Here is a 121,225-nt window from a genome sequence, read left to right on the forward strand (position 1 = left end):
AGAGGCGTTAAATTAGTGTTACGTCCCATTATGCATTTTTAAGGGCAGACATAGATTACGTACTTTCCACGGAAATCATAATTGATTTTCTCTTAAGGAAAAAGGATAAAGTTTTGAAGTGTGGTTGGCTAGTGGGTACAACAGTCTGACGTGATAGCATTCGGTTTTGAAAAGTTTTAACAATTTCCTGCATTTCCTAAAAGTTTGAAAGTGATGCATTTATTCAGAATCCTTCTTCCTTCCTGAGAGTTTTGCACTTGAAAGTGAAGAAAATTCTGCATCAACACTTTTGGTTCAATGTTCTATCAAGTTTTATGATTGAACTGCAGCCGTAAAAAGGTTTCAAGTTTTCCGTTACAAATCATAAATCTTTTTAACGCATAATCTTGGTACAATGAGTTTTTTGACTCGTGACTGGAGCTCATTAGTCGCAGACGTGGAGGAGGAAAACTACTGAAGAGGATTAAAAGTTGATTTGCTCAGCCATATCATTCTGCTGGTAACAGTCCCCTTTTGAATAATTCTAATTTTAATGCTTATTATTTGTAAGACAATAATTAAGTTATGTATACATGTACATAACTGATGTATACCTAAATCTGTATATAAATCTCGACAGAGAAAGGTCCAGTGTAGTTGCATCCATACATTCGTATCAAATCAGAACCCGTGCGTGCCCTGACTTTCTCCGCCGTGAGTAAGTGGTAGGTAGGAATTGAAACAATAATGGAGTGGTCAAGCAGTGATGTATGGATTGCTTAACTATCGCCTCCTTTAGCCACTCGTGCTTATTTGATTCCTTTCTATTTGACTGAACAGAGTGGTGGCGGCGGCGGTGGTGGTGGTGGTGGACCAAAAAAGAAAGTTTTCTTGGTAATGCTTGTTCAGCTCAGAAGACCGAGCTCCATTCAATCGTGACCATTACTCGCTAACTGTAACTCTCTCTGTATCGTTCCATCCCGAGATAGAAAGGTTAAGTGAGATTACGCTTAAAGTTAGCACCACAGCAGTTACTCCGCACTGTTGGTTGGCGCAGAATGAAATGAACACCTCTTATTTCCAAGCAGACTCTCACCCATTCTCCCAAATGGTGAAAATAATGTTGTACACTTAGACTTGATAATGGACCAAGGGTCTGCTAAGTGCTGGAAATGAACGGTGTTCTTTTGAGGAATTTTGAGGTTCAAAAGAATCCTCTTGAATTGTGCGAGATAAGATAGGAACGGAGATCTACATGGATAGATGGGCTCCAAGATCACTTCCACCAACTTCAGCCGAAAGGGGAAGGTTAAAGAGGAAAATAAAATGAATAGAGTTAAATATTAAGCTTCCCGACTGACGATGATGGCAAGCTCGTAACCTCGTCCGAACCAAAAGAAAAATAATAACTCTTATGCCTTATTAATTCCTCTTCGCACTCGAAACTATATTTAATTTACCAAGAAAGTACTCGTTGAAATGGTAATGGACGTTTCATAACCATTCATTTGCTTTGTTTGATTTTTTCAAATATTTCCACACTCTGCAAGTCAAGTCGGTGCTACCAAGAAGATCGAAATAGAAATTTGCACTTTCTGTTACCTCGGTTACAACAAAGCCTTCAATTTCAGTTTTGAAATGGTGATTGTGGAAATTGTGAATTGCAGTGATCCATCCATTCCAGCATGGCATGACTGACTTGCTTTATTTTCCTACCAAGAGCGGAGAGGAATTTCCTCCTTTTCTTTCAAAATTCGATTTCCTCTTGGAAAGAAATGTGGTGGCAGATAGCTGAGCTGCTGGATGGCTGACTGGCTCAGACGGTTCAAAGCAGCACCAGATTTACTTTCACTTTTTACCATTTTCACTCTTGCAGCGAGTTGAGAATCCTGAATCGTCATGAATGTGTCTGATACTTCTTTTAGGCCCTTTGTATCCCTTATTATTTATCTGTGTGGTGATGTGAGACGAGTCCTTTAATACAACAATTGCCAAAAGAAAGACTGGTAGCTTGATATATAAACACGTATCATTTTTGTGCTAACAAAGTCAACTCTGTTCCGCTTTTACGGAATACCTTATCGGCAAGAAATTGTACATATATTAACATAAATATATGCATTGCAAATGATGACTTGTGTAACAAATTATGTTCATATGTCGACCTTCTAGCTGCAAATTACTTTTAAAATTACTCGATTGCGTAATTGTAGATGACGAACTGTAAGAATTTTATCAAAGAAAATTACACACAAGTGAAGATAAATATGAATATGTAGTTCGATAAAAACTTTGAAAAAAGTACATATAAAAGTAGGCCTATGACGAACATACCTCTATATTTCAAGTAAAACTTTATTCAGAAGAAAATATAATTTCTGTACAATCTCTGATGTTGAAAATGAGTAATTCATTGACATTTCAATTTTCAATTTTGTTAATACATCTCACAAGCTATTTTTTTAATGAAAAACTTCAAAGCTTAGAATGCAAGGAAGCGTGAATGCATTTAAGTGCATGTAATACTAGTCTGAGGATGGATCTAATTTCAAATATTGACGAAACGGGTTGACTAAGCACGAGTACGTTTATTATTACCGGGTTGCATCCAGTATGATTAACAAATATGGATCAGAGATGCTACGAAAGACATAAATAAGCTTAACAATAGTGCATTCAATGATAGTGAAGCTGTTGCAATGCATCAAAAAAGTTACTCTTGCAGTGTTTCCTTCATGTGACTTTTTCAATTCAGAGGGGTTGATTTTAATTTTATTGACATGGATGGTTAACTCGAATTGTGCTCTCATACAAAAAGAGTGAAACTCAATACTACATATTTAAGCAATTTTTATAGATTTACAAATATCTCAACTTCCTCTTTCTATTGAACCCAACGTAGCTTGACAATTTATCATCATTGTATTGGTAGAGTATCTATATACAATATTGGTAGAGTTGTCAAGCAGCTTTGTACTGAACCATTCTTTGAAATAGTGGTTTCTAGCTGTCTGCGAGTGCTGGAATCAAATTGAAAATTGTTTAATTAAAAGGAATATTATTATCTACGAAACATGAAAAGAAAACTAATAACAGATTTCCAGTGAGATTCCACTATTTAACCTTTAGGATCCCATTTCAAAATTGTTGTCACGAAAAATCGTATCACTAAGTCCCTAATTAATCTTCAATTAAATGCCCTTTAAGGCCCAAATAATTGTCAGCTATCTGTCCTCACGCACCCAAGCTGCTGAATCTTTTTCGACCACACTGACCCGAATTTTATTTTCAAGAAAAAACCAACGGAATATATTTGTATTATCACATGCAATGATAATCCACAAAAACTACTTCCCATATACATATACTATTACCGTGGTGAAAAACCTATTAGTACAGCTTCGCGAATTGACCGGACTGCGATTACCACACCCCGTGTTGGGAATGGTCGAATGTGTGCAGAATATTTGTTATTTTGTGGAGTATTTACAAATCCTTCCTTGACTACCAGGACCACTGTGTCTTGCTTCTTTCAAATCTTCCAAAGTTTTATTTGCTATTCAGAAGTCATTTTTAGCCCCTATCCCAAATTCCAGCTGAAAATAGCAACTTTTAAAACCAGTATGGGTCACCCTCTAGAGTCACTAAGGTTACACATTGACCACTTTGAACTTCATATACTTTCATGAGAACCCATTCAGTATCCTATGCCGATTTTTATATTTTTACGACAATGTCTTAAAACCGGCATGGGTCACCCATAGGGTCCCCTCGGTAAGATTTTGCAATTTTACTTCATATTCTTTCAATAGAAGCCATTAGCAAGCTCTATACCAAATTTCAGCTTTCTATGACAATTTTGAAATTTTAGTGTATAGTACCCCATCCACTCAGACGACCCCCACCGGTCAACCACTTGACCAATTTCCCCATCTGCGAACTCGTTTCTAACTTTGTCCAATTTGCATATACTAAAAATTTCATGTGAATCGGGTCAGTCGTTTTGGCTCTAGCCTGTTCACGGACAGACAGACAGACGGACAACCATCACGATTCCATAAGCCCTAACTCGGGCGCCATATCAAAACCCTTCAATTTCATGCAATGTTTCCACGGTCGCCAAATTTGTAATTTTTTGAAAATACACGTATTTGTGTATACGGGATTCAACGCATTTTGTCGCGTATCCATGATATTCATGTATCTGGGACACAGGGTCAAATTTCAAAATTCCATGACATTCGTGGACTTGGGATTTGTGGGATGTTTTACAAATTCCATGACACTCGTGTACATGGGATTTAAGCGAAAATTTAATAAATTCCATGACATTCGTGGACTGGGATCCTAAAGGTTAAGAATGCACAATATTTCGAATATTACATGAAATTCTCAATGATTCTTACTGACAATTTATTTCGATTAAGAATTTTTAACATAAGGTGTCATTCTTGTTGGTTGTGTGTGCGTGTGAAAAATGCATGCTTTTTAAGCATCAAATATTCATGTAGGAAAAATGGACGAGTCTGCAGGACACATTTGCTATTGCTTTTCTTCCAATTTCCTCCCATAATTGCATCGGGAAGTGGAGTAGTGGAAAGAAAGCCGTCGCTTGTGTTGAGGAGACGAGGCGACGGCTCTTCTGCATAACTCACATTAAACGACCCAACGACTCGATCTCGATGCAACATCCCATTATACAACAAGGCACTTTTGCCATCCAGGAACATTTCTTCTCGAGTTTTCCGTTAAGAACTATCCATTCCATTACCACCCCATTCATTCGCAGATCCAATTCACATCCAAATCTTACGCAGAACCATCATCGCATCTCATCACCATCGACTTTGTGGGAAAGGCCACCTAACGATTTTTGCAATACGAGTCCTGGTAAATGTCCCCTTCAATTTATAAAGTATTCCATCCGCAGTATGTATTCCTCAACGTTCTGACGCAACGTTTCCTACTATTCATTTTCATTTCTGAAAATGTAAGTCTGTGTCATAGAAAGTGATTTTAATGTGTTGCAGCTTTATCCACGAAACAGTGCGAAAATTTAATTTTTGTACTTTATCGTTCGTTAAATATTAGTTTTGTTATTTATTTTTTGATATTCATAAAAATTAAGAATAAACCGGGTATTCTGTGCGTGGTGAAATGTTCCTTAGTGAGTATCAATTTTATAAAATCTGCAGTATGCATGGCAGGAATTTCTCCAGTACGTATGAGAAATGTACAAAATAACAAAGCAAAAAACAATGAACAGCTTTCCCGTCCTTTACACAGCTTAACTGCGAGGAAGGTTGGGGATTTCGGAATTTCCTAGTGTAACAGCTTTCCTTGTGGAACCATTATTCATGCAGCAAAATAATTTGAGCCGCAAAAATAACGTCTCTATTCCAACTCTGCATGCACTCTGCACACAGCATTATATTTTCCAACTAGTGCAATACTTTACGAGGGATTTCGTATTGTTGTTGTTGAACGAATTCTATTCGACATGGACCACGCAACATAGAATACACAGACAGAGCTTGAACTGACAGTCGACGTATTTATTTTAATACCCAATCCCAGGCTGCAGAAAAGCTGCATCCTATGTAGCTCGTGAAAAGCAATGTTTAAATTCTACTGTGCCAAGTGAAAGTTGAAGGTCGAATTATGCTCGTGCACAATTCTCCCTTCTATTCAGACGTGTGTTTGGATTTTGAGAGATTCCTACAGTTTAACACTATGGAATATAAGCATGTGACAGTTGATTACGTCATTTTGTTTGAACATGTCAGCCAACTGTTTAAAGTGATTTTATTCTCGATGTCCATCATTGTTATGGCCACCCGGGTTCTAAAATTACAATGTGAGTGAGTCGCTTTCGCTCAACCCATCCAGCGTTTTACTCGGATTTAGGAATCTTTAGTGGAGTATAAAAATTTGTGGCAATGATCAAAAATTTAAGGACATTTCTTGTATTGACTAAACTGCCACAAGATACTTGAGTTGTAAAATTAAAGGTGGGTGAAATGGAGAAAGTCTTAATCCACATTTTTGTAAAAATGGGGATAAAATTAATGAAATTATTTTTATTACAATGTCAGGAAAAATATTCGTTTAAATCACTCATTTTACTGGGAAAAGCTTACTCGAGTTCACCGACATGTAACTTTACGTTTCCTTCACACATACAAAATTCAATTCAATACGTCTCATGGTAAAATTGTCAAAAATATTAATAATCGACAATGCTCACCGCTAAAATGTCGTGCTCAGCAGTACTTTTTTGCTAATACTGGCACATTAAGAAGTCGTCAAGTTCATTCATTAGCCAAACCTGGGAAAGTACGAAAGAGTCATGTGAAAACTATAAAGGAAATGCGATAATAGCTCTTAAGCGGGTGTAGATTTTTCCTTAAATACTGAATTTATGGAATTTCCATACCAAAAAGTAAAAACTATACGCATGCACACATGTGGAGCACTCAAGCTGTTCCAGCGAGAGTCAAAGTAAGAAATAAAAGGCACACTAATGACATGCTTTCCACTTGGCAATCAAATACAGTACGTATCTTGTTACTTCGGGAGTTTGATTCTGATCATTTCACATCACTCACGCCCAATACAACTTCACCCAAGCCATTTCGACATGTGCTACAGAGTAGAATAATACACTCATGTTATTTCTTAATAAAACTAATGCAAAGAATGGAATGAGCTTTGCGTCGCGTTCGCCCTCATGCATCCATCGCAATACATATAAATGCACACACGTCGGATTTCTCCCAAAGAAAAACTTTACTCCGAGTAGGACAAGGAGGGAAGAAAGGACGCGGGGAAAGGTAGGCAGCCTAACGGTGAGGATTTAAGTCTGCTGGATTAAAAAAGCAGTACACGGGAGACATATTCAATCCGCATGTATGTGCTGCTCCCACTCACATTATGCTAAGATCGAAGAGAAAGATAATCAACCGCCGCTGCTGCTGCTGTTCAAAGCGCCATTATCATGATGACTTTTTACCAAAACGGATTTCACACCCTTGGCATTTCCCCTGCTTTGGTTCTACTTCATGTCTGACACTCTCAAACTTGAGACAGAGTTCATGTTGAAATTTTGCAATTTGTGAAATGTAATGTTTACTGTGTGACCTTCACTCGCCACAGGAAAACTTTGGATTGAACCCTAGTGCGAGAGGTTCAAAGAAAGCGTGTGTTTATCACTATAATAAACTATTATGTAGCTATTGTGATATCCCTTATTAACAAGAACACTGTCACATAAATCAGCATCACGACTGTCGCGAGTGCCATATTACTATTGTGTACGTGTACTTATATCACTTTTGTAATTATGGTAATATCACGTGATGCAGAAACAAGGAGTAAAGAAATCTCAAAGTTACAAAGCATGCAACCAGCCAAAAAAACCTTTGAAGGGAAAACGACCAAATGGTTTACTGTAATACATAGTGCTCCAAACTTTCATTGGGCTTCAAACTGTACACTAATTATAACTGTCACCAGTGAAATATTGAAGAAATGAGCCGTATTCATCCCACCTGCACTTTGTCTAATGAGTGCCCTATTAATTAAGATGAAAGGTGGTTGTTATGTATGTACGTACCAAAGAGGAAAGGTACCTGGTGCATGGTACATACATACGTACATATGTTCGCATGTACGTACATGTGGATGGGCAAGAAGTGAAGTACAAAGAACCTTTTTCGATTTTATGATGCAGACTTTGTTTTATAATATTAATATCATGCACTGCCGTTTCCCTCTCCTTATTCTTCCTTCCTCGTCAGTGCCTTTTTATTTTAATTGAAGGGGACGACCACAACTGACACTCGTGTGAAGAATGATGCAAAATGCAGCCTTTCCTCAAAAGCAAAATGGATATCCACGAAATCCGTAGAATGGGCCGGCCAGAGTTCGAAATGTTGCATGTCGGCTTATGTATTGGCCTTCTTGTGTTCTTCTGAAGTAAGGAATGGAAAGTGTGAACTTCCGGCGAATGAAGGCTTTCCCCATAGAATCGTGAGGGTCGGCATAAGATATTCAGATCAGAATTTGGCACTTAACTAGGAACTGCGGGTGTAAATCAAAATAGCGAGAGAGTAAACTTGAAGTGTGGTTAAGCAAAAACAGGCATGAATGAAAGCTTCAAGCAGAGAGATCAAGTAGTTGACCAAGAGGATTAAGCAAATAATACAGCCAACAAACATTCCTATTGAAATCAGGTTGAGGTATATGTACATAAATATAGCGGAGTAAGGCTCACGTTTATGTATTGTAAATTCACTCCAACAAAATTACAAGGGCTGAGTTAAGAACACTTGACTTGAGGCTTTTACTTTGATTTCGGGTCTTGTTGAAACCGTCGACAAGCTCCTCTCTTGCCAGTCTTTGAATTTGATGGTGATGAACCTCAAATCGTCAACAATTTCTTGCATGATAGGATTCTCTATTTATGAGGGACGTAGACAGTTATTAAGCTCAATAGCATGGCAGCAACAAAGCAAGATAATGCAACTTTGAACTTTATTAGAAAGTATCTATTTTGCTTTAAAGTTAGCTAAAAAATGTGTTCACGCAGATAATAATACGTATAAATATGTACAAATCCATAAAATCAAGGTGAAAAACAATATCCCAGACATTTCGCAGTTTTTTTACTGAAACCTTTACAACCAATTTCGGTGGTGAGCAGATACTGTTGGTGAGCAATGCACCTAAGCTGTAGCTACATATGCACATAAAGATCGTATTATTGTATCAAGGTTTTCTAAGAAAAAAATTAAAGTCAGTCTGCACTTATTACTTATTATGTTTGTTCTTTGGAAGACAGAATTGCTATTTTCATAAAAGTTTTGATATTTCTAGGTCTACTACGCATATTTCCCTGGCGCGTCAGCCGACCATTGTTCATGTAGAAGCACTCGCAAGTTGTACGTACCCTTTATGCGATGTGCAACTTTACTTGAAACGAATGATATGTGCATAAAATGTATAAAGGAGGGAGTCCTAATTCGAGAGTGAACAATGTTAGTTGTAGTGGCAGATTTAGCTCAGTGAGAAATGTGATGTGGTCGTTGGGGCTGGACAGAAGAGATATGAAAGCGAGTAAAAGAACTGGTGGTGGTGATGAAAATATCCGAATTCGCGAGGGACAGAAACGAGAGGATTTTGCCAAAATCCCGTCAAAAGATCTTCCTTCATCTATATGCCCAGCCGTCCCATTGCAGAACTTTTGGTTGTGCAACTGAATTGAATTGAGCACAATGCAGAAGAACTTCTCGTTGATACAAAGTCCTTGTGTTGTTGTTTGTTTTCTCGAGTTTCATATTGTATCAAATCAAAGGGCAGTGAAGAACAAGAAGAAATTCTCTACTTGAGTGATTCTAGTTCAGTAGTTTGGTGACGGGAGTAGTTGGACCTCTTTTTTTGCCGAGAGGATTTACTCGTTTAAATAAATATATGAATGGAATTCGGCTTTTGTTGATTCAACTAGCAAACAATACGGATTTTCCTTGATCTGTCCCCGTTATTCTTTCAATTCATCTTTTGTGTACAGTAAATCTCGAATAAAAATGCTGCACACATACGCACACAATTGCAAAGGTTGTGACCCGGTCAAATCAGGGAAGGTGCATGAAATAAATTCTATAAATTCTGGAGCTAACAAAAAAAATCTCCAAGACACATACCTACATATGCGTACGTATGTTCAATTATTATTTGGTTCATTTTATTCTCAATAGTTCATATGTACGTTAAATAGTTGTGTAATATCTGAGATAACATACATATGCATGGATTCATATAGTGAGAATGTCGCGTCCTTAACATTATGCATACATATGCATGTTTACTTGCCCGAGCAGATATATGAGCAGATATGATTCCGTTTCAAGTCCATAAAATAATCGATTACATGTACCAATCAATGATTACCAGGAAAGCATAATTGTGCATTAACCATTACAAATCGATATGAATTTTAATTGTTTCTGATATGTATGCCTTAACCTTACCTGCAGAATGATGATTTAATTCTCTGCCTGGCTTATCTATGGTGGCATAATGGCATTTAATTATGTATTTCATTGATTCTGCGAATAAACACATGTCCATCGAGATTGGAATTTGACGTATACTGATGTAGAGATAAAATATATGTGCATTCAGAAGTGGATTTTTGTCACAGCCTTCTTTGCTCAACCACCATTCTCAACTTGCACAAAGTTTCTCATTTTAACTTTACTAATTTCCATCATGAAGCTTCAAGTTATCCTCGTCGTCGTGTTTGCTTTAGTTTCATACTCAAACGGTAAGTTAAATTTATTCTGCAGATATTTTGGATTGATTCTAATTGGTTATTATTTATTTTCTAGCTCATAAATGTTATCAATGCTTGTACTACGAAAATACGACTCTTACACAGCCTGAATGTGATGCTGAGCAAGTTCCCGAAACGCTCCTGATCGATTGCGCTTGTATACAAAATATTTGTTATCGAACCATGTATATGCAATTTTTGGGCTAACGGATATTATTTTTCCTGTGCACAGTGGACGGATATGATGGAGACGAATGGCAATGCGTGAAGAAGACGGGGGCGACCATTAATGAGGATGATAAAGAAGCGAAATTCGTGAGTCGTTTCTGTTCTGCAGGAAAAACATTTGCCAGCGAGTGTAAAACGAGTGACGCACTTGGGTCAGATTTTGGCACGGTCGAAGGTGAATTTTACTGCAACTCTAAAATGATAAATTATGGAAATTAAGAAATTAAATTATTTATGAAGGTGGGCTTCTGTGCTATTGCAACGAAGACGGGTGCAACGCAGCGCCACATCTCCACCAGATCGGAACATTAGTCCTCGCCGCGTCTCTAATTGCCATAACTCTCGCTTATTTTAACTGAAAGTGGCATAGCTTTGCAATTTGCACAAGCAATAATACTTTTATTTTTAAATGATGGGAATAATGCAGAAGGATTATTTTATTGGGAGCATTTGAGTTTTGTAAAAAATAATAAAGTGTTAACTTAATGCGTGTATTCTGTATTTTTAATTTAATTAACGTTAAATAACAATTTAACCATGCTATACATTCATCCATGCGATGTTACTTTTACTCGCAGGTGTCAAATATTTGGGAAAAAATGAACAATTGGGGCACAACCAACGTCCCAAGAGTTAGACACGAAGAAAGATATTGATTTATCTAAAATTAGAATCTAAAATTACATCAAAAGAGTATTACAATTCATGACATGTGATGCTATTAGCTCGTTATCTGCGTTCAGCAAGAATTTCAAATCCAAATGTGTCACATTTATTCATATGCATTACGCTGTGAGGAGGACGCGACAGTTTGCCGGTTGTTTGAAAGTAGTATAACGGAATAATAACATGACGGCAAACGATGATGGCAAAACTGGAAAGTTGACTTCTTTCTCGTTTTACTTTCTCTCTGTTTTCGGTGCTGATGTTGCCATATTAGCATTGGACAGTGCAGGCCTGAAGCGAGCTAGCTGCACACAGATTTAAAGGCTTCATAGTTAGTCGTACACGTTACTATGGACTATGCACCTACGTATGTACAATACGCCTTAGTTTGCTCAGTTTTGTCACAACGAGACAGAAGGAGCCTGTCGGCGAAATGATTTATGTGTTGTCTTCCTCTGAAAATAGTAATCCGAGAGCCATAATTCATGGACAAATGAAAAGGGACATGTGTTGTTTTTGAAGTTATACGTACATACATACATCAACAGAAACCATGTCCTCGCTGACTCGTTTCAATCTGTTTGGATTCCTGGTCTGCAACATTTCAAGAAAATTCTCGTAATGTGAATTGCATATACATACGTTTCGTACCATTGAGTAGCAAAAATAAAACATGCATTTTTCTAGAAATATGAAAAAAGAGATTTAAGTCGTATCACTTTTTATGAGCTATTGACAGTTTAGCAAACATATTGATCCCAACAAGCTATGTCAAGCTGAAGGGACCCGTAATGTTTGTATTCATTGCACAAAATATGCAAATATGAGCTCATATTGTAGAAAAAGTGAAAGCTGTATTGATCCTGGTTATTTTGTCACCTGACTCCTAGTGCATAATACTTCTCAAGCAGTCTTTATGTATACACGGAATTTACAAAAAGCATCCATACCATGTTACTAATTTATACTTAATTTATCTTTAATTTGCCAATTTACAAAGTAAACAACGCCTATGTAGATACTTGACATGATTATGTAATCGTGGTCCCCTAGTCATAACAGGGTCGTTCAGACCCTATGTTCAGACCGAACTTAAGTAATTGTATGACATTTGATAAGAAATTCAATACTAATGCTGAATTAATATGAATTGAGTACACATGTATGCACAATGGCTTTGATCTTCAATGGTGATTTCAACAATAGCAGCATTTCAACCACAAAATCTTTTTATACGAAACATGCAGTGTGTACTGGAAGATGTGGGTACTGGGAGCCTACTTAATAATGAAGTACTCACATTATATTCGTTCCGTTCACTTTATTTGGACTACCTGACTCCCATTCTAATCTTAATTGGAATATTATACGTACATACGTAGTCGCAAATATTAGTTGGTACATATTGTAAGCGAGGAAGGTAAAGAAAACGGGAGTGTTTACACATCCAGGGAGGATCCTCTGTCGCATGCACGGACAATATAGCCACTTGAAGGGTGAAATGATAAGACAGATAAAAATTTGTATCACTCCGTGCAATAACTTTGTTAACTTTTGCAACAGAGAGCAGGCGGGTAAGTGGGCAAAGTAAGTGGTGTGGCGACGGATTTTCTCTTCAAGCAGGCTCCTCTTCCACTACGACGACGACGACGACGACGGCATCGAGTTGAGCAACAAAACTTTCCTTTTCATTTAATCTTCACTATCTGCAAAAGGAAGATGACAGTCGGAGTTTCCTGAGCTTGGTTGCTTTTACTTTCGTTTGTCGGCTTAAGTTTGAGTTTTTAGGTTTTTACTTTTATTTAACACAACAAAGAATTTCCAGGATTTCAACTTATGAAGGAGTTTAGTTCGATTTAAGTAAAGAACGACTTCCGCTATAACCAACAGACCCACAGTTCCCACAGGATCGCAGGTCTCACCGGCTTTGCAGTTTCAGCCTCGTCTGAATCCAGCCAGAGGAGGATGATAATCTGATTTCTCATTTTGAAGCTTTTTATTTTTGGAAAGAAAGAACCTCTTTTAATTATTTTTCAAGTTTTCTGACAGCAGCGAGCTTGCTGGCTGACTGGTCCGAATTCGCATCAGTTCCATATAGCAGGCTGGACTTGATGCAAGTTTCATGAAGTTTCTTTCCTCCCTTCCCCGAAATGCTTGTACAAAAGCGTATGTCAGTCGAGTATTTTGATTGTGGTGAGATTTCAAATTATTTATAACAGTCTCTGAACCAGCATTGCTTATCTTTTTGTTTTCCACGGTAGTGCATGTAGCCAGAGCCCTTCAGTGTTCATAATCATACATATATGTAGTTTTATAAGTGAATTTGCTCCAAAATAATCAACGAGACAAAATTTATAGTTTCTTTACACAAATGTTTATATTTAGTATGATTTGAGACCTGCAACAATATTGGAGCTTCGGTAAGATTGTGTATGATCAATAAGTGAAAAATATGTAAAAATAAGGATCCGTGCACAATATAAAAATATAAGAAACGAATAAACCTTTAAATAAAAAGTACTCTTTTTTAAAACCAACCAAAGTAAGACCCGTCAATAAAACTCGTAAAAAAGTTTAAAATGCCGACAGCGAATTTCCAATCTTCGATAAGAAACTGCCCTTACTGCACACACGGGAAGATTACAATGCAAGGCTTCTCCTCGATTGCTCCTAAATCATGGACTGGATCTAATTGCAGACATGATTTTTTCATATGCTAGTGCTTTTTCAGCAATTTACCTTAAACTCAAAGTAGTGGTTAACCATAATCCACTGTCTGAATGTATAATAATAAGCAACATAGGCGTTGTTGACTCTCCTCGTGATTGGTCATGCATGCACATTACATAGCGTACTAAGAACCAAGACAAAATCGCCTACAGAAATAAGAAATGCGTAATAACGAGGCGATGTGTGGATGCGATATGAAATGATGCAGTGAACATTTTCTCCTTCCATTGTTCCTAGAAAGCAAATCAAATTTGGCCCTATTTGGCATGGAGGTAGCAGAGTTGAGAGACCACTGAGATACGTCCAAGTGAAGAAGCTTATGGTTCCTTGTAAAATAAAATATAATAACAAAACCTCTAATCTTTGTGAAGAGCTTCTTCTTGGCGAGAGTTGAATTTCGATGCTGCTACCAATGCCTCCGAGCACAAGTTTAAGTTTCATTTATTACCTCGACAGAAATTCGAATCGTCGAGTCGTGCATTCAAATTTTTTCGATCACAAAATACCGAAGCTCACCTCACCTCCTTAACTCTGTAACCAGCAATATGCGATGCATGTATATGTGGCATGGCTGCATGTATGTATGGGTTCTTGGGTGGAGGTTAAGTAAAATGCGCTGGAAGCTGATCCATAAATTACCATCCGAGACCAATCATCGTCTCATGAGAACTACTGCTCTTTGATTAGAGATTAAACTGGAATTACGTACCGTATGGATATGAAGCAAGCTACATATTCATTCTCCGTCGGTATCTCGCTACTGAAATGATTATTATACATGAAAAATATTTGAAATGTTCAAATATTTTTTACTGAAAAAAACACGACAAACTTCTGTTTCAGAAGTTAATTTGCCTTGCTACCAAGCGTCACGACTTGACTTTTAATTCCAGACTTTTTTCAAACGGTGTCTTGCTAAGTTGTAAATTAGGTGTGTCTTTTAAATCTACTCATTTTCCACATTCCTTGTGTATTTTGTCCGATAAAGATAGGAACCAGCCACGAATGAAATCAACAAGCAACTGAGAGCCAAGTGCATAGAAAAATTAAGGAACGCCACAATACAGCTTTGCTTGAAATTTTTTAGGAGGAGCCAGGAAATGATCGTGTACACAACCGTCACCACCATTTAAGTATCATTTGTACAGAGTATCCTTGTACTTTTGTATGTTAGAGTTTCCTCGTGAACATTATTTTGTCCGCGTAAAGGCTTTGGTCTCAATGCCGCTATAGTTGTGCTGTCTCCATCCCAGTTGTTTACTGTTGAACGTTTCAGCAAATGATCCAGAAAATGGACCTGATCTCGCTAATCTCTAGACAGGGTTGGAACTGATGGGAGACATTACTCTTTCCTCGATCAGTCAAGCACAGATAGTTGTTTCACGAGAAGTGTATTTCTTCGACTTTTGTTCGACCAGAGTTCCTGAGTTTGAGTGCAACAACAATTTCTTATTTCTAATAGTGCCCCGGGTTGTGCACCGAGAAAAGAGAAAGCAGAGCAACATAAATATATATACAGAAAGAAACACATTATTTATTACACGACGGGAATAGTTCACCCTTTCAAACTTCCGGTCGTCTAATAATTGCAACTATTATACAAATTATTTAAGCCAAATGCATACATTGTGTTGCTGTTTGGTCCACACAAAATAACTTTAAATCAGTACATGCAGTTTAAGAACAAGCGTCAGCCGGATAAACCGACCTACAGCCAGGGGTTGTATGTATCATTACATAGTTGTTTTTGGCTTGAAAAACTAAAGTAAGTGGACGCCACAGGGAAATGAATTGCAAGTACATACGAACTTTTAGATACACATACACATATAAATATGTAGTACCTTGTTTGTGTATAAATATGTATTTATGTACGTACTATATAGCACGGCAATCCCTTGTGGCCCCCTTCAACAGTGCGTACTCTATTGGCTACTTTCACAGCATGGCATCACTATGTATTGTATTATATTATGGTTGCCTTATCTTTGACTTACGAGAAAGGATTAAGCAAACACCAAGACACAATGATGGATTATACTCTAAAGGTGATAAATCGTTATTCAATAAAGAATCCGTGATAGCATTTCATTTTCACACACATCGCCACATCCCTTCGCTCTGTTACTCCCTTCGGTTACTTACTTCGCATTATGCCTACACACACATACGATACAATAGCCTCACAAAACACGTGGGCGATTTTTGCTCTTCTTGTATTTGCCCAAAGTGGTCAATGGATTTAAACCTTGTCGTTAAGTAGGAAATTGCATAAAAATGCTGTGTCCGTGAGCGCTCTACCGGTCAAAAAATTAGCCACCACAGAAAGTGAGTACAATTCTAGGCTGGGTGAAATGCCTATCCCAACGAGTCAGAGGGCGTACGTTCACTCGATAGCTTTCTATACGGTTTAAGGCGCCCTCTGACTCGTTGGAAGGTATCATCCTCTTTACATATTTTGCTAACAAAGGAATACGTCGCCATGTCTAACTCATGTGCATGATTTATGAATGGTACACATATGCTGTTTATTGCGTGGCAAATACCTACAAACTTGCATGCATAGAGCAGATATTAGCCCTGCCATCGCTCAAGCATCCACTTCATCTGCAGACATTCCTCATTTTTGTATTGAAATTAAATGGCAAACGTCAACTGTCAAAAATCAAGTAGGACCCAAGTCAAGTCTTCAAGAGCCGTGGCGAAGGAGGGGGAAAGATAGATAAGAGATTGGTAAAAGTGAGTGAGTAACAACTGGAGCAAAGTTAATCGATACTTCAAAGATTTCTTGGCGAGAGCAATTTTGATAAAAGCACAGGTGACGAATTGAGGAGCAGCACACATGAACAATTCTTGCTTATGTAAAAGTAGAATTGTATGTATCTCTCTTCCTTTGTTCAACAATGTAAAGTTACCCGTTTGAAGAACTTTCACATATAAATACGTTAGTAAGCAGAATACAACGATTTTCCATTAACCTTAAATTTTAAGCACAATTTTATCATTTACAATTGATGTCTCAAAGACCTGAATGTTTGTATTGTTCCCAAGTCTCTGGAATTAAATTTGAAGTGTGGTGATTGGTAGTTTAATGAAAGGCAGAGAAGCGATAAATTCTTAAACAGTGACTTTGAGTTTCGGTTTTCAAAGATTTCCTTCCTCGTTGTTAGCAGCTTTTGTCATCGTCATTGTATGCAAAGTCCACCACCCTTGGTTTTGTTCCGCAACGGCGTGGGATATGGGATCCCAACTTTGCCAACGGCACACACCGTCAACACCGTTCAGTTGTCTTGTTCAAATTGAAGAGAAAGGGATGGAATGCAATATGGGCTTAATGTTTGCAAATTCCTTGGTGGTAAACAAATATTTACCGAAACTGGAATGAGACGAAGATAATGACTCTGCCAACACCGAGGAGGAGGAGGCACATGCTCAGGATCAGTCTTATGCATACTTACATGAATACATGCCCAAGTCAGCAACAGTATCTATTAAACCATTGGCGAATGACATTTGCCAAGTGGTTGTTCCCATTCCTAACAAATGAATATTTAGCCATCCATCCATCCATCCACGTTGCATTCAAGTAACCAAGTCGGTCGTAATACCAACAAAATGGTAGAAAATGACAATGTAAAACACGCTTAACGTTTGATAATGCAAAACAAATGTTAAATGCCGAGTTATGCAACGTACTATATGTAGGTAGTAGTATGCACGAGTCATAATTAGTATATATGTATCTACATATGTATACCATATGTATGTATATTTACAGAGCACCAAAAATAAGTACCTACTCCCATCATGATTGACAGTTTCAAGATATTTTAGTCTTATATACATTTTTAGATTTTTACAGACATCCGGAATCTAAAAATTAAAGAAAACTAAATATGTAATGTTTACTTAAAACAGCAAACTATGTCCCTTACAAATAACTAGCATTCTAAAAAAACTTTTGGGTTACGAGCTAATACGCAATAGTAATGACATTGCCATACAACAATTTTAAAGATCATTGCTCTGCTCGTAAATTAATTTTTGTATGATCTGATAATAGGTTTGAAGGAGAAGGCTTGATTTATTTGCAATGCGAAATTGACAAGCTGATCGTGGGATCTGTTAAAACTTTTCAAGGTATAATAACTTTGGCAGGTATACAATTTCATGGGTATGCTTGAATGAAAACTAGTTTTTGCAAGCGTACTTGCCAAAATTGTTTTACCTTTAAGAAGTGCAAAAAAGGAAATTACGTTCAACGGTAGAAAGCTTTGTATGAGTTGTGATGGATGACGAATGCATCCATATTACTGCACATTACTACATGTATGTATGAGAAAGAAATTTCTGGAATTCGATTTCTGCTTTGCTTACTTATTATTGTAAACCCTTTTCTAAATTTCTGTTTACTGTTTAAGATTCAGGATAGTGTGCAACATTAGATAAGTAAGTTTTACAGATACATGCATACATACATGAAACCTACAATCTCAATTGTATATTGCACTGACTATAATACCCCCTGTTCAATAAGTGTGTATGCGTAATCCACAAACTGTAATCTTTCGTGTGGAAAACATATAAATATATTCACGTACTCAATTTATGTATCAAATAATTTATGAATCAATCAACCTTCATCTCATTTGAAAAGCCTTTCCCGTATCTTGATCTCAAAAGAGTGCAACAATATAACGAAAGCAACAAAATGAAATGGCACGTTTATGGATAATGTTCACTGACCAAACAAGAAATCTAGTTTAAAATTACGATAAGTAAGACAGGTTTATGATACCCAGCAGTACTATGAACTTTGCCTTAATTGTTCGTATTTTAGACAACTTGTATTGTCGGGGTTAACTCGAAATTCTACGTGGTCGCATCCCGGCTCACACTGATAACCAATAAAATGTGTCGTCGCTCATATTGAGTTGATGAGTTAGGAACGTCGGAGAAATACATATGTATGCATTTACATACGTTCTGTATTTGGGAGTGGTGATGAGGTTAGCACTTGTCTTGTAAATATGTACATGCATTCACAAAAACACGTTTATTGTACATACATACCTTTTGAAATACTGGCAAGTAATTTTCTCTCCGACAAATATTCAAGTGGATAATATTAATGGAGAACCGTGGTGTCTATTTGTCAGGGCAGGTTTATTTTTTAGCAATTAAACAAACCTTGTAAAAGTCAATGTATCAAAATATAACAATTAAAGTTGGATGAGTTAAGTTGTCATTATATAAAGCTTGCTGTCTCGAAATGAAATAAAGATACGCATAGGAATTTTATTTGGAAATGAGAAAGTAATAAAGTTGAGACCAGGATATTTTAAAATTAAATGCATCAACCAAAGTTTATTGTACAGCCAAAGAACCCAAAAGCAGCCCCCACCCTGTGGTACTTGAAATGAGTTACAGCTTCATGGTGCTCCACAAATTTTAAGGTATTAAGGCACGAAGATCATACGCGATGAACTGTGAGCTTACTTATGCGAGTGTAGGTGCAACATTGCAATTCAAACTATAAAACAATCGAAAAATAAATTTATTTTATGGTCCATGTTTTATTGCCCATGCTCACCACTGGATGATTCTCCTGAGCGTTGAGAGAAAAATTATTACCTGGAATCTGTCAAAATTAATGCATCACACCGAGTAATAAAAACATCTCCACCTTTTCCTCGGGAAGTACATACCATGCGTAGATCTATATATTTGGGAAGTAATCTGCACCCTCGTGTCACACAAATGCGGCTGAATTCTTGCTTCCCTTTATTTACTGCACTGACGAGCAATAACAAGTGCATAAGGTACATCATTCATAGAAGTTCAACTACTTTACACAAATATTTAATGGGATTTTAGTGATTGGTTTACAGTTTGAATTTTATACTGCAAATCACCATTCCTCGTAAAAATATAATCTTGGAATTTATTAAAGCGAAATTTAAATAAACCAGAAATCAGTTGAAAAAATAAAATTGGAAAAACAGGTGAAAATGAATGAAATCAAATGTCAAGCTGGCCTTAAATATTATATAACATCCAATTTGTTAGCAATCCAGCAGTTCTCGCTTTCCCTTTTACATAATCAAATGTCAAAACTCGACCAAATTTGTCGTGGTAGACAATAAAAGCGAAGACAGGGACTCTTCTATCAAACTCTAAAGGCACGTCAGAGGTATCAATTACAGTGACAGTTTTTTCTCAAAGGGGAATCAATCTGACAGAAAGGATCACGTTTCAATTAACTGGAGCAAGGTATGCATGCAGGGTAAAATTGAGCCTTCAGTTCACACCCGTCCCACACAACACTCATTCATACGCACACAGCAATCATGAGCTATCGTCTTATCCATCCACAACCGCAGTTTAAGAAACCCATGGAATCAAGTAGAAAAAAATAATTGATTGAATCCCTTCTTGCCGATGCGATGAGCAGTCAACAGACAAAGAAAGCAAATTGATTGGGCATTTCGTTAATTAGAAACCAAACCGGAATGGGATGATTATCTTGACAGGGCGGTTCTCGCTTGTTTTGACCAATTTCAACTGCTTAATGAGATAATGAGTCAAGTCAAAGAAAAAATGGTGAAAAGATATCCTTTCCATCTCCAAATATCAATCTGTTCCAAAGAAGGCCGCTAATTACAGGGCGGATTCAGTGAAATGCACCAACGCATATGTACATACGTACATAAATAAGTTCTTGTGTGTACCATTTTGCAGTATCATATTCCGCATTTTCCGTCAAAAAGGTACAGATTCATTTTATCGCCATTCCGAATATAGGTTGAAAGTCGTAGAAATTTAGCCGTGGACCACGTTGTCATCTCCTTTTATGTGGTTTAGTTATGGAACAAAAGCTATAAGTTTGTTAATATGTGTGTTTGTGAACAATGGTGACATTCGGCTGCTGCTACATTTGATTGGAGTTTCAGTTTGTGGGAAATGAAGGCATGGTGCCTGCCTATGTGCAATAATAATGAAACGGAAGAAATGGAAGGCTGTGGAAATAGCCTACCATAGGAGATTAGCTCTCTTAAAAGAAGAAGAGCAGATGAAGACGTAAAAGTCAAAGTTCAGGAAATATTTCAAGTCAGTTTGGATACAACGGGGAAGAATACAAGAGAATGTCATTATTGTCATCATAAACTTGCTAGTTACACAAGGAGGGGCAAAATTGCATCCAGCATCTTCTTTGTCTCACTGCCAACCAACCTTTTGCTGTTTCATACTATTTGCTGCACATATGTACATACATACACGCGCTCCAAATTACTTACAAGCGCCATTAAGTAATCAGCAATCGCGATTACATCCGATATTGTTGAAATTACTTGACTGGAGAGGAAACTTTTTTTTGTGCTCTGAAAATCAAAATTACTCCATGTTTCCAACAATTATTAACATTATTTTGCACGATGGGACATGAATGTATTCGTATGTAGAAAGAAAGAATGGGATCAAAAACATTCTGTGACTGAGGATACGATGAGCCGAATAAAAACCAGAGTTGAGACAAAAGGCCTGGGTTGTAATTGGCCCTGCTTAGGTCAGAAATTCAGAAGTTCTTGATTGCTACAACTGAAAATAGAGTAGACAAAGTAATTCTGGACAAAATATGTATGTATGTAGTGAGTGCATATATTTTAGGAAATTACTGGACATGCTAAATCATATATGCTTTGTACCAAAATTGATGTATGCTGATAGAAATAAGTTATGAAGTACAGTGTTCAATTAAAACATGGATATATTTCAAAAGCATCAAGCAAGAAATGTAGACTATCGTGCTCGTAAATGGACAAGATCTTACATTGTAATCCAATTTACAACCCTTGATTATAATCGCAATAAGCAAGAATCCATAAACCATTATTGATACTCGGCTGAGCACATTATTTTCCTAGGTTATGTACATACACGTACATAGCTAACTTGTTCTTAACAAAATCAACTCCAATCTATGGAGCTACATAAGCTAAAAATTGGTGTAAAATTTGAACTCAACAAAATGAAGCAAAGCTAATTTTTTGACTTTACTATAGAACTGTTGAAAAAAGGTGCAGGAAAGCAGTCAACTAAATAGACAACCTCTGGTAAATCACGATTTCATTATACAACTCACGGAGTTAGAAGTTTTACAGATAAACTGAAGAAGCTGCATGAAACAAAGGCGAAGGCAGAAGCTAACATGTTCATATTTAGTCATGTCCTGCGACAGGACTCCTGCCTACCTCGTTAATATCTGATATTTCTCAGTGAGTCGGAAAAACTATAAATACATACATTGTATTTGTATTTATATAGTATACATAAGTCTGTATGTAGAAGCTTATAATTACATACACATCAGGGTAGATTAAGATTATGCAAGAGTAAGAAAAAGTTTGTTACTTGAAATAAAAAAAAAATGAGTCACTTTCATACTTCATTATCGACTTGAAGTAAATAAACAATAAAATCATAATGGGGTGGTTTTACTTTCGACAACAGAAGGAGCATTATAAAAGTCTGAAAGTGTAAGTACAAGTACAAGTACAAGTGTCTGAAAGTACAAGTCTGACAAATATGAAAATCAAAATTTAAGTAGTTGCCGTCCATCATATAGTCAATCTCCGCTCGTAGATTCAGATATTATTTTAAATTTCGATGTCAGGGAGGAAAACAAATTTGATGTCAGCTCAGCCTATGTATCACAACGACAAAAGAAGAGACCAAAGGAACCTTGCCTCCAACGTCTACAAACTACCTTCTGGCATTATCATATCATAAAATTACATTATTGATATCGTAGGATTTCCGCACTAAAATTGTATTAGAATTTCATTGAATTTTTCCTCCGGAAAGATTTGCCTTGACTTGGATTTCATTTCTTTACCCAAAAAAGCTCTACGTTTCAGAGGGCCCGATTTTTCAATCTAATCTCGTGTGGCCGTCGTAACATGTTTAGACTTTATGTATGTTCTTCTTCAACTCACCATTTTCCTGCAAGTTTTTTTTCATATTTCGATGACGAACTCTCTGAACTGAACAACAACGCTTAACCTGAGCCTTCTTAACACCTGACCTTGATTTTCGCTCCAGGCCATGCAGCTCTATACTTTTGAAGTTGTTAAAAGTGGAAGGAGAGCACTTGAGATGCCCTGCTGCATAAAATTATGATCATCTTGCTTGAAGGGCTTGCTAGCTGGATGCCACTGAATAAAGAAATTGTATTTAAAAAAAAGTTAGGAACGATGCCGTATTGGGCAGAATACAATGATCTTAAAGGCATCATCATCATCAACCAGAGAGAGGAGAAACTGATGAAGAGTTGAATCTTCGATAGACTCGATCTCTTCCATGTACAAACAAAATGATACTTATTGTTAGTGTGTGTGTAAAAAGTGTTTTACGAGATGCAACAAATATACATACATACGGCTGAAGAAAACCACTACTTTCATGGTCCAGGATGGACTAAGATAATGCTACAATTTGGACTGCTCATCTTTACCGAAAGGTGCTTTCACAAGTTCTTTCTACCAACCAATTCCTGAACAGTGCACATACTACATAATCTTGACTGTATTGCCCAGCCGAAAATATGAAAAAATCATACTATTTTTATCAAAATATTTTCATATACCACCGGAACCACTCGATTTTAGGAACAAAATGGTTTCATGCTACACTTTTAAATAATATAAGAAAAACTCCATGTATTGTCATCCTATAATCCCAAAGGGTTTTCTTCTCATCCGTTGAATTATAATATTTTTTCCTACCTCATCTCTCTTCAACCACTAAACCTCTTCCCATATCCTTCTCGTCCATCCCTTATGCCTTCATGCTCGCCAGATCTCATCCGTTCTTGTTCCCGTGTTGTACTGGAAGGTACGACGCTCAGTGTAATATTGTGTTTTTAAAGTTCAAACTTGTAAATGTTGCTTTCCTGCACCTAATAACTAACAACCTCATGAAAAAATAATGCCCATCAACCCAGCAGTTGCAACTAGCAAACCAAAGCAACTCTGTGTGGTTGGATGTATGTTTCTTTTAGGTGGTTTGGAACAAGTTGTTGAAGATGTGCTGGCCACTACGGTATGTCGGTCGGTATACCTCGAACCAACTTTATTTCTATGAACAAAAAACTTGCCAGAGACGAAATCTTATGAGAAATCTTGCATGAAAAGAGCCCATAAGCACCAACCAAGAAATAAGAACCAACCCCAGCCAAGCAAAAGCAACCCTTATTCTTCTTGTCTTCCTGTTATATCCGCTCATCTTCTTTCGGAATCCCCCAACTTTACCTTCGTTCTTCCTTAAATCTCAATTCCCATGATCTCTGATCAGTTTTCTCCTAGCGGAGCCATGGACCATCATCTTTGGTCCACAGGGTGCTGCACATGGAATTGGATTGGAATTATAAGCCTACTTTTTAACCCAGCTATGTAGCTACCTTTGGCTTTGTGGGATGTGCGGTACTGTTTATTCCTTTTTTTGTGCACGTACCTAAACCCACCACCCATCAGGCAAAGTTGATATGTCAAAAAAGTTACCCTTCGCCCTTCATTCACAAGACCAAAGGGCTGTTGTTATTATCTACCTACACTGTTCCAAGGGAGTAAAGTTGGCGTGGCTTGGGGTTTGGCTGGATCGCGTAGGTTACGCTGACCTTAACCAAAAAATCTGAACTGAAATCTTCAGTCGGTTTCAAAGGAGCAAGAACGCTTCAATATAAGAAGAAGATCTTTGTGTCTCGGAATATTACGAAATATTTTGAAATTAATTCTTAACATCATCTCATTGGACCAGGTCGGTTGTGATTAAGAAGTCGGGAACATACAACTTATCGTGATCCTGATACAATTACCACGCATTTTTATTTTTTCATTGACTCATAAGAAATACTCGGTGGGGAACAATGGGTTGTGCCACTAGTGTCTCAGTTATATTGACACCGACCGATAAATAAACATGTCAAATTCATTCATTTTTGTTCTTCATCATAATATTTGATTTGTCTCACTCACCAACTGTACGTGGTGTAAATAATTGAATAAATCTCATCAAATTCTGACGTCCCATTCAGTCAAATGGAACACAAAAGCTCCCACACCATGTTCAGGAATGTGTAACTTCCGTAAATGTAAAGATAAGCAAACATCATGAAACTCCACAATTCACGATTTTATGACGCGTTTGACTACGGGGAAAGTGCAACCCTTGACTGAAGGGAAAATTCAAACGAAAGGAATTTGATTTGGATTTTCCACAACACAGCAAAATTCAAGAAGAAGTTTAAGTTCAAAGTGCAATTTAAATTAGTAATTGTTAATTGTCATTATCATTATCAGTAGTTAGCTGTATTATCTAAGCATGTGAGACAAGGAGCCAACTGAGAGAACCAGGGTTGGAGTGAGAAGTTAAATTACTTTGGGAGGCTGCTACTAAATTGTGAAATTGTTAATCAGAATTTGTGAATGTGAGTGAACTGCCATTTTTTGGTCACAGTTAAAAAGAACGGAATGAAAATCTTTGGATGGCAAGTGACCGTGTCAAACACAAACATTGCAGTCACTGTGGGAGCAGTACTTGGAGGAGGTAAGTTGCGCGTTGACTTCCTCTATTTCATTTAAATTGCATTGCTTATATTTCAATATTTCACAATTTGAATTTTCTACTCACTTCACTATTATAATAAAATTAATCGTAATTGCAATATAATTAGTCTGATACTTGCCTGAACTTTAACTTTTGTCCTTACTTAAGATGTTCTTTATTTTTCCTTTCGATATGTAGGTGCGTGCTATGCTATTGTCAAGTATTTGCTAGGTTCAAGCTCTCGGAGATCGAGAAGACCAAGACTCAAGGGCGGAGGCGACGGGGAGCCTGACCTCCACCTGATATCATATTTAGAACAAGAATACGGAAATTTCAGACAAGTTTGCTTGGAAGCTGATCCCATTGGGGCAAGCTATTTACATGAACTTCCTGACAATTTCTTCGCTTTTCCACAAAATTTTCTCAAATTTATTTCAAATTTCGTCTCTGAACACGTAATAAAATTCTTCTTAGCATCGAAACATAATTGATGATGATGATATTAATCCTATAAAATAAGTTCAGAGGTAATGTTATTTTGCTTATTATAATTTTCAGACTAAGCGATATCTACAAGCTCTAGTTGTGGGCAGTAGAACTGGATACCTGGTTTTCGCATTGGGAACCATTTTCGAAGAGGTCAAGGGCGTGGAAGCATCATTTTCTCAAGTTGTGACATGCTATCAATTCCAAAATTTTACGACCGTAACTCACAGTTTTCCAGCAGAAGGTGCATATAAAGAATTGCCAAGAACTTTCAAGTCTCCAATCACATCTACTGGTCCATTTCCTCTCAAACGGTCGGGGGATATACGGAAAAAGGTAAGCTACGCTTTAAACGAGCGGAGCTCTTATCCGCAATTATTCTCAACCCCACAATTCTCAGTCAGGCCGAATATTTCAACCCAAGTTTTATTTCAGAACAAAGAAAATATAGAATTTGACAATGTGGACTTGGATGAACAGACTTTGACTTACCTTGGAAAGTTTCAAGTTGTTGTTTTACAAAACTGTTTAGAAGACTTGGATGATCCTTTAACATTTATAGCATCCCTAAAAAATATTGTCCTTGAAGGTGGATTTCTTATAATATCGGCGGATTATAATTGGAATACAAAATTCGACAATGTAAGTGTAACATTTTTTATTCTAGAAGTAATTCTTTTAAAATTAATCAATCACTATCTATTTTTTCAGTCCCTGGACTTGTCGGATTCAAATAGCTTTGATCTTTTGAAACGCATTTTAAAGGACGAATTTGAGTTCAAGGAAGCAAAGAATATTCCAGAAATAATTTGTGAATCTACCAGATCGTGTCACATTCGCTACAATCATGTCACAGCGTGGATGCGAACTAGTTCCTGAATTAGTAGTAATAAACTAAGGGTTTTGTGGAAATAAACTCTAAATTATTATACGAACTGTGAAAACTAAAAATGTGACAATCTTCCTTAAAAAGTTAGTGAGTGCGTTGAGGTGCATCGTGTATAAAATAGATATCAAGATGGAAGGTCCTGCTCTAAAGCGACCAAAGCTTCAGTTGGCGGACTTGACGCCAAAAGACTGGAACTTGTGGTCACATAATTTAGAAATTTTACAACAACATCTTCCCAATGGATGTTTATGCAACGTTGGAATCCTAGAATTACAGCGACCTATATTTCCACCAAATGAACAAGTGGCATCAAGTTGTTCCGTAGATATTCGATTTCTTCGCGAGTAAGTAATTTTCTTGATATGATGGTTTAGACTTGACTTTGTATGATCATAAAGCATAATTTTATTATTTATTTATTTATTGTATTTTGTCTTGCAGTTACTCGTTGCAGTTTATCAGTACAATTCATATGTTAATTGACACAGCGCTCAAACAACAGTTTAACGGGTTTATTTGCAAGAAGATCCTAGACATGTCATCCGAACTATCCATGGATGAAGGGAGTTGGGAAATGCTAATAGGATGTCTTGATTCAACGGATAAATTTGTGACAGCTGCCACTTCCAAGTGTTTAGTTTCATTATTAATGTGGACACGACTTCCAAACTTAAATGAAATAATTGACGAGTTATTTAATAATGTTATGATTACAACGGATAATCCTTTAAAATTAACACATATACTTGACGTTATTAGAGGAGTAGTAGAGTACAAATATATTAGTGAACCACCTATATTTCTCCAAGAGAATGATGATGACTACAACAATTCTAATTCTTGTAATGCTGACGATGATGGAGGAAAAGGCAGCTTAAAGTCGTCGGATGTGACAATGACAGACGTATCACAATCAAAATCCACCACCTTTCCATCAGAGTCAACAAGTTCAGCAGCATTGCAAGCTTACCAATTACGTGCAAGTTGTCCTAAAGTAGAAGTTGATACCGAAATTATTGAGAATGAGGTGAAAACATTATGTGTCAAAGCCTTAGAGAACTGGTGGACAAGACTGTTAACTAAATTCCAAATTATGATGGCACATTTTGAACCTGCAAATGAATCTCCTATTGTAACCTTTTTGGAATTATGGCTTGGAATTATATCAGGAGATAATAGGTAAGCGGCCACAATTTAACAGATTAATTTAATTTTTAGTAACGCATGAAAGCTGATGAAATTATAATAATATCATGCTTTTTTTGTTTTGCAGCATAAGCGTAATTGATACAAAACATTACTATTTGCATTTGGAAGCATTTGTGCCCCTCTTAAATCCAAATTCACCTCCAATAATATGGTCGAAACTAACCGATGTTTTCAACGAAGTCCTGTGTTATGGCAGAACTCTTGCACTCCAAGATGTCCCAAGCGAAGAGCCATGCGATTTGGCTCATCTAATTATCCGTTGCGTCAGAAGTCGACAGTTTCTTCAGGGGATTCCATTCACGAGAGAATTTTCTGGGTTTGGTGGTAGTTCCTGTGTTGGACCTGTTGATTGGGAGTGCAAGAGTGAAAGTCATACAATTCGGGACAAAACATGTATAATACCCCCAGTATCTACAGCGTCTCTTCTTCTGCCACATCCATCTTCATCAATCCTTGATCACAACGGTATTCCATTATCATCCAAGTCCTTAGCAGAAACAGAACAATCGTCGTCGTCGCCGTCCTCCTCCTCCTCCTCCACTACTTCTTGTTCTACTTATACACCTGTATCATCTACCCTTGCTTCCTGTTCAACAACAGAAACTACAATTGTAAATCCTACGTCTTTCAGTCCCGTAGCATCATCAAGTAACAGCACAGCAACTCTACAGCAAAACCAAAGAATACCTTTAAAACCAAAACGAGCTTTGCCAATTTCTCAAACAATATATATCGGGCCATCAATAAATGCTGTTCAGCTTGACGAATCCTTTGATGCAACATTTGGGAATCGGCCGCTCTTACAAAAAGTGGTCCTACTCGTCCTAAAAAGTGTCGCAGTTACAGTTCAAGAAACCCGTGTTGATGATATTGACAGTGATGAAGAGGGAACGTCGTCGATGGATGAAACAATTCATTCGGGGTCAGAATCTGAAGTTAACGACATGGCATTTGTTGAAAATTCGATCCGTGATGTCTTTCGAGAGTTGGATTTATACGTAAAATCTGTCCAACCATTCCATCCTGCTGCCCCACTTGGAGAGTGGATCATCAAGCTTTTCGTCGATCAAGACGATGCGTTAATTGAAGCTATGATGTGCACATTGGACTCTTATCGTGGGTTCCATGAGAAAATGGAAATTCCTGCAGATTTTAAGGAATCTTTTCATCCTGTCAAAACTTTTGTAGCCCTGCTCGGTGAAATTTCAAATGACAATACAGTTATCTTGGATTGGTTAAGAGGAGCTGAGACTCCTCATTTTCTCACGTACTTTCTCTACTTTCTAAAATTTGTGTTCAAAAATTGGTCAGAATTTGTATCCAGTTGTGGTCGGGACTTGGAAAACACGATGAGTGTCCTTATTCGCCTCCGAATGAGTGTGGGTAGACTTACAGAAAGGGGTTTGTGGCCGTACAATATTAATCCAGTGCTCAGGTTATTAGAAAGGTGCGAAGGACTGTATGAGAATGATAGTAGTAATAGCAGTAGCTGAGTAGTAGCATCCTGTAGTGAAATCATTATATAGTGCAAAAATTGTATTTTCTGAGTATGAATAAATATATAATGTTTAGCAAATTAGTCTTACGCCATTACTTGCCTTCCTGAATAAATATGCTTTGTGCGTTGTATTATTCATACAGACTTACTATTAAGAATGAATTATTTGTGGTATGTAATGTGTAAACATTTTTTGTTACTTTTGATGATGTACCACTAATATTTAGACGAAATGACAAGTTATTCAATTTGCAGTTTATCGAGTGCATTGTTAAAAATATGTGTTACCGAACAATATTATTCCCTGTCTGTCATGTACTTGTTATTACTAAAAATAATTTAGCCTAAGTATTGATTCATTTTGTGTAACCGGTGTCATCAACCTTGAACCTACCTCATTTATCACCAATGATTGATGATTGGGTTTTCCAAATCATATTTTTGTATTGTTACTTGTTACGATGAAGAATTTAGAAAAAATGCAGACTGAAGAAATAAATAAGATTGGTCATTAATTTCTTCATAATTTTTTCACATACATTAGCACACGAAATCATTCATCATTATCATATTTAATAATGACCAAACGGACAATATTAAAATATTTGTGCATGGTGAATTCAGTGAGGAGAAAGTTGAAAAAATCATACGCTGAACTTTCTTCTGGAAAACAACTCGTTCTCATTGTGCATTGAGTCTGTGTGTTGTTTGGCTGGATCATCCAGGTGCGAAAACCGGGATCATGTATTGCATATTGCATCATATGCACGAGGTTTTGCACGTTTTGCTCATTTGACATTTTATTTCACTCTTCATTGTTTTAATTCAAATCATATTCACCTAAGTAATCATTGTTGAAACCTGTGACGAGTGAGGTTTGGCTATCTTCTTCGTTGATTGAATGAGCACTGGGGGATTAAATTTTAATAAACATAAAATATTATGGCGATGGATTGTTCAATTAACGCAACGTGTTTCTCAACCCAATCGTATCCATGCTTATCAATCGGTCCAGCATATCATTTCTGGAGAAGAGCGTAAGTTCTAAGAAGATATTTTAACAGAATAAACATACAATAAAAGTCAATCAAATCAGTTGACTCCTCAAATGTGACAGCATGACTTAAATTGATCAATAATCACAAGACATGTTATCGTTTATCGAGTCATCATTTGCTCTCAATTCGTAAATAACATGGTAATACAAAATTAGTATGTACGAATATTAATACGCACTGCATCAATGGAAAGAAAAAATGATACTCATTGTAATTGTAAGGGAATATGTGCCTTCTAATATTGAAATGCTTGTTTGTCAAACTTCAACCAAATAACTTTAACTAAAACCACGTTCAATCAGTATTTAGCAAGTCACAAGTCACTGTTTGTCTCTCGTTATTAATGTAAGAAAGCCAACTGGTTGGTTTAGTTTACGTCTTTATCTGCTCATGTAAATTGAGAATTTAAGCTCCTATCCAGTTGCAAGGATTTAGATTTGAGAAGGACTTGTTTTTAACTAACCCTCATATAATAATCATGTGATATCTGATATCTGCTTACACAAATATATTGATATACAACAGGAAGGTTGGCCTTGGACGTGGACAACAACCAGTTCTGGAAGTGTCAAAGAATACCAAGTCATTCGAGTTGCCTCCTCCTCCAAACTTGTCATCATCATCATCATCCTAGATCGTCTTATAATTGGCTGAATACCCGTTGGCTGAAAGAAATTTCCTTAAAAAGAAGACCTTATAATAATTCCAGATCAATTTCTAGCTATTCTACTTTCCAAACAGAATACTCGGCTGTAGACAACACAAAATACTACAAAGCGAAAATGTCTGCTCAGCTTATTTCCGGGACTGAAGTCTCAAAGTAAGCAAAATGTTTTTTTAAATTAGTATTTGCATGTTTTTGTTTGAGCCCCTGATAGTTTAGTAAAGAATTACCTTACGCAGGGAGATTCAACAACAACTAGCTGAAGAGGTGACGCGCATGAAAGAAATTGATCCCAACTTTCTTCCTGGTCTCGCAATTGTTCAAGTCGGTGGACGTGAGTTGCAAATAAAGTTTTAAATATAAATTTAACTTCACAAAAAAATTGCACACCAAAACAAAAATTTACAGTACAATGCATTTGAATTACTGACTTTATTTTTCAGGCGAAGATTCGAATGTCTACATAAGAATGAAGATTAAGGCTGGTGAGTTTAATGGTTTAATCTGTAACGCCTAGCCATATATTTGTTTAATGTTCCTTACTCAAATTGATTTTATCGTAAATTGTTTAGCTACAACAATTGGAATGAAGGCTGAACATGTAAAACTACCAAGGACTATAACCGAAATCGAGGTAAGTCAACGAATTTGAACAAATCTTAACCAAACTGGGTCATTGCATATATCTAACTAAAACCATGAATGCACATAAGTTAGACTAATCCTAAGAACGGTGCTTGCATTACGATTTTGTTGTGTAATGCAGTTACTGGAAGAGTTGGACAAACTTAACAAGGACCCCAATATTCATGGAATTATCGTGCAAATGCCATTGGATGCTGATAACCCAATTGACTCTCATCGCGTGACTGACGCTGTTGATGCATCTAAAGATGTTGATGGGTAAGATTTACACCTCCTTACCATCTTCGTGCATATATTGGTTGACTGTGCAGCTGGCATTATCGACCATTTAACTTGATATTACCATTTTGTATGTTTTTACAGTCTGTGTACTGTCAATGAGGGTCGTGTGGCTATTGGTGATCTGAAGTCTGGATTTATGCCGTGCACGCCTTACGGATGCATTGAATTGATCAAAAGGTATTTTTTATGGAAAGTTTTACCAAACCAAACTGAATTTCGTACATAAATACGTTGGATAACCAACGTACGCACCTATCTACACTACTTCATGGATAATTTTAGGACTGGCGTTCCTATCCAAGGCGCAAAAGCAGTTGTTCTTGGCCGTAGTAAAATTGTTGGCACTCCTGTAGCTGAATTGCTAAAGTGGCACGATGCAACTGTGACTGTTTGTCATTCTAAAACTAAAAATCTTGCTGACGAGGTAAATTTAACTTAATTCAATTAAGAGTTGAGAATTAATAAGTATTGTTTTCTAATTAAACAAACTATAGGTACGGCAAGCAGACATAGTGGTTGTTGGCATTGGGAAACCTGAATTGGTGAAAGGCAGGTGAGGTTGTCTAGATTAGATGCATACATAAGGTTGCGAATTGATAGTCGTATTACTTAAATAATTATAAATTTAAATGGCAAAAAGAAAGCAAAATCTCTCTAGTATGAACATATTTACATCTATGTATTGTATTGTAATACTGGACGAGGCGGAAGTACGAACAGAACGATTACATACGCTTTAGTTAAAATGACGCTGCTTCTGATCTCACATTTAATTCCGGCTGTTATGATAATATACTCAGATTTATTAATTTTTACTTGCAGTTGGGTGAAACCTGGAGCAGTTGTTATAGACTGTGGGATTAATTCAATTCCTGGTGAGCTATGGTTTGGAATTACTTATGACGGACTACAGTATGGTTATGCGTCACACTTTATGATTTTTAATTTCTCCATACAGATCCTACCAAAAAGTCAGGCCAACGATTAGTTGGGGATGTAGACTTTGCGGAAGTCAGTCAAGTAGCGGGATACATTACTCCTGTTCCAGGAGGCGTGGGACCAATGACGGTTTGCATGTTGATGAAAAACACTGTTATTTCGGGCAAGTGTGACGTATTATTAAATACTTTACTCGGCATTGCAAAGATTTGTATAAATAAATCTTAATCATTTTCAAGGGTTGTATTAATAGTAAAGGGTGACTCGTCTTACCTTTTATCTAATTTTTTGTGTTTTCGTTTCAGCTGGAAAGTCTTTAGCATTGCAAAAAGGGATCAAGTGGAATTTTTCACCAATTCCACTGAAAACAGCTACCCCCGTTCCGAGGTAACTTATACTTACCTTCAAAGCAGTTCTCGCCGGCTTGCTGTTGTAATTCGTTTGCCAATGTGGCTATCTCTTAAATAATCGTGTATTTCTGTCTCTCTCTGTATAAGTAAGTATGTAAAAGGTCTGACACACTCTGTGAACTTTTCATTCTCTCAGCCAACGGGTCTGTATTATTTAAAATTTGTATCTAGTATAATAAATTATTTTTGGCAATAAATAAAGCATGAAACTAAATTTCACACATATGCTGCTTCGTCAACTAATATTTCTAAGAATTATTCTTTATGCCATCATTATTGCAATATTGCATTGTCTCTGTCCAAACTGTATTGGAACATTTTGGGTACTTATTTTATTTTGGGTATTTCTACTTACCTTTGGCATAAAAGTGTTTTTTTTAAATTTTGTCACACTCTGTCTGGTCATAATTGCGTCATCAACCATTGAAAGTGTGTACTTTTAGTGACATCCAAATATCTCGAAGTCAAAGGCCCAAGAACATTACGGTATTAGCTTCTGAAATTGGCTTAAACCAAGACGAGCTGGAATTGTATGGGAATAAGAAAGCAAAGTTGTCCCTGAGCATTATCGAACGTCTCAAATCTGTCAAGGATGGGAAATACATTGTGGTTGCAGGGTAATTTTTAAATGATTCATTCATCAGGTTAAATAAGAACCTTAATCTAACGTGAATTCATGTATAAGGATAACTCCAACATCATATGGCGAAGGAAAGAGTACAACCACCGTTGGTCTGGTCCAAGCTCTTGGTTCACATTTGGGGAAAAATGTATTTGCCTGCCTACGCCAACCTTCTCAGGGACCAACATTTGGAATCAAGGGTACAATTGCATTACAACTTAATTAATTGCACCTTATTTTTGAAAGTCAAAGTCACACATGTAAGGACATTTCTGAAATGTTGTACATTAGGTGGGGCAGCCGGCGGAGGGTATTCGCAGGTGATTCCGATGGAAGATTTCAATTTACACTTGACCGGCGACATCCACGCTATTACTGCCGCAAACAACTTACTTGCGGCACAGATTGATGCACGAATGTTTCATGAGGCGACCCAATCCGACAAAGCGTTGTTCTCTCGGTTGGTGCCCCAAAAAGATTCCACCAGGATATTTTCCCAAATTCAGGTATGTACACACTTCAACAAATCAGTTTTGGATTTGTTAAATAGATACGATAGGCAGAGGTTTTATTAGCATTTCTTGGGTATGCAAATATGCAGCTTAAACGTTTGAATCGGTTGGGAATCACGAAAACGGATCCAAACAGCCTTACGGCGGATGAAATTACAAAATTTGTGAGGTTAAATATCGATCCAGAAACGGTAATTTCATACATTAGTAACACAATTACTTGCATAATGTAAGTTGCATGTTAATATCAGTATAACATAGTTGCATGTTTGCAGATTACATGGAATCGAGGTATCCTATAATTTAACCAAATTGCGAATAAATATTTAAACCTGACATTTTTGCAGTTATTGATACAAATGACCGATTTTTGCGCAAAATTACTATTGGACAGGTAATATTAATTAAGTACTATCGTATTTATTATAAAAGCGTAATAAAATTAGACCATGGAAGAGAGAAATCATAGTAGACAATATCCAACTATTTAATTTGTATGCTTAATACTGAAGGTAGTTAGAAGATACTTCAATCAAACGACGCCAAAAGCTCTTTTCGTATGATAAATGACGACTAAAAGTAAAGTTCTTTTTCAGTCTGCCACAGAAAATGGACATGACCGTGTAACCCAGTTTAATATTACCGTTGCCAGTGAGATCATGGCCGTCTTAGCGTTGACCACTAGTATGAGAGACATGCAGGAACGACTTGGAAAAATGGTCGTTGCATCTGACAAAGATGGGCATCCTGTTAGTGCTGATGATTTGGTAAATGATAACTGAAAACAAATATCTCTGAGAATATCCTGGCAGTAGCAATTACCAATATGTGTTATGTGCGTAGGGCATAACTGGTGGCCTGGCCGTTCTAATGAAGGACGCTATTCGACCGACGCTAATGCAAACATTAGAGGGAAATCCAGTCCTTGTGCATGGGGGGCCATTCGCCAACATAGGTTTTGCAAAACAAATAGCATATATCTAATCTATATAAATAAATAGCAGTATATTATTAAATAAATAGCTCATGGAAATAGCAGCATAATAGCTGACAAAATCGCTTTAAAGTTGGTTGGACCGGAAGGATATGTCGTCACTGAGGCTGGGTTTGGGGCTGATATTGGTAATTTTTTAAATTGATTACATCTTAAGTTAGATAATTGTGGTATGCATATTAATTTCAATAAATAAATTAACTGACTGATAGGGATGGAGAAATTCATGAACATCAAGTCTCGATATTCGGGATTAACACCATCTGCAGCAGTAATAGTAGCTACCGTGAGGGCATTAAAAATGCATGGGGGTGGTCCAACTGTAACGGCTGGAATGCAGATTCCCGAAGCATACAACAAGGTCGAATTAACTACATATTCTACCAATGCCTCATTTCGTGGCGTGGTTTCACGCTTAAATTGCTAATTCAGTAAATTAAACTTGCAGGAGTCTTTGGAATTGGTAGAAGCTGGATTTGCTAACCTCCAACAGCAAATTGAAAGTGCTAGGAAATTTGGAGTTCAAGTTGTAGTAGGCATCAATCGTTTCAAGTAAGTCTCACAGTAACAACATGGCAGCGTTTTCCAGTATGACCATGTCTTCTCAAGAAAATTATTTTGAAATGTTATTTTCTGAAAATAACATCTCAAAATGCTTTAAAAATTTGAATAGGACGGATACGGATGCGGAACTAAAATTGATACGAGATTTGTCCATTCGTTGTGGTGCGTTTGATGCTGTTGTTGCAGAACATTGGGCTAAAGGTGGAGCCGGAGCTGTAGACTTGGGAAATGCCATTATAAAGGCTTGTGGACAACCCGTCAATTTCAATTTTCTATACCCCCTTACCATGTCTTTGGAGGATAAAATCAGAACAATTGCTCAAGAGATTTATGGTGCGAAGGACATTGAATTATCGGAACTCGCCAAGAAACGGATTGAGACCTACACCCGGCAAGGGTTTGGACATTTGCCGATTTGCATGGCTAAAACTCATTTGAGCTTGAGTCACGACCCTAATCTTAAAGGAGCTCCGAAAGGGTTTATTTTGCCAATTCGAGATGTGTCGGCAAGTGTGGGGGCAGGCTTTATCATTCCAATTGTTGGACAGATGTCCATGATGCCAGGACTGCCAACGCGTCCATGTTTTTACGACGTCACTTTGGATCCCGAGACTGAATTGGTTGATGGGCTATTTTAACTCGTCCCCATTGATGGCATGTCACAAATTAGTATACTTGTAAATAATCAACTATATGTGTCTCCAATAAAATTGAAACAAAAAGTTTAATTTTTTACGAGGCATATGTAGAGCTCCTTGTTGAAACGCTTTCTTTATTATCGTTGCACACAAGTCTGACAACGTGTAGTGAACAAAACCCAAACTTATTTAATAACCTTATTTAATTAATAAATATTTAATTTTTAATTTAAGTTTTTCGGCGATTTTTGCTGCTGTTTTTATTTTCAACTTTTCTTCTCCAGTATCTTTTTGGCTGCTTGATGAATATGTTGCTCTAATTTATCTAAAAAACAAGTTTAAATATAAGAAATACTTTACATTTTCCACACTATTGTTAAAATTGTTGCCTACAAATTTTTAGTTTTCCATCCATGGGCAATTTTACAGAAAGCATTTGCGGGTTTGCTAGCACAAAAACATATGGATCTTCTACTTCTCCATTTGGATACAACTCGAGATACTCCTCTTGAGGGACACAATCAACCAAATCAACACATCCAACTAAACATCCCACTGGAAAGGTTTCCGGAAAATCAATATCTGAAATGAAATGGTACAGCCAAATTTATTAATACCAGATTAATAATCTAATTTTAGCACTCGAAGTTTTTATACACACCTTCTCCAACAATATTTCTGTAAACGGCTTTAACTTGATCAAGATGATCTTGAGTGGGAACTTTTTTAGTTGCATGAATCCATAGTCTTCCTCTTATTGGTGTGTACCACGTACGACCTTCAAATCTGAAATTAATTTTCATTAATTACATTGCATATATATTTTTTGATGACATAAAACTTGTATTTGATTTAAATTAAACTAACGATTTAATTCCTTCCACAATCAAGGAAGCAAACGGTTGAGAAACGGAAAGGCAGTTGCCAGAATCCACCATTTCTTGCAATTCTGAATCTTGAATGCGATAACTCCACAGTATTGGCGATTCTTTATTGCTCGATTTTTCAAGTGTACCCACAAACTGAAATAAAGTGAATATGTTTAATATCAATCAATTTCTCCTCTCGTTGAGTTTAATACGCTAATTACCTTTGGCTCAATTTTAATTTTTACATCGTCTTCATGTTCTGTATTCTTTGGTTCCTTCGTCTTGGTGGTTGATATTTTCATTGAGTCAAACTCGGGAATGCTAACTTCGGAAACTTGTTCAATAACTCGGCGACCTTTATAAGAAACAATCAAAAATAGTAATATGTAAAACTAAACCCATCAAATCAACCAAATGTAAATGATAGGGTATATATTTACCGGCTAAATCAATTGTTACTTGGACTCGTCTTTTAAGTCTGTTTTTGGAATCCATGTACGCTTGTTTTCTCTCAGTTAAAACTTGCTTTTCTTCTTCTGACAACCATGGACTTTCTACCGCAAAATAGTCAGATTGATCATCAATCACTCTAGTTCTCCGTACACTATTTCGATCATATTCTAAAAGCTTTTCTTTCTGCTCTTGTGCCAGTCTTTTTCTTTCTTCGTCCATAGGTTTTGGAAGTTTATTATATTTGTTCAGCAAATACTGAGCATCTTTTGAGCTTCCGGAAAGGACTTTTGCCCTCTCCGCTTTCCCCATCACCTGTTAACACGGACAGAAAATCTAAATTTAATCTTACTGACCCAACATTACGTGAGATGGAAGGTAAAGATTTAAACAATAATTACAATTTCCCCACAAAAGAAGCAGGGACCAGCACCTTCTTGAATACAGACTATCCTCCCACAAGATAAGCAATTATTAACCAGGGTATGCTTCACAGCTTGACACTCGCATCGTTCCCTGCCTACAAAAAATAAACAAATTGAACCATTCGACATATTATACATCGATCGATCTTCAAATAAGTTCTGTATTATTGATTAAGAATTATAATCAAAGCCGACCTTATCCAGTGCAAATTTTAAAGCATAATGTTATAATTTATAATTACCCGGTAACAATGGGTTTTCGCATCCCTTAGCACTTATGCTTACAAACTTTGTCTTCTTTGGAGGCATACTGTTTTTATGACGTGTGTTTTATCAAATGTTTTAAAATATGAAAATCGTTGACAGACGATTTACACACATGCAAATTTTACCCCTTCTTCTGGTTCCCTCGTGAACGGCACATGACCAAGTGTTGCTTGTGTTATTTTCAGAATTCTGAGAATACCACAAATAAAGCATTTGTTGGTGGTGATGTTAGCGTGAGTGAGTTGTCGAGCGCCTTAGATCCCTTCAGACTTTCTCCCCCGGTCTTCCCCATGCTCACCACGCTCCTACTTCTGCTCTCGTTTTAGCTGACTGTGCTGAAAAAAAGCCTGCACTTTGCTTGCTCCGCTCTCTCTCTCGCTGCTCGATGGTCACACGGTTTCGTCACTCATTCATCCTCCTTCCTCACACAACCATTATTTTACATTTAGCTAATTGCAGGACAGACAGGACATTAAATTTTTGCATAATTTTGATAACTAGTTAATTAGACTTTATTCGATTACTAACCTACTGAATTAGCATAAAACAGGTAGGATCTATTCTAAATATCTCGTTGTTTTTGATGGCCACCGCACGTCCTAGTATTAATTTTTAGAGATTTGCAATAAGATTTTAATGATTGATTGATGGACACGGAATTTTAAGAACTTAAGTAGTTAACTAATTAAATGTGAACGACCGACATACCACATAGTTTGTTGCTGTTAAATTGCTTGCTCAACGAAATTTTCAAGATAAAGTAAACATCCAAATTTTATTGGAGGGAGGATTCTCGATCAAATACTTTTGTGAATTATTTTTTGACTTAAACGACGTGCATTTATTAGCTAAATTTTGTACTTAATTTGTAATTTACTTAGATTTAGTTCGATATTCGTGTACTACAATTATTATTAATTGGAAAGTACTACGCGCAGTAGGACCTAGACAAGCTCATTCGATTTAACAGTGCAGTTTCAATTCGCAAATCGTAAAATCACTTGTTACTTAATAAAAATAACAACTAATTTTACTAAAGTTAAGGATAAGACTTAGATAATTAGGATTTATGAATAACTATAAACAACATAACGAATAACGATGAAATCATAATACGAAGGAACGGATTGAATATATTGAAATACAATTTATCAACTTATCAACGACCAGAAAATAATAGTAGTTTAATTGAGAAAATATACTCGGTTGTTCAGTCGATCAATTGGCGTTGATTATTATTACTGAGCTGTACCGCCGTTGAAACCATGCTGATTGTTAGTTAGACAAAAAGATAACGACAGTGGTAAGTTAATTTATTTAGATTTGCTTAGTTTAATTTGCTATTAGGTAAAGTTAATTGAACCCAACTTGTTTTTAAACATGAATTTCTGTTTGCAGTTCAATTTTTGCATATTGGTAATATTATTGGTGACTTGCTCCATGCGCCTACCAAATTCGCCAAACGTTCAACTTGAAACAGCTATTGTTACCCCAACGGAAAAATCAATCAGCATAAACATGGAGACTGATGGTGGATCAGGGGGATTTACCAGCTCGGGTATGACATCCGCAATAAGCACCGCCGGACCAAAGGAAATTGACTTGAAGCTGACCAAGGACTTGGAAGAGGCGCTGAAACCTCATGCAGTTTTCGAATCCGTAGAGGAGATGACACATAGGATGGAAATCCTCAGCAAGTTGGACTTTCTTGTCAAGAACTGGGTGCGTGACATTAGTGTCCAGAAAAACATTCCTCCTTCAGTCGCAGAACATGTAATTAAAGTTAAACAATTATATAAACTATTACCAATGTTTTATTACGATTGTTTTTACTTAATATGCATATCTGTTCTTCCAGCTTGGAGGAAAAATCTATACATTTGGGTCCTATCGCTTAGGCGTTCACAACAAAGTAAGTATTTTAACTTATTTTTGATATAAAAGTAAGGTCAACGAACTAACTTTTTTCCCCTCTTTTCTTTGTAAATTCTAGGGCGCTGATATTGACGCCCTTTGTGTTGTTCCACGCCACATTCAGAGGACGGATTATTTCACATCCTTTTTCGAATTACTGAAACAGCAATCAGAAGTGTCTGACCTACGAGCTGTCGAGGAAGCCTTTGTGCCAGGTACACATTTCTTCTTTATCAGTTATTAAATATATGCGTATAATTCCGTAATATGTAATGACCCACTAATTATTTTATTGTTTGTTGTTTGCAGTTATTAAAATGTCTTTTGATAATATTGAAATTGATATGTTGTTTGCTCGTCTGGCATCCAAAGAAGTTCCAGATGATATGGTATGTTTTTGTTTGTAATGTGCTATTATTCTTGTGCAGTACCGGAGAATATGATGCTTTATTTTATGCAGGAATTAATGGATGATAGTATTTTGAAAAATCTTGACCAAAAATGTGTTCGGAGTTTGAATGGGTGTCGAGTTACCGATGAAATCTTGCGCCTTGTTCCAAACATTGACAGTTTCAGACTTGCGTTGAGGGCAATTAAACTGTGGGCAAAAAGTAAGTCATTTCTTGAAATTAGATTATAGATAAATTTACATGCCTAGCGTATACATCACATTGACTTTTGTTTTTCTCCTTACCTGTAGAAAGTGGAATATACAGCAACGTTCTTGGATATCTTGGTGGCGTGTCTTGGGGTAAGAGCCAATTTTATTTATCAACCCACATTACAGTCTGCACTATTGCAAATTTATATACCCATCGCTATTCTCCATTAGTGTATTTTATCAATGATGTATGATTCTTAGTAATTGTAATTACTTATTTTCAGCTATGCTTGTCGCACGCACCTGTCAATTATATCCCAACGCTACAGCATCTACAGTGGTTCAAAAATTTTTCCTCGTATTCTCTCAATGGAAATGGCCACATCCTGTATTACTTAAACCAATGGAGCCTGCCAGTAGCAATGCGTTAGGATTTCCTGTCTGGGACCCTCGGGTCACCGTATCAGACCGCTATCACTTGATGCCCATAATAACTCCTGCGTACCCTCAACAGAATTCCACATTCAATACGTCCGAGTCCACCCGTCAGGTTATGGCTGATCAATTCAACAGAGGTGAATATTAAATATGACGACTTTAGATGAATTCGTTTATAGTTGATTGTACTCTTATTGTTATCATTGCAATGTTTGATTGTTGTGTAGGCCTTCAAGTCACAGAAGACATTCACCAAGGAAAGGCGACCTGGCAAAAGTTGTTTGAACCATGGCCATTCTTCAACAAATACAAGTAAGCTGCTTTTTAATTTTAGCCACCTTTTTCTAGGTTTGGTTCTGTTCGTCTCAATTAGCCTTAATTCTTTGTCTTTTTATCTTACAATTTTAGACATTACATCGCTTTGATTGCAAGCTCAAACTCTGAAGGCGAACAGCTCGAATGGTACGGCATGGTCGAATCAAAATTGAGACATTTGGTTGTCACGTTGGAACGAAATCCACATATCGAACTACCTCATATTTGGCCTACGTCGTACCCTTCAATCAGTGCTGAAGGCAAGCCAGTAACCCAGTGGTTTATTGGTCTCATATTTTCCAAAGTGGAAAACCTTAATGTGGATCTTACGTATGACATCCTAACATTCACAGAAACAGGTAAACTAAACAAGTTCCAAATGCAATACAATTTGTGTCCTCAATTTAACCATATTATAATATTCTTTTTATACGTTATTTTAGTAAAAAATCAGGCAGTCCACTTGAATTTATGGAAGGATGGAATGGAACTTGAAGCGAAGTATGTTAGACGAAAGGAATTAAACCAGTACTTGCCCCAATCCATTCTCAAAAAGAAAAAGGTATTCAAAGTTTTTTGTATTATAATGAAAACCGGATTCCTCGATTTACTAGAATCACCAAAATTTAACTCTCTAAAAATATTAGGAAGGAGAAGAGGGACAGAGAAAACGAAAAAAGTCCACGTCCGTAAGTGAAGACGCCAAGCGACAACGGTTAAATGATGATGTAATTTTTGCATTACCAATAATTAATGATATACTGCAAGTACTTGTATTTATTAAACAAATTAAAAACGTGTTTAATTTTATACCAGGCTAATGCCAGCGGAGTACAGGATTCAGATACGAGTATGAGTTTTTCACAAGAAAAGGAGACTGAAACATCAGCTTTGGTACAAACAAAGTTACATGCTTTTAGAACTAACGAGTTATTTATCAGAATTTTTTATTATTTTGATTAACAGTTAGAAGACTCGATTGCTGAAGCCGAAAATGGTAATCATACTGCTTCACCTCCCTCAACCGCTGCAACAGTTCGAAAAAATGGCGAGGTAATTAAGAATGTAAAGGAACATGCATTCATACATAAATTTATGAGTAGCAAGTTCCTTCGGTGAAATAAGAATATCAAATATCGGGACAGGTCCTCACCGTGTAAATATTGGCGAAAAGATGGTATGTCGACGTGATTTCTATAACTTAAGAATACTTCGCCTTCATTCAAGACGGGACGCTATCACTACTGATACATTCATCGTTATCCAGATGAAAGTGAAGTTTATATATAAAAAATGCACACTATTAACTACATCTAAATAACGATTTTTCGACGTGGGATTCTTTTCACAAGAAAATCAATGGTGCTTCTATCAACTGATAGTTTAACAACAGTTTGACAAAATGTCGAGTGAGTTTTTTCAGTTGATTGAATATCTTCTGCTAACGCATTGCTACTGGGTTTTTGCCAAAAGCGAAGAAACTGTTTATTCTTGAGTTATAAATGAATTATATGCAGTGACTGAAGCATGACCTATATTTATGTTTTTAAGTCACCTAAAAATGTTATAATTATCATTGAACGGTCAAAACAAAAAACATCAACGATAAAAAAGGCTGTATTAGTAGTATTCTCGTTTAATTTTTCCAATAGATTGTACTGCCTACCTTATAATTATATTTATGTTTGAAAATGAATGTGTACACCTAAATTGATTGCATTCCGATTTAAATGAGTGGGTTGCTACTTATGAATTCCCTTTGTTAATTTATGATATTACTGAACAACAATAATGGTGCGATAGTAATAATTTACTCTTGCTGTATATGTTATTGTTTAATTGACTCTAGTTTGTTGATTGTAGTTTGTATTATTTACTATTTGACTTGTATTATGTTTATTTATGTAGTTAATATCAGTGTACTTAAGTAAGAGCGTCCAACCAAACGAATGTATGAACTACGGTATGCCAGCTCTCGTCCTTAGTATATAAACCTAGAAGTATTCCAAAAATTTACAAAAACAAAAAACAAAACCCATAAAAACCAAAAAAAAAGAAGAAAACAATCATTGTGCAGTTACTGCAACAACTCCCATAACAGCTTTTAGCTGATAAGGTGAGAAGTATACATTTATATATTGTACCAACAAAGTCTTCTACCTGTTGATTAATTCTAAAATTTTCTTTAAATATCGTAATTAAAGGTGCATGCTGGACCGGAAATGTACCAGAAGAAGGAATGAAGGGATTGTCCCTCCTTGCTCCATAGAATGTATGGCATGAATCCGCAGCACTTGATGACGTTATAACTTTCCAGTACGAAATACTGCACACAACATGTTTATTACCATAAATATAAATTGCTAGTAAATTGTACGCGTTATGTATTTGGTCACTTTCAGTAACTGCTTGCGTGTGATGTTCAATTCCTGACGAAGTCAATGGTTTGGAAACATAGACCTGGACGTATGGAGTGGAGATGAAACGCAGCTATTAAATTAAGCGTATCCTTTCTTTTTAAAATGCAAACAAACTTTCTGAGACACGTTCTTTTGCTTCATACGGACAGCACAAATGTACAAGAGGATACACCACGGTTATGTTGTATATGGTATATTTTTTAAACTTACACAACAATTGACGTTATTTAATTTGAATTTGAGATGAATCGGTCTTTTAAATGAGGCTGATTCTAATCTAATTAAATTCCCGATGCTTGACTTTAATTTATTTATTGCTGCGGAACGATTTATAGATTGACTTAAATTAGAAATATTAACTAATCACATGTTATGTTGTTTAAAAGATACAGAAGCCAGGTAAGTAATGGAAAAGAAAAATAAAGAAATCCATTTTACATGCTTGACAAATTGTATCGAGTTTATTTATTCCATCCCCTTATTTGATCTTTCATTTCTTTCAAATAATAATATTAAAGCTCTTTGCATATTTTTTTATAAGTATGGAAAACCTGCATTTCAGACACATTGGCAACAAAATGTGAATGTTGATATGATGTCTATGATTTATCTAGAATAATTCAGACCCTTTCAACTTTGACGATAAAATTTAGAATAATTTCAAACACGCGAATAAATTTCCACCGGGAATGTGAAGAAAGTGGGCAGCAACATGTTGTAGAACGAGTTCACGCGAACCAGCCTGATCTCTCTTATTTAATGGAATGGCAGATGAGTTCGAATTCGCGATGACAACTATTTGATGGGGGATCCATTCATTGCACCTTCAGCTGCATGGTTTTGGACCGTTATGTGGACAAATAATGTAGAAGGAATCATCGGAGTGCCCTTCAGGGTGACGAGATGTACATGACGGTAACCTAAATTTAGACTTTTATTAGTACCACATTAGCATGTATGATGGGCGTTTCACCAATTTAATGGTGATGGAAAGGGGTTTAGAGAATCACTTTCTTGTAACATTGTTTAACATATCTAAAAAATTAAGCATCGTTACCGGTTCCATTTCCATAAAGCCCTCACTCGGGCTAATAATTCTTTTATGTGAGTAATGATTTAATTACTTCTTATTTCAATCTAACTTAATTTTTTGATAAGTGCATATTGAGATATGCACCGGTCTGCACCAGTCTCGACATTATTGAAGGCTCAAGGTAAAACAATACAATGAAAGAGAAAGCATCTCGCACTTATTTTGCAGAGTGGATTGGTATTGAGTTGTCGTCAGGGGAAAGCAAATGCTGTCTATTTGAGATGGAATGGAAAGAGGAGATGGTTAGCTTACCCGTGGTAATTGAGCCGAGGGGAGAGGCGAAGTGCGCCAAGTGCATATCAGTCCCACTGTTCGAATAGTCTTTGACTCGAAAGTACAGCATCGCCAGTTCCGGGCAGTATACTCGGAAATTGAACGTCTCATTCCACACCTAAATTTTAGGGGATGTTCAGATAGTACGTAACACAGTGCAGACGGGAGGGGTCAAGTCGGTCAAGCCGTTATTGAGCTACATGTTAAAATGGGGTGTAACCCGTTAGGGTAAGAGACCAAAAAATCGTGAAAATCGGGTCATACTCTGAAAGTCAGCGAAAGCTCCGCTTTCAATGAACAATATTCATATAGAAAATCATATATAACAATCGAGGGTCTGCTAAATGTCTAGTCTATCAAATTTTTTATGATTTCTTCGGGTCCATACATATTATGATATTGATCCTTACCGGGTTGAAACCATTATTGTTTACAACTTCAGTTTTCCTTAGTGCCCTATCTTGCTCGATGCCCAGGATCTGAGGGAGAAAGGCCAATTGAGTTAGATTAACATTCAAAGACGCTTTATGTGTGCATGAACGCAGGGAAAGAGAGTGCTAGTAGAAAGTGAGCTGAGACATTTCCCATGCTTTCCCCTTCAACCAATATAAAATGCAACTGATGCAACACGATGGACACACTTTAACTTCTTTCATATGTCCACTCGAATCTAACAGCTAGTCGAATTGAATTCGAGCTGTGTAGACAGCATATTTTGTACGTTACCTTCACTTCCACATAGGGGTCAACAACTTCACTGTTCCCTGGAGCTGTATCAAACATGTTTATCTGTACATGTATGTAACATCGTATGATCCAACATATATGTACGTATATACAATGTAATCGAACCTTTGGGGATGTGCTGGCCGCTGATAAGTCTCACTTTTAAAGTGAGCCCCCGATCCTTGGGCAATTTCGTTTTAGAGTCAAACTTTAGATTCGGATCACGGAGAATGGCTGGCTTCAAAACATAGCCGCACGAGCCGTTGTTCGTAAATAGGGCATAGTTGAAAAAATTTGGAATGTCTTCAGTCTGATAGTTTAGAGCCACTGGACAAGAGAAAGGACCCGTTCATTAAATTAATTATCTAATTGCACAAACCCTACTTGTCATATATAGACTCTGGAACCGGTGGTTTGGGATGCATGTAAATTTCAACCATCGACTAATCTGATTGGTTTTGGTGCCTCTTTGAATTGTACTTATAGATACTCCTGAAGAAGAAATCAGTGTAATTTCGAAAGCTCGAGAAGATTAAATAAATTGGCCATCATTCCATTAAAAATAACTTATAAATTGTCTCAATCTAGATACAGATAACTAGGTTAACAAGCAGATTTGTACTTCTGGCATCACATCGGGATTGATAAGTAAAACAATTTTTGTGCTCACCAATTTGGCATCCCACATTCCAATAGTCAATTGGATTGAAATTTGAAGAAGTTGTCCTTGATCCTGCAGGGTAGATTCGTGATAGCTGTCGCTTATTGTATTCCACTAAGGCTTCCCCAGAAGTAATAATAAAGTTATTAGTTTTGGCTTCTGAAAATGAACTCATTTCGTAACATTTTCGATGCTGCCTGCAATCCTCAAATGAATGAAATTTAACAGCTTGAATCAAGTTGACTAAAGATGAGAGGTCATTGGACACGGATTTCTGTTAAATTACATATAACATATTAACTTGTCATATAATCGTCTAAAAATTACAGAGTATGCAATAAAAGAAGGCACATTTGTAGCTAGTCTCAATGTAATCACCTTTTTGGTCACTCCAACACCATCAATGTAATCAATTGTTTCGTCCGCTTCGCTTTCATCTGAATCATCACCAAGACTTTCCATGCTAGCCTGTACAACAATTGAGAAACTGTGAGTAACCATGTTTTCAGCCACCGAGAACTTTAGCAGACCAACCCTGAGCCATTTAACCGAACTTAGGAGGGGAGGTTGTGTACTATCAACTCTCCGATCTCGATGCCCTTTGGATATGTGGTAGTGTCCCATGAATGAACAAGAACCCTGAAGTGGTTTAATGCCATGGCCACATTTGCGCCCGCCACACCCACTCAAAGGTGCCCAAAAATCGCTTTCACTCTAGCTTTCACTCATTCAAAATAACGCCAAAAATCCAATTTTACTCCGATTTTCAAATTTATTTCACCATTATACTCCCAGATAGTTGCTCTCTTATATACAGCATCAAACTCAACTTTTTTGATGATTATCTCGCAGAAATAATTTGTTTTGTTGATTTCCACAACAATGCTCATTCAGAATTTTAAATTTTAAAAATACTAAGAATTCTAAAAAGTTGAATTTGATGTTGTATATAAGAGAGCAACTATCTGGGAGTATAATGGTGAAATAAATTTGAAAATCGGAGTAAAATTGGATTTTTGGCGTTATTTTGAATGAGTGAAAGCTAGAGTGAAAGCGATTTTTGGGCACCTTTGAGTGGGTGTGGCGGGCGCAAATGTGGCCATGGCATTAAACCACTTCAGGGTTCTTGTTCATTTATGGGACACTACCACACATCCAAAGGGCATCGAGATCCGGGAGTTGATAGTACACAACCTCCCCTCCTTAGGAAAATAAAGATGCCAAAAGATTTCTCAAGGGACAAACTTTCCGATTCTCTTACGTCTGCATGCGAGTTCAAACAAATCTCTACAAGCTCTGACCAACAAATGCAACACATCATACGAACGTACATACAGTGAGTTCCGAGCACGTTCCAAGTTGTTTCAACCATTTCAACAACACGTTGCTTTCTACGGATTCAACCCAGTCGGGGAAGAATATTGTAAAATGAGCTTGACTTGGACGCAACCTGGACTGCTTTCACTTTTATGCAAGCTCATGGATACGCGGTGAGCAGCTACTCTACCAAAAGCTTGCTCGTTTTATTCCCTGTTCACAAAATTTTGTTCATGCCTCGTCATACCAATTTTCTCTACGTGTTCCCTGCTAAAAGCAGTAGTGAGTAATGAAATAATAGCGTCACAGACTGCAAAACCCAGGATTCCTTGCATACAATGAAATACAAACGGGTAAACCAGCAGGTGGTTTGCTTATGACTTTCTCCCATTCTTTCTCACGTGAAATGTCCCTTGTACAAATATTTGTCGGCTCAAGTTGAGTGAATGAAAACGCAGGGAAAGCATTGATCACCACATCGCAAATTCCAAAATCAGTTTTGTCCTATGCATACCATGCACATTCATAATGGGTCCGTACCACGAAGTGTGCAAGTAAGAGTACCAGCAGACATAGTGACAACCAGAGAAGAGGTTGGTGAATAGCGGCATTAATATATTATTATGTACCTTTGGAGGACCGGCCCAACCCTGAGACGACTTGGGAAGAAGGCCGTCGTCTACTCGAGGAATGGAATTAGCAGTAGTGTCGGAAGAAGTGTCTCCTTTGGGAAGAAAATCGATATCCCTGTTCTTACTTGGTGACTTGTTTTCTTCGTCCTTATCATCATCTAATGCAGGCGGAGGCGGGATCATGGTGTTGGGCAATGCCGGTTCCTTTACTTTTCGAGATGTTTTCTTTGCTTTCACCAAAATCTTCCCTTGCAGTTCTTCAGGCGATGGGAGAAACTCCATGTTTTCATCTGGATCAACCAAATAGAGCATATCACCCAGAATATTCTTCAAATGTTCGGCCATTTTCATTTGGTACTCTTCTGTGCAGTGATTTTCCAAGCTGGAAAACACACACAAGGTGGATTAATGGATTGAACAAGAGTTTCAACTCAGTCTCTGATTTTATGGTTACTAACACTCCTGCAACCCTACCTGAGAATTAAAGGGTATCTCGACGCTACGAAGGCATAAGGTTTAATTGCATCTGATAGAATCTCCTTGAATAGTATTTTGTTCGTTAACGTAAAGCCATGGTACACGATCGGCTAGATTCATGAAAATGTTGTTTATACGTAAGTACTGCATACTGCATTTAGCATTTGCGTGACAAACCTCGCCATTCTCGCCATCCCAACAGTCCAATTCACAGCATCGGCAGCCCCTTTTTAAAGCGTCGATATACCCCTCCACACTACTTGTGCCACTTAACTGGTTTCCAACAAGATATCTACACCATTATATGGAAGAAACCGTACAATTTTCATCATTCCGTAAATATATTTGTAAATCACTTACGTGTTGTGGGAAGAGGCGATAAAATAGTGAGACAGAGGGTGTTTCATCTCTTGATAGACAACCTTATGTCTCGCGTTGAAAATATCAAATTGTGGTGAAAGCAACATGTTCAGAAAACCCGAAACGCTCATCTCGCCTTTGCTCTTCATCTCTGCAACAGGCTCGTAAATTTTAATCATTTGCGCACAGTCCTCTTCCGTACATGATGTAAAATCGTCTCCTTGCTCTCTTTTAAGAAATTCACATATTTCACGAGCACCAACCGATCCCGAAGGTTCAGCGATGCTGAAATGTAAATAAATGACGTAAAGTTATAATTTAAACACACAATAATGCTTATGCATACATTCTAGTTCATTAAAACTTCTATAATGCCATAAAAATGTCTAGTCGTAAGCATTCTTTGAAATGAAAATGAAGCGTCCATTTTTCGAACGATTAAGATTGATTGAAAAAGCAATATCGTAATGAAGCATAATAAATTACTATGAATAACCAACCTGTCATAAAGATTCTCAAAATCAGGTCTTTTCAAAAGAGCAAAATACATTTTTATGAACTCGTCCTCGTCCAGGACTTCTGGGGTGCCAGGTTTTGATTTCCTTACGTTAGCCTCGCGGAATAATTTCTTCACATCAGACTCATCCATCTCAATATTCAGTTGTTTGAGAAGTCTCAATGTTTCTGGGAAGGAAAGACATTTGTTCTTGTCCATGTCTGCAGCAGTGAATTGTTTCCTTAACCAGCGTTCATATCCTTGTTTTTCTTCTCGAGATCGGTACAAAGAAAGTAAGTGATTGAGTGCACGAACCTGTCCAAACAATAGTGATACGATTCAAAATATTTTCCCATCCAAGTTCTTTCTCTCTTCCACTATAAAAAGTCTTATCTATCTATCTTGTTTCAATCAATTTAGGAAAATTGGAGAAAATTGATCTGTATAATTACTTATTGTTCCACTTGTGCGTTGGTTTTTCTTATCAATTATTTGCTTGCATGTACATAAATGCACTAGTGTTAGGTAATAGTACTAGGTTCTGTAGTTAATGTTAATTTCCAAACATCCAGGTGAAAGTGATTAGAAAGTACAAAATAAATGCCAGAAATAAAACATGTATTTTGGACTGTACAAAAAGTATGTATGTAAATTTGTGGGGGGGCAAGGCATCCTATCCTTCTCACGTTAATTATAAAATGGGGCATATATATATATAGGTCACATCAAGGGGCAGGAGTTAAAATTGTCCGAAAATCGATCATATACTTTATATATGGCCCCTCTACTATTGTGATGAAAGTATGGCCCTATAAATTCTAAAAATTCATCAAGAGTATGGTACCGATTTGCTTGTTTTTACTATTTTATCTCTTTTACAGTGTTTCAAAGTCAGAATTCAAGGGAATTGCATGGAGAAATTTGGCTCGGCGAAGGCCACACTTTTTTTTACATGAACTAGTAGTAAGGAAATGCGATACTTCTTGCAGCTAATTATCTGTAAATCGTAATCATTGTTAACCGAATTGCAATTATATTTCAAAATATAACCATGCAAAGTGCATGGTAGTGAATCTTAATGATCCTGAGTTAGTAAAATCGTCACGAATGGTAAAGTTAATGGATATTCTGTACTTTCCAATTTCTACCAAAAACGTGATTTGCTGTGAAAAATGGAACACGAAAATAGGATTTTATCATTTGACATTTGATTTTTGTGATATTTCAAACATTTGTTTGTGTCGTGTTCGATAAGCGAGGAGGCATATTATTATTTTATGGGAGGTTAACGAACTTTATCTTTCTCCGAAAGTACCTGCCCCGCCCGCCCAAGGCGGAGGACGGAGACGGGAATACCACCCAAGCATTCCTTGAATCAGCAAGGGAAGAGAAAGTCTGCTGCAGTTTGTGCTTTCACCTTCGCATGAACCGTGCAGGAAGAATTTTAAATTGCCCGAGATGATCATAAATAATATATCTATCTACCCAACTCTGGGAATTTGCTAGTAATGAGACCCAGTTCTACCAGCCTTATTTGTTCTTTTTTTGAAATAGTTAGCACAACATTTTTAGTGCTATCAGGGGGGATGTATATTCGTAAATGTACATGGGTTTAGATATTTAATGTATTTAATGCATGTAAAACACAGCACCGTACCCATTTTTCTGCAGTCTCTGATGTTGGGGCAATTAGGTCCCACGTATCTCTTCTGGTTCCATAAATGATAGAAAAGCATCTATTCTCATCTGTGCCCCGGTAATCCTGTTGAAAATAGTCATATCGATTATTATCCTCTGTATGCCCCCCCCCTCATCGTGTCCTGGTTAATTGCCATGCATATATTTGGCTTATGGTTACATATGTATATGAGATGAACATCTCAGATGATTTATGCAGAATAAACTGAGTCTTTAACTGTAAATGAACTTTAACTTGGTCAACTTCAGCACCTTCTTTTTCGATCTCTTTTTTGCTTCGGATGCCTCTATTTTGTTAAAAGTGTCTGTTTTCCACCCTTGTCGAATTTCCACAATTTCTCCCAGTTCAACTGAAAGTGAAAAATATTAAACTTTATATATACTCAACTTTGTATAAATAAACGAATAAAGTAATAAACAATAAGACATCTTTTGAACTTTTTTGTAGCTGCGACTTACTGTTTTGCTTGTGCTTCTTGTAACACGGGCTCTTTGAAGTGGGCTCATATTTCATGTGCATGTCTTTCAGATCCAGGGAGAACTTTCTGCGGAAAAACTTTGATGGACCCCGCACCTGGGATAACAGAGAAATATTTTGATAGGGATATAGGATATAGGCATCCTAATTTCATGACCTCAATCCAATTCGGTATAAAATGACATGGAAATACTAGTTATTTGTTGTTGTTGAATACCTTCCATAAGTGACTTCCATCCTCATTCAGATTTTTAATGGCTTCTTCAAACTCTTTCGAGTTTTCCAAAAGATCTAAATTGCCCAAAACCTTCCAGTTAGAAAACCGCATCTTAATAACTCTCGCTGAATTTGTCTTTAATGAACGATTGCTAAATTATTACAAACTTCACTACAACTTCACTGGAACATTCGTTCTTTTTGATTATTCTTAGTCGACTAGTTTAGTAATTCTGATTGCACCCGTCTATATTTGGTTGGATGAATGCTGATTATCCAAGGAGAGAAACTGGTTTGTAAAAATTGGAACTTGGTTGGATGCATGGAACTGCAGCTCGTGTGTATGCTGGAACTGGCTAATAAATAAATATGTATACAACGAGGCCAGTACTGGACTGACTTGATGAGATATGTCCAGAGTTGCATATATATTTTGCAAAATTCTCCATATTTAACCTTGACAAGCTGACAAAGGTGGAATTGTAAGTAATCATAAATGATACGAGTCTGTTGGTCTTCTAACCCAAACCTTTAACCAAGAACAACAACAAAACAAAAAAACTGGTGTTTGGGATTGAGAATCTCAATTTGAGACGAATACATATAACGAAACGTGAGGCTCGTGGATATAAATAAGCTCAGATCATGTAAAAGTCTTATCAGTCGTGTTTGTCTGAAATCTTACAGATATTTAGTTGCTTGAAACTTCAGCGTATGTATGTGCATATGTATGTATGCACATACATACATACATACATACATAGCCAGGGGAATTGCAATTAGCACATTTAGTTAAGAACAGACGACAGACGACCAGAATTTAGTACTTAATACAATTAAGTTTATTTGATATAAAGTCACTCTTGACTGACCAAACAGTTAATAAAAAACGAAAAAATGTATACATACATGGCGTGCGTGTGGAAATACTACACAGTTTATTTATATTTCGTGACAGTTTAATATGAACGGATAAAATTTATCTCGACTAAACGATTTACTTAACTGAACATTATAGGATGTGAATAAAGCTAATGTAATTTAGTCATAATTGGATACATCGGCCGAAGCAATCTATTTTTAACAGCATTACTCAAATATGGTTCATGTGCATATTTACATTACTATTGAAATTTGTAATTATGGTTTTGTAAAAATTTCAAAGATTTGTGCTATGTATTACTTCTGACTTGCTCGGATACGGGATTGCCAATGACGGTGTTACAGAATTTATCTACGGATGGTCCTTTAACAATTTCAGCCATTTTGTAACTTGGCTTGCATGTATAACTTAACTTGTGTTTATTTGCATGTATATTATTCACAAATCGTGATTTATGTTCTCTCACAATAAATTTATCAACAATTAACTTAATTTTTCACTGTTCAAGTTGACTGAGTGAACCAGCTACTACAAAAATGATGTGCTGTATGGTGTACTCTCTGAAAGAAACTAGCATGAATACTATTAGCTTGGTGTAATTGACGAAATATGACATCAGACAATTTGCTCATTATGCTCAGCTAATACTGACTCATCAACTATACACATAACGCTATGTGGCCGCAGGCAAAGAAAACAATTTTGGATTAACACAAAAAACTCATCAAATACGCTTTGTTAATCTTGCCAGCCTCATTTTCTAGCATGCATGTTGACTTGAATTTGTTAGTCAATTTGCAAATGAGGTCTTAAATTAAGTACTAGAAAACAAACCTAGAGTAGGAACACGAGGAAGGGATTTGAAAATACTTGTCTACGATTAGCAATGCCATTATAGTATTATGTATGTATTTATACATGTGGTAAATGTATACATATGTTTGTCAAGTAGTATTGAACTTCAATATTAGTGTTAATGACCAACAATACAATACATAGATATGTACATAAGCATATTTACAAACCTCGAATTGGGTCTTGACGAAAAACTGTGCCATGTGTATTATGGTCGTGATATCTATGAAGGAAGTTTCCTATGGGATTTTCCGGAATTGGCGAAACTTTGTTTCTTCGCGAATGAGCCATGTTATATGTGTCACAAAAGTTGCTTAAATTTTTGAATGCAAATTAGTTAAGTAACGAAACTGTCAGGTCAGAAACTTTTTCACAAAACGTCTTTTATGTTTTAGGAATATATTTGTACTAGTTGGAGTTGTTTGGAGTTATTACTTTGCATGCAATTAAATGAGCAGAAAACTGGAAGGTATTGATTTTAGCGTGTCCAGGCTTTGTGTACAGTACACAAGTTTAAAATTAATCGAAAGTGTTTAAAAGGAAAGCGACGACGACTATTTCCGTATTGTGGGCAGAAGCAATTACAATATGCTTGAGTCTGTGCCGAATTATATACACCTGGCTAAACCACGACAGCACAATAATCAACCATATTAATAAATGTTGACATTTGCCCGAATAATAACTTACTCGGGGAAACACTTGTGCATACCATTTAGAGCATGAAGTGAAACCTTAATTGTGTCCAACGTGACTGTGGATTCAATGTACCTGCACATGTCCCACTGCCTGATAAGCGTAATTAAATGCACCCAAATAAAGTAAGCTGATGCTGACGAATCCGAAACGAACAGCCTTATTTTCCAATGTAATCAAGGCTAGAGTTGTACTCCGATAACTGCTTATCTCTAGGACCTATATCCTTTACACGAGTCAATGCTTTGACTGGTTGAATTGTAGACTCATTGTTTGAATGATCCAGGTAATTAGCAATTGTTCAGATGATTCAATTAGGAGGATTGCAAATGGTGTGTCATTTGTTTCAAATGACGAACTATGCAAATTTATGTGTCACACATAAATTGCAACCTGCTTAAACTCCATTCACTGAAGTCACTCTACTACCTTTGACCTCGTTCTCTCGTGAGGGAGCATCCGAGCATCCGCTTACAAGATAAGCCTTGGAGTGGTTACAAGATAAGCATATACATACATCTGTACATATCCAATTGGAGGAAGAAAATCAGACTAATTAATAAATAAATTTTATTCATTTGCTTACAATTAATTAGTTATGCATTAGGATCCTAAAATGTTAAATCAGAAAAGAAAGTACAATATCATTGTTGCTATTCATTGTCAGATTAATTATGGGCGCAGGCTAAGTGTAGTAGAACTGAAAGTATTTCGATTTAGCGAATAGGTACAGTAGCTTATTTAAAATATACATAAATGTATCTAACTGATTTCATTTCCCTCATAAAACCAGCGATCACAATCGTTAACATCATTAACTCGCGTGCTGGCTGTCGTTTTGCATTCAACACAATATTTTAGAACATACATATGCATGTACGGTAGATTTAGGCATTTATATAGAAGTATTTTCTGGAGTAAACATTCTGCTGCTGCATGAATACTGCAGTTGGAAAATTATTTCCTCATTATCGAATTGCTCGGTTCATTTGTTTTCTTTGCCGTGTTTCAGACTCCATTTCCTCTTCATGGATCAGACCAGATCTTCATTCTGGAATAGTGTTCCTAGTTCCTGTGCCCTGTTCCTGTTCTTATATAAATACCCACGGTACATATATAGAGACCCACAGTTTATAAATACCCGGTATTTATATACATACCGTGGGTTCATAGCAAGTCATTAAATGAAATCAGTACAACAAATTTAAGAAACTATTCAGAACCGTGCTGCATGAACTACGACGCTACCAGAATTTTTCACCCAATCAAATTCTATGAACATGAACATAATGATGTTCCTCACCCCTTTATATCCTCAGTTAATATTTATACTGTAGATGGGTGGACAGTTATTTATAAATTATTAACAATAATAGGGCTGGATAACGATATGCAAAAATCTGGTTTTCTTAAAAAATGACATGAGACCAGATGTACTTTTTTTACTCAGAAAATCTTACATTGAACAGTGTTTACTTAGCTTGAGTCAGAGTCAAATTCTCAATTAATTAACTATTAATGCTACATCTACATAAATATTATAAACTATACGTAAATTAAGTGCACAGTGAGCTGATTGGATTTCATTATATTTAGGTTTTTATGAGACGTTTTTTTGTGAGAGCTGACCGAATAGGGTAGACTCTTATCCTTAGTAATGTGTACATGTTAATTGCTTTCGTTAGCTGAAAATGAAATGGGGCGCTGATGCTGGAAATATTAAAATTCTATGGAGTACACTAGAGAACAAATTTAGTAAATACTATTTACTGCACTCCTTGGTCTCATCTAAGATGTCTTTTTTGGGTTTAGTTTATTTAATGTTGAACACAATGTTCCACACAACATTCAATTACATCTCAAACTAAATAACCATGTATCAGTGAGTAAAACATCCGTATCTTCAGAACTGTACAAATCTGTCAAGAAAATTTAGAAAATTGATTGCACAACTCTAAATTTGTTATATTTATAACACATACATGATCTGAACTCTCGCAGGGAAATGGAGTACATAAAGATGCACTTAATACAAGTGAGTCTCAGTTTTCGCCTTAGAGAATCGCAAAATGATGAAACGAAGGAGACACCCTAATCCCGAAAAATACTGGAACTATAGGAAACGTAGTAGGAAGACATACACATATCGTCGTCATTCGTCCAGACTCTCTCCTGACCGAGAGTCCGTTATCCTCTTTATTGCTTCCGAAGTAATCCTTTCTCTTTCCTTGTCAGGTCAAATGAAATTTTGGGATTGTTGGTTTAGCCCCATTTCTCAGACGCGACCAGGCCCACTCGTTCCGTCGTATATACCTTCTCCGAAATCTTTCTCGTGTATACAGATAAGGATAATTTAATATAACTCATTGCCAAAGTAGGTGGGGGATTTGGGTGAGATTGAGAAAAAAAGAAGATAGAAAGTTACTAACAACCTTTATTGGCACTTTTGTAATGATTTTTGTACTCTCAGAGGGTTGAACTACATATGAAATGAGGTTGTTCTAGAACTTGAACACTTACTTCTGGAACTTTAATTCTCAGAACAAGCAAGAATGCTATTTCGTAACTCAATAAATTCCTTACTTTAATCTATTTAGCACAAGTAATAAGTATCTCATACCCGTAGTGTCCACGATCAAGGGCATCTTGAAATGTAAATCCGTTCTCACGTTGCCTTAAGTTCAGGTTCTTGAGTTAATATGAATTAGAGTTCACAGGTTTGTCTTTAACAAATTTGTATTGTACACACCATATTCACTCACACCAATGCAAAATAAATAGCTGATCTTCTTACATGCAACTTTTCTCAGCTGTGCGTGGATTATTAGATGATTACATAACACACACTGTCTTGTGTACGTACGTTACTTATGAGAATGCAGAAGGTCTGTTTTGTATACATCACAATTTCACAATAGATAAATAGTATTGGAAGCGGATTTTTTTCTGGAGGTCTCACTCGCAAGACGCCGATGGAGATTGGTACACAAGTGTTTCAGATTTTTTGTGCAAATCTCATCCCAAGTGTGACAGCTAGTAATAGTAAATTATGCATGGGTCGAGTGGAGTTCACCACCCAACTTCAATAATAGACCTGATGATTAATTTATGCATAGCACACGACGACCAGCTTCATAGATTATGAAACTTTAGTGTAGTGTCCTTGTCTATCGGTAATGTTTAAACAAAACCTGACATGGATGAGAATATTAAAATTTACTCGTAGTTATTTTTAAAAAAAGTTGTTATTCTGTGTGTATTGGTGAATTCATGTTTTTTATCATTTAAAATTTGTGTAAGAGTTTGAAGCGGCATGGATAAAATATTCAGATATCTAATATTTATTAATGTATGCTACAACTAGGTTATATATACTGTATAGTATGCATCACACGATGGAGCTTAAAGGTTTAAAGGAAAAATGGTGCAAGTTATACCATATTTGCATAAAACATGTACGTATCAAAATATTTTTTTGTTACTAAAGTATATTAAACTTCTAAAAAACGTGACAAATATGATTTACCTTATACTTTAACTAGAACATGCCACTTAGCACGAGTATAATTAAATAAGAGAATAAAGACCACACAGGTAAATAGAGATTAACATTGCGTATGTGTCTAACCACATGCTCAGTAAGAGCAAAAATGTATGTAGCTATTTAACTTATGGTGTAGGTCTCAGGTTTTAAAGTTCAACACTGCATGCAACTAACGCAGGCAAAATATCCAGGTACCAAGTCGTGTGGGAGCCGGCTTTATATTATTGCTAACCCAAGGCCAGCACATGAACCAAACCGATCCAATTCAGGTATTAAGTATGAAAACGATTTTGCTGATTACAAATTATTGCCAGCCCAGGGCGTTTGCAGGAATAATGACAATAATGCAATGTGGTTTATCAGATGGGAATGAAACGATGAGATGCGAAAAGATGAGTCTGTGGAATGTGATTGTATGTGAAATATGAAGGAATGGAAACTATTTTGGGAAAAATTTTTCTCGGAGAAAGGTGGACGTGTGTGTGAGTCCATCGGAAGCGAAAGAGGAGCTAAAGTGCAAACCCAGTTTTCCATGAGCCAAATTCTCATGGAATTGGACAAGAAGCAACAGAAAGGTTCTCGCAATAACAGAGCAAGTCCAGAGCATCCCACACTTCTATTACGTACACACCTCGGCATACTTACGTACGTACTTATCAGCGTCTGCTGCTGCTAGGGATACGTTTATTGCCACTATTCCACCACACTCGAGTTTCATTTTTTAAGAACAAGCTCCAACAATTGTCATACATCCTCCAGAGTTGGATGTGCTTTTGTTGGTGGCGAGTCACCTTTATTTCCGTCGCTGGCTGGTCGAGACGAGAACTGCTGAATGCCCAACAGCATTTTACAGGATGCAGCATCCCCCGCATTGCTGCTTCATTTCATTCCTCTTTATTATACGAACCATTTTTATAGGATGGCAAGGTCAAACTTGTACCTCCATCCAGCTAACTAATGGACAAAATGCTGGCGTTATAGCCACTCTTTGTTGTTTGAAGCAGACATTTTTTGCGCTATTTTGACATCATCCACAGAGTTTATTTACTCATTTAATGATATGATTATTTTAAGACTTGAAGTCACCATTGATAGCGCAACTGGAGTGAGACTCGATTACACAAATATAGTAAAGCTAAATCTGGGTGACTAATGGATGCACATTTTTTCCAAAAATTGGTAATTTTGTGGAAATGTGTCCTTTATAATAGCACCCCAGCCGTACCAGCCACACGGGAAGATTGATACCCACTGCAGTCATTGTCATTTTCTCTTTTCGAATGAGAATCGAATTATGGCATTGATCTTCCATCGGACGAATATTTTCAAAGATATTTCCAATTCCCCACGCGAAAAGAAATTATCATGATAATAGAATATGAAACAGTATATTATGTGTTGAGCACATAGGTCATGATCATTAAGAGACAATATTTTATAAATCTTGACGTCTACAAAAGATTTTAGAAATCTGGTGATAGCAATGGCTTGTCGTTAGTGATGGTTCTTTTTCTGACCGCTCCTGATAGAGATGAAAGGTTATCAAAGTTTCTCTAGTACGCGATAAAGTATTGCGAATGAATCGATAATGAAAGTGAGACGAGTCACAAATCCAAATGGGAGTTTGATGTGCATTCGTTTACCTCGTTTGTCATTGAACTCCTTTGTGTACATATATCCAAGTCAGATATTTATCCATTCCAAGCTTAAGAGGGTGGTCTATAAATATGTAATGATTACTCAAAGCAAAAAGTTCGTGATCATTTTGCTCTCTAATGGATTTGTCAGCCTTCATGATGGCATGGTAAGTACTTTTAGACTCCAATTTTCGTAAAAATGGAATTTTGAAAAGCGTGAAGGTCAACGATAAAAAATATGTAAAAAAAATCGCATTCGATGCGCTTGGCGAAAGTTTTATGCATTTTATATTTCAGTTGATCTTATATGATTTTAATGCAAAAGTGCATATGCAGATGAAATAGTACACTTCTTAGGAGACCTTCGATTGCTATACGGCATCCATGCCTCTCAGTTTTCTACGACAATTTTTAAAACCCAGTTGCTCGAGCATTTACAATATTTTTCGCCACACAGCCCAAACCCCCACTTGACCGATAGAACTAATTTTCGAACTTTTCCTTCATATTTAAAAAATATATTGGTCTAGTTCCATGCTTTTGACCATCTGGTACCGGGGACGAAGGGACACGACAATTACATTAGCCCCCTGTCAGCACGGCAAAAACGCCCATCGGTATTTCAGTACGGACGTATCAAAAATCGCATTGCGAGCCATCCGTACTTAACCGAAGTACAATCGCACTCCGTCCAAGTGCCAATGTATTCAAATTTAAGTACGGATGGCTCGCAATGCGATTTTTGATACGGCCGTACTGAAATACCGACGGGCGTTTTTGCCGTGAGGATACAACTACATATACTAATATTTGAAAATAGAAAACAATATTATTATACAAAAAAGGTCAGCGTAACCTGTGAATTGCGGTATAATTCAAGAGATTTAGCTCAAAAAGTACTTTCAACTGATCTCATGTGCGAAATATCATGTATGTAGAATCATGACTGTTGACTATGCGTTATGGCATGATTTTGTAGGCTGTTGAGTTAACCATAGCATTTATTCTATTCACAATTCTAAACCTGACATTGGCTTTCAGATTTTTCCAGGATAATTTGCAACTTTAGATACTATGAATTAATTTAACTAAAGTGAGTATTGGCGCAGGTTTACTAACAAATATATTGAAGTTTGATTCTTCTGCAAATATTTAACTCGGAAATCTCTCAAGCTTCATATCCGTCTGGCAGTGGATTTGTATGCGGATTGTGGAACAAGCTCCGCCTTCCATCCCCCCACGGAAATCGCTACCAGTCAAACAGGACATGTTGTTAATAATTAACAAAAATTATTATAATGCGAAAGTTCCTAAAAATTTACCTTGTTCCGAATTCGGAGATGATCATAAGCAACGAATGGTGGTCGTTCATCATGACCATGTTTCTTCATATCTAGGATCGTCTTGAAGGTCAAGATTCCAACGCACGGGATTGCTCCAAACAATGAAAATTTTTTCCACAAGTCCATCCCGCCTGCTAAGTGCGTTACAAAAATTTGCACGCATTTTACACACTGGTCGTGTCTCAAAGGTTATTAAAAAGAATTTATTTTCTTTCGTGCAACTTATTTACCTTCATGTTGAGTTGCAGCTTTGCTAGCAAATCGACGAACACAAACACCAACGATATGGTGCTTTCCAGTGAGAATCATTTTTTATGCAAGATATTAATGTATTATTGTTAACAAAATAAGAACCACCTTGATGGCTTGCTTACATATGTACAGTCTGGCTAAACTGAAGTAATACCAGAAAGCACTGTGTTACCTAATAGTTGGGATAAGCATTGATACTCAGAAGATGCGAATTTTCCTACTATTTGGTATGCATATATGTATCTGTATGTGATGGTTGGATTTAACTATGCATTATAACGATTACAATGTCACAGAAAGACAAAACGGGTGTATTGACTGTATGTAACATTCATGTATAGAATCAGTTTCGAATTAGAAGTTTTGTTTAATCCAAATTATACATGCAACAAGCGTATGTACGCTACTTGCAGCAATGATAGCTTCGAAATGTCGATTTTACCCGAAACTACTCGATACAGATTCCTATTATTAGCAAAATCCCAATGTACGCAGAATTTTATAGCAAAACAAAGGTTTGTTTCTCCTGTAATCAGTTTCATGGAGGGTATCCAAGTTTAAAGCGCTCTTAAACCCTAGCATGAGGTCGTACAGTATGTAATTTCCTCAAATATTTAAGATCATAGACGTAATCAATCAATAAAAGTTGCATGCATTAAGACATTTCGAAAAAGGATGCTCATCATTAAACTATCATCCAATGGTACGATTTTCATTTATCTGTATTTTAATTAATCTTCACTCGTCATGATTAATTTCATTAAAAGTTGGATGTATGTACGTAAATATGTTTTATGAAAGCGTTACCAATTATGACTCAGGTTTCTGATACATCAAATATGTATTGCATTTTGTTTCTCGTCAGTATCATCAGGCATTTTCAGTCTATAATTTACTTTATACAAATATACTAGATACAAATTTAACGCTTTCGTATCAGGTTAAAATCTCAATTGTCATTACTCGTTTGATATAAAGCTTTTAAGCTCGCGCATGTTTGTTTAATTTACAGTCTTGTCTTAAAGCGTTCCGGCCGGTTTTTTTCTGCGACTTTGGTGCATTATTATCCTTATAAAGAAGGTTATAGCACTATGAGACTTCTCTCGGAGAATTGAAAACTTACTCGACAACCTTGATTATTATAATACACGAAGGAGCTATGAATCAAGGAAAGGCCAATAAACCGTGCTCTGTACAATTACAAGGATACGTCCAACACAAGACAAATACTCATCTCATATAAAAGACACCTTCTTCGTAAACTCGGAGCTTTTTCAGTTTGGGATAATCCAACAGTGGTCACACATAGTCACAGCGTCACTGGGAATATTCAGCTCCGTAGTGAGCGGAATAAGCATAAATTACTTTGTCGTATTGCATAAAATTTAAATAAAAATATGAAGTTCATCAAAGTATTGCCCTTAATAGTGGGTGTTTTATCCGTGTTTGCCATTGTGGAAGCTACATTTATAACCGCTGCGGTAGGGACTGGCTTCATCGGCGGATTTGTAATGGGGAAAATTACGCTGGGAATGTTTCTTGCTGCAATGGCCTCACGTAAGTTATCAATTTAATTTCAACTCATCAGAAGCTTTCACGAATGTGCATTAAGAATCATTTTGCGTTTTCTTCTATTCGCAGTTAACCAAGCACCTGCATCTGGACAAGGATCCTCACCGACAAAAGTTGGAACCAGAGGCCAACTGGACATCCCAAGTGCTTTAGAAGTAGAAGTTCGAAATCGGTTCCTTCGTCAATTGGGCGAAATGGATCCACTGAACTGTTTGCCAAAGGTATATTTTGTTTTTAATTGACAGGTGCAAAGCTATATTTTACAATAAATATTATCTGTGCCAAAGGTATTTTGTGAAGTTAGTGCAGACCCGCAATCGGCGAAAGAAGTATTCGGGTACGACATTTTACTTTGATTGTAGTAATTATCACGCTTTTAGCTACTATGCATACGGGTTACGGTGTGATGTATGATATTCTCATTCTCACGCTGCCATATCCCTGTTATATATTTTAATTGCACATACGCTTAAGGTACTGCTATGTGGGTGGACTGTATTTCATGAAAATAGACTTTCAGACTATATTTACATATTGCATTTACTGCGTATTTAATTTTTTAAACCAGTCCGGACATCCGCTACATAGGGAGCTAAATATTTTTATTTGTGTCATGTTAATTAATTTATCCTGTGTTCCATTTCACACAGGGCAGATGCTACAAAACTCCTGTCTCATTCTTCCCTGTTCAATCCATCATCACCTAATAAGGACAATAACGATCAAGGAGATGATATCGGGGACAATGACGACTCTTCCCAATCCGATGAAGACGATAATGGTGACGAACCTGTCGCCGATGACGAGGAATCAAAAATACAGGCATATGAACAGAAAGAGAAGGAAATGATGAAAACCAAGGGGGAAGAACAGCTTCTTGATGACTATGAAGATCCCATAAGCTACTATTTTTATCTTAAGGAAAAAAAGAAGCCGATTCATCCAGGATTAATGACGTATATTAAAGAAGGTGAATTTGCCTCCCGTCGAAGTTTCGTCAAACAACCACCAAGCGTAGCCATGTTCCGCAAGAGAATTGATTCGCTGACAACAGCATCGACTCCAAGGATAACTAGTCCCACCACCAAAATGACAACCACAAACTCCCCACGTTCCGACCCCTTTGCAGACGACCCATTCTTTGAAGAGTTTTCCAGGAGCGTTCACCGACCGATCGTTGGGGGCGGAAGCGGTGGGGTAGTGAATGTAGGGTTGCTCAGAAGAAACCGACGCGATACCTTTGGATCATCTACTGAGGTGAGCGATTATTTTCAATTCAAATAATTTTGCAGAAACATGTAGCATACAAATTCTAGAGACAGATTTATTGATTAGTGGGCGTGTCAATGAATTAAATATTGTATTTTTTCTCATATATAGGACGATGTCACAATAAACAAGTATAAAATTGCAGCTGAAGTAGCAGAGACAAAAAATCCTGAAAAATGTAGAAAGGTGTTTAACCAATGTCCTTTCACTGCAAAGGAGGTGATGGACATGATCTCAAAGTTGAATGCAGAAGATGAAACGTCGGCTACAGGGAAAAAGAACAAAACAGCTAATGCTGATAGTGGGCTGATAAACTTAAAAAACACACTCTTCGCGATTGAAAAACTGAATGACGCCACATTTGTTGCAGAGGCATTGGGTCAGCCAGTCAATTACACGCAGGTTATGCAAAACGCCACGCGATTGAATTCAAAATCAACAGTGTCTCCTGGGTCTTCAAACATTTTAAAAGAATTTGATAACCTTGAAGAACAATTTACTGCCCCTCAACAAAACTCTTTGGAAGATGATGAGATTCAAGCAGCACTGCCTGCATTTCCCAAAGGAAAGTTGAAGCCAACTAAAAAGAAGACGAAGAATAAGCAAAAAGAATCAGTACGAAGACGAAGACACGATGACGACAAATCTCGAATTCGCATTCTTTCATATGAAGAAATGCGTAGTATCAGAGACAAAATTCGAAGCCCACGTGTTTCTGCAAAACAACAAAACGGGAAGCTAGCATTACCAGGAGACCGTGACGATGAATTTCTTGGAGAGTCAGGGGAACATCTAGTACCCGCAGTTGGTCGAGGACACAGATTTCAAGCCGATGAGGATTCTGAAGAGGATGACATTTCTCCAGAAATAAAACTTCCAAACGTATACATAGGACAGAGAAAGCCGGTGCAGCAGCAGTCCAAACCAATGAGAAGACCCCAAAGTAATGTTGCTGATTCAAGTTCCAAAAAGAAGGTACAAGTTTTGCACAGTGAACAAGAAGACGATGAATTTAACTCTCCAGAGTCGGAAGAAGTAACAACTGCCGCTGTACAAGTGCCTGGCCTGACATTCAGCCAAACATTTATTGACACCCTTGGAACGCCAAGTCTTCATAAACCAAAGCGAAAACCAGTTCACAAGGTGGTGAAAGTAAAACCTCAAGCTCTACGTGCAACTACAATTAAACCATCCTCAACAACTGCATACACAAAAAGACCTTCAAAAATAACCACCTCACTTCCAAAATTAAGACAAAAATACTCTGGAGAATCCGAAGATGATGAAGAAGACGCCATGAATACGGAAAAGAAGATTGATGTTTTGGTCTCTAAATATAAGCCACGTGAAAAGTCGCACTGATTATAATTCAATTTAATTTATGAATTACCTGACTTATTTATTATATATTAATTTAATGGCTGTCGCTGCAGTTGAACTTTATAGAACTGAGATTTAAATATTGAAAAAATCAAAAGTGAAACGAAAACCATTTTTATTTATATTTCCTTTAAAAAATTGTAATAGTTTGTTGTAAAGTTTGAATTATTATTAGTGAGGATTGATCATCAATAATTAATTAGTTTAATCATTATCTTTTTCGTCTGCCTTAAAATCTTGCTGCCAAATAAACTCTTGTTTATAACTTGGACCATCATCTGCACAATTTTTTTCGCACGTATAAACAGCTAATGTCCCCCAGTCTAAATCTCCCAAAATAGAGTCGTCCCCAACATAATTCAAAAGTTGTGGCATAATCTGAAACTCAAAAACTCGAGCCCCTTTACAATAAGGACAAGGTGGAACATCCTTAATCTCGATCGTTTTGTCAGCCGATACCCAGAGTGGACTTCCTTTTCTGTCATATCGCAAAACTTGATCTTGGTGGTAGGCGACGCGCTTCTTGAATTTGTTGAACGCCTTGTCGGATTTCAGAGACGCTGCTTCCAGCATGTCCGCAGTTTGTGCTGTGTCATCTACAGTCAGACGAAAATACATTTTTAGTTTAACTGGTAACGAGGTAAATTTCACACGTGTTATTATTAACTTGCATAATCAATTTGCTGAACTTACCAAGCGTGCCAGCTTGCCCTTCAGATACAAGTTTCTCAAAATCATCCAACCTTTCCTTTTCAGTTTTCTCTTTTTGCTTAGGAATAACCTCTGTATCAATCACTAGAGCATGTTCTTTGTAGCAAAATGTTTCCACTGGAGCAGCACTCAACGTTTCTGAATTGACAAAAATTAAGCAGACATTACTATCATATCCGATATGATATCGGCGATATCCAAATTACGTATGTAATTAATTATACGACAATCACAATATTTGCTCTTTTATACCATTAATAAATTGTAATTACCTTTATTTGCGCTCTCACATTTATCCTTGTGACCGCCACTCCAGTCCAACTTTTGATGATCTTTTCCACAATAGTAGATGATCCCACATTTGCTACAGCTTTGAGTCGATTTGATTCCACACACGTGACACATTGTGACCCCAAACGAAATCGGACTCAGCTCCCCTAACGTCTTATCCTTCTCATCCGGTGCTTGATCCGAGTAAAAGTCGTTCAGTTGACGAAGTTGTGACCTCAATACGACCAAATTCTTGTTAGAATTTCGTTCAACGCAGCACCGTTTGTTGGGACAAACGAAGAGGAACAATGTTCTGTGGAACGAGTCTTCCGTCTCCATTGGGGCGTAAACTTGGAGGAGAAATTTCCCCGGCTGGTCGCAAACTCCACACTTGACATCCGTCGCAGTTGGAATGTTTTTGAGGTCTAACCAGGCAGGAAGCCCACCAAATTTTGAGGGAAAAAATGCAGACCTTAATTTATAACTATGTGAAGGGTCGTCCTCTTCTAGAAACCCAAGCTCGATCGGAACCTCCTTCTCCTTCTTGTTCCTTGATGATTTAGGTTTCGACATAATGATGGTGATTTTTTTTTACAGATTTTATTTATTTTTTCGATAGAAAAATACTGGAATTTTATAAACTCCTCGATTTTCTCACTCACACTGTCACACTTGTCCGTGCCATGTGCTTTGTGCTTGAAACTAGATTGATATTTCGAGGGCGCGAATGAAGTTTTCTATGTGTGTTGAAAATTCTCGGACAATTCATATTGTTGTGAATTTGGAATGTGATTGAAAGAAAATAAAGAGAAATACATATTCTGAATTGGTTGAAAATTTTGACAATTTGCGCATTAAATCAAGCACCTAATCGGTTTGTTTTGATGAGGTGTCTCGTTTAGTTTGATAACTTGTTGGAAGGAACAGCTATTTTGTTAAGTTTTGATCATTTTATAAAGTTTCGCTGAGCTGCATCTTACAAAATAGTTACAATGATCACTGTACAACACATGTATAGGAAGATCTTGCCATCTTTATGTCAAAATATTCAGATATTAGGTCACAAAAACCGCTGTTTATCAACGAGCATAGTTTTAAGCCGGCGACGAAAGGTTATCAATTTTTAAGCTTTTTAACGGTCTATAACAAAGGTGAATGACTAACTTTAATTGTATGTAATTTGTATATATTTAATCTGTAGGATTATGAGGACGAATACATTGAAGTTGCACCACCACCCATGATGAACCCTGTGAAAAGAACATTAAACATTTTGAAACATGATGTCAGATCAATTTGGGACCCTGATCAGCCACCACTACTTAAATTCTCCTCACATGTCGATGTTCTCGTAATTGGTGGTGGAATAATGGGAACTGCAATTGCCTACTACTTGAAACAAAGAACGGGAAGAAGTTCTTTTTCCGTGTCGGTCATCGACAAGGATCCCACGGTGAGAAAATTCATTTACATACAATCTCCACCCACCCAACCTGGAGTTGGCTAATATTTAATGTTTATGTGTATTTACCAATGCAGTACACAAAGTCATCTACTGTGGTAAGCCAAAGGATTTCAGGTTTTTTTAATGGAAATGGACATTCAATTATAATTATTATACGATAACAATAGTAAGTACTACGCAAATAATATACCGTATGTGTGTGCAGCTTTCTCTGGGAGGACTTCGACAGCAGTTTTCTCTGTAAGAACATTTATATATAATTGTCACTCTCCCCAGTAATAATAAAAGTCCGTGAATTTTATTTATATTTTTTTTTGTACAATAGCAAAGAAAATATCCAAATGTCCATGTTTGGTGCGGACTTCTTACGACGATCTAGGGAGCTATTAGCCCTTGACGGAGTTCCTCCTGCTGATATTCAGTATCATCCTTATGGTTATTTATATCTTGCTGACGAAAAAGGAGCAGCACAGCTTCAAGAAAATTGGCTGCTACAAAAGTTTGTTGCTACTGAATATATAAGACATTAAATTTTATATCAGAATCGATACCAGTTAGTTGACAAAATATTTTCGTGCGTATTTACTTAGAGAGCTTGGCGCAGAAGTGGAATTACTTGGGAAGGAAAAGCTGAAAGAACGATTTCCGTGGATCAACACGGATGGTATTGAGGTTGCATGTCATGGAATGGAAAATGAAGGATGGTATATTTCGATAATATTAATTTATTTAAGAAACCCAAGTATACTAATGTTTGTTATGCATAGGTTTGATGCATGGGCTTTCCTTTTTGGGTTGAAGCGTAAGGCCTGTGAGCTTGGAACCGAATATGTAGAGTCTGAAGTCGTAGGGTTTAAGTTTGAGGAGGATGACGGAACGATTGTTGCTGGAATGGATCACGATGAAGAACATACAGCTATAAAAGCAGCAATTGTTAGGACACCTACAGGAGAGTTGAAAACAATTCATTTTGCATATTGCATTATCGCCGCAGGACACGAGTCCGGTAACATTGCAGCCATGGCTCGAATTGGTAGAGGTGAAGGCATGTTGAGTGTTCCATTGCCAGTTGAACCAAGGTAAGTTTAACCCTAAAATTAAACATAAACTACATGTATTTTTTATTATAAATATGTAGAATAACTGCGTACTTTTTATTGGCAAAATTACATCTTTCAGGAAACGCTATGTATTTTGCTATAATGCTCCACAAGGTCCTTCAGTCCCTGGCCTTGATTGTCCAATGGTGATTGATCCTAGCGGGACGTATTTCAGGTAGAAAGTAGCCATGGGTTTAATAATTGTTGTGTCATTACTAAATACTCGTGTTGTGGTACGTAAATGCAGGCGAGAAGGGTATGCAGGTCATTACGTTGCTGGACGGGCTCCACCATTAGAAGATGTCGAGCCAAACGTTGAAAATTTGGACGTTGACTACACATATTTTGATAAAACAGTATATCCTTCACTTATTAATCGTGTCCCTGGTTTTAAAAATTTGAAGGTATTCTATTCTTTACCGTGTACATATGCAATCAAGTGATCGTTCTAATATTTTCAAATTTACGATTATAGTTGAATTCGGGATGGGCTGGTTATTATGATTATAATACTTTTGATGAAAATGGAATTGTTGGACCTCATCCGTATTATCCAAATATATATTTTGCCTGTGGGTTCAGCGGATTTGGTAAGCCTGTTATACTTACTAAAATGTTGGCTGAAAGAGTAAATAACTATAAAACGAATTATTAAACAAATCATTGCTCAGGAATTCAACAAGCTCCAGGAGTAGCTCGGGCGACAATGGAAATGATCTTGGACGGCGAATTTAAGACTACAGATCTAACTAGATTTCATTTTGAAAGATTTCTTGTCGGAAAAGAGATTAGAGAGAAAAATGTGACATAATAATGAATGATAGAATATTAAAGTATTTCTAGTCAGGTTTTTTTATGAACAATAAAGTCCCACTTTCATAACCACAAATCTGTATCTTAACCTAACAATTATTTACATATTACATATTTGGCTCTTTATCAATGTTATCATATCTGCCTAACACTATTCATTACTCGGGATGTTGTAATTCATTTATCATAAAGCTGAAGGTGATGACTGAATGAGCTATCGTTGGTATCTCTCCGATGTCGCCAGTAGAACTGGTTTGTTAGCACGACCTTGAATGCAGTAGTTACGTAATAAAGCCATTCCTATATTTATCAACCGAAATTAAGCTATCATTTATATTAAGAAGTGTGATACCATGAGTTTGAAAGTATTCTCCCGTGTTATTCAACGGTTCAACCGGAAGTCTATCCTCGTAGCAGTTCATCCGGACAATAATGCAGTATGTAACTCTTGCTACTTAAATTCTTGTCTGATTAAAAGTTATTAATAATAACTTATTAATATTATCAAATCCCACTTTGTGAAAATGTAGGTTTCCAATCTTTCCACCAGCACTGATAAAAATATATTAAGTGATTCCAGCTCTTTGATTCCTTCAAAATGCGACGTATGCATTATTGGAGGAGGTATGCACACAATTAGTTAGACTCTGCCATGAATGCAACTAATTTACCCTAATCCTCATAATAAATTAATGGCGATAGTTATTACAATATTTGGTAAACAGGAGTGATGGGACTATCTACTGCTTATTGGTTGAAAAGGCATGAAGCTGGAAAAAACATGAAAGTTGTTGTTTTGGAAAGAGATTCAAAGGTGATGAATAAATAATATTCGTGTAAATGTGCACGTGGATGGAATATACATATGCAGAGGACAGAATAGTTTAATAATCTAAAGACATATTTTTCTACGTGTTCAGTACACAAAAGCATCTTCGGTATTATCCATGGGGGGAATTCGACAGCAGTTTTCCCTTCAAGAAAATATTGAGCTATCGCTATTTGGAGCAGATTTCTTGCGACGTGAGAGAGACAATAAATTATGTTGATTTTTACATGGTTCACAATTCAAAAATATTATATCTGCAATAGAATCGGACGAGTTTTTGGGGCTTGATCAACAAAATGCAGACGTTCAGTACCATCCTTGTGGCTATCTATTTTTGACCACCACCTCGGATGGAGCACAGCTCCTACATGATAATTATACACTGCAAAAGTAAAATTGCATGTGCATGTAACTATATATTTAGTTATGTATGATGACTATAATATTTATAATTATGTAGGAAATTAGGATCAAAGGTAGAATTGCTGTCAAGACAAAAGCTAAAGGAAAAGTTTCCGTTCTTCAATGTTGATGACATAGAATTGGGAAGTCTTGGACTAGATAATGAAGGATGGTATTAATTTCATGCAGTATTTCAGTATAATTGATGCATAGTAATGTGTCAATAAGTTAACTTTTTTTTCCTAAAACTTAGGTTTGACCCTTGGTCTTTACTCAATGGATTTAAACGAAAAGCAATTTCGCTGGGGGTGGAATATATCCAAGCTGATGTTTGCAAATTTGATTACAAATCGCAAACAGAAAATTCAACTGCAGGGCCAAATTCTGTCGTTATTCAAACTGCGGATGGAAAACTTAAAAGCTTGGAATTTTCACATTGCGTGATTGCTGCAGGTTATGAATCTGGGCGCGTTTCAGCATTAGCTGGAATAGGAAATGGGTCAGGATTATTAGGTCATTCGCTTCCAGTTGAGCCAAAGTAAGTAATTAGGTGTATCTACATAATTGATTATTTTGCACAGTCTGCATTGAATTAGAATTATATATACCCATTTTGGTTTTCTCTTGCAGAAAACGATACGTTTATTTTGTGCACGCACCGGATGCGCCAGACACTGGCTTTCCCATGTTAATTGATTCGACTGGCACTTATGCGAGACGGGAAGGAAGTGCAGGCCATTTTCTATGTGGACTTTCGCCAACTGAAGAGGAGGAACCACCTGTCGACAACTTGGACGTGGACTATGGATATTTCGATGCCCAAGTTTGGCCAAATCTAGCACATCGAGTAATGACTTTATGCTAATTAAATTATTTCGATATACAAAACAGCACACAAATTGCGCCCATTTTTTTCATATAAACTTTTTTTTAATTACTCAAGGTTCCATCCATGGGGAATCTTAAGGTAGGAATTATTATAAAATCCTATAAGGAACGAGATCTGCATACCAATCTTGATTTGATCTGATCTATATATGACAATGTTGTAGGTCAAATCTGGATGGGGAGGATATTACGATTACAATACATTCGATCAAAACGGAATAATTGGAACACATCCAGTGTTTCAAAATTTTCATTTTGCCACGGGGTTCAGCGGACACGGTAAGTAAGCCCATTTCACATTTAAAGAGTATTTTGTATGCTAATTAGTTATTTTCTTTTGCACACAGGAATTCAACAATCCCCTGCTGTAGGTCGTGCAATGATGGAGTTGATTCTGTATGGAAAATTCAAATCAATAGACTTGCAACGTTTCGGGTTTGAGAGATTTATTGACGGGAGGCAAGTTTTGGAACAAAATATCGTTTGAAGGGTCTCAGTAAAGACATGCGTGCGCTAATAAAATTATATTGCTGGTGCAAATGCATTACATGAAACAAAACAGGAAAGTGAAAGTTTATTTCGCAAAAAAAGCATATGTATAAGGTTCAGTTTAATAGGTTTCGGACAGATAGTATATTTTGTCAAGTTGTTGGTTTGACTGACTTAGTTGTTGTTGTTGTTATTGTTGCTGTTGCTGTATTGTTCTGCGAGGGGAACGACTTGGTCTCGAATTCGGAGAAGGTCTTCATACAGGGTGCTACCATCAATTCCCAAAGAGGACGCAATGTTGGAAGCGGAAACCTCCACATCATCCCCAGATTCCCCATGGTAGAATTCTTCTTGAGCAATGGCGACAAAGGCCAGAGCCAAGATCCCAAAGAGCACGAGGAGCATCTGAATTTTTCATAATCAACCGTTTTTGACTCTCGCTCAATGGAAAAAAATATGTGAATGGAAAATGACTGAAAATTCATACTCACCGAGTTTTGCATGATGACTAAAGTTTCTAAATAGTTTTCTGTATGTGTTACCTGTTGCAATTAGATATTCAAACTGAGAGTTTCAACAATGATTCAACTATTTATATCACCTCATTTAATTTCTTTCTGCACATACATTCGAGTCCATCACGATTCTGTTTGGAAATGCAGACATGAGAGTCATTATTTTCAAAGGATTGGGAACCTTTTGTTTTATTGTGACGAAGTAAAAGAGTTTCCCCAATTCACTTTTTCTTTGTTTGGTTGAGAAATGAAATCGAATCTTGGCTGCTACTACTACCGAACCATTAGGATTGGTATGTATTTAGTATACGAATTGCAGAGTAGAAGTTAGAACTCATCATTGCACACATAAAACGGTGGAATTAATTTCCTTCTCTTACATGACGTTTTCGCAATATGACGATGACGACGCGACACACGATATATTTGTGTGGGTGTAGTTTACTTTGAAAGTGCAGCATAGATATGTACATTTGTAAGATGATGTACATTACATACAACTAACTGCAATTGTGAATTTAGTAATAATCTCTCAAGTAGTTAGTGCCAACAAGTGTCTGTAAGTTTGCTGCTGGAAAATGCAAATGCATCCTTTGTATGTAGTTGTTGGTTCTTCATGCATTTTATAATACATATGCTCAGGCAATAGTACATCGATAATTAAATAATCACACAAGATTGTTATTTATTCATGATTTTTCAATTGCTTTAGAAAGACTAGATTGGTGAAATGCAAAACACTTCAAAGAATGCAGGAACATAATTCAAAATTGTTGGATGAGTGAGGTCTCCGTTGTCACTGATTACATGTCCGGTCTGTCGACGTCGACGATTAACGACGGCCATAGCCCCCTCCTCCGCCGCCCTTGCCTCCCCCACCACCACCTCCTTCTCCTCCCCCAATGTATCCACAGAAGTAAATTGGTCCAGCTGCTCCCCCGCCTGAACCCCCCTTGCCGCCACCGCCGCCGCCGCCGCCGCCTCCATGACCCCCTCCTCCTCCTCCTTTACCTCCACCACCTCCTCCACCTGGTTTATGAAATAATAATTAGATTCGCAACGATAAGGATAAACACAAATTTTACCATAGCCTCCACCCCCACCACCACCGCCTGGTTTAGGAAATTATTATTAGCTTCGCAACAATGAGGATAAATTTGTTTTACCGTAGCCACCCCCACCACCACGCTTCCCTCTGGTACTGGGAATAAAGGTTAAGGTCGCAGTGCAGACTTGGACCACGATGCTAAGAACCAAGACCCATGTCATCTGAAACCACCCAGATTTAAATCTGTTTTAACGCTGAAATGCACAAAAAAGTGAACGCATTGTAAAAACTTATTCTAGTACCATTTTGACCACGGTTGTATTCATGATGATTTCTAAATTTCTGATGATGGCAGATAAAAGTTTCTGTAATCCTTCTTCACGTGGACTTGGAATACAACTTAAGTTTCTGTTAAAAGTGCAGAACTATTTATAACAGTCCACTATTTCTACACTATGTCTACATCATGGAATGGCGTATCTTTTGTCTCAGCGTTTTAGAGGGGAGTAAAAATTGTTTGGAAATTCCAACAGATACATTGCCAAAATCTCTTGTTTTTTGAAAAGCATTATTTATTTTTCCATTGGGTGACGACGATGTGAAGAAATAAAATCTCTTATAGTAGTTTCGACATGTGTGAATGAATGAAGAGGATGACGATGATAATAGATTACTGTTGGGTGGGAAGTGCTCCTTCACACGTACGCAAGTGGAATTGCTTTATTGCTTAAATAACTGTCTCATGCGTTAATTTAGTTGCTTTTACAACAAAAGCATTATAATTTTGTCACCAAACTTTTTGGGTAAACGTGCAAAATTTTTATCAAGTCAGACCAATAAATTAGTTGATTCGAGTCATTTTAAAAGTTTTATTTATTTAGCATATTTATAATACATGGTACATATGTACATATGTCTGTAGGACCCACTAACATTTCATGCTTATTGGGAATTATTATATAATAATTTTACATTCATGTGCATAGGACAACTCATGTATTAGATATCTTGTATGAATAAAATTTAACACTGGCATTAATGTTTATACAACGTTTAATCAGTTTTAAAGGATTGCAATCCTCGAATAACTTCCGGATGGTGAACATGAGGAAATATTTTCTGGAATCGACAAAGAAAGTTTCTGTACCATTGATGACTTTGGTGATTCTTTTTTAAAATATCCTTGTCCAAGTTAAAGTCCACCCATCTCATGGTGCTGCATACCGTTGAAGACTCTTCCGGTAAGAAAGTTGTAAGAATTTCTTCAACGTTGGATGGGTTTGTGCCAGCGTCAGACTCGTCGTCAGAAATTGAATCGCCAGGGAGTAAACTCAAATATTTAATTTTTGGAAAGTCTTTTTCGTACGAAATATGTCCAGAAGGGAATCGTAGTTTCAGGTAAAGGTCTTCATCATCGACATATATAATAATTTCAAAAGATGTCAACCTAGGGAAACTTGGCAAATTGAGTACTATCTGGGAATCCTCTGTCCCACTTTCGGCAAATTTGAGACACAAAAATTCCAAAGTAGCGGAATGTTTGTTCAACATTTGCTCAAAAGCGGTGACTCCCAGAGCTGTCAAAGCTGGAATGTCATCTAATTGAAGTTTGTGCAATGTCTGTGGAAGGGTTTTAATGGTTGTGAATGATACAATTGGGTCCTCTGAATCGCCATACAGCTCGAATTCAGCAGAAATTTCTGTAAGGTTTTTCCACGTCTCCCGATTAGTTTGAAGATATTGTAAGAAATTTTGTAAGAGACCCGTTTTCACATTTATGCCTTGCAAATTTGGAAACAGTTTCGCAATCTCTGAAATTATATGGTTTTTCAAAGGATCTCTCATTTCGTCATCTCCTTCAACATCATGAACCCAGAGGGCCAGCCTTTTCACCGACGGAAGACATAATGCACTTCCCATGTTGGGATAAAATGATGTGTTAATGTCAATGCTCAAGTCTAAATTTTCAACGTTGACAAGCTGCGAAAAAATCCTCTTAAATCCACTCCCATCTCGATCATGAATCACTGACATGGAAAGAATCAAGTCTTTGATCACATGTCCCATGTTATTCAGAAGCCAAGTTATGTCTGAATAAAATTGCCTTGGAGTCCCAACTGGAGAGTTGTTTGTCACGTCAATCTCGAAGCTGGAAATATTGTACTTTTTGATTAGTGCTACTTTTTCCTGAAATGAGTCGCTCCACTTTACTTCCGACAGCGACAGGTGACGCGGATGATATGTAAATTCAAACTTTAGATGTGTAAGAGATACCATCCTGATGTCAGTTCTTGATTTCCAGAAACTATTCAATAACCGACAATTTTTCAAGTCTTTTAGTTTGAGATATCCTAAAATCTTATCCACAATCTGCAAAAAAAGCATTTAGTCGTTATCCATTAAATCCAACAACGATATAAATACACAACGAGATTGGTTATAACTTACCAAAACAATGTTCAAAGCAAATCCCATAGGATCATGATGGACATTTCCTACATTATTAGTGTTAACACTAATAGACCTCACTGACAGTTCTTCTTCTTCTGGGGGTTTAGCTAAAGTCTAATATAAAACCAAACAAAGTGTGATTGCTCACGTCATTACTATGCTCATACTACTAACTCACCCAGCTTTTTCATTGATACTATTACAAATCAATAATTTAAAAATCTTTACCTTCACTTTCATTATGTAATATTCTCTACTTGTCACATTAATTTGTGGATTTGTAGAATCGTGAGATATTCCCAGCCCCACAATATCACCATCGACAAGTTTATAGTTTGTCATTGGAGTAATTTTTTTCCCATTGACAAACGTCCCATGTTCACTCTATATGTAGAGTAAAATATACATATTTAAATTGGGTGTCAGAACCATTGGTAATTGGCACTATTTACTTACATTAAGGTCCTTGATCCATACAAAATCATTGGTGTGATTTGGACGCAGGAACTCGCAATGTGGAGAGCTGACAAGACTAGAAAAACTATCACAGTAATACGTGTGCAAGGCATCGGAACGTCGAGCTGTAGATGGAATTCTCCTTGAAGCCGAAAGAACATACTGCAAGAAACACAATATTTAATATCAAAACCAATACATTTCAAATGTCATACGCCAGTAATTACTAGCTCAATTCATGAGGCTTAGTCATTTACAGATTTGTCACATTCAAATCCAAAATCCAAACGTCCCCAGCACCGATCAATGTCCACGGTTTGTAAAGGTTGCGCCCTCACCCTCGGCTTGGTTATCGTGCGTGAGCGAAGACTCACAGTGTTTCCCAATGTATCACTCCTTCGATGATTGAGGAGATACATTCGATAGGCGAACATGGTGAAATCGCCAGTTCTATAGTTTCCACTAAAAGTGCGCAAACCCTCCCCACCAGATCGGTACTTTTTGACCATTTCCTGTTCAAGAAAGGCTTCCTCTTCAATTTCTAATGCATCGACGACACGTCTCCGTTTAGTGTTTAGTTCAACATCACTCCCTCCTGTGGAGTGATCCTTTCTTTTTTCGGCCATGTTTCTCAACCGTTCTAAAGAAAATACTGGGATGACCTGGACAAACAATGAACAAACAAAGATTATTATTTTATGTATGTATATCAAATATTCCATTCATTAGACATCAGAAGACGTCATGTAAAAGAGACAACTCCTTAAGTCCTTAGCAATCACGGCAAGTTCAAAGTTCAAGGCACAGCTAATACTTTAACGTTGAAAATGTTGAAATTCAAAGCCAATTAATAGTAACTCAAAATACAGCACAAGGCTTGTATTTTATACGAAACGTCGTCATTACCTTGAATACACCATTACCAATAAACAATTAAACTTTCAACTTTAACTAACAGCTTTAATTCCCTTTAATTAATTAGTCGATTTATTTAATGATGCCTGAGAGAAATGACTGAACTTGGAATTCGCCTGCTCGTCCTGTTCAAGTTATGATCTCGTGAAATGCATTTTGGGGGCATTCGGACATACTTTACTTTGTATCCACTGCTGCTGGCAACGCTATAAATTTTGCGAGTTTTATTTGACCCCCATTATTGACACCCCCTCGTTCGTTTCTCCTGGAAGTACAATTTGCTAAATTTAGAAATCTAGACCAGATAGTGCGACATAGAGTAAACAGTGGATTTGGCATCCAGTGTTTCGAATTAATTTTAAAATCGGTGTATGTATGCATGTAAAGTCTTTAGCCTGAAGATAAATAAAGTTGATGCGGCATCGGCATGTGAATTTAGTAAAATTATATTAGACTACTTTTCTACTGCTGACAATGCTTATCTGGTCCTTTTTTCTTGTAGTTTTCAATGTACGTGATTGCATTTTAAAAGTGCATATCAATCAAATGCCCAGTAAAAATTAAGATCAGAGTTGTTTTCAAGATTCGACGATAGACAAATCTCGCATATAGAAAAGTACGTATTGAAAGGTGATGGTGTGGCAGTGGGATGATTAGAATGATATCCGATGCATTAATCCCTTTGGGGTTGCGATGACTTATGTCCACAGTAAAAACGTAGGTAGCGACAAGAAGTGGGAAGGGAGGGGCCAGCATCACTTATTTATTCATTTCATTATTCAGTTTCTCTTTCTCAGAGTACATACATCGTTTGAATTACAACAACGAGAATGTGTTCATTGTGAGAATTGCTCTCAAAGTAATCAATTATGTGTTACATCAATTATTTTATCAGCTAAAACAGCTTTCTAGAAGCGGTTTGCGGTTTGCTAGCAGCACGAATAAGTCAAGTAGCCGGTGCGTGCCGTGGCAAAGGCGAAATGTAACAAAATAACCAATAGCAATAACTAATGTTACACATTAGATTAAAGCAATTTAGGCCAATACAGTCAACTTCTTCTTTTCTCAATAATATCAAAGTAAATCCAAGAGATTGGGATGAGATAAAAGGAGATTTATTCGATCCATGCCAGCTTGACACACGCAATTTGTATGTAAATAAACCTATTGTCTTTCTATGACTCAAGTTCAATTCGTTACCACCGATTATCATTGGATTAGTCTTGGACAAGCTTCCTTGATGATTATTCCCGTCATTAATTCCTTTTAAAACCACTAAATACCCTCATTTCCTGAAAGTTTTACTCCAAGCGTGACAAATTACAAAAGTGAGATTTGCCCCATTTATTTCCTCATCGTAGGATGCATACTTAAGTAAGTGGATTATGATGATTTCTTGAGGATGAATGAAAACGAATACTACGCTAAACAATGACATTGACATTGATAGTGGAAAAGGATCATCAAACTAATATACGTATGGGTATGTCGTGGTGACATCCGAATTAAAATGAGATTTAGGTTAAACTCTGCTACTTTTTTGGTAGAAACAGTGATCCAGTTTTTGGCAAAACTGTTTTTTCTGTAAATTGAAACAGAATTGCATATTTTGCTTCTAGCAGAATGCAAGGTATCAGGAACAGAAAAACCCATTCACATATCGGATTAACTAGTGAAACCAGTGATTTACTTATTTTTACATACATATATATGCATCATTTTTATGAACATTCCCACGCGGTTCTTGTTTTCATGTTATTGTAAACATTAATTTGGCGATTATTTATGTATTAATTTCCTTTCCACACGCATTAAACAAATTACAAATTTCTCACACTTAAATACATACATACATAAGTAAAAGTAAGAGATAATGATAATTTATATGTACATCAAAAAATTTCAAAAATGAGAAATCCTTGTTGGAATGACCTGGGCAGTGGCTGGGCTAATTCTAATTCTAAGATTAGTTCTTGAAATCGTTTTAGCACAAATAACAATTTTCTGTAAGTTACAGGCTTAACAGGAGTTAGCATAATTTAATTTCAGTTATTAAGAAAATTAGCATGAGCCCCCAATTGCAGACTAGTTATGTAGGTATTATTACCGCACCAGTCACTTATATTACCAAAAGTCCGGCCTAAATAATGTTGAAGTAATGTGGAATCGTCACAAAATTTGGCTCAGAGATGTTTACCGAATAATAAGATTGAGAGATTTAGGATTATGTGTACGCTAATATGTAAAGTCTCTTTAATTTGCAAAGGTCTTCGAATTTCAAATATGTACCACACGAACAAACAACGCAAGGATATGAACATACACACTGCCAACCTTATTGGCATTGTCTTTTATTAATTTTCTTGAAACTTGTTCTTGTTTTACATTCTAGTTTCGGGTTTTTATGTTTTTTTTTAATTTGTAATGGATCGAAGGTCGAATACATACGTACGCTAACGAAACAACTAAAATCCAAGTTTAGAGCACATGCAAGCGTAAGTGGTCCCAACTTACGATTAGGTTACCTTATTCTTTGTCGACTTTTTTAGTCATCATCAGTCAGGATTGGCATTTAAAGTTGAAGAAGACGAAGAATCGCGATGTAGTGCTGATATGGTTAGTGGTGGTGGTTGGTTCAGTTTTTTGGATCTTATTGCCACATATTAACTATGTAAGTATGTACGACTGCTGCATGCTGCCTACTGGGGTAGTACTCTACATTAGGACGACTGACGATATCAAAACTAGAGTCAAGTCATCTGAGAAGAAGACGCTTAAAAGTCATCATGAGTATTAGCCATTGAGGTATCGAGAACTGTCGTATCCTTGTCAAATCTCACCCTTCTGCTTTCTGGGTTAAATCGTGCTTTGTGCTTGTGGCTTTGATACGAGAAGGAAGCTCGTTCCATTTAATATCCCATAAACCTCATGAAAAGTGAAATACTTTCATAGTGCATAAGGCGTGTGGGTTTTTTATCAAAAACTCCTGAAAATCTGCAGGGTCTCATGTCTGCTCAAAAATGAATAAAAATAGCAATTTTCGAAATGTTCTTGAAACAACGACAGTGTTTTGGTTCTACGTAATACTGGTTTTATTAAGTGGGACAGTAAACACAATTGAAGGGGAACAATTGCCTCCGCCTTCGGCTAGAATTGTGCTTATCAATTCGGATTCTGGCCGAGCAGTAAGAGGAGTCACCGATAAAGTGAATCACGAAGTTATACTCACAGTGCCCACAGCTTATCGACAAGCTTACCTATTTGAGTGCAATGCATCATACCCTGTGGAATGGAACTATTTTGGAGAAGGGGTAAGTTAAGAAAGTGGAAATATGTACATATTTAGTTGTTTTTAACCCTGACCTGAGGAACAATATAGCAAACTTCAATCGCCAATTAATAAGTATACCCTCAAATGTATGTATATAAATGCATAGGCCCCAACAACAAATGCTGACGTCGGGCGACATTTTACGGACTTTTACAATGTGAATAGCTATACATATCAAGCAGTTCTGTTCTTGCCGTTCTTGGATGAATTGCAATCTGGACGCTATGTGTGCCGTGGAACTCATTCCGAGCAAGAAAAGCTACAAATCCATTACGATTTGTTTGTCCCAGGTTTTACATTTTTCTCATTAGCACAAATTTATTTTTCAATATCAATGCATGTGTAGCGTCGAGCGTGCTTTTAAGTGGCTAATGTGATGTATTCGTAAATAGTAAAACTGGTGAAATTGCAGGAAATGGGACGCACATGCTGATATCAAATGCAGAAAAGAAAGTATTTGTGGCAGAATCAAAGTTGATGACGTCACTTCCATGTGAAGTTACCGATCCTTCAGTCACCGTTAATCTGTTCAAGGAAAATGCTTGGGTACATATATAACTCATATGCATACGTATTATTCCATATGGAATGTACATATTTTGAACAAGTTAAAAAATCGATAACAAGTGTTGAATTTTCTGTAGGGAGCGTTTTTAAAACTGGAAATGAACGACTCCATCATCTTCCGACCTCGTAAAGGATTTATACTCAAGATGCACGAACTTCCCGATCCTTTCGGAACATACATGTGCATTACACCCGATAATAAACGTCGCAGAAAAATTCACTTGATTCCTGAGAGATTTCGTGAGAAATACGATGACGCGCACATCGTTGGTGGCGATGATAACCACAAAATTCACCTCTCATACGACTACGAGTACAACCGGATGCTCTGCTGCAACACTGCTGGAAACAATGCACTTGCACCAAAGCTTCAGTGGGCTGACTGCGGTTCAGTTTTGGATTGCAAAATAAAGAGCGTCTGCTTTGAGGAGGACCGGTGTGGGGATATTCGTCATAGGTGGGCGGATCCAGGCCCACTTCCAAGGGGCTGTGCAGGCTGGAAGCTGAATGATGGATCCGAAGGGGACCATGGAATTCTCAAATGTTCGACCCCTGCCGTTACGCAGTATCAACCCTTTTTGTTAAACAGGGGCAATATTTGTAAGTAAAATAAGTACTTATGTACATATGTGTAAATATGTAGGCGAATATATATGTCTATAAATTGTATATTGTTAAACATTGCAGTTGTGGATTTTGAAGCAGCTCCACCCTCAGAATCTATTCTGACTATGGCGAAATTTTCCCCTGACCAGATATATTTAGGCAGTGAAGTCGAATATCTATGCAACAGCACAAGGTTTTATTTTTCGTTCGGAATTCGTTGGGCTTTCAAACGTGGAAATGATGATATTGAGTTCATTGGAGAATGTATGTAACAAGTCTGTTTGAAAATGTATTCGGTTTGTACTTTCCTGGACATAAGATTCACTTATTTTAAAATATAACTTATTGTACAGCTTCGTCCTATATTGTGAAGGATGAGTACCCTGTGATGTCTCACATGCGGAGAACAAAGTTCAGGATCTTACACCCTGATATCAAAGCAATCATTTGCTTCGTTCCAACCACTTCTGCGACTGAATGGCGAACAGTATCACTACCAATTTCAATCAGAGGTAAATAAAATTTTATTTAATGCATCTATTTCCCATTTCGTGAAGTTCGGAAATTAAGCAACTCAATTTTGGCTTGGAATATGGATTAATTTTTTAAATTCCGGGATTGGATTAAGGGATTAACTAATCTGTATTAAGTGTGGGGTTTATTCGTGCATTAAGAATTACTGATTACTTATTTTAATTTTAAATGGCTGTCATAATAATTAATTTTTTAGTATGCAATATGAATTAATTAATCCCCACCCCATCAACTAGTCCTTAATCTGGATTACCAGTAAACATTTTATGAAATACATGACCATAAAAATATTTTTATTTATTATGTGTAGAGCCCTTCCAAGCGCCACCAATATCGCTCATTAATAGCATCCACACCCAGCGACCGTCTTTGGAATTTCTCAACAATCGAATCCCCTATCCCTCCGCCTCTCATCCTGGGTCTGTGATTGAGCCTTACAGCACAAGTAGACCAACCATACTTCACAAAAGTCATTACTCCATGGAAGTTGATCCCACACCTAGTATCGACATTGATGAAATCATGTCGTTAGGAGGAGATAAACCAATGGGACAAGATGTCTCAAAATTGGGCTCATTTTCTCCTCATCCTCTATACAGCAATAATGCAGAAAATAAGGAACATTCCCCACTAGCATATCCACCTCGACTGCCGTCAATTGACCATCCTCCATCTAAAACCATTTCACGCCAGCAACTAAACAGCCAAAGATATCCTCCACAGTCCACTCATAATCTTGCTCATACTAGATTTCCGCCTGTTCTCCTTCCTACTATAACTCCAGAACCTATAAAGGTCTCAAGCCCTTCTCAACCGGAAATAATAACTCTGGATAATATTAAAAACTACAAGACGGAAAAATATAACTTTCCCTCACAAGCGGAAATTCACGAGGCAAACATGCGGCATCGCTACAAGCTACAAATGCACCAAGAGGGGAATATCCCATACACAACAACGACTCAAAAGACGGTATGGACAACAACCACTCCGACAACCACTGTCGCCCCACTTTCTCGCTACCAAAGTATTGGTGCTCAAAAATATTCACAACCCTTTGACCCCTACTATGGGCACCATCATCATCGGTACGACTTTGACGAAAACAACAGCAAAAGGGATGAGATTCCCAGATATCAATCTGATTTCAACCAGCATAAAGAGTACAAGGTTTCCACAAAGTTGGATATGAGCCCCCAAACATCAAGCTCAATGGAAATGGAAAGAAGGCATTCTAATGGCGGAATAATTTCCCACTCTGGCGATGATGAATATCGAAATCTTTACAAGCACCATCACCACCAATCCCACTCAACGCCACGCACAACCCAACGACCTATCCACTACTTTAGTGACAATCTGCCGTCAACATCTGAAAACGAAAGTCTAGAAACTTTTGGAGCTCCGACCCCAGTGCACATACCTCAACACCAACGCCAGCCGGTTATTCACTTTGACTCTCGTGAAAAACAGTATGGTCTCAAGGATCCGCTTATCCCAAATTTTTCAAACAAGTTGAACATGAAGGGGAAAAAGTCATCGATTGAGACTGACCATTCTACCGAAGAGAATCATGCTCATGTTCATGCAGCAAATTACCAGCCCACGCCAACAACTTGGGATCGCAGTTACCACGCAAGTAGTGATGATTCGAAGCTATTAAAATCTCCGGGAGAAAGTCATCTGGGAATGGATGATCTCGATGATTCAGGTCAATATTCTTCGGATGATTATTATCTGAGTTCTTTAATGTCGAGACGAAAATCTCAGTCGCCCCATCATAAGAGCACAAATAAAGCTTATCGGAATAAGGGTAGTAGCAGTTCTAGTAGTAGTAGTAGTAATAGTCAGAAGGGAAGTAGGTCCAGTCTTCGGCAGAATGAGGAGCCCTTGGATCGAAGTAGATACTCATCAGGGTCAGATTATGAGGGGGAAAGGGATAAGTATTACTATCATAGATATGCTGATTCGAAGGGGGCAAAGAAAATTGATCCGGGTGCTCAGCAAGTGGTAACAAGTCATTCACTACCAACCACACTAATCGGACCTCAGCAACTGAATACATTTGGAGAATCGTCGAAAAGTGCAAGAAGAAGCGGATATCACTCAGAAACTGGGGATTTTGTGGAAATGAAATAGTATTTTAATATTTTATTTATTTATTTTTATAAAAGTACTACCAATATGTTCATTATTTGTAATAAAGGCATTGTACAAGGAACCACATAACAATTAACATGTATGTAAATATGGAAATGTTGAGATTACAATAGAAGTAAACACGTAATGAGTACGCCAAATGTCTATACATCTTCCAATAATAAATAAGTAGTAATACTGAAAAAAATGAGATTTTAGGTTACTTGTGATTTCATATCATAAGGGTAATTTTGAATTTTGTTTGTTAGGTCTTGATATTTGGTAGAGCCGCTGAATAATTTTATAATGAACCTCTCTTTGCTCGCTTGGGGGGCTTAATGTAAATCACCCCCACAGTGTAAGCCAATTCGTTCATAAATTTGTACACAATTATTAGCGAAAAAATCCTGTAGATTTTGAAGCAATCAAGTAATCCGTCAATTGGAGGGTAATATACTTGCAGCCAATATTTCAGAAACGATCCAGCCGTAACAAATGTTAAAATAAGTAATCGATAGTACAACCACTTTTTGCATTCTTTGTGAATTTTCTATAAAAAAAATACAAATTGAATCAGCATGAAGGATTTATACAGTCTGGTCCAGTGATCCTGAATTATTCAGCTAAACAGTATGCAATATTACCTCGGTGCTTCCTCTGCGTAGCGTCGAGAACAAGTAACCTTCCACTATAAAACCTCCAAAGACGATTAATATTAGCAGGGTGACGACGAATGCTAAAAAACAACCAGGCAAAATTATCAAATTTTTTCGTTAAGTAATTTTGATTGACTTACTATCAAAATCCAAATGGACGTAGTAATTGTTTAGGCCGGAGTAGTTGTAGAGCCAGGGACAGCTTTTTGGGTCTGAATTATTAGTGGCTATCTCGGAACAATTATTTCTCATTTCTTTGGTACTATCAAATGGCATCAATAAACCGATTGACACTCCGATTGACGCCGTCTCGCCAACGACATGAATTGCAGCTGTGAACTTTAGGTTGAAAATGTAATTTCACAAACTTATTTAATAAATCAAAAATATGAACTTATTACCATACCCCGGACAAATATTTTTTTATCCTACCCTACTCGTGTTGAGCTCAACATGAGTAGGGTAGGATAAAAAAATATTTGTCCGGGGTATGCTTATTACCAAGTCAAATGCAGCAATAGTATTAACAGTTCCGACCCATGAAGGTCCACAGCAATAACATTCGTCACACATTTTTTCCCAAAACTTGAACTTGACCAGCGAATTTCACTACCCTGAAGGCCTTAATACAGCAAGAAAATTATTAATTATTCAATTTCAGTGGTGAACTTAATACGAAATATAAAATGTTTTCATCGTCCACCCCTTTAAAAAAATAAATTGCACATGTACATAGCGCATGTACATGCGTAAACAATTCACGGTTTGACTTTAACTCCACAAATTCAACAACTGGACAATAATAATGCTATACGCTTTTAGTAAGGTATCAGGGCAAAACTATTGTCAGATATATGTATGAACTTCTGTGTAATGAAGCCAGAGTTAATTGACTTGTTTATCGAGTTTTATGTAATAGTTCGTATCTACTGTGTGTTAGTCACCCATTGTAAAGTGAAACCGTGGTGCATCATACAACTCGCCCATTAAATTAAATATTATACACCCTCCTCACATGCTTCATCATTAATATTTACCTTGAATTTACATGATGTCATATTGCAAACTAAGCAGCAAAGCAAAGCAGTCAGACGCAAAGTAATGCGAATGGAGGATTTTGGCGTTCCCATTCCATACTACATAGCTCGAGGATGTAATTAGTTTGCAATTCACTTTCAAGAGCCTTCACTACTAGTTGTACGTACTGATTTCTTGCGGTTTTGGTGTTGCTTTGCACCAGTTTAATACTTAAAGTATCGAATATGCATGGCAAAACTATGTGTAGCGTCAAAGCATGAAGATGCATCTTTTAAACGAATGTTACAGATAATACAAAGAATGTGTGGTCAAATCAACTACTATGCATACTTGTACGTATATATGACACAGGCTTATATATAGCTAATATTATGGGATACGGGTTACTTGTCGAATCCTATGTCGTCGAAAAGGTAAGTCGTCGAAATCAACTTGTCGAATGAAAAACTCGTCAGAAAGGCAAGTCGTCGAATTTAGGTGGCATGAAACTCGTCGAATTTCATGTAACATTATTACTGATTTTACCTATATGAGTTCACACGTATACACAATACATGTGCATCGTGGGACGAATATACACTGCGGACATTCCAAAATATTCAAAATATTACACAGCAGTAATTCGGATGATTGTTTTGTCCTTTTTACCCTTATATTTTAGACTAAAGATGTCAAATTACTGTTACGAACTGTAACGCAGCAAAGAGAAACTTAAATTTGAAGATAAGCTGTTCTGATGGATTTTGAACAAGCTGAGATAAAAGCTGTACACGACACGTTTCCAGACTCCGTACATCACGGGTGTCATTTTCACTATACTCAAGCGTTGTTTAGGCATTTGACACCCAATTTAAAGAACCAGTACAACCAAGACGTTAATAAATGGCATTATTAATAAATATTTGGTCTCGCATTTGTTCAGCCCGATGATTTAAGAGTGACATTCCGAGAATTGAAAGTATCGTTCAATTTTAATGGTCAAACTAAACTCGAACTGAATGAATTTTTTTAGTTATGTTCAAAAAACCTACATCGGTACAGTATACGATCCACTAATGTTTCCAATACTCTTCTGGAATGTGCACCAAAGTGTATTAGATAATATTTTCAGAACCAATAATGCAGTGGAGGCCTGGAACAGGCGGTTTGGCGTTCTTGCTGAGAGTTCTCATGTAAATGTTATTTTATAAAATTATAATTTATATTTAGAATCGTATTTTATTCAGAAAAATACTGTCGACAAGTATTATTTTCGACCACTTGCCCAAATGACGAGTTACCCTTCAGACGACTCGTCCTCGACGAGTTACTCTTTCGACGACCATGTTTTCGACGAGCTACCCTAGACCCAATATTATTAACCATAGGCTTATTTCAATATTTATTTGTATGATTGTGGGTACATAAATTGAATTACGATTTTGCCTTGTTGTAACGACAAGCGATAATACAATAAAATTATATTGCATTATCGCTGGTATCTTCTCTATCGGACCTTTTAAGAAAATGAGATATCAAAACATGCATATGAAATGGAATCAATGTGATGAATTGCAAAATTTACTGATTATTGAAATCAATAAGTCACAATTACACATTAGATACATGGGGCAGCCATGGACGCATAACTTATAACTTAAAATTATGACGTATAACTTAACTTATAATTATAAATATACGTCGCCTTATGGTGTTTCTATGACTTATAACTTATAAAATAAGTTATACGTCATAATTATAAGTTATAAGTTATATGTCCATGGCTGCCCCATGTATCTATTGTAAAGGCAATTTTTTATTAAGTTCAATCATTTCCATGAGCAGCCAAATATTATGCATCATGATCTGATCTGATCATATCATAGGGTTCATACTTCACTTCATATGCACATTGCGTTATTTAGATGCACAGTTGACAGTCGGTCTAGTCTACTCAGGATCAGCTGGCGGTAGTTGTTGTCAAAACACAAAAGGAAAAATTGATTTTAGAGTTGGACGCCAATCTGTCTGACATATTATTAAATCTCGATTCTTAACGATATTATTTAATTAAAAGCTGTTACTACTGCTAATTTCAAGTTAAGGATGGCTATTCTACCGGAAGATCCTCAGGATTTGATTGAGTTTTTCTCCAAGATTTTGATAAAAAACGAGATTTTGGATGAAATAAAGAACATCTCGAGGAAATCCTCCCAGGATGGGGACGGATTAGGGCATGGAGGAAAAGAGTTTGTAACGATCGAGTTTAAAGAGGAGGGGAAAATCCCATTAGAATTATTTCTCAAAAAGCGGCCACCCACTTCGACCGACGCCATACTTTTCGACAAGGAGGTCTTTTTCTACGCCGTTTTTCTCCCTGATGCACTCGCGTTTGTTGAACAAAAGGATGAATTCAAGTGAGTTTATTATTTAGTCTCCTCTCATTCACTAACAATAGTGTTTTTAATATATTTTTTTATATAATAACCATACACGGCTTGTTTTGTAGGGAGATACCGCTGGCTGAAATGTTTGCAAAATGTTATCATGCTGACACCGATATTATCTTGTTGGCGAATGTGCTTAAAAACGGATTCGTAATGACACCAGTTAATCGTCCTCACACATTCTACCAAGCAGAGTAAGATTCATGGCTTTCTATTAAATAAATATACGGAAAGTAATTACCATTATTAGATACATATCTGAAATTATTACAGGCAGGTGTTTGAGAAACTTGGCATGTTCCATGCGGTGACATATGTCATGATCAAGGATTTGGGAGTTGATGAATTTCGAAAGAAATATTCACCACTTGCTGAAGAAGCTGTATTCTTGCCAGAAAAAGCAAATGTTCATATTAAACATTGGGAAACCACGCTGGAAATGAGTTTAGCAGTATTAAATGTTAGTAGTATTATTGACAAAAATATTTGAATGAGAAAACCAGTTATTAGAGTTGAGTTTTAGTGAGGAATTTAGGAATTTTAAACTGTTTGGTGTTTATTAATAGGAAACGAAAACCCCAGTGGAGGGATTGGAGTATGCAGTAAATTTTTTAGAAAAATATAAAGGCAAAATTTTCGGAGAATTATGCGAACAAGTCAAGTCCAGAAATGAAGACATGTTGACTACACTAAATTTTGGAAATGTTTGGAATGGAAACATATTTGTTTTGAAAGATGAAGAAAAGAAATCTTATCCAGGTGCATTGCTTATTGATCCAAAGGTCAGCAGGACAGAAATTGACTCAGGTTTAAAAAAAAATGAAAATGAAATTATTTTATTGTTGCTTTATTTCTAGATGACCCGTATCGGTGAGTGATTTGAATTAAAATTACAAGTTACTGTTCCCTTTGTGGACAGTATGAAAATTTTAAAAATGAAAATCTCTGGGTATTGCTGAAACTATGAAGCTTTATGTATGTTATAATTTAATGTAGGATCTCCTCTTCTGGACGTCTCATGCTACATGTTTTCATGCGTGGCAGAACACGTTCGATTAACAAATTATAAATACTTGTTGGACGTATTTTATGAGTTTATTCGAGATAAATCAGAAGAATTAGGAGAGGAATTCGAAACTTTTGCTGTGCAGTTTGACGTACGATAAGACAAACTTTCCCAAACCTCTATAATGTTCTTAAAAATACTTAATTTCCGGTGTCTTCTTGTTGTAGGACTTGAAGGTGCTATATATAGGGAAATCGTTGTATGGAATCTTCTGTGCCATCAATTTTCTCCTTGAAAAGTGTTACCGCAAGCCACAAGGGATTGCGGAAGATGATTTTAATATGGAAAAATTTGTCAATTGGCTGCAGGAAAATCCAGAACTCAACGATACAATGGCGATTGAAATTTCTTCCAAAATCAATCAATATGAGCGTTATCTCCAAGAACTAACAGAACTAGAATGAAGCATACGCCAAAGATATTAAAACCAAATCCCTATTTCTCATTCTATGTATATATTACTAGTAGAGTAGCAGTAGTACCGTATTTATAGAATAGTATTCAAATTAAGGGTGCTTTGATGTCAACATAATGTGATTTAGTAACAATTACGAGATGGGAACAACCTCAACAAGTAAATACTCGCTTGCCAATGGGACCAAAGATTTATTTGCTCAATATTATCTATTATGAATTAATATGAGTATGTATGTATTCGTATTCCATATTTACTGGTTTTGTTCAACCACAAGTATTATTTTGTATTAACCTTTGTTAATTTTACAACCATAGTTTGGTTAACTGTGAGCAATTTTAGAACCGAAATGTAATAAATATTTAAGTGCTTAGCATTCTTATCACCTGCATTGTTGAATCTGAAAAAATTCATGAGACTGGTATTCAGCAATGAAGTACCATATCCATAGAATATAAAGACCATATCCAAACCTTTGGCATTTGTGTACTGTTCATTCAAAAGATGGCAACTATGGTACTCTTGCTTATTTGACGCCTTTTGTCGTGGTCTACGAATTCTAATGTAGGAATGAAGTTTCTTTTTTCCCTTTTCATCGCCACACACTCATTTGATTTCAGACCATTCAGTATAAGCAATGAAATAGCGATGCCGTATGAATCAGAGAAGATCAAATGTCAGCCATTGATATACAATATTCATTAAAGCCTTGACTCCTATGAGAAATTATTGTGCACAAAATTGTGTTGGCTTCAATATCAGAATATAATTTTAACTAGTAGCATGTAAACGTCGAGGAATTACTTATATGCATGAGTTACGTGCTCATGCTACTCGTATTTTATTTTATTCCTGCTCCTGTTGAACTTTGTTTAAATAACTCTGCCCACATTTATTTTTTGGATATGTGAACCCATTCCTGGTTCAGTTAGCCACCTGCTATTTCAATGTCAACAGCTAAAATACCTTAAATTCATTTGCAATAGAATTTTCAAAAATTCACTCATTCCTCAGTTAGTTCGTAATTCTTTGTGTTTCAATTTCCCGAAATCTCGCAAACCAGACTCAAAATGGTAGACTCTGTATATCGGACCCGAAGTTTGGGAATTGCGGCCGAAGGAATTCCAGGTTATTCAAAGTCATATTATAATTTAAAAGCATGCACGTGCGATGCGAGGTCATCCGTAACTTCAAAAGATAAAAATTTGGGTGCATATTAACCGAAGATTAACAGTTTTTACCAAATTTCCAAATTTAAGTGATTCTTCAGATAAGAGATATTACGATTCGTTTCTCCCATTGGCTGAAGAAAAGGGTGGTCATGCAATATATCTAATTCACGTGTAGTTTTTCCAGTTAAGTGCAGATTTTATGTCGCAAGTTTATTCGTACTGGTGATTGTGACGACATACATATGTACATATGTACATACGACATACATACATACTATATCTATGTGCATATGTTTTATCTGCCTTCCTCACTCTTTTCTTGCAGATCCATGCTAAGTAAAGGTTCAATTACGAAACAAAATCCTGTTTTATATTTTCAGATCAGTATGCTGACGGTCGTGCAGCCAAACTCTGGGAGATTTATGTCGGGGATAAGAATTCACGAACTGACCTTTACAAGCATTTCTTGATAAACTTGCTGCGAGAGAAAAAATGTCGAAATATTATCGACGTGGCGTGCGGAACTGGGTACGTACCTAGAAAAGAATACTGTCCATGCCCATCTTGGCAACTAAAATTACCACATGAATTGTAAAACTAGAGCTAAATATAATATCCAATTGAAGTTCGAGTGACAATTTTAGTTCCGCCTCTGCGTTGGTATAAGAATACCTATGGAAGAGGTTCATATTGCCATTATCCAAATATTACATAATATGTGGTATACATAAGTGCTTATATGTCCATGTATGTATATATATGTATATATTTATTATGTAAATATGTATGTATATGTATGAATCCATGTAAAATTCCCAACTTGCAATTTTCAAGTATTGCTATTTCCGTGTGGGATTTTCACTGTCAAATTGCAATTCCACTTTCGTTCGATTTGTGGACTTGACTGTTCAGGGAAATCATTATTTACGTCCTGGTAGTCACATACGCACAACTTGAGAACGCCTTGGAGAAAGCTTCCGAGTATTTTGCGCATGGATGGCTGCATTACATTTCCAGCCAATATTTGTTGAAAGGTTTCATTTTCCTAAAATGAATTTGTCAAGTAGATCGTTCTCGAAATGTTATCATGGATCTCTCATCATGAAACTATTTGCATAGTTTAGGTTTTCGGCCACAGGCACAATTCTTCGATTGTAGGCAGAAATGTGTGCCTGTGTCAATAACGAAACGGTAACATGAGGAATGTCACTTTGATGCATGCAGACTTCAAAATAATGAATCTAACCCTTTTCACGTGTTTTAGAGATGTAATAATTTAGTTATGCAAATATGTTTGCGGTGTGCATACTTCTGATTTTCATAATAATATTCGATTTACACAGTACGTATGTGTTCATATATAAAGTATGTGTAAGAGCAGCAACAGAGTTTTCTGCTGCGGGTCTGCTTTCAACTTTATGATGATTTGAATTAAAGGTTGCTGTTTTTGAAATTGTGTCGAAAACACGATTGTTTGATGTTGATGAGAGTCGCAATCAAAGTACACAAAATGAACGGAAACTAAATCATTTTGTTGCCTTGTTCGAAAGTGTTTGATGTGCTTTTAGATCGATGCGAGTTATTGATATGATATCATTTGCAACCTCGTTCAGCTTGATTTCAAAAACTTGTCCATAAAATATGAATCTTTTTTCATCGTTATTATTACATGCTTATTCGAGTGTCATCTATCATACGTCATATGTGCATACAATTGAAATAATTCGGAGACCGATTTTGTTGTTTAACCATTATTATAAAATGCATAAATCTTATATTTTCCAGCATCGATTCCGTCATGCTTGTGGAAGAAGGGTTCAATGTAAGTTGTTCTGATATAATAATCATAATTTTACCAAAATACTTACATAATTATGATATGCACATAGGTGACTTCTGTCGACGCATCGGACAAAATGTTAAAGTACGGTAAACTTCGTTAAATCTATTTTTTCTATTTCAATAACGCATGTTAAATAAGGTTCAGCCTCAACAAAATATCATAGTCCATTTTCTGTGCTTAAGTGTAAATATTATTTTATGAACGTTACTTTTAATGTCGTATGAAATAATTTTTTTACATTAGGTATGCCCTAAGGACCCGGTGGAATCGTCGAAAAGAACCTGCATTTGACAAGTGGGGTTAGTATTCATTCATTCATTTATCTGCTGGTCAAAACTGATATTTAATTGTTGAGTAATTTTTTTTAAACAAATGTGGTTTTATAAAGAGTATTTAGTTTGTCACCCATGTAGTCATTAAGTGTTTGGACAAGAATTAAGGTTGAGCCTTTGTTTCATTAGTTTGTGTATGGCTCGTATAATTTGTTAAACTGGTTGTGCTGTAATCTCTACAACTCTATAATAATAATACAAATGAAAATGTTCACTGTCTAAACAATAGTGACGTACTTTAACAAAAATCAAAATAAATAGAGTCCTGTTTTTGCCGGAACGACTTGTTAAATGGTGTTGAAGCTATACTAACCGACCGCCTGCTATATATTGCTCTGCTCCAATATGACAATTAATGCTTAACTTTGAACTTAAATGCAACTCGCAGACATGGAGATTATCTTTCGTGGTGCTTCCACGACAGTGAACAACGGAATTAAATCTAACTGTTTTATGTCACTCAGTGAGAAGCTCTCTTGATATTTGCTATGTAAATACAAATGTAAATCCGGTAGCAGTGAGATGATGAGGAAAAGGTGACAAGATGAAAGGTTTCTGATGGGATTGGTTGAAAGATCGTGACTTTACTCAATCTTTTTTATCATGACAAAATATACGAGGGAGCACTGAGATTAAGTCTTAAAAGAGCTTAGCCTAAAACATTCGTCAGAGTCGTTCGAGTTGAGATGCAATTTAATGAAAATATTGATTCTCCTGCCCGCATGTAGTTATCGAGGAAGCGAACTGGCTGACCCTCCCTCAGGACTTGGACGCCAGTGGGATTCTTTCAGAACGTTCCAACAATGCCAACGTTGGAGACTACGTAGTCAAAGACGGATTTGATGTGGCAATTGCGCTCGGAAATAGCTTTGCTCATTTGCCTGATTTCATTGGAGATCAAAGAGATCAAAGGTTAGCACAACCATCAGTACGTCAGTGTGTCGAGGTGCTTATAGCTATCGAAATTCGTGGCAGAAATATTCTAATGGTGTTACTTTTCCAGAATTGTCTTACACAAAAAATAAGCAAAAATTAATTATTAAACATTTGCCAGATTAATAGTTAATGTCAGAAATTAAATAGCTGGATAAATTTTGACATTTATGGTTAAGCAACAGATTGATGTCCTCAATCCTTATTTTGTACCTATTATTTTCAAAATTTTATGAAGTCTACTTGAATATGAACGCTTGGTAAGGTTGGAAATAATTGTACTTGTACACTTTCAGACAAGCCATTGCGAATTTCGCCAAGGTTTTGAAGCCTGGTGGGATGCTGATTATTGATCATCGAAATTACGACTACATTTTGGATTATGGGAAAACTCGTAGCACCAACATCTACTACAATGTTAGTGAATTTTAGCTATTTTTGATTATACGCATACCAATAAAAAAAACAGTAATTTAACCTAGCACATGCCCCCACACCATTGCAAAAAAGTTAGATTTGTTTCAGTAAGTCAGCCACCTACTTAATATGGCGTCTTTATGATTATGTTTTTACTCTGTTGGACGTACATAGATATCTTTGTCTCCCACGTTTTAATAATTTGTGACTAAATATGTTGACCATCTTCAAAATATTTTTGCTGTATTTTCATACCAAAAAAGCCAAGTAGTGATGACGTGTGTCTGCATATAGACTTACATATAATATTGAGTGTGTGTCTCACATTAGCACGTAATGCAGGAATCTATACGAGAAAGCTTGTACGAAACGGGAATATTTATGATATCCTGTGGTTTTATCTTTCAACAACTGCATGCTGTCGTCCTTGCGCACATATGCACATACATGGTTTAAAAGTTTAAATCATCAATACTCTTTGCATGAAACCCAAAAACATGATAATTCTGTCGCTTAAAATGTTTTGCTACATGTTGTATCGAATTGTTATGCAGACTTAACTTTTAATATGTTAAATATATGTTTATAACGGTTTTGTACATATCTAATTGTCGGCTTATCAATTTAATCTGCGATATAAATATGTATTAATTTGTCGATGTATTAATTTCAACAGAGCCAATGTGTTTCAAATATCCACACTTCGGTCTTGTGGAAAGAGTCCAAACCATCTTTGGTCACTTTGGATTATGAATTAGAGGTTCCAGCGGATTTTGACAATCGGGAAATGTTTGTTGCTGATCGCAGAAAGTAAGAAGAGTCATTGTTTTTATTGTTTAAAAAATTTTTATTTTAATGACTCATTTTCTTCCGATTGTGTCCCTCTGATATATTATCTGCTCATTTCTTGGCCAGTTTGTGGTTACTTACAACTTACAATTTGTTAGTATGCTTGGAACGACATTCACTATAGGTTCATGATATGAACCAAGACATGTAACAAACATGAAAATCAGCTAGACGATTTGCAAAGTGGACTCACCCCATGTCCACCAACCAGCAAAATGACCTCTACAACTCTACATATATGTAAACACATTATACGTTTGTATGCATACTGATCCGCTCTTATTCTTCTTGTACATCAACTTTACAACGTACGACACACCTACGCACCCAGCCAGATTTTTTTCGCACATCAAGTAACCTGTAATCTTCTCATAAAGAAGAACTTGAAGAAGTGTGCACAAAAGCGCTCTGTTTAATTACGCCTATCATTATCATCCGTCTTGCTATGCATATGTCCAGAGTTGATTAGTCCAATGGTGGTGGTATTTACTACGATTTAATGCGACAACCAGAAGAACAACGATCGATTGCATAGAACTTAAAAACTTGACACAAAATGACTTTAGCCATCTATTCAGAGATCAATCCAAATTAACTGCATTCAAGCATTATGAGTAACAACCACCGACCTACAATAATATATTGTAAGCCTTTTTTCTCGTGTGTGAATCACAAAATCCTTAATCTACACCCTTGGGCAGCACTGTGCATGACGGGTTATGATAAACTTTCAGAAAGAACGACAGAGAACCAATATAAGGTGAATATCATAAATACACATATTGTGCAACACCGTTGAATGCGAGGCTCATCGTCGTCGTCGAACAAAACGCTCGAGGAGTCGAAACGATACTTAAACACTTATTACTTACATCATCCTCACGCAATTTTGAATTTGATGACCTGTCAATTTATTCCAGCTGCTAACCGCTTTGAATTACGAGTGACGGGACGATACATACACGAGTAACTTAATCAAACTTTCAATCCTTTCCCAATTCTATACAGGATTTACGATCTACGTGAAGGGATTACTGTGACTAATTCACTTGACGTGATTAACCAGCTTGTCGTCAATTAATCCTCTTTGTTTCATTGAAAATGTACTTTAAAAAAGAAGGAGACTGATTTGTATCAAATAGCATTTATATGAATCACAGAGTTAAGTGGCAATGATGCCCAATGTGTATGCATATCTACTCCAAAGTCTGTCACTACAAGACCAAGCCTTAAAATGGTTTCATGATGATGCGTCTAAATTCAAAGCTCTGATTTTTGGTTCTGTTTCCTCATCAGCCATTTCCGTCTGTCGTACTACCCTCACCGCCTTGAGTCATTTTCTGCCTTATTGAAGGAAGCATTCGGACCAGGTGTCAAACATCAAGTAAGATATTTGCAATTTTACTCTTAAAATTAATTGTGAGGTTATGCAATGGACTAATAACACACAATCTTTTGAAATGTAGGTCTTTGGTGACTTTATGCCCTTAGACAAAACCAAGGACCCTGCGTTCTTCATTCACGTGATTCAGAAACCATAAGTTTTGCCAAACTTTGTAAAACTTGCCTGCTAGATTGTAAAATATTTAGACAGATTGTGACTATTCGAAATCATTAGCCAAATAGACAATAAAAACACATGTCATTCAGGGAGCACAATTACAACTACCTGTAGAGTTCACAGTTTTGTTATTTTTTGTGCATTTAGAGTGATCCAGACATTGTTGGCCGTTGGCTATGCATTTATAAAAATATTCCTTACTACACGAATCCATGTGGATATGTATGTAGGTGAGAGGGATGATTCACTCTTGGCAGAAAATGAAGACAACGGTTACCTTAGTTTGCCGTACCAAAGGTCAAGCAATGCACAGAACTGTGGCACCAAATGATGGTGTCATCTTTTATGTTTATGAGGTTGGGTGTTTGGGTATGTGTCAAAATCAAGTTATAAATTGGTTCCCGTGTGATGGGCCATTAAAATCAATTTGATTGGTACAGTCATTATATATCTTCACATACGTGATGCAAGTTGCGAATAAAAAATGACAATATAAAACATTATTTATTCCTTTCCCTGATTTCCTGACTCCTAATTATCTTGACAGTACCAGCTCGCACGTGTACATTTCATACATAAATACGCAATGTTGGTTGCTTTATGACACACACAAAGCTCGCTCATTGCTAATTTTATCAAGGGCAGTAGAGTGATTTTATTTAAGGCTCTCTCTTTTGCTCGATATATGATAACGATGCAGAGTAAGTAAACCACCTGACGAATGACTTACGATAGCTGTCCACTGCACCAAAAGGTACATTTAATTATGCAAATTAATGACAGTTTCTGCAACATAACGTTGTGTGTCTTGTTTGAGTAAAAGTGCACATTTGCATTTGTTGATTTTTGATTCATTAAATTCAACTTTTCTTAAAGATTTTATCTTTGGTACGCTAAGATATTTCAAAGACAAGTCATCCAATGAGTCATTTATTGCTATGCAAGACATAAAAATGGCGTAGTTACATATATTTGCAAACGGTAGCACGACTATTAATCATTTGAGCTACCTCATATTTTCTGAACATTCGTGCCAACGCACTTATCCGACAACTCATGAAATCCTGATGATAGGGAAAGATTTAATGTCTCATGTGAGACTTTTATTTTCAGTGTTTGATTATTTTGAATAATGAGGAATTTACGGGTTGTAATTTTTTTGCCAATTTGAGGAAACAGGGATATACATACATATAGTTGTTGCACTAGAAGTGATAATAGCAAACTATTAAATGTCAATAATAATTGAAGAATGTTGTTTCAAATGGCATCAGTATTGTTAACATTGTTTTTTGCGACATTCTCATTCACACCTCAGCGCTGGAAACGAGAAATTTTTGTAAAAGCATGCAAAAAATTCTGTTCTTCTGATTAAATCTGTCGTTTGTGTATTTGGTCACATTGATTAGCAAACCGAACGGCATAATATCTATATTTTCATTCAAGACTCCACAGTCTCACTACCTGCCAGAAAGACCAAGTCATCATCATCACCACCCCTCGAAGCTATTCCTACCTGCCTATTTCCTGCATTCGTCCAGTGCTCTAATAAGCATACCAAATTCTCCTGCTTGATCTCAAGACATTCTGTTCACCCTTTTCTTCTTCTTGGTCTTGCGTTTGCCTCTGCTTCTCTGCTGCCCACCACACAACAGGTAATAATAATGCATCCACGAACTAATCTGTACAAACCAAGTAACCACAACCCTACCTGTTGAGCCGTCTCACACTACCTCGACAAACCACATAAAATACGCCTCTGCCTCTTGGAAAAGTTATACATACGTACATATTTATTTACCTGCGTACCTACTCCGTGGTACCGTTCCTCATCTCTTCTTCTTGCCTTCGACGGCCTTCTTCTTGCTCGTCTTATCACTTGACTAACTCTCGCAGTTAGTTGTTAGTCACTCACCTGACTTACTACTTCTACAACTACAATAGAGAAAGAAAGGCAGTTGCTGTTGAGCATCATTGCGTGCTGCATTGTTGTGCAGTGTCTTTCCGTCTAATCCGACCCCACTCTGGCTTATTGGAAACCCTAATTGAATTCAATACGCCCAATTAAGTATGCATAATTCAGCAAAAGTTATAATCTCTGCAAATCTGATATAGTTGCAACATACCCCATTTTGTAAATAATAAAAGTGATCATCAGCCTAAAACGGGGCTTATTGAGACAGAAGCCGGTTCAGTTATTCAGTCTCACCGAAGAAATCTAATCGACCCCGACATCAAAGGAATTTTTACTTATCTGACTGAATTGCACAAGAGAAAGTGGGAATAAAATCGTGCTTTAGTGAACCTTCGGTGACAATTTCCAACCCTGCTACAAATATCTGCCCCAATTTACGTACATAAAGTGGAGAGAGAACCTGTGGGCATAAGAGAATTCAGTAAACAACTTCACACGGCTACTTTTTGTCCTGATTGAAATTCAGTACAAAAACCCAAACATTGGGAGCTCACTGGTGAATTATAAGTGTCCCTCTCGTCGTCGTCGTCAGATTTTTGATGAGACTGGGTCGTGTGACTTGTTCGTTAAGTCAACTTGTGACAGTTTCAACGAACAGATAAACCTTTGTATTCCAAACTCGTCGAGTTTAAAGCGCATGTTTCACATGTTCCTGAGAACGAGTAACAGAGAATCCGCAAGAGCATCATCCATTGCTTTGTAACCCTTCACTCTGGACAACGACCACCACTTCAAATGGTGAATTGAACAAACTTTGTATTCAGCAGAGCAAAGATTTTCACCCGCACATCCACGCCACCACAGTTTATTGATTTCAGCCATAAAAATATCTGGGTTGATCTAATGATGCAAAACTTTGGGAAATCAATAACAGAATAAAATAGCGGAATGATCTGCAAAGCTTTAAGATGAACCCGCAAAAAAGAGAGTGAACTTTGCTGCTGAGGCCAAGCCAGACATGTAATCAGACTTGCTACTCATAGTCTCAGACACCGAAATCTCACAAAACTTTGCGACAATCAAAACAATAAAGAATTTGTATCAGCGATCTGAAAGTTGGGTCCACAAAAAAAGCTGAATGTTGTCGTCTCAGACGCTGACAAGAAGGGCTTATTACTCATGAACATTTTCCTTCAACCGACATTGACAACTCGTGAATATTAAAACACAATAATCCATTGAGAAGACGGTTCGAACGACCGGCCCGTCATCTTCCTTCTCGTATTGCAGGGCTACATGATTTATAGTTGTCAAATTCTACAACTTCATCTCGATCTAAAAGATTTGATCACAGTTGAAAGTCACCGCAGAAGAGGATGAAAAGTCAAATGTTCGTTCTTCCTCCTTGCAAATGCCCAACCTGCAAAATTGTCCTCGAGTTTGCCACACTATGAAAATCTGCTCCACATTTGCTGACTTTTGCGAATAAAGTTAAACGGTGCTTTAAAATTTACAACGCAACAATAATGAAATAGTTTAAGAATCTAAATAAAAAGGATATGCTGCATTCATGTCCTTCTCATTCTCGTGATCCGTCCATTCATCCGTCCACTTCACGACACACCACACAGAGCATGTATGCATGTAGTTTCGTGAATTGAGCTTAAAAACCCCTGACGGACCACTTTGTGGATTATTACATTATTTCCATTGTTAACATTATTGCTCTCAACGGTCTGTTGGCTTAAAAGTTGAATCTCGTGTTGTCCGGCAGACGAACGACAATAAAGGAAACCATAAAATAAAGTAACGTGTTAAAGCTGCTGCTTCAAGACGCTTTTACATCAAAGTCACAAGAACTTAATAAAACGACGACACAAACAAACTTGTATCATTCTTTAATGAAACCGATGAAATTTAAGATCTGGAACTGGCAGTACATCATCAAGTGTCTACAAAATAACTCGAGATATGTCACAAAATTTGAATATTTCCAAAAATTGACAATTTAATATAAATGTGACGCATAAAAAGGAATAAAAAACTTTGGAGAACTGCATACTTTCTTTTCGTGTTGTACGCATGTACTCTCCGGCAGTTTGTGGTTTTATCCAACTTGAATTGAATTTTTGAGGGTGATCGGATCAAAAGGAAGAAATAACTAGAAAGTCGCGAATGAAGTAATCAATCAAGCGGCTGAAAGAAATCTTTAAGAAATCAAGCACTGTCTAATTCACAATATAACAGAGTACAATGAAGAAAAACTAATGAAGCACATTCCTCTCTCGTCTGAATACTGAGCGAGCAGCAGCAGACAAAGTTCAAGGATTCTATTTTTAATTAAGTACAAAAAGTTGGTGAAAAAAGTTTAATTCAGTGAAACACAAGAGTGAACTTTTCAAAGAGAAAGGAAATTGAAAATGCATGTACTCATGAGAACTGAGGAGGAAGGACTCGGGGAATAAATTGGCAGTTTGCATACAACATGAGTAAAATTATTTTTACTACTTCTCCCAACCAACCAACCAAGGATATTTTAAGGGCGGTGATGTGTGATTGAATTTCTATCAGTAGTAAAAATTCATAGTAGAAAGAAAGCAAAATGCCATCCTGCAAAGCTAAAAAGCGCCCTGCATCGCAAGTGGTAAAAACAAAGCCATCAAAGTCCAAGAAATCGGACAAAAATAATAATAGTAACAGTCAACAGGATCACATGATGGACACTGAAACATTAAAAAAATTGAAAAATTATGAAAAATATTCCCTTCGGCCCAGATCCATTCAAAATCGCATTGAAACCGAGAAACGGCAAAAACTGGAGCCAAAAAAGCAGCCCAAACCGAAACAGAAACCTCCCCCCTTGAGCAAATATCGAAGAAAGACGGCCAATGCGAGGGAACGAAACCGAATGAGAGAAATTAACACAGCATTTGACTGCTTACAGAAAGTAGTGCCTGCTTATCCCATCCTTCCGGTAAATGCTCAAGGTAAAACCTGTGAGAAACTGACAAAAATCACGACCTTGAGATTAGCGATGGATTACATTCAAACACTTAGCACTCTGCTCAATGATGATTCCGAGGAAATTCCTTCATCCTCCTCCGACTTGGACCTCTCCTTCCTCACGGCCGGGCTTCTAGGAAATGGCTCCGTCAGCAGTAGTGTGAGCAACTACAGTGAAAGCAGCATCAGTGGTGGTGGTGGAAGTCTCAGTTCTACCGAGTTTTCTCCAGCCTCGTCCTCCTCGTCCTCGTCCTACGCCCTCTCACCACTCTCCCCCGCAGGACCGGAGTGCTTCCAGACCGTGATGAGATCCTCCGCCCTCTCGCCCACAGCCACCAACGTCGGAACCACTGCAATGTGCTCCAACGCTGCCAATTTCTCTCAACAGTTGCAAATGTGTGCAAATCCTCTAAACAATTCCGTCATGCAGCAAACTGTGCTCCTTCCGGTTGTCCCATCATCAAGTATTCATGGACCCACAATAGCCACAAGTTCACCACCACCAGTGTTGTTGAAAGTTCATCACGACTCCTCATCACCTATTCTTCCGTCCTCTCAAAATTGTTCGTCAATCTCAATTTCCCCACCACTCACCTCAAATTGTTCCTCGAAACCAGGTTTTCCTTCAGCCATGATGTCTTTGTCTCTGTCTGCAAATGTCAATGCATTCTCTCACAAGACGTTTCAACTTCAAAGTCATGCAATGAAACTACCACCGATTTCCACCTCCTTGTCTTCAGCGCTAATTCGAAAGTCAATGTCAACTTTTGCAGCAGACTGCGCCCAACTTACGTCAGGATTTGGGGATTCTCTTTCCAACTTCTACATTACTTCGTCCTCGGGTTCAGGGAATCGAACAGGGTCTCTCAGTTCCCTTACGGAAAGTGACTTGAGCGAGTATGCGAGTGATTTGCTTTCTGATGAAGGGTCCACGTTCGACGACATCATTGGTGTTGGCGTAGGCACAGATTTGGAACTGTTGCTTCAGAATGACACTGTTGGAGAGGCTTTAAGCTTTTAGGTTCGTTTTCAAGAGTGATGGTGTAAAAAAAGAGTGACCTTGGGTGATATTATGTACTTATACATTTACGCTACTTACTACTGTCCCCTGTTTTAAATTGTCTTGATTTATTAATAATAATTACCCGTTAGCTTTAATCATCATCACAACTGTGAGTCGTGCTGCAGGTTGTGTCCGTCAGAATGGCGCACTACATACTTTGCAATTGTAATTAACTAGACAAGAAGCTTTAAGCAATTAAAAAATAAGCAAATTTATCCATCTAACTTTTTGCAGAAACCGGTGCATTCATCGTCAGTTTACTTGTTAACTCAGGGACCACGTTAAGTCATCTTTTCTATGATACTCTCCTTTGAACAAGTTGCCTCGTTCCCGTAATCTGATTTATTACCTCATCCGAGAAGGTCTACTCGAATTTTAGCGAACTTGATCCAGAATAAATTTAGATTAGAAGTGACATTTTTGTATATGCAAATATTTCTTGATGGGTCTGCTTCATCCGAAACTTGATTCACACTTGAGTTAAGAGATAATTCAATTAAAACTTTTAATATTTGGTTCAACTCCTGTTTTATAAATTAATTTTCTGAATTTATTTATTTTTGAGAGAAATTGTTAAAAACTTTTAAATCAAAGCAGTATGTTTTGTGCGGAGAACGGTTAAAAAATTGTGGATTCATTTGCTCATACTATTGGTGTCGGTCGGTGTTGCGACTATTTAGTAGCTGTAAAGTGAAAGATAAGTGGAGACACATGTAGAATCGTGAAACTTGTAATCACGAAACAAAGAGTGTGATTATAGGTTGATTACTTGGAAGAAGGTGTATCCCAGCAATCCCAAAACTCATTTCTGGGTGGAGGAACGCATTATCTCGCAAACTTGATTTGATTCAGCGTCTATTAAGCATTACAGAACGAGCCACTTTTTGTGCACTCTGCGGAACGTATAACATGTAAGCAGACCGTTGGCTTCTCTGCGTTATGACTGAAGTGGTAGTTTATTGTTTTCGTTTTTTAGACACTGGTTGAGTCAAAATTTAAGCTTTATTTGTGTAGTGCAAATATATATGTAGTGTCAATGTTTATTACAGTAATTTCGCCAATATATTACCGATACTCATTCATACATCTAAATATGTACTTAATTTTCTCTTACTGTTAAAAATTACTACTATCCAGTTATTATTGTGATCAAATATTCGTAGACCAAATTATTGAGTAGTTCCAGTCAGTTTCTCGCTGTATATTCCATGCCAAAGACAGGAAACATACGCCCATGTGGATTCGAATTAACACATATCGGATTTCATCATCATCGTCCTGCTACCACTTGTGTGGCTTTTGTATTCGTCTCAATTATTTAGGTAACCTACGATAAAGCTACTCCTCAGTGCTTCCTAAGATTATTTAGACTTAAGGTAAAAACCATGTAGTAAGTTATGGAATCAAGGGAAAACATCAAGTGTTGCTAGTACCTTGAAGTTGAATTCTCGTGTGCCAGTGAAACTATTGTGCAATATTTTGTATATAAGTTGTACTAAAAATATGCCAAATTCATAATATGTAATATGCAACTCTAATTATTTGTTACATATATTGAAAGTTGCTGTATTAATTAAATATCATAAGCTGTTCCATAACGGTTGTGTTCCTTGGATGAAATAAAAATTTGTAACAACATTTGCTTACAATAATCGAGTAAAATGAGAATTCGACTCTAATTTCTTTGGAAAAAGTAGCGAATCCGTCTGTTACATTGCCAATAAATTATTCTTCAGTTAAAGAAATCATACTCGCATTGGTCGCCATTTTTAAACCATTGAGCACAATACAATAATTTGGATGACATGCAAATATCCGGACGAAATCTTACATTATAGTTCATTAATGGGGTCATACAATAAAGAAAAACAAATGATGCACACTCATGAGACAACTTACTTAACTTGTAGTTCAGTTGGTTTGCAACTCTTGTGAACCAAAGGATGCAAAGTAATCTTTGCATGATGAGCAAACAGTATTATTTATTGAGTTTCTATTTTCGAATCCACATTCATACATACGTGGATCTTCACCTGAAGCATTACATATGCAGGTATGCCAATATGCCACCAACGACCCTAACAAACCTGCACATCCTTCCCCACCAACCAGCCTTCATTTCTGCTTTCGTCCCATTGTTAGTAATGGTACATAAAATATGAAAATGTAAAAACAACACATCACTTACTTATCCACTCACTTGTTGAAATTGTATAATGTACATTTGAGAGTGACGTTAACTGTCAGTTCGCCATTGCATTGCTGCAACTTATCAAAAAAATGATGGTTCTGTGGTAGTGTTTCATACGTATGGTGCCAATAAGTCAAGGTAATTTCTTCATACTTCGGACCTAAGAAAACGGCAATAATGCAATGCAACAATGACATGAGTCGTGTACGCAGTAAAAAATTTAACGGGTGATTGCATATTGTGTGGCTGCTCAGGCAGGTATAACAACGCGATTGTCAATAATCTTGCTTGAACTTTGTGATTACCATATAACAATCTATGAATATCCTTTCAACGTTTATTACGGGAGAAAATTGGACAATGCTCAATATTCCACAGTGAAACCGCAAAATCTTGTTTGTGTGTCGAGCTACGTGGTCTCTCTCCGCGTGTGTGTACGAAATGACGTGTGAGGTCTTTAAGGTCTTTAATACTTCAATCTCTGTAATTTGTGAGTGCACACTCACTCCACTCTTTGTTGACTTGGCTTTGCTCAAATTCGTGTTTACTTTGAAGGCAAAATATTGGAATCTCATGAGTATAAACTTGTCAACATAACACAGATTGTCAATGAGTGTGCTGGGTTTAGTAAGAATTACATAATACATGTACATACATAGGTTAATGTGTACTTAAAATGGTTTCGCATGAGTACACGCATGAGTATATATATATTCCCAAAAAGTATTATGACTACAGGAATATAAATAGTATTTGTGCATCCCGACAGACAATCTGTGTACAGCTGCTGGTGTAACTTATTTATATACAAATGTACCTGCTAGGAAAGTTTCAAGATAACAGTTTAATGGAATTTCTGAGCACGGTTTTAAAACAACAAGCGAAGAGTAAAAACTAATTTCACTCTTTTAATCAGGATCCCACAATAAGTTTGACTCGAGTTTGGAGAAAGTTGGTAAAGTTGCCGACAATTGTATTACACGAAAACCAGGTCGTACGTATAACCCCGTTAATTCATGAAAACTACACGTTCCTCCAATGCAAGCGGCTAATTGCTGTTTGCTCAATCTAGTTTTCAACGACTGTTAACTAAACATGTAGGCATCGTCGTCGCTCTGCTGCTTTGAGTTGCTACAATTTTTACATTTGTAATCACCCATTCCCCCAATTAGTAATCCAACTGCTCCTACCGAGTGTCGCCCCAGTTTTCTCGTCGGGTTAATAATTTATGCCATTTTAACAAGAACTCTTTTGCAAATGCATCACTTATTTCTCCCCTCGGCGCTGTTAATGGCAAAACTTTTGTCTGCTCCTCCTGCGTCTGGGTTGCATAGAAAATGCTACCAGTTTATATGCAGGTAAACTCGTTTCCTCCTGTCGAGTGACAGAAGAGAGGAGCTTTTGAGACAGATACAGACCTCATTTTTCTTGAATATGAAACATTTAACTCATATAACAAATCTCTGCAATACGATAACTGATAATTCCCAATCCAGCAAAAACTACATACATACATAGGGTGCAAATACATAAAGTGCAAATGTAGATAGGAAACAAATGAAGCGGACAGAACCAATAGATAAACAATTTAGTGTGGCTTGCCTTGCGTATAATTTGATTATGTGATCAGATCGTACCTGTGTCCAAATATCCAACACATGTACGCATGCATTCTACTCATTCATTCCCTGCTTCAATAATATCAGATTTATTCAAACGGGTTATGAAGGAATTTGTGCTATGTTTTGATGCCTGTGATATGATGATTTGAAAAATTAGAATGGTGCGATGAATTCTGAATAAGCATTAAGCAAGATGACAGAGATGATGTGTGCCTGATAATAATAATAATAATAGATGAGAGACTTTCTCTGATTGCTCTTCAGTCGATGTAGCTCATTTATTCCTCGTTTTGCTACCATTAAATAGTTGAAAACTATACCTTGTACTGTACATGACAAAATGCTTCACAATTTTAATCTAATTTCGACGATTACCGAGTTAATAACCGTATTTGCGACAATATTTAATCACTACAAAACGTGTGTCGCACGATATGCACAGACGTCTGATCACTATGTAACATTGCATTAGCATAAAAAATAAATGATAAGATGATGCATTTGATTTGATGATTGGATTAGAAGCAAGTAGCAACAACCTGTGTGCACCAAGAAGATGAAGGGTTAATCCTGTAGCCATTTAGATATCAGGAGGGCACGAATGTCTGTGTGGCTGAAGAATCGTCTTCTTGACTTGAAATGATCCCTCATGAAATCGTGTAAGCATTAATTCAAATAGTTATCACTTGCTTCACAGCATACAATTCAGCATTTAAAATCCTTTCCCTTCATATACAATGCAAATATATTAAATGCATTTAATAATAATATTGTGGCTTGTGCGAAAATAAATACAAGAATTTGCACAGGCATTCAAAAGTGCCATGCAAAATTGAACAGTCTCTTCCTCCTCTTAACTATGTGCAAAAAGCAGTGGAATGAAATGGTCACGGAGATGTAAAGTTTATTTTTCACACACGTTAAAAATTAAAATATCCTCTCGTGCACCAATGTAAACAGAGTCGCGTTGTGCATTTTATGTGAAAATTGGGATGAGCCCCTCATGCCACGTTCATGTCGAAGAGAGAAAACTATATAAATAAATACTCATCTTTTTTATTGCGGCATGGTGTCATGTCCGACTGGTGCTGGTTTTTGGCGGATGTCGACAAGGATAACACAGGCCTTGGAATGAAAGTAAAATACTTTTTTATTGTAAACACTTGACTACCAAGATCATGTAACACACTTAGAAGCAGTAACTCAATATTGGACAAGCGTGAAAATCCAGGCACACGATCAATAATGACAGCGGATGATGATGGTCAGTTATTATTATCGATGTCAACTGTCTTTCTTATCCATGTTTACAGAGTAAATTTAGACTTCCTTCCCAGCCAACTCCACGTAATTTTTGCTTTGTGTTTTCAAAGATGGATGTTGCAAAAGTAGTTGCTCCATCCATTGTTTAATTGTGCACGATGATTCACAGATTTTTATGCATCTTGCAAATGTACTTTTAAGACCTGTACCGTCATTGCAGGATTTGCAGTACTGGTAGCATTGGTAGTGTGTAGATAGATACGTAACTCTTGCCAGGTCATGGATGTGGAGAAATATTGACATATAAATATTGAGTTAAATGATAAAGGGGGAGATCATTACTTTCGTCTTCTATGTCAATCCTACTTGCATTCGTATGCTCATTTATCGCATGTATTTATTTAACTATGAGTTGAATGTTTACTTAAAGTTTCTGCTACTGACCGATTATTGAATATTGATTAGTGGTGTTCAATTCAAGAAATTGATTGATGCCTTTATTCTTTCTTGACGGATGCTCATTATGCCAAGAGTTGAATAACTTGAATTATTTGAATGACAATTCAACATCAATTTAATTAAGAGCGGTAATTGACCAGCGAGAAGTGTAACTTGACATCATTGAAATGAATGGATAATGATGCTTCTTCAATGGCACTTTTGTCGTAAGCAAAATTTTCCTATCTCGTCAATAAGTTGGGGCTAATGTATGACCACTTTTGCCAACAATTGAAACGTTTTGCAAGAATGCATGAAACATTTGTGAAAGAGTTGAATTCTCAAAACACAATTCATTCTGCAGTCGTTCTATTCGACGCTCTCGTGAACATACAGTATGTTATTTATTTATTATTGTTCCCGATAACCCTCGTGGCGCTGATCTGCTGGTTGAAGAAAAGGCTTCTGTATGTTTTAAAATGTTTTTCATAATGCGCCAAATGTTCATCATCAGCGTTATCCGCAGGAATACTAATGAGCTTCAGTGATTGAAGGTCTGCACATTTGCAACGAGGAAGGAACCATGCACGATACGGACTGGCTACAGAAAGTAAAAACCAAATATCAAAATGAAAAGTATTTATCAACGAAATATTTATAACATTAAAGACATTCCAGAAAAGCTGATACCTTGTTTTGTTTAGCACAACTATGCCACAAACGTACGTGCATGTCTTTGGGCATTATGCATATCAATATGAGTCTCACATTCGATAAGGTGAAAGGTCAGAAATTGATGAGATTAGGACCTGCATCAATTTGTAGGCCAGTGGTGGTAGCTTATTGCATTTATTTATTTAACAAGAGGAGATTCATGATCTTCAATTTTAACACAAAAGAAAAGGATTGCCTCATGGATGGACTCCCTATTGGAAAGAGTGGATGCGGGACTTTTATGAATTGAAATTGGTAATTGAGATTTTCAACTGATTGTCAAACAGATCCAACAAATAGATGTCCCACGAATACAGGCGAAGATGTTGATTTGGAGAATTAAATTATGTAAATTTACATTATTATATTTAAAGTGATGAGCATATGGCTTGGGATATAACAACACGTACGACACGAGATTCGATGAAATACAATGTGCAAATTATAAATTGAATTGCTACTCAACCGACTCTCGTCTTTTTGAAGTTGTCAGTCAGCTGCTTTTTGTCCAAATATTTCTAGAGCAAATATGTAACCAATGTGCAGTCAGAGAGATCTGTACAAAATAAACTCTTTGTAAATGTTGAGACCGCGATTTATCCAACTACCCGTTGGGACCCGTCTCGGAAAATTGGCTTATCCTGTCGTTATATGAAGTGACACAAGACTCGATGACTAGCTCACTTTAAACTGATTTTATTGTCCCAATTCCACCAACAAATATATAACATGAATCGGCTGACTTATCATTTAATAGTGACCACTAATCACGAAAATTAATTAAACTATTTATTAAATTGAGAAGAGATTAGAATAATTACACACGGCCATGCCTTCTCTCTCTCACGCACACACCAAAACTCTTTGCACTCTCATTCTGAAACGAAGCTCAAATTCTTACTCTATGCTAAACTAAAATGAGATTTAACATCGCTCCCACCTCTTTTGAGAATGCCTGAACAAAAGATTAAATAATACACATTTACATAACATCATTATTAACACTGTACTCATAATTCCAATATGAAAGTCGCGTTGGGCTCTTGATTTGTCTCCCAAAACGAGTATGCTTCACGTGGGGCACATCTTGAATGGGGCTAGAATCTTGACATTGGGGCTCGCTGACTTTTTCCCGAATTTTAGCCACCTCCACCTCTGGTAGATCCGTCGATGAAGAGATTTCCATTGGGTACAAGCGTTGGAGGGGTCTTGTCAACACGTGTCCCTTCTTCACCTTCGTCACTGTGTACTGGCCGGACTTCTCCGTCTTTAATTCATAGTCGTGGGCGGTTTGCACTTTGGCGACTCTGCAGTGACCGTCACGTCCTCTAATGATTTCCACAATACGTCCGATTGGCCACTCGTACCTCTTCTTGTTTTTTGCTCCTATTAGAACCACATCTCCAATCTTCAGATTAGCACCCTTGGTCTCATTCCCTCGTTGCACTAATTGAGCCAAGTACTCGGTCCTAAATCGTTGTTGGAGTTGACCTTGAACAACTTGCATCTTCTTATAATTCCCTTCAAGTCCACTTTGACAGACTATAACTCCTTCTGGGAAATGGGCACTCCTACTGGGATGAAGAAACATGGATGGAGTCAAAGGAATTAGGTCACCAGAATCTTCAGTTAACACGGTCAGCGGTCGGTCATTGATGGTTGCTTGAACTGCTGATAAACTGGTGCGCAGCTCTTCACACGTCAATTTAGCCTTTCCCAACATACGACGTAATTGATTCTTCATGGATCGCACCAGACGCTCCCACCATCCTCCCCACCACGGTGCAGAAGGAGGATTCAAAGTCCATTTGATCGCTGACACGTCACACTTCTGGAGAATTTCCTCCCAATCCAGCGTCTTCAGCAAATTTGCTACACCCACAAAATTAGTCCCATTGTCACTGCAGAAGGTTCGGGGACGTCCATAAATATTGATGAACCGCTGCATCGCTCCCATAAATGCTTCCGTACTTAGAGATGACACCACATCAAACGCAACGAACCGGTAGACGGAGCAAGTAAAAAGCACAATCCACATTTTGCTTCCGTCTTTCAGAATCACGGGGCCAGCCAGGTCTACTCCGGTTGTCTCGTACACTTCGCCGGGTGTCACACGATTAGTTGGGAGTGCAGAAGGTTCCACACATAAAGGTCTCACATCATGTCTACGACAATTTGGACATGCTCTAATAATTCTCTTCATTGCTTTCCTTCCTCCCAGGATCCAAAATCGCTCTCTTAATTTGCACAGCAGAAATTGCGCTCCAGGATGAGAATATAACTTATGCAAATCTGTTATCATCATCTTCACTAGATAATGGTCACTGGGGAGAATTACGGGCCATCGAAAGCAATCAGTGTCCTCCTTGTTTAGTAGTCGAGTCTTCACACAAAGTAATCCATTTTTCTCCACCACGGAAAGTTTCTTCTTTAATTCAGTGACATCAGAACGAAGACACTCTTTCTGAATACCGTGGAGAATCTGGTGCTCTGCAACTTTGAATTCACTGTGACTTAACCTTGATCCTTTCACGTGTTTGGTTTTGTCCTTGTTGCAGTTGGTCACGAATCTTAAAATCCATCCCATCACTCTAACAGTCTTGTGAAATGAGGAGAATTTGCAGTGGAACCAGGACTTTTCTCTGAATACTTGCATTATTGTCCTTTTCCGTCCTTTGCCTTCTTTTCGTACCTCATCTTCATCAACTTCACATTTGTTGGATGGCCATTCTTCTTCACGTCGCTTCAACCAGTTCACGCCCTCCCACCATTTCGACTCAAGTAATTCATTTGGAGGGCAACCACGCGACCGAAGATCTGCAGGGTTGAGTACGCCAGGGACATGCCTCCAATTTGAAACCGAGGTCGAACTTCTTATTTCCTTGACCCGATTCGCCACAAAAGTCCCCCACTCTTCCCCTCTCTGAATCCAGGCAAGAGCTGTAGTGGAGTCCGTCCAGTGAAACTCTCGATCAATTCGAATATCAAGAGAGTCACGCACCATATTCAATAACCGGACTCCAATTAAGCATCCCATCAACTCGAGCCTGGGAATTGTTCCTCCTTTCAAAGGAGCTACACGGGCTTTGGCTTGAACGAGTTGCACACTGACTTCCGGTCCTCGTTCACTTCGAATGTAGATAACTGCTGCATAGGCGTAGCTACTCGCGTCCGTGAATAAATGTAACTGAGTACCACTTGATTCAGCCCGCAGCATCATCCTCCTTGGAATCTTGATTTTTGACAAGAGATAAATTTCTTGGCACCACTTCATAAATTTTGAAACTTGTTCTTCCTCCACCTCATCGTCCCATCCCTTGTCGGTTCGCCACATCTCCTGTAGCATCAACTTTGGTTGAAGAGTGGCAGGGCACGTGAATCCTATGGGGTCGAACAATTTCGCCACGACAGATAATATTTTCCTCTTAGTAACTGGTCCATCGACAATAACAGGCTGCACGTCACAGGATAAAGTGTCATCATGTCGATCCCACACTAATCCTAGTACACCAGTTATTGCCTCTTGTTCAATATTGACACCGCTACATTCCCACTGACGAAGATCCATTTTCGCCTCGGCCAAAATATCTGTTGAAATCTTGCGAAAATCTTCGTACTCTTGCATAGTATTGAATGAGGTCACGCTGTTGTCCACGTACATTGATTGGAGCAGTTTTCGAGCCACAGCTTCATATTCTTGCTTCACATGGGACAAATGCAGCTCCAACACCGCTCCGAGAAGGAAAGGGCTGCAGGTCAATCCAAACACGACCCGCGTATGACGTAAGGGTTTCACAGTGTTCTGGACTTGATCCTCCCACCACAGGAATTTTTGATAGTCTCTGTCCTCCTCTCGCACCTCAATCATCTGGAAGGCTTTCCGGATGTCCGACACCACTCCAAATCTTCTTTCTCTGAATCTATGCAAAACGGATGGAATGAGCTCAATTAAGTTGGGACCTTTATATAAGCAGTCATTTAAAGACGGTTTCCCAACACTCTTGCAACTTGCATCAAAGACAGGACGAACAGGTGTCGTTTGACTCTCGGGCTTGAACACTGGGCGGTGCGGTAGGTAATGACCAGCTTGATCCTCTTTAAATTCAATCTTGACTGGTTCCACTATTTGCTCATCCTCCCACCCCCGGAACACACTGCTGTACATGTCCACTGCACTTTGATCTTTTAATTTCCTAGTTGTTGACTGAAGTCTCTTCTCAGCAACGAATTTATTGACAGGTAATTCAGGTCTGTTTTCGATCCAAGGTAATCCAACAGAATACCGCCCATCTTCATTTCTTGACACATTATTTTTGAAGTGGGTTTTGGCTTCTTCCTCTTCTTGGAGCTTTGTCTTCACTTGAATTGGATCCTGAATTCCCAAACTGTCCAATGACCACATATCTTGAACATTAAGTTGACTCTGGAACAGAGAAATCACGGTATTGGAGTGGTGTGACTTATTCGACTTGAGAGGTCCACCCAACGCCCATCCGAAGATCGTTTCCTCTGCATAGAGATCATCTCCCAAATTGCTTCGTCTTCCAGTCATAACTTGTCCTCGCAAATCTGAGCCAATGAGGATTTCAACGTCACACTGGTCGACATTAACTGTGTCCAAATCTGACAAAGTTATTCCTTTTGCTTTAAGCTGGTCCACCCATGGTCCTTTAGGAATTCTCGGCAGCGAAGTACACACAATTGGCTTTTCCCTTAGAATCCATGTCTTCTCGATGGTCCCCAGCATATTCTTCACAATCACTTCTCTCAAGCTTTCTTCATGTAGCTCCGTCACATATCCACCCAGTAAGATATTTTTGACATGTTCTGTGCCTTTTGATTTCGAACCCGTTATGTTCACCGTTCTGGATCCAATATAGCTGACTTGACTTCCTTCGTCAATTAGCATTCTCACACGACACGATCCACTCGGGCCGACAGCACGAACAACGACCACTTTCAATAGCACATCTTGACTCTTGGCGAAATTGTTATGACGAATAACTGAAAGGTTGAGTTCTTCTGGCGGAGGAGTCTCTTTCTTTTCTCCACCGCGACACATTAGTAAGTGATGATTCTTACCGCAACCAAAACATTTCACGGCTCCCTTGCACTTGTTAGCATTGTGACCAATTTTCAGGCACCGGAAGCAAGCTCTTTTCTCTTTTATTTTCTCTTCTTTCTGTTCCAATGATAGATTTCTTGCTTTAAAACAGTCCTGACTCGGGTGATTTGTCTTGTCACAAAATATGCAGCCATTCTTGTTTGCTGTGGAAGCCGTCAGTCCAGCAGAAGTAGGGGTGTCTTCCAATCCCATATTCTTAAATGATTCATGAACTGACTCTCCCTTGTCCTTGCTTCGATCCTTTTGCCCACTCCCTTTCTTTTTGGCAGTCTGATCCAATCCATTTTTCGCAAGGCACCTTTCCTCTTCATCTTCCACCTCCCTCTCCAGAAATGTCATCAAATTGTCGAGTTCTGATTCTCCTTGCTCCAACTTCTTATCTTTTAAGGGACTCCTCTGCCACGCAATGAGGACCTCGTTGGGTAAACAGGACTCGACCAGGGGATACAATAGCTCGTTGGGGTCTGTTAACTTCCCAAGTGACTCCAACGCCTTCAACTTCCCCTTTAATTGATCGTGCAGCATAGATAACCCCATCTTCTTATCTGAGTCTCTTGCTTTCAGTACCATGCCCAATAATTCACGGATGTAGAGCTGGCGAAGAATTTTCTCGTTCCCAAATCTCTTCTTAAGGGCAGCAATGACTAATGGGTAGTTATCGTCTGATCTCGGATAAATCTTGATGACTGCTTGCGCTTTACTTTCAGGGATGATGGCTTGCACAAGATATTGAAATTTCACATTGATTGGCATATTCTCATCTGAATGGATGCCGTTGAACTGAGCCCACCATCCGAGCCATTCCTTCACGTCTCCGCCGAATTTAGTCAGCTCAATTTTCGGTAGTTTGTAACTCGACCTGCCTTCAGCTGACGCCGCACTTCCGGCGACACTTGAGACAGGGCTTGAATTGGTGGAGAGGACTTCCTTGATTTCCATAATAGCGGTCGCTAGCTTTGCTTCATATTCTTCGATCGCCTTTTCCTCTTCATCCAATTCGTCCTGGGTGGAGTTGGCGTCTAACATGCCATCCCTCACCTTCTGATTCAACTCCGATAACTCTTCACTAAGGCTGTTCAGCTTCTGTAATTTGACTCGTAGATAGGTCTCATCATATTCTTCCTTTGCTAGTTCGGTTTCCACTTCTCCTACGATGCGTGTGGTCGCCGACCTCTTGGTAGTTCTCTGCTTCTTAATCTTGTCCATGATGAGAACCTCAAGGACACCAGCAAAAGAAAAGAATTAATAACAAATAAATGTCAACAAATCGTGGAACTCTCTCGACCTCAGCTGCTCCCGAATGCTCAGGATGGAGCCCTCAAAGAGGCAAAACAGAATGGTGACTCCTCTCCAAACACGTTCCTCCCTCGCCAGGTCAGCAGTGCTCTCGCTGGACACAAGGGCAGGTGTCAGTCCAATTCGACTTCTTCTTCTTCTTCTCCTCGCCGGGTCAGCAATGCTCTCGCCGGGCACCAGGATAGATGTCGAAACTATTCACTTCACTTCCTTAGCAGAACAAGATAAGCCCCATACCAGGCGCCAAAAATGTTGAGACCGCGATTTATCCAACTACCCGTTGGGACCCGTCTCGGAAAATTGGCTTATCCTGTCGTTATATGAAGTGACACAAGACTCGATGACTAGCTCACTTTAAACTGATTTTATTGTCCCAATTCCACCAACAAATATATAACATGAATCGGCTGACTTATCATTTAATAGTGACCACTAATCACGAAAATTAATTAAACTATTTATTAAATTGAGAAGAGATTAGAATAATTACACACGGCCATGCCTTCTCTCTCTCACGCACACACCAAAACTCTTTGCACTCTCATTCTGAAACGAAGCTCAAATTCTTACTCTATGCTAAACTAAAATGAGATTTAACAGTAAAACTGAAGCATTCCACGGTAAATTCAATAAACATCACATTAGACTCTGTAAATCTGCATAATAAATGCATCTATGTCTGAAAATGCCTTTCTGAGTGCATCTAGATTTTATGCGAGTTGATAACTTGAGCAAACAGAAAGGCGGTTGTTCTGACCAATTAGTGGAGTTAGTGACTAAGTGCTTTGGTGAAATCAAAAATTTCCAACCTCGTTGCTTCACATTTTGACCCTCTTCTTCGCATTGATGATGGGTTTGCGCAGGTAACAAAAGGTAACATCACGACAACGTAAAGCGTGTGCCTCGTCGGATATTTGCGTTTGTGTTTGACACCAAACGAAATCGGAAGCAGTGCAAAGGCGGCATTAAATATGTATATTATGCTATGATTTAGACAACTTATGTACGTGAGCCAACAAAATGTTATGCATGGAATTTCCTGAAATTTTGTACTTTCATACTTTAGCCCTTCGATGTTTTTGATGATTCGCTGTCATTTTGATGACATGTCATTTTTGTCAGTTGTGCCATTGCTAATAAAGTATTGATTTGCTGTCATGGACCTACTCATCATTGCACTGCATTAGACGTACGTATATACTTATCACACCCCCACGAACGAAGAGAGGCTGCCTGGTTGCAGTATTGATACGAAGAATTCCCATGATGATTGGCGGTGTGAAGCGATATCTCGCCGAGATATATGACTCTCGCACCTGGCTGTGCAATTCACGGTATGGTACCACCAGAAGAGAGATGATTTAACAATGGTGGGTTGTGAGGATTGATTGGATTCTTCTTGATTCTCAAATAAATGCGTGCAGAAGTGAGGACCGAAGAATGAAGTGTTGATGAAGGGTGAGGAAATTAGAAAAGCTAAGAATATTTATTATTATAAATGACTGAGTGATTGTGCTCTGACGTGACGTGATGTGAGTGAAGATGCGTTAAGGAGGTAAATTGGTTGCCCTTCTTATCTCTCCTCTCCGCCTTCATTGCTTGATTTCGCCTTCTTTTCCTCGTCAATAATCAGACTGTCCGAGGGTTGCATACCACCGCCGTAAACACCACGGCATAAGCAACGCCACCAAGCCTGTCGCTTTCTTCCGAATTCGATCCTTATCTCCAACTTTGAAGGCTGCTAAACACTCATTCAACACATCTCATCAGTGTACGAAATGTATTTTATACATGTACACTTATGCATGTATAAGAGCTGACCAGCAGGAATTCATGTTGTACTAGCTTTAAAATGCAATTTTAATGTGATTTGTTCAAAGCTCTTAGTACGCTCCGAAGGGTTAACGTTGTTACAAAGTATATTATTCTGTACATACATACGTTTTCAAGAATTATTATTATTATTAAACACAAAACATGCCCTGTCGGCGTTTCTACTTTAAAATTGTAAACATGCAATATATGATTTCAATTTGATTCAATTCAACACATGCCATGAATTTCGAAATGTGGGAACATTTACGCATTTGGTGAAGCTATTAAGTTTATGCCTCAGTAAAGACTAACTATGTATTTATGCATTACTAACAAATACCAACCATTCAGAAATTCCAGTAAAATCGTTTAATATAATAATCATACTATACTGCATTCGCAATTAAGAATTAAGAATGTGGTTCCAGAAAGATGGTGTCACAACTGGATAATCTCCACAATGGATTTGTTCATTAAATGTTCATAAATCCCTTTGAATAACATGGAAGGGAACGAATTGACGATGGACAGGGAAAGTGTCGCATGACCGTTAATTCCTGAGCAACAATGGTGTGCGGCGGTCAACTTTGTGCTTTTCATGGGAAAGCTTTGAAGCATTCTTCAACCTCATCCGTCTTCTTTATTGTTTGTCCTGGCCACCATACCCACGACATCCCAGCCAACAGTTAATTAACCTCACACTTATTCCGTCCAACCAACGAACGTCATACGTTACATTACGTGTGTAACTAGCTGGACGACCGGTGCATATGAACCTTGTCTTCACGATAATTGAATATTGGCACTTGGGACGAGATTTGCGACAAGGAATCGCCACTTACGTATTACAGAAAGTCAGAAACTACTTCATTAAATCCGACAAATACGGACTGTCGATTGATGTTACAATGATCGAGGATTGATTTATGAAATAAGTGGTTTGAGTGGGATTTAAATTTTATTCATTTCGCAAAGGTATAAAATTGTTTTGTCGCCTACACACTGCATTAACGATGAATGTTGCTCATATAATCCTAAGAGATTTTTTAATGGTCGAACAAATAAACCCCACTGGACATTTTACATTTACATATTCACACACCACCGAATATATAAATACATTTTTTGGCAGACCTTGCATCGTACTTCTTATGCCGTATTTTCACTAATAGTCAGATATACTATGCATATATTTACATGTGCAGAGCTACATATAGTTGTTGACTCCTCGACCGGCTGGGGACAAAATTTATGAAACCACAACAAAAGAGGGTTTATATTGTAAGTCGTATTCTTAGTAATTAAGGTCAGAAGAAGACAGGTGGTGAGTGGTCGGTCGGTTCATGTTGTAACAACGGGTCCAAGGATTGTGAAGGACAATTCTGCAATATTTCAAGATTCATGCGTATATTATGGGCTTAAAATCTGCCACAATAATTAATGACATTAGTTTTTTGGGGCTCATGACATACTGCTGCCACTTACATAGCAAATTATTTTATTATCAGCAAAATGATCTGAATCTGAATCCAGCATACGAATGAACTTTGCTGGTGCCAGTCAGCCAACCTGCACAGGACTGAGCCATTTGAAAACTACACACGTGCACGGCGTATCACATTCATCCAATTGTTCATTGAAAAGGGTGATGCCAGCAAACCGAGCTAACCACTTCTTTCTCATGATGGGTGGTACGTAGTTCCTCCTTATTAAAATTATAATAACAATCGACGGTGGCGCTAATGAATATGAATGCACAAAGGAGAAGACCATCTCGTAGGCATGGGACTATTGTGTGTAGGATGTGTGGCATGTGGGAGATTAAATGTACATAAGCTTGCTCATTACGTCATCTCGCCCTTTCTCGTCGTTCGAATGTCATGAGGTTCCACATACATTTTTGGAAATGATTTTAAACCAAATGATTTAAACAAGACTTATTACTCGCAACAGTTTATGTACGTTCCAAACAATTTGACAGGCTAACTGTACACAAGTGCAACGTGGTGCAGTTATTTGGCTTGCATAAATGTGCA

The 121,225-nt window shown here is 37.3% G+C and overlaps 18 protein-coding genes and 1 long non-coding RNA gene across 27 annotated transcripts; 11 read left to right on the forward strand and 8 right to left on the reverse strand.

Moving 5' to 3' along the window:
* Nucleotides 1-10,144: 10,144 nt before the first annotated feature.
* LOC110844667 lies at nt 10,145-11,032 on the forward strand. The gene is made up of 4 exons (XM_022090931.2): nt 10,145-10,303; nt 10,368-10,469; nt 10,545-10,715; nt 10,781-11,032. The coding sequence occupies exons 1-4, from the start codon at nt 10,150-10,152 to the stop codon at nt 10,897-10,899; spliced, it is 546 nt and encodes a 181-aa protein (XP_021946623.1). The 5' UTR covers nt 10,145-10,149; the 3' UTR covers nt 10,900-11,032.
* Nucleotides 11,033-24,286: 13,254 nt separating this feature from the next.
* On the forward strand, nt 24,287-30,137 carry LOC110844040 (protein lines). 2 transcript variants are annotated; one of them, XM_022090149.2, is made up of 7 exons: nt 24,287-25,540; nt 25,739-25,995; nt 26,099-26,362; nt 26,462-26,668; nt 26,738-27,259; nt 27,357-28,094; nt 28,189-30,137. In XM_022090149.2, the coding sequence occupies exons 5-7, from the start codon at nt 27,045-27,047 to the stop codon at nt 29,615-29,617; spliced, it is 2,382 nt and encodes a 793-aa protein (XP_021945841.1). In that variant the 5' UTR covers nt 24,287-25,540; nt 25,739-25,995; nt 26,099-26,362; nt 26,462-26,668; nt 26,738-27,044; the 3' UTR covers nt 29,618-30,137. The 2 variants fall into 2 exon arrangements, with proteins under 2 accessions (XP_021945841.1, XP_021945842.1); XM_022090150.2 differs by lacking the exon at nt 25,739-25,995.
* A 209-nt stretch (nt 30,138-30,346) lies between these two features.
* On the forward strand, nt 30,347-37,054 carry LOC110845338 (C-1-tetrahydrofolate synthase, cytoplasmic). The gene is made up of 24 exons (XM_022091739.2): nt 30,347-30,659; nt 31,206-31,500; nt 31,584-31,678; nt 31,788-31,829; nt 31,917-31,978; nt 32,111-32,247; nt 32,353-32,448; nt 32,554-32,695; nt 32,766-32,824; nt 33,094-33,146; nt 33,230-33,373; nt 33,516-33,597; nt 34,064-34,237; nt 34,306-34,442; nt 34,534-34,748; nt 34,844-34,945; nt 35,030-35,045; nt 35,102-35,148; nt 35,351-35,521; nt 35,598-35,709; nt 35,778-35,876; nt 35,961-36,109; nt 36,197-36,300; nt 36,422-37,054. Exons 1-24 carry the CDS (start codon nt 30,524-30,526, stop codon nt 36,948-36,950), a joined length of 3,198 nt encoding a protein of 1,065 aa, XP_021947431.1. The 5' UTR covers nt 30,347-30,523; the 3' UTR covers nt 36,951-37,054.
* A 4-nt stretch (nt 37,055-37,058) lies between these two features.
* On the reverse strand, nt 37,059-39,174 carry LOC110845339 (activating signal cointegrator 1). The gene is made up of 8 exons (XM_022091740.2): nt 38,937-39,174; nt 38,671-38,789; nt 38,260-38,584; nt 38,041-38,174; nt 37,818-37,972; nt 37,612-37,736; nt 37,344-37,532; nt 37,059-37,275 (listed from the first exon to the last, which is right to left on the reverse strand). Exons 1-8 carry the CDS (start codon nt 39,001-39,003, stop codon nt 37,217-37,219), a joined length of 1,173 nt encoding a protein of 390 aa, XP_021947432.1. The 5' UTR covers nt 39,004-39,174; the 3' UTR covers nt 37,059-37,216.
* A 167-nt stretch (nt 39,175-39,341) lies between these two features.
* On the forward strand, nt 39,342-45,086 carry LOC110845160 (poly(A) polymerase type 3). Of its 3 annotated transcripts, none has more exons than XM_022091528.2 (17): nt 39,342-40,264; nt 40,360-40,734; nt 40,820-40,873; nt 40,955-41,090; nt 41,185-41,264; nt 41,336-41,486; nt 41,576-41,626; nt 41,761-42,051; nt 42,142-42,226; nt 42,323-42,588; nt 42,673-42,791; nt 42,877-42,957; nt 43,046-43,123; nt 43,196-43,294; nt 43,375-44,345; nt 44,434-44,545; nt 44,632-45,086. In XM_022091528.2, the coding sequence occupies exons 2-15, from the start codon at nt 40,402-40,404 to the stop codon at nt 43,387-43,389; spliced, it is 1,839 nt and encodes a 612-aa protein (XP_021947220.1). In that variant the 5' UTR covers nt 39,342-40,264; nt 40,360-40,401; the 3' UTR covers nt 43,390-44,345; nt 44,434-44,545; nt 44,632-45,086. The 3 variants fall into 3 exon arrangements, with proteins under 3 accessions (XP_021947220.1, XP_021947219.1, XP_021947221.1); XM_022091529.2 differs by having other exon boundaries at nt 39,343-40,264; nt 43,196-43,282; XM_022091527.2 differs by having other exon boundaries at nt 43,196-44,345.
* A 2-nt stretch (nt 45,087-45,088) lies between these two features.
* On the reverse strand, nt 45,089-59,561 carry LOC110845159 (1-phosphatidylinositol 4,5-bisphosphate phosphodiesterase delta-1). 4 transcript variants are annotated; one of them, XM_022091525.2, is made up of 17 exons: nt 58,131-59,561; nt 53,078-53,151; nt 52,842-52,956; nt 52,635-52,732; nt 52,342-52,446; nt 50,689-50,999; nt 50,189-50,473; nt 50,006-50,120; nt 49,826-49,938; nt 49,349-49,733; nt 47,781-47,870; nt 47,412-47,676; nt 46,868-47,068; nt 46,742-46,785; nt 46,426-46,494; nt 45,995-46,133; nt 45,089-45,569 (listed from the first exon to the last, which is right to left on the reverse strand). In XM_022091525.2, the coding sequence occupies exons 1-17, from the start codon at nt 58,153-58,155 to the stop codon at nt 45,445-45,447; spliced, it is 2,559 nt and encodes an 852-aa protein (XP_021947217.1). In that variant the 5' UTR covers nt 58,156-59,561; the 3' UTR covers nt 45,089-45,444. The 4 variants fall into 4 exon arrangements, with proteins under 4 accessions (XP_021947217.1, XP_035703072.1, XP_035703073.1 ...); XM_035847179.1 differs by lacking the exon at nt 58,131-59,561 and adding an exon at nt 54,985-55,492; XM_035847180.1 differs by lacking the exon at nt 58,131-59,561 and adding an exon at nt 54,260-54,537.
* Nucleotides 59,562-61,659: 2,098 nt separating this feature from the next.
* Nucleotides 61,660-62,522, reverse strand: LOC110844371 (cytochrome c oxidase subunit 6A1, mitochondrial). 2 transcript variants are annotated; one of them, XM_022090557.2, is made up of 3 exons: nt 62,265-62,522; nt 62,014-62,165; nt 61,660-61,940 (listed from the first exon to the last, which is right to left on the reverse strand). In XM_022090557.2, exons 1-3 carry the CDS (start codon nt 62,341-62,343, stop codon nt 61,860-61,862), a joined length of 312 nt encoding a protein of 103 aa, XP_021946249.1. In that variant the 5' UTR covers nt 62,344-62,522; the 3' UTR covers nt 61,660-61,859. The 2 variants fall into 2 exon arrangements, with proteins under 2 accessions (XP_021946249.1, XP_021946248.1); XM_022090556.2 differs by having other exon boundaries at nt 62,014-62,168; nt 62,265-62,508.
* Nucleotides 62,523-62,849: 327 nt separating this feature from the next.
* Nucleotides 62,850-66,778, forward strand: LOC110843891. Its single transcript, XM_022089948.2, has 6 exons — nt 62,850-62,989; nt 63,299-63,843; nt 63,928-64,079; nt 64,146-64,195; nt 64,509-65,115; nt 65,239-66,778. Exons 2-6 carry the CDS (start codon nt 63,684-63,686, stop codon nt 66,487-66,489), a joined length of 2,220 nt encoding a protein of 739 aa, XP_021945640.1. The 5' UTR covers nt 62,850-62,989; nt 63,299-63,683; the 3' UTR covers nt 66,490-66,778.
* Nucleotides 66,606-68,192, reverse strand: LOC110843892 (programmed cell death protein 2). Its single transcript, XM_022089949.2, has 3 exons — nt 67,491-68,192; nt 67,201-67,356; nt 66,606-67,103 (listed from the first exon to the last, which is right to left on the reverse strand). The coding sequence occupies exons 1-3, from the start codon at nt 68,059-68,061 to the stop codon at nt 66,712-66,714; spliced, it is 1,119 nt and encodes a 372-aa protein (XP_021945641.1). The 5' UTR covers nt 68,062-68,192; the 3' UTR covers nt 66,606-66,711.
* A 102-nt stretch (nt 68,193-68,294) lies between these two features.
* LOC110843743 (FAD-dependent oxidoreductase domain-containing protein 1) lies at nt 68,295-70,942 on the forward strand. Its single transcript, XM_022089773.2, has 11 exons — nt 68,295-68,600; nt 68,690-68,941; nt 69,028-69,048; nt 69,159-69,193; nt 69,279-69,452; nt 69,544-69,657; nt 69,721-70,032; nt 70,133-70,228; nt 70,301-70,457; nt 70,529-70,643; nt 70,725-70,942. Exons 1-11 carry the CDS (start codon nt 68,481-68,483, stop codon nt 70,862-70,864), a joined length of 1,536 nt encoding a protein of 511 aa, XP_021945465.1. The 5' UTR covers nt 68,295-68,480; the 3' UTR covers nt 70,865-70,942.
* LOC118434240 lies at nt 69,909-71,351 on the reverse strand. Of its 2 annotated transcripts, none has more exons than XR_004833854.1 (3): nt 71,219-71,351; nt 70,124-71,133; nt 69,909-70,044 (listed from the first exon to the last, which is right to left on the reverse strand). It is a non-coding gene; the product is annotated as an uncharacterized LOC118434240 (long non-coding RNA). The 2 variants fall into 2 exon arrangements; XR_004833855.1 differs by having other exon boundaries at nt 69,912-70,044; nt 70,105-71,133.
* LOC110843744 (FAD-dependent oxidoreductase domain-containing protein 1) lies at nt 71,132-73,539 on the forward strand. The gene is made up of 11 exons (XM_022089774.2): nt 71,132-71,303; nt 71,397-71,490; nt 71,592-71,680; nt 71,787-71,889; nt 71,959-72,085; nt 72,156-72,269; nt 72,351-72,635; nt 72,728-72,944; nt 73,041-73,064; nt 73,150-73,264; nt 73,333-73,539. The coding sequence occupies exons 1-11, from the start codon at nt 71,220-71,222 to the stop codon at nt 73,470-73,472; spliced, it is 1,392 nt and encodes a 463-aa protein (XP_021945466.1). The 5' UTR covers nt 71,132-71,219; the 3' UTR covers nt 73,473-73,539.
* Nucleotides 73,540-75,889: 2,350 nt separating this feature from the next.
* Nucleotides 75,890-79,004, reverse strand: LOC110843133. The gene is made up of 6 exons (XM_022089066.2): nt 78,851-79,004; nt 78,202-78,606; nt 77,945-78,106; nt 77,717-77,872; nt 77,486-77,602; nt 75,890-77,407 (listed from the first exon to the last, which is right to left on the reverse strand). The coding sequence occupies exons 2-6, from the start codon at nt 78,568-78,570 to the stop codon at nt 76,091-76,093; spliced, it is 2,121 nt and encodes a 706-aa protein (XP_021944758.1). The 5' UTR covers nt 78,571-78,606; nt 78,851-79,004; the 3' UTR covers nt 75,890-76,090.
* Nucleotides 79,005-81,565: 2,561 nt separating this feature from the next.
* On the forward strand, nt 81,566-86,244 carry LOC110844183. The gene is made up of 7 exons (XM_022090326.2): nt 81,566-82,170; nt 82,297-82,480; nt 82,603-82,736; nt 82,835-83,357; nt 83,445-83,627; nt 83,717-83,875; nt 84,208-86,244. The coding sequence occupies exons 1-7, from the start codon at nt 81,880-81,882 to the stop codon at nt 86,034-86,036; spliced, it is 3,303 nt and encodes a 1,100-aa protein (XP_021946018.1). The 5' UTR covers nt 81,566-81,879; the 3' UTR covers nt 86,037-86,244.
* A 21-nt stretch (nt 86,245-86,265) lies between these two features.
* Nucleotides 86,266-87,687, reverse strand: LOC110844184. The gene is made up of 4 exons (XM_022090327.2): nt 87,194-87,687; nt 86,833-87,031; nt 86,681-86,772; nt 86,266-86,586 (listed from the first exon to the last, which is right to left on the reverse strand). Exons 1-4 carry the CDS (start codon nt 87,263-87,265, stop codon nt 86,338-86,340), a joined length of 612 nt encoding a protein of 203 aa, XP_021946019.1. The 5' UTR covers nt 87,266-87,687; the 3' UTR covers nt 86,266-86,337.
* Nucleotides 87,688-89,569: 1,882 nt separating this feature from the next.
* LOC110843804 lies at nt 89,570-92,020 on the forward strand. The gene is made up of 7 exons (XM_022089845.2): nt 89,570-90,126; nt 90,219-90,350; nt 90,430-90,616; nt 90,723-90,938; nt 91,014-91,026; nt 91,153-91,313; nt 91,390-92,020. The coding sequence occupies exons 1-7, from the start codon at nt 89,816-89,818 to the stop codon at nt 91,624-91,626; spliced, it is 1,257 nt and encodes a 418-aa protein (XP_021945537.1). The 5' UTR covers nt 89,570-89,815; the 3' UTR covers nt 91,627-92,020.
* A 417-nt stretch (nt 92,021-92,437) lies between these two features.
* Nucleotides 92,438-98,851, forward strand: LOC110843745 (glycine N-methyltransferase). Its single transcript, XM_022089775.2, has 10 exons — nt 92,438-92,765; nt 93,190-93,337; nt 94,595-94,631; nt 94,699-94,733; nt 94,896-94,951; nt 95,713-95,896; nt 96,214-96,334; nt 97,011-97,144; nt 98,480-98,567; nt 98,650-98,851. The coding sequence occupies exons 1-10, from the start codon at nt 92,708-92,710 to the stop codon at nt 98,722-98,724; spliced, it is 936 nt and encodes a 311-aa protein (XP_021945467.1). The 5' UTR covers nt 92,438-92,707; the 3' UTR covers nt 98,725-98,851.
* Nucleotides 98,852-100,611: 1,760 nt separating this feature from the next.
* On the forward strand, nt 100,612-106,387 carry LOC110843476 (serine-rich adhesin for platelets-like). The gene has a single exon (XM_035847990.1). The coding sequence runs from the start codon at nt 103,262-103,264 to the stop codon at nt 104,681-104,683; it is 1,422 nt and encodes a 473-aa protein (XP_035703883.1). The 5' UTR covers nt 100,612-103,261; the 3' UTR covers nt 104,684-106,387.
* A 5,548-nt stretch (nt 106,388-111,935) lies between these two features.
* Nucleotides 111,936-117,284, reverse strand: LOC110843477. The gene has a single exon (XM_022089443.1). It carries the CDS (start codon nt 117,282-117,284, stop codon nt 111,936-111,938), a length of 5,349 nt encoding a protein of 1,782 aa, XP_021945135.1.
* Nucleotides 117,285-121,225: the final 3,941 nt, after the last annotated feature.

The sequence above is a fragment of the Folsomia candida genome, unplaced genomic scaffold (assembly GCF_002217175.1).
Source record: "Folsomia candida strain VU population unplaced genomic scaffold, ASM221717v1 Fcan01_Sc002, whole genome shotgun sequence".
Lineage (NCBI taxonomy): Eukaryota > Metazoa > Arthropoda > Collembola > Entomobryomorpha > Isotomidae > Folsomia > Folsomia candida.

Coding starts and splice junctions, on each gene's coding strand:
- LOC110844667 (XM_022090931.2), top strand. CDS start 10,150: ATGTGCATTCAGAAGTGGATTTTTGTCACAGCCTTCTTTGCTCAACCA. Junction 10,304..10,367: donor TTTAGTTTCATACTCAAACG/GTAAGTTAAATT, acceptor TTTATTTTCTAG/CTCATAAATGTTATCAATGC. Junction 10,470..10,544: donor GCTCCTGATCGATTGCGCTT/GTATACAAAATA, acceptor TCCTGTGCACAG/TGGACGGATATGATGGAGAC.
- LOC110844040 (XM_022090149.2), top strand. CDS start 27,045: ATGGAAGGTCCTGCTCTAAAGCGACCAAAGCTTCAGTTGGCGGACTTG. Junction 27,260..27,356: donor GATATTCGATTTCTTCGCGA/GTAAGTAATTTT, acceptor TTTGTCTTGCAG/TTACTCGTTGCAGTTTATCA. Junction 28,095..28,188: donor ATTATATCAGGAGATAATAG/GTAAGCGGCCAC, acceptor TTTGTTTTGCAG/CATAAGCGTAATTGATACAA.
- LOC110845338 (XM_022091739.2), top strand. CDS start 30,524: ATGAGCACTGGGGGATTAAATTTTAATAAACATAAAATATTATGGCGA. Junction 34,238..34,305: donor AAATACATTGTGGTTGCAGG/GTAATTTTTAAA, acceptor TTCATGTATAAG/GATAACTCCAACATCATATG. Junction 35,522..35,597: donor CTGTTAGTGCTGATGATTTG/GTAAATGATAAC, acceptor TTATGTGCGTAG/GGCATAACTGGTGGCCTGGC.
- LOC110845339 (XM_022091740.2), bottom strand. CDS start 39,003: ATGCCTCCAAAGAAGACAAAGTTTGTAAGCATAAGTGCTAAGGGATGC. Junction 38,790..38,936: donor CGAAAACCCATTGTTACCGG/GTAATTATAAAT, acceptor TATTTTTTGTAG/GCAGGGAACGATGCGAGTGT. Junction 38,175..38,259: donor AGTAACAATTGATTTAGCCG/GTAAATATATAC, acceptor TTTCTTATAAAG/GTCGCCGAGTTATTGAACAA.
- LOC110845160 (XM_022091527.2), top strand. CDS start 40,402: ATGCGCCTACCAAATTCGCCAAACGTTCAACTTGAAACAGCTATTGTT. Junction 40,874..40,954: donor GCTTAGGCGTTCACAACAAA/GTAAGTATTTTA, acceptor TGTAAATTCTAG/GGCGCTGATATTGACGCCCT. Junction 41,091..41,184: donor CGAGGAAGCCTTTGTGCCAG/GTACACATTTCT, acceptor TGTTGTTTGCAG/TTATTAAAATGTCTTTTGAT.
- LOC110845159 (XM_035847179.1), bottom strand. CDS start 55,105: ATGGCTCATTCGCGAAGAAACAAAGTTTCGCCAATTCCGGAAAATCCC. Junction 47,069..47,411: donor GAATGTGGGATGCCAAATTG/GTGAGCACAAAA, acceptor TCTCTTGTCCAG/TGGCTCTAAACTATCAGACT. Junction 46,134..46,425: donor ACAATAATGGTTTCAACCCG/GTAAGGATCAAT, acceptor CCTAAAATTTAG/GTGTGGAATGAGACGTTCAA.
- LOC110844371 (XM_022090556.2), bottom strand. CDS start 62,343: ATGATTCTCACTGGAAAGCACCATATCGTTGGTGTTTGTGTTCGTCGA. Junction 62,169..62,264: donor AGCTGCAACTCAACATGAAG/GTAAATAAGTTG, acceptor TAACGCACTTAG/CAGGCGGGATGGACTTGTGG. Junction 61,941..62,013: donor ATCTCCGAATTCGGAACAAG/GTAAATTTTTAG, acceptor TTTGACTGGTAG/CGATTTCCGTGGGGGGATGG.
- LOC110843891 (XM_022089948.2), top strand. CDS start 63,684: ATGAAGTTCATCAAAGTATTGCCCTTAATAGTGGGTGTTTTATCCGTG. Junction 63,844..63,927: donor TCTTGCTGCAATGGCCTCAC/GTAAGTTATCAA, acceptor TTCTATTCGCAG/TTAACCAAGCACCTGCATCT. Junction 65,116..65,238: donor CCTTTGGATCATCTACTGAG/GTGAGCGATTAT, acceptor TCTCATATATAG/GACGATGTCACAATAAACAA.
- LOC110843892 (XM_022089949.2), bottom strand. CDS start 68,061: ATGTCGAAACCTAAATCATCAAGGAACAAGAAGGAGAAGGAGGTTCCG. Junction 67,357..67,490: donor ATGTGAGAGCGCAAATAAAG/GTAATTACAATT, acceptor TTGTCAATTCAG/AAACGTTGAGTGCTGCTCCA. Junction 67,104..67,200: donor AGGGCAAGCTGGCACGCTTG/GTAAGTTCAGCA, acceptor GTCTGACTGTAG/ATGACACAGCACAAACTGCG.
- LOC110843743 (XM_022089773.2), top strand. CDS start 68,481: ATGATCACTGTACAACACATGTATAGGAAGATCTTGCCATCTTTATGT. Junction 69,049..69,158: donor ACACAAAGTCATCTACTGTG/GTAAGCCAAAGG, acceptor ATGTGTGTGCAG/CTTTCTCTGGGAGGACTTCG. Junction 69,194..69,278: donor CTTCGACAGCAGTTTTCTCT/GTAAGAACATTT, acceptor TTTGTACAATAG/CAAAGAAAATATCCAAATGT.
- LOC110843744 (XM_022089774.2), top strand. CDS start 71,220: ATGAGTTTGAAAGTATTCTCCCGTGTTATTCAACGGTTCAACCGGAAG. Junction 71,491..71,591: donor CGTATGCATTATTGGAGGAG/GTATGCACACAA, acceptor TTTGGTAAACAG/GAGTGATGGGACTATCTACT. Junction 72,086..72,155: donor GATAATTATACACTGCAAAA/GTAAAATTGCAT, acceptor ATAATTATGTAG/GAAATTAGGATCAAAGGTAG.
- LOC110843133 (XM_022089066.2), bottom strand. CDS start 78,570: ATGGCCGAAAAAAGAAAGGATCACTCCACAGGAGGGAGTGATGTTGAA. Junction 77,873..77,944: donor TATGGATCAAGGACCTTAAT/GTAAGTAAATAG, acceptor CTCTACATATAG/AGTGAACATGGGACGTTTGT. Junction 77,603..77,716: donor ATTACATAATGAAAGTGAAG/GTAAAGATTTTT, acceptor GTTTTATATTAG/ACTTTAGCTAAACCCCCAGA.
- LOC110844183 (XM_022090326.2), top strand. CDS start 81,880: ATGAATAAAAATAGCAATTTTCGAAATGTTCTTGAAACAACGACAGTG. Junction 83,628..83,716: donor TATTGAGTTCATTGGAGAAT/GTATGTAACAAG, acceptor CTTATTGTACAG/CTTCGTCCTATATTGTGAAG. Junction 83,876..84,207: donor ACTACCAATTTCAATCAGAG/GTAAATAAAATT, acceptor TATTATGTGTAG/AGCCCTTCCAAGCGCCACCA.
- LOC110844184 (XM_022090327.2), bottom strand. CDS start 87,265: ATGTGTGACGAATGTTATTGCTGTGGACCTTCATGGGTCGGAACTGTT. Junction 87,032..87,193: donor CTATTGCTGCATTTGACTTG/GTAATAAGCATA, acceptor TTCAACCTAAAG/TTCACAGCTGCAATTCATGT. Junction 86,587..86,680: donor TACGCAGAGGAAGCACCGAG/GTAATATTGCAT, acceptor TTTTTTTTATAG/AAAATTCACAAAGAATGCAA.
- LOC110843804 (XM_022089845.2), top strand. CDS start 89,816: ATGGCTATTCTACCGGAAGATCCTCAGGATTTGATTGAGTTTTTCTCC. Junction 90,127..90,218: donor GAACAAAAGGATGAATTCAA/GTGAGTTTATTA, acceptor CTTGTTTTGTAG/GGAGATACCGCTGGCTGAAA. Junction 91,314..91,389: donor CTTTTGCTGTGCAGTTTGAC/GTACGATAAGAC, acceptor TTCTTGTTGTAG/GACTTGAAGGTGCTATATAT.
- LOC110843745 (XM_022089775.2), top strand. CDS start 92,708: ATGGTAGACTCTGTATATCGGACCCGAAGTTTGGGAATTGCGGCCGAA. Junction 93,338..94,594: donor GACGTGGCGTGCGGAACTGG/GTACGTACCTAG, acceptor TATATTTTCCAG/CATCGATTCCGTCATGCTTG. Junction 97,145..98,479: donor TTTGTTGCTGATCGCAGAAA/GTAAGAAGAGTC, acceptor TTTCCTCATCAG/CCATTTCCGTCTGTCGTACT.
- LOC110843476 (XM_035847990.1), top strand. CDS start 103,262: ATGCCATCCTGCAAAGCTAAAAAGCGCCCTGCATCGCAAGTGGTAAAA.
- LOC110843477 (XM_022089443.1), bottom strand. CDS start 117,284: ATGGACAAGATTAAGAAGCAGAGAACTACCAAGAGGTCGGCGACCACA.